Consider the following 116,895-nt stretch of genomic DNA (forward strand, 5'->3'; position numbering starts at 1 on the left):
TTCTCGGTCTTAAGGATGGTCGAAGAGTTTGTCAAGTCATTGTGACGACTTTTGTGTTGCACCTGATGTTGTACAAATAAAGTTTTTCATTCATTTACATGCACTTTCTTTTTTTATTCAAAAAATATCATTTATTTTTAACACCCAGATTATGAGCACATTTGACCCTAAAAGGGATCAAATTTAGAAGCTTGTGAGTCTTGTTCGTTTTCTATCGTTTTAAATTGTGTAATTCTTTGAATGAAAGTAGTGACTTTGGAGGAATATTTGGTACTTTTTCAGTCAAAGATTCTAAAAGGATAGACAAGAAAAGCAAAGGAGGGAAAAGGTCTATTCATTCTGTAACTTGATGCATAAGAAAACAATCAAAAAATATAAATAATGAAATTCCAAACCACATAAACTACAAACCAGGTCCTGAGTCTGATACGTTTATTTAAAAATGGTAAATATTCCCGAATAAATACAGTTAAATAAAATGTTGTGCAGTATATAATCAAACACGTCTATCATTTCTATTGTTCAATATCTGGATTTTTAAGAAATATGTATTCCAGCACAGCAGAGAAATCCATGTCCGAGGTTTTCCTAAAACTGCTGACATCATCAGTATGGGCCGACCAGATGTGCTTTCACACCAGATAAAGGTAAAGAAAATGTAAACATTCGTCATTGCCCAATCAGATCACTGAGGGTTTAAAAGGGAAGCAGCTCCGACAGACCAACACTGAGGCTCTGACTCACCCACCACCATGAAGGCTCTCATTCTCCTGGCCCTGTTCTCTGTGGCATGTGAGTGTTCAGCTCCTGACTGTTGATCAGCCTTATGAGCTACGAAGACTTCGACTGAAAGTCTCTCTCTTGCAGTCGCTGCTCCCATCGACGAGGATGACAAGATCGTCGGAGGGTACGAGTGCAGGAAGAACTCCGTGGCCTACCAGGTGTCTCTGAACTCTGGATACCACTTCTGCGGAGGTTCCCTGATCTCCAGCACCTGGGTGGTGTCTGCTGCTCACTGCTACAAGTCGTACGTACGCTCGGGTGTTGACGGTGTGAGGTGAGTTTTTCTTAATTTGTGCGTCTGCAGTCGCGTCCAGCTGCGTCTTGGTGAGCACAACATCGCCGTCAACGAGGGCACCGAGCAGTTCATCAACTCCGCCAAGGTCATCAGACATCCCAGATACAGCAGCCGCAACCTGGACAACGACATCATGCTGATCAAGCTCAGCAAGCCCGCCACCCTCAACAGCTACGTCCGCGCCGTGTCCCTGCCCTCCAGCTGTGCCAGCTCTGGCACCAGGTGTCTCATCTCTGGATGGGGCAACATGAGCGGCTCCGGAAGTGAGTCGCTCGCCGTCCTCACCGTCTTCTCCTGAAGACTCACACGACTGGTCTTTCTCTGTGTGCAGGCAACTACCCTGATCGTCTGATGTGCCTGGACGCCCCCATCCTGAGCGACTCCAGCTGCAGGAGCGCCTACCCTGGACAGATCACCAGCAACATGTTCTGTGCTGGATTCCTGGAGGGAGGCAAGGACTCCTGCCAGGTAACACCGACAACCTCCGTCAACTCCTCGTCTCCGACATCATCTTACATCTGTGTTTCTGTTCCTGTCAGGGAGACTCCGGTGGCCCCGTGGTGTGCAACGGTCAGCTGCAGGGTGTTGTGTCCTGGGGTTACGGGTGTGCCCAGAGGAACCAGCCCGGCGTCTACGCCAAGGTCTGCAACTACAACTCCTGGATCCGCAGCACCATGTCCTCCAACTAAAGCGGGAACATGATTCTGTGATTTCAAGTGAAAAATAAAATATGGAAAAAACAGAATTAACTTTGAATTTCTTTCTAGAGCTGTATGTGGTATATGTCTGCAAAATTACCTAAAAAATGTCTGCGTTAACTACAACCTTGTTATTATTATTGAGAGCTCTGCAGCTCAAATATAAATCAAGTTAGAGCCTTTTAAAAGTCCTCCAACATGATTGTCCTTCTTTTAGCCAATAGCGACTTCTGTCCCTTTGCATTTCAAAATATTTTCCGTGGTTTCGAATGTTGTAAAAAATCCCTGGGCCAACGCTACTTGGGCTACTTTTACTTATAACAAACAACTGCATACTCATGTGTTCACTAGAACAAACATACTCACTGGGCCTTCAAATATTCCACCACATGTGACCAAAATAGGGAACCTCTCCCTTTCCACAGGGGTTTTTCCCAATCCATTTAAACTTGCCATTGTGGAGCCTTTGAGGGAGGGTCTGAATCGGGGGGATCTTTTGTGTGGAGTCCCTCAAGGTTCTGTTCTGGGTCCTTTATTGATTTTGCTGTACTTTATTCCCCTGGGTAAAATCATTCAGAGATTTCCTGATGTTTCTTATCACATTTTTGCTGATGACATCCAGCTCTACTGCTCTTTTGATCCAACTGAGCCCCAGAGGCTGAACAGATTAGTCAATTGTTTGCTAGAAATCAAACAATGAGTGAAAACACTCTACAGCTAAATGTGGACAAAACTGAAACTCTGGTGATCGCTCTTGATGATAATGTTCCAGGGTTGAGTCAGTACTTGGGTGACTTAGGTCAGTCCGTCAAACTGAGCCTGAGAAACCTGGGTGTTGTATTTGACAAAGACATGTCTCTTGTTCAACACTGCAGAAAACTGACTGAACTGCAGTTCATACAAAACTCTGCAATGAGAATTCTGAGCCGCTCTAGTAGAAGAACTCACATTTCTCCGATCCTTAACATTTTTCACTGACTGCCAGTTTCTTTCAGGATCATTTTAAAATTCTGGTTCTTCTTTCAGATCTATTCATGGTCAGACCTTCCATCAGTGATCTGATCCAGCCTTACACCCCAGCTCGGGCTCTGAGGTCCTTCACGAAACATGTTAAAACACTTTTATTCATGCAGGATTTTCCTTGATTTTTCTGAGACTCATGTGTTTGTCTTGGTATTGTATTGATCTTTTAAGTATTTACTTTATTGAGTATTGTTTTAATTGTTTAAGTGCTTTGTGACCCTGGTCTGAAAAGCACTCTACAAATATAAATTACTTACTTATTTACTTACATGTACGATCAATTTGTTCGATTGTTAACACCAGCATAATATTTGCACACATTCAAGAACAAGAAAATCTTTGCTGAATCTGCGCTTCTGGGTCTTAAGGATGGTCGAAGAGTTTGTCAAGTCATTGTGACGACTTTTGTGTTGCACCTGATGTTGTACAAATAAAGTTTTACATTCATTTACAAGTAGTCACTTTTTTTTCATTCCAAAAGTATCATTTATTTTTAACACCCAGATTATGAGCACATTTGACCCTAAAATGGATCATATTTAGAAGCTTGTAAGTGCTTGTAAACTTGCTCTTTTTCTATCGTTTTAAATTGTGTAATTCTTTGAATAAAAGTAGTTATTTTGGAGGAATATTTGGCACTTTTTGAGTCCAAAATTCTAAAAGGATGGACAAGGAGGGAAAAGGTCTATTCATTCTGTAACTTGATGCATAAGAAAACAATCAAAAAATATGAATAATGAAATTGCAAACCACGTAAACTACAAACCAGGTCCTCGGTCTGATACGTTTATTTAAAAATTGTAAATATTCCCGAAATAAATACAGTAAAACAAAATGCTGTGGATTATATAATCAAACACGTCTATCATTTCTTAATTAATGTGGATTTCTAGGAAATATATATTCCAGCACAGCAGAGAAATCCACGTCCGAGGTTTTCCTAAAACTGCTGACATCATCAGTAGGGGCCGACCAGATGTGCTTTCACACCAGATAAAGGTAAAGAAAATGTAAACATTCGTCATTGCCCAATCAGATCACTGAGGGTTTAAAAGGGAAGCAGCTCCGACAGACCAACACTGAGGCTCTGACTCACCCACCACCATGAAGGCTCTCATTCTCCTGGCCCTGTTCTCTGTGGCATGTGAGTGTTCAGCTCCTGACTGTTGATCAGCCTTATGAGCTACGAAGACTTTGACTGAAAGTCTCTCTCTTGCAGTCGCTGCTCCCATCGACGAGGATGACAAGATCGTCGGAGGATACGAGTGCAGGAAGAACTCCGTGGCCTACCAGGTGTCTCTGAACTCTGGCTACCACTTCTGCGGAGGTTCCCTGATCTCCAGCACCTGGGTGGTGTCTGCTGCTCACTGCTACAAGTCGTACGTACGCTCGGGTGTTGACGGTGTGAGGTGAGTTTTTCTTAATTTGTGCGTCTGCAGTCGCGTCCAGCTGCGTCTTGGTGAGCACAACATCGCCGTCAACGAGGGCACCGAGCAGTTCATCAACTCCGCCAAGGTCATCAGACATCCCAGATACAGCAGCCGCAACCTGGACAACGACATCATGCTGATCAAGCTCAGCAAGCCCGCCACCCTCAACAGCTACGTCCGCGCCGTGTCCCTGCCCTCCAGCTGTGCCAGCTCTGGCACCAGGTGTCTCATCTCTGGATGGGGCAACATGAGCGGCTCCGGAAGTGAGTCGCTCGCCGTCCTCACCGTCTTCTCCTGAAGACTCACACGACTGGTCTTTCTCTGTGTGCAGGCAACTACCCTGATCGTCTGATGTGCCTGGACGCCCCCATCCTGAGCGACTCCAGCTGCAGGAGCGCCTACCCTGGACAGATCACCAGCAACATGTTCTGTGCTGGATTCCTGGAGGGAGGCAAGGACTCCTGCCAGGTAACACCGACAACCTCCGTCAACTCCTCGTCTCCGACATCATCTTACATCTGTGTTTCTGTTCCTGTCAGGGAGACTCCGGTGGCCCCGTGGTGTGCAACGGTCAGCTGCAGGGTGTTGTGTCCTGGGGTTACGGGTGTGCCCAGAGGAACCAGCCCGGCGTCTACGCCAAGGTCTGCAACTACAACTCCTGGATCCGCAGCACCATGTCCTCCAACTAAAGCGGGAACATGATTCTGTGATTTCAAGTGAAAAATAAAATATGGAAAAAACAGAATTAACTTTGAATTTCTTTCTAGAGCTGTATGTGGTATATGTCTGCAAAATTACCTAAAAAATGTCTGCGTTAACTACAACCTTGTTATTATTATTGAGAGCTCTGCAGCTCAAATATAAATCAAGTTAGAGCCTTTTAAAAGTCCTCCAACATGATTGTCCTTCTTTTAGCCAATAGCAACTTCTGTCCCTTTGCATTTCAAAATATTTTCCGTGGTTTCGAATGTTGTAAAAAATCCCTGGGCCAACGCTACTTGGGCTACTTTTACTTATAACAAACAACTGCATACTCATGTGTTCACTAGAACAAACATACTCACTGGGCCTTCAAATATTCCACCACATGTGACCAAAATAGGGAACCTCTCCCTTTCCACAGGGGTTTTTCCCAATCCATTTAAACTTGCCATTGTGGAGCCTTTGAGGGAGGGTCTGAATCGGGGGGATCTTTTGTGTGGAGTCCCTCAAGGTTCTGTTCTGGGTCCTTTATTGATTTTGCTGTACTTTATTCCCCTGGGTAAAATCATTCAGAGATTTCCTGATGTTTCTTATCACATTTTTGCTGATGACATCCAGCTCTACTGCTCTTTTGATCCAACTGAGCCCCAGAGGCTGAACAGATTAGTCAATTGTTTGCTAGAAATCAAACAATGAGTGAAAACACTCTACAGCTAAATGTGGACAAAACTGAAACTCTGGTGATCGCTCTTGATGATAATGTTCCAGGGTTGAGTCAGTACTTGGGTGACTTAGGTCAGTCCGTCAAACTGAGCCTGAGAAATCTGGGTGTTGTATTTGACAAAGACATGTCTCTTGTTCAACACTGCAGAAAACTGACTGAACTGCAGTTCATACAAAACTCTGCAGCCAGAATTCTGAGCCGCTCTAGTAGAAGAACTCACATTTCTCCGATCCTTAACATTTTTCACTGACTGCCTGTTTCTTTCAGGATCATTTTAAAATTCTGGTTCTTCTTTCAGATCTATTCATGGTCAGACCTTCCATCAGTGATCTGATCCAGCCTTACACCCCAGCTCGGGCTCTGAGGTCCTTCACGAAACATGTTAAAACACTTTTATTCATGCAGGATTTTCCTTGATTTTTCTGAGACTCATGTGTTTGTCTTGGTGTTGTATTGATCTTTTAAGTATTTACTTTATTGAGTATTGTTTTAATTGTTTAAGTGCTTTGTGACCCTGTTCTGAAAAGCCCTCTACAAATATAAATTACTTACTTATTTACTTACATGTACGATCAATTTGTTCGATTGTTAACACCAGCATAATATTTGCACACATTCAAGAACAAGAAAATCTTTGCTGAATCTGCGCTTCTGGGTCTTAAGGATGGTCGAAGAGTTTGTCAAGTCATTGTGACGACTTTTGTGTTGCACCTGATGTTGTACAAATAAAGTTTTACATTCATTTACAAGTAGTCACTTTTTTTTCATTCCAAAAGTATCATTTATTTTTAACACCCAGATTATGAGCACATTTGACCCTAAAATGGATCATATTTAGAAGCTTGTAAGTGCTTGTAAACTTGCTCTTTTTCTATCGTTTTAAATTGTGTAATTCTTTGAATAAAAGTAGTTATTTTGGAGGAATATTTGGCACTTTTTGAGTCCAAAATTCTAAAAGGATGGACAAGGAGGGAAAAGGTCTATTCATTCTGTAACTTGATGCATAAGAAAACAATCAAAAAATATAAATAATGAAATTCCAAACCACGTAAACTACAAACCAGGTCCTGAGTCTGATACGTTTATTTAAAAATTGTAAATATTCCCGAAATAAATACAGTAAAACAAAATGTTGTGGATTATAAAATCAAACACGTCTATCACTTCTTAATTAATGTGGATTTCTAGGAAATATATATTCCAGCACACCAGAGAAATCCACGTCCGAGGTTTTCTTAAAACTGCTGACATCATCAGTAGGGGCCGACCAGATGTGCTTTCACACCAGATAAAGGTAAAGAAAATGTAAACATTTGTCATTGCCCAATCAGATCACTGAGGGTTTAAAAGGGAAGCAGCTCCGACAGACCAACACTGAGGCTCTGACTCACCCACCACCATGAAGGCTCTCATTCTCCTGGCCCTGTTCTCTGTGGCATGTGAGTGTTCAGCTCCTGACTGTTGATCAGCCTTATGAGCTACGAAGACTTCGACTGAAAGTCTCTCTCTTGCAGTCGCTGCTCCCATCGACGAGGATGACAAGATTGTCGGAGGATACGAGTGCAGGAAGAACTCCGTGGCCTACCAGGTGTCTCTGAACTCTGGATACCACTTCTGCGGAGGTTCCCTGATCTCCAGCACCTGGGTGGTGTCTGCTGCTCACTGCTACAAGTCGTACGTACGCTCGGGTGTTGACGGTGTGAGGTGAGTTTTTCTTAATTTGTGCGTCTGCAGTCGCGTCCAGCTGCGTCTTGGTGAGCACAACATCGCCGTCAACGAGGGCACCGAGCAGTTCATCAACTCCGCCAAGGTCATCAGACATCCCAGATACAGCAGCCGCAACCTGGACAACGACATCATGCTGATCAAGCTGAGCAAGCCCGCCACCCTCAACAGCTACGTCCGCGCCGTGTCCCTGCCCTCCAGTTGTGCCAGCTCTGGCACCAGGTGTCTCATCTCTGGATGGGGCAACATGAGCGGCTCCGGAAGTGAGTCGCTCGCCGTCCTCACCGTCTTCTCCTGAAGACTCACACGACTGGTCTTTCTCTGTGTGCAGGCAACTACCCTGATCGTCTGATGTGCCTGGACGCCCCCATCCTGAGCGACTCCAGCTGCAGGAGCGCCTACCCTGGACAGATCACCAGCAACATGTTCTGTGCTGGATTCCTGGAGGGAGGCAAGGACTCCTGCCAGGTAACACCGACAACCTCCGTCAACTCCTCGTCTCCGACATCATCTTACATCTGTGTTTCTGTTCCTGTCAGGGAGACTCCGGTGGCCCCGTGGTGTGCAACGGTCAGCTGCAGGGTGTTGTGTCCTGGGGTTACGGGTGTGCCCAGAGGAACCAGCCCGGCGTCTACGCCAAGGTCTGCAACTACAACTCCTGGATCCGCAGCACCATGTCCTCCAACTAAAGCGGGAACATGATTCTGTAAAAATGTGTTCAAGTGAAAAATGAAATAAAATAATTAACTTTGACTTTTTTCTAGATCTGTATGTGGTGTATGTGGTTCTCCCACGGGTGCTACAGACAACCTTGTAATTGGTGTGAATGGGTTGAGAGCTCTGCAGCTCAAATATAAATCAAGTTAGAGCCTTTTAAAAGTCCTCCAACATGATTGTCCTTCTTTTAGCCAATAGCAACTTCTGTTCCTTAGCATTTAAAAATATTTTCTGTGCTTTCGAATATTCTAAAAAGTCCCTGGGCCAACACCGGGTACTTGGGCTAGTTATGTTTATGCTAAGATCAGTCAGAGAATGAGAATTCAACGTGCGATAAACAGCCGAGTCTGGATCAAAATCGTCCACTAAAACTCTTATAAAGTAACATATGAACTTTTCTTTCCTTCAGGAATCAATGTCTATATATAATATTGTAATATATTTTTTCTTTAACACTTCAACCTAAAAAGCCTAAAAAGTCAATTCTTACATTATGTTAAGGGTTCTGGACTATTATTAGATCCACAAATCACTGGAAGACTCTAATACTCTAATACTCTAGTAAGTAAGTAACATTTGTAGAATGCTTTCTAGATCAGGGTCACAAAGCACTTAAACAATCAAAACAATACCGAATAAAATATATGCTTAAAAGGTCAAGACAACACAGAGACAAACACAGGAGTCTCAGAGAATCAAGGAAACGCCAGCACAAATAAAAATGTCTTCAGATGTTTCTTGAAGGAGTCAGTAGATCATCAAACACAGATGTTTCTTGAAGGAGTCAGTAGATCATCAAACACAGATGTTTCTTGAAAGAGTCAGTAGATCATCAAACACAGATGTTTCTTGAAGGAGTCAGTAGATCATCAAACACAGATGTTTCTTGAAGGAGTCAGTAGATCATCAAACACAGATGTTTCTTGAAGGAGTCAGTAGATCATCAAACACAGATGTTTCTTGAAGCAGTCAGTAGATCATCAAACACAGATGTTTCTTGAAGGAGTCTGTAGATCATCAAACACAGATGTTTCTTGAAGGAGTCAGTAGATCATCAAACACAGATGTTTCTTGAAGCAGTCAGTAGATCATCAAACACAGATGTTTCTTGAAGCAGTCAGTAGATCATCAAACACAGATGTTTCTTGAAGGAGTCTGTAGATCATCAAACACAGATGTTTCTTGAAGGAGTCTGTAGATCATCAAACACAGATGTTTCTTGAAGGAGTCAGTAGATCATCAAACACAGATGTTTCTTGAAGGAATCAGTAGATCATCAAACACAGAGATGGTTCCAAAGCTTAGGAGCAACAGTCTGGAAGGATTTCTCTTCTCTGGTCCGGAAGTTCAGGAACCATCAGTAGATTCTGATCCACAGACCTCAGAGCCCGAGCTGGGGTGTAAGTCTGGATCAGATCACTGATGGAAGGTCTGACCATGAATAGATCTGAAAGTAAGAACCTAGGGCCTCATCTACTAAGGGGTTTTACAGACCTCACGCGAATTACAAACTTTTTACCGATCTTTTCAGTATTTATACATATGGACTTTGACGTAAAAGGTGGCTCAGCACGTTTCTTGTGCATAAATCCATACGAAAGCTAGTTGTTTTTATTGTGTTGTATTTCTTTCTGTGTGTTCCACAATTAAAACCAAGTTTAAAAAAAATATTGTTAGATTAACATTATATACTATACGTATACGCCATACTTAAATTAGAGATATGACACCGATAATTTTAAACATCTGTTTATCTGCAAATCACACCTTTAATCGTAGATCAAAGAACGAAGCAAGACACACCAGGGGAAAGGGGGGCTAAAAGACGGAAGAGAAGAAAACCCCCGCCTGAGAACAGTTGAATGATTAGATTACAAGAAAACAAATTAGGATGTCTCTCTGCGGGTGATCGTGACACAGGGAACTTGAAAGGATCATTTGGCCGGAAAGAGAAGACCTCCCGGACCGGAAATTTGCCTTAAATATAGCGATGTTTCTACAGCTCGGGACCTTTTCTCCCAGGGCTAATGATCTGTACAGTCACCGGGAGAAAGTGCAATCCGGTCGATCGTAAATGAAAGCTTGTATTTTGTTTGACTTGAATCGGTGAATAAATGACCCGTTACACACTCTGGATTGTTCATCTTTCTCCAGGACGCGAAGTATAAGACGGAAGTGACGTCGTGTTTTGATCGTTTTAATATATCATTGGTATGAATTACCAACTAGAAAAGAAGTGAGTCTGTTGGGTAACAAAACAGGTGTTTATTGTTTATAGCCATGGCAGTTAACTGTACAAGATGGTGACGTGAACAAGGCAGAAAGCAAAAATAAGGCAACATAAATGCACATACACATATATGTTCTTGGCACATTCAGGACGAAGTAATTTACCTTAATGAATCTTTTTTTTCACAGAACAAGTGTCAGCATGAACCCCTTAATTCCTCCCTCCTCGCCACGGTTGACGCAATGATTGCAACTCCTTCGTCCTGTGGTCCAAATGAGCAACGTGATCTCAAAATGATGAAATGTTCAGCAACATTTCTGTCTTACTCATATCAAGCCAAACACATCGTACTAATGAAAAAATATCTGTGAATGTTGAATATAAAAGTGCAAAACATTTAACCATCGATATAGCATGTTGGACATTAGCCTAGCAAAGGAGAAGGATCTGTGCAGCGCTCGTTAAAATAATAAAAATCTATCGTAAATTCATGAGATCGTATGTTTTTGACAAACTGTTATGATATTCAAAAGGTAGTCCAGATATATTTTGTGGTTTTCCTTTTATAATGAGGGTCGTTGTGGACAACTATAGGATCAACATCTGTTCAGGAGATGCAAATATTGTTTCAGTCATTGAGCCAAGTCCTTAACTTTTGCCGAAACTGAAAGAGTGTCGGTTTCTTCTGTACCTTTCTTTCTGTAAACAATTTCCCGAAGGAGACCTCCTGAGGGATCAATAAAGTTTTACCTTACCTTACCTTACCTTACCTTTTCAACGGTATAGTGAAGAGAACGACATCAACAAACAGGGCTGATGAGGTTTTGGCTACTGATACTAACGGACTTACGGGCCCAGCACTAAAGTGTAGTATTATTGAAAGTATCTAGAGCTGACCTCGCGCATGCTTTAGGTAGTGATGATAGAGTTCTGAAATGGCATATTCGTTCCCACAAACGGCACAACAACCAACCTGAGAAGAGCCTCCCCCTGACGGGGAAACATATTTTCTCGAAGGCTTCATAATATGCGAACTAGCAAGTGCACTTTTGGTTTCATTCGTTTGTTTGAGATAAGAGACGTCGGGTCGTGCGGCGGACCCTTTGTGGTTGTTCAATGAACTGGTCTTGCTGGTGTTGGACTCCATGGACAGATCCAGGTCTGGATGTAGAGCAGCAGAAAGGCAGGGTTGGTGTGAGAAAAGCAAGTCCAGAGTCTTGAAGCGGCTCCTGCACTGCTCACATTCATACGGCAGAAGGACTTTCCTCGGTCTGGACGGCGTCCACTTGAACCCCGGGTGCCCGCTCATGTGTTTCCTGTAGGAGGATACGAACCTGAATCCTTCGCCACACACCGAGCACCTGAAGCGCCCGCGCGGCTGCCGGTGCAATCGCTGATGGAGCCAGAGTTTCCGCCAGTTTTCAAAAGTCTTCCCACAGCGGACACATGGGAACATATCCCCGCGGGCAGCATGGGTGAGCATGTGAGCCCGGAGTCGACCCATGTGTCTGAAGACACGGCCGCATCTCTGACAGGGGAACTTCCTCGGATCCGATCCGCGGTCCAGTTCATTCAACTTTGACGCAGAGTAGGAGATCCGGAGATCGACCGAGGGCACGGAGAAGTTCTTTAAAGCCATTTTTTTGGGCCTGATCTCAGCTGGCTGAGACTGGGTTTTATATGCGCGTCTCTGCTTTTCCGCGGCGTGAGACAGTGCGCTCTGTGATGAGGAATGTCTTTTCCTAGGCACCGAGAACCGGAAGTAGGAGATTATTTCTTCGTCTCTAATTGTTGAACCCAAGTTGTGTTTGTCTCCTGCGCAGTAGACGCGGTGGGTGATGTATTCGGACTCCACGGGGAAGAGTTTGTCGCACGACAAACAACGGTACAGTTTTGCACCTGCATGATTTCTCATGTGGCTGTTGAAGACCTGCAGGCTGCCGAAGATGCTCTTGCAAATGTGGCAGGTGTAGGTGAGTGTACGCGTTACCGCCGCCCTGCTGGTCGGACAACTCCGTTTCCCGGGAGGTCCGCAGGTGTGGTTTTTAGCATTGCTGTAGTGCGCGAAGGACTTTTGACACCCTGTGCAGTTGTAGCGCTTCACAGACCAGTGCGTGAGCTCGTGCACGCGCAGGAAATACGGCTGACCGAAGGCTTTGCCGCAGATGTCGCACGTGTACGGCTTCTCCCCGGTGTGCACGCGCACGTGCCTGATGAGGGCCGACTTAAACCTGAAGGCTTTACCACAATAGGAACAGATTTTATCGTCTGTCTTTTTGGGGGTCAGGGGTCGGGGAGGGACCGGTTCCTCTTGTTTGCTGAGCTCCAGCATTTCGGGGTCATCGGCGTGCGTCTTCAAGTGCTCGGCGTACTCGGAGAAGGAAAACTTGATCTTGCAATACGGACACTGTTGATAACTGTGACCTTTCCCATGAGTCTTCAGGTGAACGTTTAGGTTGTAGCTCTTGCTAAAGGCTTTGCCACATTCCGGACACTTGTAGGGCCGTTCTCCGGTGTGCAGCCGCTGATGGATGAATAACTGAGAAACATATTTGAACGAGCGACCGCAGTCGGCGCAGTCGAACACAGACTTTTCACCTTTTTTAGAGGCAGGAACCGAGTCGTCTTCTGCCTCCATGAGAAGGTCCAGCTCGCTGTTCGGTGGAGTCTCAGCGGCGTCCTTCGAAGGCGGTGGATGATATTCTAGAGACGAGGGAGAGCGCTGCACATCGGGGTTGTCGACCTCAGACTCTTTCTCGGAGGACTCCGTTTCAAACTCGGACATTCTGACGTGGCTCCGACAATGAAATTGTTCTTTGAAAGCATCTGCCCCGAGTCGCTCCGGGTCTTCTTCATCGTGAGATTTGGGGGTCTCATCGTGGTTTGAAAGTCTTTCATACTCTTCATCCGCTGGGTCGTCGTTCAACCAGCTGGTGATGTTCCCTTTGTCTGGTTCTCGAGTCTCTGGAGATGTTGGAGACTTCGCGCCTCTCGCCTGGATCTTACCTTCGTCCGTCTGAGACTCGGCAGCGTCAAGATCCGTGTCGGTCAGGTCTTTCATTTTGACCCTTTGGATCTAGACCACCATGTATTTGCTGGAGAAAAAGGACCATAAGTCAAATTTCCAGGAAAGCAAAATTAAAAATGTCATGATTGCACTTTATTCATAATCTACATTTTCCTCACATAGTCTTAATTTATATTATATACATACTTTTACTTTTTAATACCATTAAGGACCAACTCAACAACACATCACATTTAAAAAACAATAAAAGAAACGTAATTACATCAGTTTATGGACAAATTTTCGTTCATATTTATTTTTACATAAAAAAAGATTTTGTAGTCAACGGAAGAAACTTTGTTTTGTTCGTGACAATAAAAAGAAAAATCTTGCCCAACAAATAAATACATTTTAACTATTTTAACGTCAACTAAAGCCTTATTTTTAGGTTCTTATTTTATGATCACTTTTTAATTAAACTAAATTCAGATACCGTATATTGTGCACTTTCACGACTGTAGGTGTTTTAAGTTTAATTTTCTTTTTCTAAGACTTCTAGTCATGTTCGCTACAAAGTTATTGTATCCATGTTTTTTTATATAACTAATAAAAGTATAGAAATAATGATTAAATATGTTACTTGGTGTAAAAGATTTTTAATTTAAATAGCGGAAAGAACAATATTAACCCTCTAATCCAAGTGAAATAAGAGAAAACATGGAAAACATAAACAGAGAGCGAGTAAAAATATAATAAATCTAAATATATAATAATAACTCGTCTTATAAAAGGAACTTCACAGCCCGCTAACAATAACGATGCTAAGCTAAAGCTGCAGCTTCAGGCCAACACTGAGCTACTTGTGACAACTAGTTGGTATTTCTGGAGATTAACTCGCAGTCTATAGTATTACTTCCACCAGCAGGTACTAGTATCATCGCTAACGTATATAAAGCGCTTGCCTTGTGGACGAGTCAACACTGGAGAACCCGGAAGTGACCGCTGTTAGCGCTGCTGCCTTCAGGGGCAGCTCCCGTAAACTTAGAACGGAGAGTGAATTATTATTATTATTAATTTATTTTTAAAGATAAAAGTTACGTTTAAACATTACTTTAACCATGGTACCGTTATTATAAAAACTAAAAAATATGTACTTTACACATGGAAACAATCAGAGATAAATCGAAATGTACGAGCGTCACCTGAATGCCTCACCGTTCATTTGGATCACATTTCAAAATGTCGCCTCCTACCGTCAGGATGAAGAAGTACACTTCTTCCCGGAAGATGCTGTCAAACGTTCACATATAGCGACCCAAAAAATAATGGAAAACGTGAGTGTTTTAAAATATAGTTTAATGCAAGGTTGTGTTTTTAAAAATTAACAAAAGGTTACAACACAAACAGGGCACTGTGGGGGGGGGGGGGGGGGGGGGGCTCAGCACATGTTTGAGGAACAAAAACATATGTACAATTGGTATCAGTGAGCCCCGGAGAGATCACACACTTCTCTAGAACGACCAACAGCCACTTAAATCTTTATCAAAGTAGAATTCATCGGTACAGTCTTTGCTTTGATTGGAAAACTTATGGGTGTACATCACTATCCGCTCTACGCTGACGTACAGAACAGTATGTCGAGAAGCCGGTGACGCCCCGAAGCAGAATCTTGATGAATATTCTTGACGCGACGAGCCGGGCCGGGTCAAGTCTTGATGGGGACTGATGAGGTCACTTGGTAAATCATCTCCGCGGATTTGTCTTCGCCGCTTTCGATTATGTAACAATCGTCTTCCACGTCCGAGCCCACCGTCACTTTGATGGGAATAACATCGGCGTCCTCGTCCAGGTCCACCACGGCGGTGCCGTTGGTGGCGGCGGCGGGCGTGGTTTTCCGTATCTTCTTGGCGGGGAATAAGCACGGGCTGGGCGCCTTGGTCTCGTTGAGCTTGTAGGGCCTCTTGCCGGCCTGCAGCTGCCGGGCCATGAACTCCTTGGCCTTGGGACACTTGTGCCTCTGCAGGAGGTGAGCGCTCTCGAAGGGGCTGTGGCACACTTTGCAGTTGAAGCAGTTCGCCTCCGCCGCCGGCTGCCAGTGTTTGAACTGCATGGCGGCGCTCATGGACAAGTCGATCTGTTGAGAGTGAGCTTGAGGGATCACGTGCCTGTTGGATATGAGTGGACTCGGGTTCTTTTTGGACTCCGCGTGAGGCTTGGACAGAAGCTGATTTTTCAGCTGTGGCGAATTGACCTGAGGGCCCTTTTTGGAGTATGTTACAAGGTACTGGTTCTTCGCCAGCGGCGCTGAATAAAGTTGAGCCGACTGGCTATTTTTAGGAGTAAGACTGGGCTGTTTCAATCCCTGGAACATCGGGGACCCTAAAAGAGGGCCAATTAGTTTCAGAGGTCTTGCAGTGATGAGTCTGAGTTTGGAAGACCTGTTCGGTGAATTACAAACGTGGAACCGGGGCATCTGCTTCTTGCTGCAGAGCAGCAGCCCGCACCCTATGCAGCCGCAAATCTTATCCGTAAAATGGGAGCTGCTGTGGAAGACCAGAGCGTTTTTGGTCACAAAAGATTCTCCACATTTGCCACAGACGAAGGGCTTGGTCTGGATAGAGTTGCATTCTTTATGCACAACCACCACCGGCTGGTAAAGTGTCCAAAGATCCACCGTCGGGGCACCCAGACCAAAGGGACTCTTGGCACTCGCATCAGTTTGCGAAGGATTCTCCGGCATGTTGTGCATCAGGGAGTTCTGTGGCGTCTGGGCAGGATGCGATGGAGCCTTCTCGCCCGACGAGGACACGCTGCCCGACTCTGGCACCTTCCACACAACATCTCCAGACTCGAGTCTCTTCAGTTTCGCCGCCATTTCCAAGCCCTTTTCTATTCTCCGCTTCTGGATGGTTTGATGGTGGAGCATCTGGTGGCCCGTTTGGTGGGTGGTGCTGTGGTACAGCATGTCGGGGTAGTTGGAAAACTCCGTTCCACACGAGCAGATGTAATTTGCCGACGGACACACATGGTCTTCGAGGAATTTCCGATTTGCAAATATTTTATCGCAGCTGAAGCAAATCCTGTCGGCATCCATCAGGCCCTCATCCGAGCGACCACTGGCCCCCTTTACATCCATGGACGGGTCTCACTGGGCACAACTTTCCTGTGGAGCAGAAGAAATGTTAGTCATCTTGAGAATGTACAAGCAAACCAAAGTATTAGCTTGAATCTGAATATTCTACTTATTACTAGCGATGTGTATTAGCGACAATCTGCGACAGTCCTATAACGATACAGGGTCAACAATACAATATATAGTGATAGTGTAGTAACAAGGATACATGTGTAGTATTGTCGAGTACTTAACTCTGGTGTTGTGATAGTGTAGTAACAAGTATATATGTGTAGTATTGTCCAGTACTTGACTCTGGTGTTGTGATAGTGTAGTAACAAGTATACATATGTAGTATTGTCGAGTACTTGACTCTGGTGTTGTGATAGTGTAGTAACAAGTATATATGTGTAGTATTGTCCAGTACTTGACTCTGGTGTTGTAGTATTTACAGACCACATGACTCTTGATGAAGTCGTAACTGTTTTCATTCGTTTTTAAACTAAAATATGTCCAAACATCAGCTTTAAAAGCTCCTGGAGTCACTGTATCCTCTCGTCCTCAGTCATTGGTAGGCTCTCGCAGGATTTGATTGTTCCTTTAACTGCAGAGGTCGTAATGACTGGTGTCATCTAGCGACCCTGAATTAAGTTATAAGAGAAAGTCCAAAATAATAATAATAATAAATGTATTTTTGATTAGAAAAAATTTAGAAAATTGATACAGTATAGTGGAATAAATATATAATATAATAATATTTTCTAACACCCCTACATACTAGCACTTGTAGTACACAATCTGAAGAACTTCAGACACTTATAATGAGATTATACGTTTTACCAAAGGAAAGACACCAATGTGTAATCATCTTTCAATAATTGATATCAGTATCAATAACTGATCAAATATTGATTCACATTTCATTATACAAAGTATTTGTATTATAAACCATGATAAAGATTAAAGACAATTCAGTATACGCTCCTTCTACCTACAGTATACGATATCGATGAATATAGATGTTTCGGCTTCGGGTTTAGTTGCTCGTAAACCAATTAGCCTTCAAGAGTTAACGACTCCTGCCGAGATTAATGTTTTCTCTCAACATTCACCTTGTATTTACTGCAAAATTGACTCAAGGCTATAAACACATATGAGACATGTTGACAGCGGATAAAAAAGAAAGCTGGGTATCGATCATAATGTATATACCGGTACAAATACTGATGCATTCGCTTCAAAGATGGTTTCTGAGAGGATCTTTTCACAAAATCTACTTGTACAAGCTCAGTACTAAGAAAAGTACATTACACATAGAATACACATATTCTCATTCGTGAAGCGTGAGAACAACTTTGTGTTTGATACGTGAATAGCTGGAAATTTACAGGAGTTTGTGATTCAACCATATTGCAGTAGCTCAGATCGTCTGTTAGATAAAATCTTCACCTGCTTCGATCATAAGTAGATTTGGTGTCGATTCAAGGGCTTTGTTATGTAAACAATACGCCGATGCCTTTGAAAAACGTGCTTTGGACCTAATAAAATAAATCACATTGACTTAAATTACTTGTAATGACAGTGAATTATTTATGTACATCGGCTAAATATATTACAATTTCTTTCTATATTAAGAATGTTGTAAAATAATAATTATAAAAATAATTAAACCCACACAAATACAGGTTCATAATAGGCTAAAAGGTGATATTTTAAACTGTGATATCACTCCTCCTGTGACTCAAGTGTTCCTTTGTTGGGTGCATTTGCCTTCAGTTTTTATGTCAAATCATTAGATACTGAATATTTGCTCCGGAACCTCCGCAGTCTTTGTCTGTAATACACAAAGTTATTAACACAGCACTTCAAACTTCCAAAATCCTATCGGTTTGTCTGTTAGAGATTCAATTTGATGGTGTGTATTTATCGTCTGTATGTTAGTTATGTTAGGATGATGAACAGCGTCCGTCATGAGAACCATTGAGATTCATTTTTTAATATATACTATAATATAATATAATTATAAAAAAAATATTTTGCAGTGTTAACTATAGTCAAATGAATCTGATGTTTACTGCCTTTGTCACATATTATCAAGTTTTGATCACAGGTGGGTACTCAAACGTGGCGTACAACAGAAGTATTTTGGTGATAAAGAGAATAAAATATAAAAATAAGGACATTTTTCTGAAAGCTGTAGATGCTGAAAGGGTGGTCGCTGGTTACAATTATATGCATGTTTTCTTAATTGAATGTGTTTTTAATCAATGCTTGGGCAATGATAAATGTGAAGTATTTCTAAGTCACCATCTAATATGGCTGCTCTGATGAGATTTGATCTGCCAAACCCAGTAGTATTTGTGTGATACTCTGTCATGTGGTTCTTGAAACTGTAATCGATCCAACATTTATTACCTGTTCGGAAAGTTCTGAGATAAAGTATGTTTATAGTAATATTATTACTAGAATTGTATCACTGCTGAGGTTTTGATCAATGGATTTTTGAGAAAGTAATAGAAATAGATGAAAACCTTTGGAGTAAAAGAATAAGTAGTTTCATGAAACTGCAACAAAGGAGATACAAAAGGGGCCCAACAGCTCTGTGCTTCAGACAAACCATCTGTTCTACCGTCTCACTTGTACAAGTAAAACGTTTGGCTTTGAACCAGATCTGAGAACTATTCTTGGTTTAACGAAATTGTGAGTCAGATTCCTAACCTGACATTAGCAAATCTTGGTTTGTTTCTCACTGGTTGTGTCAGTGACTCCCAAATGCTACTTCTATTTCAAAGTAAAACACTTGATCATTCTAATAATGTTAAGAGGTGTTGCTACGAGGACATTTCAATCGTTTAAAAGACAGAAGTTGGAATATATTTCAGTGCATGTTGAAGTCAAGAAGGGCTTGTGACAGTACATTTAAAAACATAAACCTATCGAGCATTGGTGACAGAACCTCCATCGCACCGCTCGACATCTGCAGGACATACCTGTGGTGATCCTGTTGACATCGAGACATGTATACAGAAAAAATCCATTAAAGATGAATGAACTGATCAAATGAAAGCTATATATGTGCTTAAAAAACGGAGAACCAGGCCGGTAACCAGGAGATATATCGCTCTGGTAACAAACAATAACATCAAACAATAACTTAATATAAATGAAGCCACTCAACTTATTTGACCTAGAACATGTTTTTGATCATAACGAGGTCATATAACGACAAATGTCGAATTCATTGCCGCAATGCTAACAGCTTGGCATGCTAGCATTAGCATCCACTACCTAGCCGACCACAATAGCAACTGCTCACCTTAGCATGAGAGTTGAGATGCTTCGTTGCGATATTCCAACTCTTCCGCAGCACAAGTCTCGCCCCGAGTCCCCGACGAGTTCAGGAGGGACGACGAGAGTCTGTTAGCCGGTGTTTATGACGCGCGAAAATAGAAGAGCAACAGCGAAAATACAGGAAAGACCCCCAGTCTTCTTCTTAGATGGCGCGAATCAGTGCGACTTCCTGCTGATGCTGCGCCGCCTATAGGTTGGAGGGAGAACTGTAGCATTTCCACCGCATTTGGATTTTTAATTTCCGTGTCATATATTAAAACGCGTTTTTTGTTTTTAAATCTACCGTTACTAGACTCACATTTTTTTCACCAGTATTTATCAGAATTTAAAGTTAAATCCATTTAATATTTCCAAATATATATATATATATATTTTTTTAAACTGGACTCGCACACAATACTTTAAAAATCAAAACCGTTCAACACTAAATATTTACGTGGCACTTGGAAACTAAAAATGATGGTTTGATTATGGGAAGAAAAAAAATATACGTTCAAATCTAGCTTGTTAATATATTAGAAATAAATTTGTTTGAAATATAATATTTCCTTCTTCGAATTTTCCTTAAAATCTTCTATGTCGTTCATTTCTGTCCTAGTCCAGGACTACAGTTGAGAGTTAAACCTATAGAGCTCCATAGTGACTTGGATTTAAAGCTTGAAACATGTACAGTATTATTGGCTTGTGTACAGGTGTAAATAACAAATGTGTAATATATATATATTGTAACATCTGTAACTCTAACAACAACAAAAAAAACTTTAAATGTCGAATCTGGAGAAAGGTTTTGACAAAATGTCATTTTTAAATGACTCCCTGTTGTAGATTTGATAGATAAGCAACGTTAAGGATATTCTAAAAGCAACAAACACATTTTTAATCTACATGTGATCCACAGCAATACATCGTTTAAGTAGAATGCATTTATTGACAATCGATAAAAGGACAGTTAACATCACTACTTACTAGTAAAACAGTTGTCCTTTAGAAACGATATCTTAATCAAATGATCTTATTGAACATGTTGAGGCCTGCTAAATGCTTTACAAGCCATACCTTAGCATATGTATTTACAAATGGGAACAGTGCCTTGTTAATCCAATAAGGTAAAAATAAAAAAAACTGTCAAAAAACAACAGAAGAAATAGTTTACAAAACCCTTGTTCATTGAGAATCTGTTGGAGTTATTGCGAAAGGCATTCCAACCAAGATGCGATGAATTCGTCTGCGGTGGTCTTTAAGAGATTTCAGACTCGAGTACGTGCCCTGACAAACGTCGCAGCGAAATGTTTGTTGAGTCGACGGTTTGTGAGTCAGCATGTGTTTCTGCAAACCCTCCATGGTGGCAAACCAGCGAAGGCAAATGGTGCAGCGCACCGGCTTGATGGTAGGTCTGCAAGCGCCGCTCCTCTGGTGAAAGATCAGACTCATGGTGTTCGGGAAGTCAGTGTTGCAATGTGTGCAGTGAAGAGCTTTTGGTGGATTAGCTGTCGGTATCGTTACTCGGTTGTCTTTGCATCGCTTCATTGTAAGATGCCGTCGCAATGAACAGCGGGAGGCGAACGTGTTTCCGCACCGTGCGCACAGAAACCTCAGCTTCTTCAGAGGAATGGTAGTCGGCGCCGGGGCTGCTGGCTTTGGTTGAGGCTGTGGAGACTCGGGTGCCGGCGGTTGCCATTGAACGGTCGTCTGCGGTTGAAACCTTAGCAGCAGCGGTTGCGACGGCTTTATTTGCCCCGTGATCAGCTGGTGGTGAGAACGCATGTGGATCTGCAGGTGAACCTCGTAGTCCGCCCAAGAGTTGACGGTCTCCCCGCAAGTTGGACAGGTGTATGACTCCTGAGCATGCTTCTGTAGATGCTGCAAGAGAAGCTTCGGGGATGTGAACCCAACGCCGCACTCGCACGTCACCCTCCTCGGGAGAACAGACGGCAGGGACATGATGTTCCAGTCGTTCCCATTGGCTTCTGGAGTATTCCCCTCCGCGGAGTGCACCGGATGGTTTTTCTGGTCGTTTGCTTCATCCACATTCTGCACTCTGTGTTTTTCCTGACACCTCCTCCTGTGAGTTAGCATGTTGTCTTTTCTGTTGAAGAGCCGACCACATACGAAACAAGAGTGCATCGGCTTGGTATTGGTGTTCATCAGGTTGATGCGTTGACCGCTGCTGAGCGAGAACGTCAGCTGACCGTGCGGCCGGAATCCACACAGCCTGAGATGGCGCTTCAAAGTAGTGAGCCGGGTGTACGTTTTCTGGCACCTGCTGCAGGAGTAACGCTTAGCACCGTCGCCGTCAAGGTAGCGCGGGGCAGCAGATGCCGAGTCAGTGGTTGTGGGCTGATTTGGAACGACGCCGTTGTTGCGTTTTGAAGAACCATCCAACTCCATATCATCATCCAAAGGCATCGTCCATTGACCTTCATTACTGCTTTCATTTTTTTCTGCCTCCCAGCTATTGTCTTCTTGCTTTACTATAGCGCCGCCCAGAACTGGAGCCCTGTGATTCGATATGGTAGTATTCTGGGCTGGAAGTGTGAGGTTTCTGGCAGAGTTAGGCCATGTTAAATCAGAGGCAGGCCCTTTTGGCTCAGGCGTCTTCTCCAACTTAACAAGACCCTTGACTTCAGTGCCGACGGCTACGGTATTCGTCTTGAGAAGGTTGGCCTGTTGGGAAAACTGTGGATGAAGCTGAGGGCCGTGACATTTGTGTTTCTTTAGGTTGTACCTCCGAGCATAAGTATGCTTACATACAGGACAAAAGTAAACCTTTTTAGTGTTGTTAAGGTTTTGGCCTGACGGCTGCTTATTTTGTAACCTTAACATCTGAACGGGCCTGTTTGTCGATAGAGGGCATACATGATTGTTGGGTAAAGGCAACTTTCCAATGATGAGCTGTTTACAGCGTTTGCAACATTTTACTCTCTCTTTTTTGTGCAGGAAGTGATGCTCCGTCAGTTTGTCCATGCTGCTAAAGAGCCGCCGACAACGGCCGCATTGAATATTCCCAGATGTGCCCTGATTGCTTGGATCAACGAGCCTTTGGCGGGTCTCAAGGACCACTACCGGAGAGAAGAATTTAGTAAGAGAAACAATCTTCTTCCTACTACACTCCAAAATTTTAGCAATGGGTGGGGCCTTTGTCTTGCTGGTTGACTGGGAAAGAAGTTTCCTCATGGGGGCGACGGAGAGATCAGAATGTGCTTTGGAGGCTGGTCTTACAGGGGCAGCCTCAGGTTGAGGCAGGAAGTCTACGACATCGTCGTTAGGATTAAGAGAAGAATGAAGGATAGGGAAGTGTTTCATGTAAGCAGAAGACACCAACTTCATCAATGACTGGCTATTATTCAAGAACTTGACATTGTCAAGGTCTAAATTCGATTTCTCTTCTACACCCTCCGCCGTCTCGTTTTGCTCAGCCGGATCTGATGCGCTGTCAAGATGTTCCTCACCGTCCTCTTGAGAGACTGCTAAGTAGTCAGGAGAAGCAGTTGCTATGGCAACTCCATCCTCCAGGCTTCTTTCTGCTTCAGAGGGTTCACAAGAAGGCGGGGACCATGAAGTGGAAGGGATGCTCTCCCCAACCGTTCCGCCGGAGAAGACGCTCGCCTCATCTGAAGGCGGGGTCTTTTTCTGGGACACATGAGACCGTTTATGCTCAAGCATCAAATTGAAGTCCTGGAACTCTTCCCCGCAGTCACAGATGTAAAAGGAAGGCGACGTGCTGTCCGAGGGGGTTGCCGTTGTGGCAGCGAGAAAGTCAGGCGACATCGTGTCAATAAACTGTGGCGCTGAAGGGAGGACATGTGTGCGAGGAACCACGTTCGAGATGGAATCTGCATGCGTGGCCTGGTGCACGAGCAGGGTGGCCAGCTCGCAGAATGTGGCCGAACATGACACACAACGAAATAGTTTAGCGGAGCTCCCCTGGAGTCCAAGCATCATTTCAGCTCAGTTTAGAGCTGCCAGCTTTCCTGTAATGACACAAAAGAGAGACATGAGACCACAAGCACATATACAGGGAGGAAGCAGCTTCCCAAGAAGGTGAGAAAATGGTCATTCGTCTTTATTTGTAATCACAGGCCGACATGCATCAAATCAATCATGATTTCCATGTGAAAACACGACCCGTCACCCCAACGGAGAGAATAGTTTTGACTTTCCCCATCTGTGATAACTGCTAAGGGGTAGCACAGGGAAGGAGATTCAACATATTTTCCGGATGAGCCTCATCAAATTTAAAAATCCAAACCAAGGTAGAATCTTCCGTATTTAAAAAAAAAACATGTTCTGACCTCAAGTGGAACCTGACGGCCTCCAAAAACTAGTTGCCGATCTCAAGGTTTGAGCCATCAAAAGATTATTTGTTTATTCAATATTCAATACAATTAATTTTAAATAGATTTTGATCTTGCTGAAACAGAGAAATGATTAACACCAGAGCCACATGATCCACCATTTTGGAGTGTACCAAGAGTAACAGAATTAAAAAATATATTTTTGTGAATCTAGTAAAAAATCCAATAAACATTTTGGGACCTTCAAATTGGATCCAACCAGTAAGTCTTAAGGAGCGAACGAATATTAGCTCGACTGGCAAGTAAAGTGGAAAGGATGAGCGGAAACTAGACTGCGTATTCTTCCTCTGTGTTCGTCAAAGCAGAACATCTGAGGCCTTGGAGCACATCGGGTAATGGGAGTCTGTGCTTGCCCGGCTCAGCAAATCCATCACGTCCTTCTGCAGCAGTGGGACGTGTTCCCATTCTGCATTTTCAGCTAGCCAACTATAGCCAGGATAAGCTTAAGCCTTTCCAAACCATACAACGAGCATCCTCCATGTCCATGGATTCAGAAACTGTTTTTAAAAGTAAATTAATTTAAATCCTTTTATATGTTGACAAAAAAAATCCCTTTGAATTCAAGGGTAGAGACACATTATGGTCCTCAGCAATAATACGACCCATCCATAGACTCGTGAGACTGAACCCAACAACCCATGATGCATGAAGCGTGTGCTTCTCGACCAGAACAACCAGCTAGCACAGTCAGGGAGAGAAAATTGTGAAGGGCACATCCGAGGGTGGGGGAAGGGATGGCGCTTGGTTCAATGTCAGACTGAAGATGCCTACACGCAAATGAACAAAATGTTGTTTCAAACAATCAAAGGATTTATCAAAATGATCACTCGGATCATTGAGGCGTGGAAGTGAAGCCAGTTGTCTATGAAATGAACATTTAACAAACTTATATTCCTAAGTTTGGAATGAAAGTGCCCTCTTGGTCATGTCCCTGCTTTGGAGACCACAAATCCTTAAGCACTACACAAATACCTGCAAGCACCCCAGAGAAGAACATTTAAACTGATCCTCCAGTCAGAGTACAAAACAGAATCTTGGTGTTCACACCAAACCCAACTTGTATCACTACTCTCACCAGAGTTGGTTTTCCAACAACATCCAGTAAGTTAGTAGGTAAATCTGCTGGAGACATGCATAAAGTCAAAATTTACCTCTTTGCATATATCACCATAACATCTCTGCTGATTGGCTAATGCACCACGACCCTCTACGGATGTTAACATTTAAGATTTTTCAATTTGGCCTTTTAACACTACAGATGTAGGTCGCTAGAGAAAAAGCTGCTAAACCGTGACCCTGGCACTAGAGCTGCCAAAAACTAGTCACTTATTATTTTTCCGATCAGTCGTCAATTTTAATCATAAACTTCAGCTTTTAATAAAACATGCAACTTCTCTTATACAACTAACAACTGGTTCCAGCTGTTTGAGGCTAACAGACAACAAGCTAAATAGCCAATAACTTATGTCTGTCCCTCTTCGTTAGATGGTGAACGCTCGAACGTGCTTCCCTTGGATGTTTCCCTGAATCACCATCGTGCTGCAGAGTTAATAATCCTGCACACTTTACATTAGTGTAATGCTTCCATTAGGGCTGCACAAAAAGCGATATCGTGATATTGGCACGTGTGATATGCATCGAAAACATGTGAAATTATTTATATTTTTTGTTGTATAAATCGAGCATTTCTTAAAAGCGCACTTTGATCAATCAGTGTCAAGATCTGTAAAGTTGTCAATTTGTACTTCCATGTCTCGTTGTCTTTTACGTCTCCGTCTGTCTGTGAACTGTGCGGCGCAGCTTGCTAGGCTCGGTTGCTATGGAGACGCATCTTGCCGGTGCGCTGACTTAGCACGGCTCAGTATATACACGGAAGTAAAACTAACCTATGAGCTACTCAAACACTAGTGATCCAGTCACTCGTCTCTTTCAACCTCCTTTGTTAAAGCAACATATTGTAAGAACTTTTCATCTCGTCTCAGTTGTTTTCCTATAAGATCGTGAACTTCCAAACAAGTGTAAACCTGTCCATCTTCACCGTATGCTAACAAGCTAAGTTGTTAGCGTCATTTATAAAGCGTTATGTGTGAGCGTACAAGGAGGTGGATTTATTATTGATTTGGTGATATCGCGAAGATATATCCTCTCTGATGTCGCTCAGTTTAGCTGGAAACCGATGCAAGTCCCGCGAGCATTATAAGTGATATTTCTCTAAAATCATGTCGGCACCAAATGGGCTTAAAAAAAACGAAAGGGAAACATCGCACGTGGCTACATTTTTTGTTGAAACAAAAAAATAACATTAATATCGATATCGCAATTCAAGACACAAATATCGAATATCACACTTATTTCCAATATGATGCAGCCCTAGCTTCCATGCACCAAAGCTCCTTTGCATGACATTGTACCTGTTGAGCTGCACACGTGTGACAATCGAAACAGGAAGAAGGTAGAAAGCAGCACAAGGTCCTACGTAAGGCTCGGTATCGACATTTGTTCTTCGGAGCCACCAACCAAAACCCTTCAGTAGTATCATGTAAACATCGCAAAACTGTCAGAGCAGGCCAACTTAAAGTCTCCACCACGGACTCCCCTTCGACTGAGAGCACCGACTCAACGCTATATCTGGGATATAAACGGATAAATGCTCTTAAGGATAATGCATGTTATACGTGCATCACACGCCGAGTTAAACAGGGATCAATGTGACACAAATTTGTTATTGTGTAGCTTTATACTAGTGGTTTAACTAGCTGACATGATTAAGCAATAAAACAATGTTCATTGTTATGTTTATCTTCTATCCTTCACAGTAGCCTCTGAGCCGGTGTGAATACAGTTAGTAACTAGGTAATTTATATTTGTAGAGCGCTTTTCCAGACCAGGGTCACAAAGCGCTTAAACAATCAAAACAATACACAATGTGATCAAACCAGGTAGGTTGGTGTTCACGTACGGTCAATACCCAGCCCTAGTAGTCTGTTGATTTTAAGAGAAAAATGGAAAATAAACGACAACATGGATTATTGCTACAAATCTGTCCCATCCCAAAGCTATATTGTTGATTAACACTATACTACATGTAAAAGCAATAAACTTTAAATGTTATTAGTCGCCTTCAATGCTTACATTGCTTATGGCAGAAGCACTCCTCACAGATTAAAGGAGCATTTCCTCTAAGTTGGTCCGTCTATCAAACCACTCCAGAAGGGCTTTAGATGGAGACAAAACCAAAGATGACCGTGATAGAGATCCACCCGCAGACTCTAGTATTTTTCCATCGTCAGCTGGCTAAAAAGCATGTGGGCGATGGCCCTCGGCCACGTCTTTCACATTGAAGGCTCTCTGTGGTGGCGTCACCTTGCTGCGAAGCAGAGGCTGACGAACGGAAGCTACATATTCAAGTTCAAAACTGTAGTTGACTCCTCGAAGTAAAACGGGCGAGATGATGAAATTATGGTACAATCTTTTTGATGAAGACAACATCTGATAGGTGGTGCTTATTGTGCATCAAACACTGGGAATCCCCAACTGCAGTATCTGCAGTGCAGGTGAAATCTTTTTTTTTTTTTTAGCACACAGTGATCTGGGTTTCACTGCATAAGTAACAAAGAAAACTCGGTTGCTATGGTGGAGGAAAGATGGCCAACAGCCTTTGCTGCTCTGATCCCGACAGTGCCCCAACCCCCCTCCCAGCCCACATGATCCAAAGCCAGCACAGAACACCCTGCAGCACATCTCTGTGGCAATCCTTCCTCCACACAGGACCAGGCCACACTCCTCTCTCTGCATCGACGACCGCACTCGCCTGCCAAGAGCATCTTCGCTAACTTCGATTCCGCATATTGGCACCGTGCGGTAGGTTCCCCCACGATAGACATCGCAACGTACTTAATGACCCTTTAGAAATCTATCGAGTGCCCTTTTCTGCTCTTCAGCGAGCCCAGTGATTGCAAACAGCAGTGTGGGATGAGACCATGGAGGGTCAATGGGGGGGGGTAATGTCTTTCTATACCAGCATTTGAGACAACATCTGCCGCTTGCATATAGATAGATAGATCTTTATTACAAACGTTTTCAAGAACAAGCATTGTAAATAAAGAAACCCTTAATGCCTTGATGAGAAACCAAAAGGTCATTTCACCCTCCCAAAGAAACCCACCAAGGACTGAAGTTGCACCACTATCTTTGCTCGATACTTTGAATAGGGTTCAAATCTGAATACCAAAAGTAGCGTACAGCAGGACCAGTGGGAGGCATTGCGGGAACATGACACACGCCGACTCCATGTCGGGGCGCGACTGCTGCAACACTGCAGACACTCGCAAAAATGGGAAGCTGAAGCAAAAAACTGGGAACTGGCACGCTTTAAAATACTAGCTTTTTATGCAAAGCTCAACCGACTCGATGGAAACGCAACACAATGAGATATTAAATGCCTACATTAAAAACAAAAATGTGTCTCTTAATGGAAGAGATGTTTTTGGAATATTCTCTACATCACCTATTCATTATTTTGACTCCAACATCTCTCAGCCCTTCATTTAAAGGTAAAAGATGACCACCAGTGTTTGTTTAGCAAACTTGGATTTGGTTTTACTTGACAACATGGTAAAGGACCTCTTGAACACTCTTAACCAGCTCCATCTCAGCTGTACGACATGTTATAAGACACCATATCAAAGCTCCAGTTTATACCTTCACCGGATAACTGACTCCAACTCCATCAAGAAGACCTTCAGGATATTCCTCAGGAATACTTGCAGTGGTTGTGGAAGGCGGTATCCAAATAATCATTGTGTCTTAGCTTAAACCGTTTGACCGTAAAACTTTTCTGGCTCCTTTTCAGTCACACGTTTGTTCACAGATGACCGTGTTTCTTACAAATATGTTTTTGCGATCCAGTCCAACCATCTAATCTAGTTAGTTATCAAGCTGTAGTAACAACAAAAATAGAAAGAAATCCTTCAGGTGCTGCACGGCTGCCTTTGTGCTTGTTTTTCTATCACTTATTTTGTGTGTCATCCCATTATTTTATTCTGTACACCACAAAAAAATGTTCATATGTTGAGATTAGAACTCTGGCAATAAAAGTTTCTGATTCTGATTTTTAAAACATGCATTTGTGTTGTGTTACTGGTAAATAACTGATCTCTGCTGCGTTACTGTTTAAGTTCCCACAGCGTGGGAAGAATAAAGTTCATATTAAATTAAATAGGGACCAAAAACTGAAGGTCCATGATAAGAATATTTGTGCATTTTAGTAATAAATTAAAAAAAGTAGCAACGTGTTCATGACAAGGTTTCGATTTATACTTCGACAAGACGTTTCTATGACCCTTTCTTTTTTTGTTTTAACTCACCGTGTCAATCATGCATCAATCATCGCGAACAGGATGTTCTTCTCAAGATTCACGAGGTGAGATATTCAATAAAGTTTATCCATCTATTGAGAAACACTAGTTCTAGTCCTGCTCTGACGCCAACTGTAGCTACAGTGCTGTGGAAGTGGACTACCTGCCTCAGACCTTGAGCAAATGACATGAAGCAGGTGCTAGGACAGAGGGGAACACATGCTTAGGAAAAGGGATTGTTCATGTTTGGGATTCATTTCTAATGACACAAATATTAAATGACAATATGTCGGTTTTCTCAAGTATGTTCAAAGACAAATGATTAACTAGGTAGTTACAAAATAACCTAAATAACACCTGTAATTCTTATAAATGGTTAATATAGGCGGTTACCTCGCACTTCAACTTGAATACTGAAGGTAAATATTGTGTATTTAAGCGTTAAACACGCATGTGTGAGGCTTCAGGGGGAACATTTTAAACTACTGTGGGCACCTGCATGTTTAGCCTCCATGCTAGCAGACATGTCCACAGCACGCACGGAAAACCCAAGTCGATAGATGTTCATGGATCGGAAAGGAAGGCATTGTGGAGATACTACCGGTCGGACACGGGTTAGCAGCAGATGCGGGGAGATGAATGGGCCGGACGGGGAGGTGGCCGGTTCCACTCCCGTGTCAGGCCATGCATTGAAAGAACCACATTCAACCGCGTTAGCATGCTACCTGCTAGCTTCTCTTCTTTTTTTTTTAAACAAAAAACAAAAAAAACAAGTCACAACCGCATTATAAACACTCACCGATCAGAGAGAGTTTCGACTGCGGGGATGTCGAGCGGTGGTGCGGGGGAGACAAAGGGCTGGGTAGACGTCAGTCCACGCAGAGATCCGGACCCTCCGGGGAGACCTGGTTCCTCTTGGCTCGCTGGCGATGTTGTGCCAGGAGGAGGAGGGGCGGGGCCACGTGACGTCACACACGCGAGCCCGCCACTCGACCAAACCCGTAACGTTTTTAAATGGAAAGGCGCCACGATTGAGTTAGTGTTCACTGAGACGCCGACGATTGGTTTGTTAATGAACGTGTTCAGTTAAGATATTTTTATGTATAAAAAAATATGTTTATATATCTAACAATTAGTGACACTGTAATATAAGGAAGTTTCCTCAAAAGCTTATCGTTGCTCCAAATAAAAAACAAGAATTATACCTGAAAGTTCTGGCTCTGAATCAGTTCGATTTTAAATCAGATCTTTAAATGGAAACTAATGTATGCGCTCGTGTATTGTATCATCAGTGTGTGTTTGTACAAAACTCTCACTTCATTGAAATATTGACATTAGAAAATGATTTTGAGCTCCGCCCACTGAAAACACTATTTTTCTTGGGATGAAATCTTGTCACCGCGCGTCATCCATCCCGGAAGTCTACACCACCAAGGGACTCATTGTATAAACAAAGTGGGGTGTGATTACAGCTGGAGGAGTGAAGCCATTATCACGTCATAATGGACTCTCGTAACCTCTCGTTCTCCCAGATTTCAGAGCAACTTAATAAAGTAATAAGTGTAAAACATGGTCATGATGAGGGACTTACTGCATCTTGGAGAGGAAGAACATTACCAAGTTTCTTGCTCAAGGCTTGAGACGCAGCATCGAATCTTCCACGTTACGTTCGTCACGATGCCGTCCGTTCAGTGAAGTGCATCAGTCTCCCTGGGTTTGCCTTCTTTTTGTGGCATTGGGTTCCCTTCTGCGAGAGTGGCCTTTCAGCCCATGCCGGAGCTGGATTCTTCAAACCTCCGACTGTACTTCACCAGCATTTGTTTCACAACAAAAGCATATTTGATATCAACATGTCAAAATAAAGTTAAACCGGAAAAAGTTGAGTAATAAAAAACAACTGACTGAACTGAAATTCCAATCTAGACTAATGACAGAATGTGAAAAAGATAGAATTAAAGTCATAAATATTTACTGGGGAAGGTTCATATATATATATACCCACTTACATTCTGCATTCATGCTATTTTTTAAAGATTAAAGATCAAATAAATTAATAAATATTAAAAATTAAAATTGGCTTTTATGAGGTTAGCTACCATCTGTACGGCTTAAGATGTGTGTCTTCAACAATCACATTTAAAAGAGAACCTAAATAACAAAATTATAATTGGAAAAAAGATACAAGATTAAAGAGTAGATGCCATCCACATTTTATTCAGATTGAGGAGAGAATCGCAAACAACATAAAATAAGTAAAAGTGTGATTCATGACACATCTTAAATCTCCCGAAAACAAACATCATTAGAAAAGTTTTTAAACTTGAAAAACTTTTTACAATGAGTGGAGTCTCGGCAAAGACACAAAAAAAGTTTAAAAAACAACAATATTTACATAAAACAAAACATTTGAAGAAAACTTGTTAAGAAGGAAAACAAAGAAACATCAAAAAATATTTTGTTCACATATGAAACAAGAACATACAGAACCTTGTAACATAACCAACATTTCCAGAGTTGAACAGTAAGGACAGTAACGCATTTGAAAAAATAAACCGCTTTACAATTTTTAAGGCATTCAAAGGGTTAATTGAGGAAATTATTCACCGTTGTGAAGCATGTATTCGTTGATGCTCAACTAATAAATTAGGAAAAGCAAAAACTTGGTCACATTCATTGCACTCATAAACAACTTGACCCATGTGACTTTCTTGATGTTGTTTAAAAAGGGACCAATGTTTGAACAACAGGTGACACATATCGCAACTGTAGGGACCGCCCACACCAGTTTTGTGGAGATCCAAATGCACCAAAAGCTCTTCTTTCGAAGCCAAAAAAGCATTGCACTCGTAGCACCTGAAATCCGTCTCTCCCGGAGGAGGTATGTCTGGCACTTTACCATCCTGTCTGGCACGATGCCTTTTCATATGCTTTTGGAGGTAAGGCCTGGCGGCGAAGGCTTTCCCACATAGCTTGCATTGGTGCGGCTTTGCGTTCACATGAAGTATTTTACGATGCTTAAGGAGGTCGCTCAGAGAGGTGAACGTCACGGTGCAATCGGTGCAGTCGTACAGGTCGCCACCAATAACATCAACTTCTTCATCCTCTCGGTCGGCTGGTGAAGACATTTCGTCGTTGTTAACCGATGGCATAAAGGGTCGAGGTCGTTTGGAACACACATGCTCGTCATATGCTTTGCTTCCGGAGAAGCTGCCGTTACAAACCGCACAATTCATTTTGGTTTCTGAAGTACACGGCTCTTCAGCCTTGATGAAGGTAACCATTTCTGCGTGAGTGGACAAGTGTTCTTTCAACTCATCACTGTTGGGAAAACACCGATTGCAAACCGAGCAGACGAAGTCGGTTTGAAGCTCCAGCTCTTTCTTTAGGTCTAACGTTAGCGAGTCAGTTGAATACTCAATACCAGAATGTTGAGTGGACTGATGCTTTATCAAATGGGATGCATGTAAGAAATGTTTGTCACAAGTTTTACAAGAATACCTTCGTTCTGGAGCCACCATGCACCCATGTTCCGAAAGAGCTTCCGGCTCTCCAAAACGCTCCTGACAGATGGCACAGCGATACTTAAGTTGCAACGCTACACTGTCTGACCCTTTCTGGCCCGATGATGTGGGACCACCCTCGGATGCGTGTGTTTTGCGATGTTCAACTCTGCTGCTTTTAGAGTGAAAAACAAGATTGCAAATGTCGCAGGGAAAGTTTTCTTCACGATGGCTAGCCATGTGTTCCGCCAACTGGGCGGCGCCAGTAAAAGTTAGTTGACACTTGGAACAACGATGGGGACGACTCTTGCCATGAGTAAATCTGTGTTTGCGTAACGCAAAGTGTGTAACAAAGCCCTTCCCGCACAGCTGACACTGATATTCCGACTTGTGCATTCTCTGGTGCTGCTCTAACTGCCCTGCCTGGAAAAAGCACCTGCCACACTCCCCACACTCGTGCGGCTTCTCTCCAAGGTGACAGCGCTGGTGATCTTCCAGAGATTCTGACGTAGTGAATGTCTTGCCGCAGACATGGCATGGGAAATAGGGTGCCGTGTCTGAGTCACCGTCATCTTCATCATCGCTGTAACTATCCTTGCCACTTGCAAGCTGAGGGGCGTTATTCTCCACTTCCGGTTTATGATGTTTTAGATAATGTCTTTTGAGTGAAGTCTCCACAGAAAATGTCTTTTCGCAAAAACTACACGTGAACATATCATCTGGATGTTCTTGACTGTAGTGTGCACATAAAGTAGGCCCGGAGTTATACCTATATGTGCAGCGCTTGCAAGCGTAGGGCCTACTTGGATCATGAAGTATTCTGTGATTATCCAGTTCAGACTGGCTGTTGAAAACCTTCGAGCAGTCAGGGCAGGAGTTTTTCTTGTCGTTATAGTGAATTCTCATGTGTTTAGTGAGGTTTGCCGGACTGCCACAATTTTTGCCACACTTGAAGCATGTATGTTTCTTTTTCAACATCTCTTCTCTACCGTGGTCTTCCAGGTGTGTAATGAGCAATAAACCATCTGTGAAGCTTTTGGGACATTCAGAACATTGGTAACGCACCTCCTTCCTTTGGCTTTTATCGCTCGTCTCCACGCTGCTTTTGGTAGATATAACCACTCGGTTAGTTGTTTTGGTGGAAATGTCCTCTACAGAATACTCCAAGTTGTCCGTGGCCGGGACGTTCTCTCTCTTGCATTTTCTTTTGTGTTTTTGTAGCGACATCTTATTCCAGAATCCCTTTCTACAGATCACACAGTGAAAATAGGGCACATGTGCCCGTAAGTGGGCCAGGAGTGTACTGCTTTTACTGAAGGACTTTGGACACTTTGTACATTGAAATTTCTTGGAAGCCTCATCACTAAGAATTGTATCTAGTTCACATGTTAAATTGGATCCATCCAAGGACCCTTCTTTGTTAACGTTGGACATGTTTGAAAGATGATGTTGTAAAGAAGCGGTCGTCATTGGTTGATCAGCGGTTTCAAGCTGATGGACATTTAGAAAGTGCTCCTGAAGTTGTGAGAACAAGGAAAAGCGTGCACTGCAGTACGCACATGAAAAGCCCTCGGCCAACTTCTCTCTCGGAGTATCCTCTTTTGTTTTATTATTGCCCATTTTAGGTTGGGACCTGGCAGGCCGTTCTTCACATTCCTTGAGCAACACCTTGCACTTAACGTGATGACGCTTCACATAATCCCGCCTTGGGAATCGTTCATCACAATATTCGCATGGAAATGGCTTCACCCCACTGTGGAACCGCATGTGATATTTTAAGGCGTAGCCCTTTTTAAAAGAAAGAGGACAATAAGGGCAGCTGTAGTCTGACTTTTTCTTCAAATTAGTTTTGAGGATTTTAGGATTATCATCTTCGTTTGTTTTTCGAGTGGTCCAAGAGTTGCTTAGCGAACTTGTAGTTAGCTTTTTTAGGACCTTAACGCATTCTTTTTTCTTGATATGGTACTTCAAAGATTTTTCATGAGAAAACGCTGAACCACAAGTGGTGCACTTAAACCGTTTAACTGCATGAAACAGGGTGACATGTCTGTTTAGAGTAGACATGGCTGGAAATGTCTTAAAACAAAACTTGCACTCAAGGTTCTCTTTCACAGATTCCACACAATCATAGAAAGGGGTTCTCTTCCACCCATGGCCAACATCTTCTAGAGATATTTTGGGTAAGCAAACTTCCAATCGCATTTTCTTTAATTTACAGTTGGCCTGGTGCACCTTAAGGTGATCAAATCTTGAGAAAGAACATCGACATGATTTGCAACGATATGGTTTTGCCTCATTGTGTGTCAAAATGTGTTGTCTCAGTTTTTTTTGCTTCAGGAAACTCTTGTTGCAAAATGTGCATTTGTAATTAATTTGAGCTTTGTCTGGAGGGCCCATTGAGGTTGGTTTCTCATCCAAAGGGGAGATGTTACTAGAATCATTTTCAACGTCATCTATTCCTGGACAATCTACCTCAACCTTGTTACAAGTTTTCTTATGCTGGTTCGACGATACACGACTAGGAAAGCGCTTCCCACAATGGGCACAGAGGTAGGGTTGAAGACCAGTGTGTTTAACTGTGTGTGTCATTAGTTTAGATTTATACTGGAACTCGAGTGGACAGTGCTGGCACTTAAAAGGGAGCCTTTTTGTTACAGCAGCCATTGAAGTCGTTTCTTGTGCACTTTTTTGTATATTGGGAACAACAGACAATCTTACATCTGGATTACAAGACTTTTTGCAGTTCCGTTGATGCATCTGGAGTTTTGTGTCCCAAAAGTGGTGTCCACAGCCTGGGCAAGGAACTAGAGACTTATTTTTATGGTCCAATAGATGACTTCGCAGTCGACCTTTCTTGCCCAACTCTCTTCCACAGATCGGACAAACACAGTATCCAGATTTAAGATCTGAGCCATTAGTTGTAGGAGGGGCACCATCAGCCGCTGGAGGTGAGCCGTCAGCCTTTTGAGGGGAGGTATCAGCCATTTGAGGGGAGGTATCAGCCATTTGAGGGGAGGTATCAGCCATTTGAGGGGAGGTATCAGCCATGGTAGGAGAGCCATCAGCCATGGTAGGAGAGCCATCAGCCATGGTAGGAGAGCCATCAGCCATGGGAGGAAGGCCATCAGCCATGGGAGGAAGGCCATCAGCCATGGGAGGAAGGCCATCAGCTACAGGAGACGGGGTAATGATTTCTTGAGGAACTTTCTTGCAAATTTTCTGATGGGGTTGCAGTTTTCTACAACCAAAGTATTGACCACATGTGTTACAAAGCAACAATGTCTTTGCTTTGTGGCCATGAAGATGACGATTCAGATAGATTTCCTTGGTAAACGTACGGTGACAAACAGAACACGTAAAGGTTCTACGCTTTACAGCCGTCTCATTGACAGCATCAGAAGGGTCGTCTTTGGACTCAGGGCGGATATTTTTACATGTCATCCTATGAAATTGTATTCTCTTACGTCCAAAGAACCGCCGACATTTCTGGCATTCAATTAGGGTATTCAATTTGTGGCCTATGTGATGACCAGAAAGCATGTGCTTTTTAGGAAATTCAGCTTGACAGATTTCACACTTGTGAGGTTCTTTCTTTACGGTTAGTGCCAATTCTGTGTTATTTGTCATTTCCAGTTTGGCTTTTTTGCTAGGAGGTCCCTTATCGCCAGAAAGTTGCAATTCATCTTCTAGACCTTTTGTCTTTGCATCTTGAATTCGAAGGGATTCAAGATGCCCGATATAAATTGTCAAGTCCTTGAACTGTTGCAAACAATCAGGGCATCGGAGATTGCCCGTTTGGCGATGAAACTTACAGTGCTGGATGAGTTCTCCAATAGTTGGGAGAATCTTTAGGCAGGCATGGCAGTGTATCCTCCCCTGGTGGACATCTTTATGTTCAATCAGGTCAGAGCGTTCCTTAAACCTTCTTCCACATTTCTGACACATGTAGGGTTTATCATTGTGGTGAATAAGCTCATGTCTCCTTAATGATGATAATGTTCTCAATTCTGTTTCACAAAAACGACACCTCAGCAATGCGTTTGGCTGCAATTTGTATTGGTGGGCATTCTTTGCCTTTTCCATCTCACTTTCCAATTTTCGTTTGCTGCCCTTGTCCTTCTCTTGCTTAGATGGCTTTAGAGACTCAACCTCCGACAGTCGTTTTAAGCTTTTTCTGAGACAAAAGTTTTTAATGTGTCTGTATCGATTGGAGGTCATCGTGAAACTGGTGGGGCACAGAGGACACAAATATTTACCGCCACGTTTTACTCCACCATTGGATATTTTTTCTGAAACACATTTACGCAGATGGCGGGACCTATTGAAACCGTACTTGAAAAGACGTGGGCACAGAGGACATTTAAATGTATTCTCTGACATGGTCACGGTGTCTTTGGCTGCCGTTTTCTGCGCCGAAATACGCTTTGTGATGATATGAGATAATAGGCTATCACCTGTCTTCCTGCGGTGCACATTGAAGAAATGCTTTTTGGCTTTCACCAGGGACAAAAAGGTTTTGTGACAACTGGTACATTCGTGGATTTTAGTTATCTTAGTTAGTTTGATATAGCATTCAGAAATGTTTTCATCATATTTTATATCCCTTTGTGACTTTTTGCTTACACCTACACTGACGCCCTTTGTCTCCTTTTTAGCATTCTTTCTTGATTTTAAGGGGTTGCATCGAAGGGCTGTTAACCTGTGTCTTCTTAGGATCCCGGCTTGGGCAAAGTAATGTCCACATCGGTCACAAAAATAGGGAGTCTTACCAGTGTGTTTGCGCATGTGCTTTACATACACATGTATTTTTGTGAACTTTAACTGACATTTCTCACAAGCGTAAGGCCCTTTAAATTTTCCCTGGTTCAAGTCCCCAGGTTTAAGTGGGGGGCTTGGATCTGGTAAATTGCAGATCATTTTTTTAGCTTCTTCATGCACAACTATGCCACGTCGGCTTACTGGGTGGCAAGTACAGTGGTGGTCGATTAAGAGGTCTGCGCTTTTAGCCGTGTACTGGCATGAAACGCATTCAAAAAGGTAACTTATTGGACTGAGAGGCTCTTTTTCTCGAATAAGCACAACAGGGTGAAATCTGTACATTTCGTTCAGGTTAACACTTATTGATGCCAATAAGCACTGGTCATTGCTATCTGAAAGTGGTGCAGTGTGAGTATCGTCAGCTTCAGTTGGTTCTGTGATGGTTTCTAGAGTGTCAGTGATTCCTGATAGTGGCAAACTGTCACTCACCCTTGATGCACTGCTCATTTCTACGTCAACTTGATGAGTAGGTGACAAGGGTTTTCTCACATCGTTTTCAGCGATCTGATGGGGGAAGAGACCTTGTTGTTCCATTTGATCGTTCTCATCGTCCGTTGCCATCCGATCCATCTCATCTTCCTCTGTAAATTGGTCGACTTCAATGTCTGTTGCCAATCGTTCGGCCTCATCGTTCGTTGACCTTCGATCGGCCTCATCGTTCGTTGACCTTCGATCAGCCTCATAATTCGTTGACCTTCGATCAGCCTCATCGTTCGTTGACCTTCGATCAGCCTCATCATTCGTTGACCTTCGATCAGCCTCATCGTTCGTTGACCTTCGATCAGCCTCATCGTTCGTTGACCTTCGATCAGCCTCATCGTTCGTTGACATCTGATCGGCCTCATCGTTTGCAGACATCGGATCGGCTTCATCGCTTGCCGGAATCCGATCAGCCTCATTTTTTGCTGACATCCTATCGTCTGTTGCGATCTGATCATCCCCAAACTGTTGTAGTTCTTCTACAGCGTCACAGAAGTCTTCATCAATCATTGAGTCAATTTTCTCTTGATTTGTTTTCAGTCCCTCTTCACAGTCAAGTCCTTCGGGAGCAACTTCTGGTTTCTCACATGACTCTCCAGCGTAACTCTCAGTTTGCGTGTTTGCCGTTGGTATGAAAGCTTTGGCGTTTGAATCACAAAGAGACTCGTGGAGAAAGGAATTAATTTGCTCTGTAGCACCAAAGCTGTTAAAGTCAGTGTCTTTCTGTACAGCCGCTTCAGGTTTCTGATGCTCACCAGAGTTGATGAACTCCATCGAGTTAAAATCCATAGATGATGAAGTTAACAGTTCTCTTTCTTGCACCAATATTTCGCTTGACATAGAAAAGATGTGTCCTGGAGTAGACAGCTCATTGCTGTATTCATCTAAACTATCACATGGTTCCTTAATTGGCAGGTGATTTAATATCTTAGCTTCATCATCTTGCCAGGGCTGTTCCCAAGAGCATTTGGCACCATCATAGGCCGAGCTCAAGTCTCCTAAACAGGATTTTGAATTTAATTCAAAGTTTACTTGAGCTATGTTGTTTGAAAAGTCACCTTCAAATAACTCATTTTGTTGAAAAGGAAGCTCCTCTGGTCCAGAGGTCATTACCAATGTCCTTGGGTCCATCTGCGGTAGAATGTCCAGACTCTCTTAGTTTCCCTTTAAGGTCTTGAGACGTCCCATTGCAGAGCAGCTTTGTAGTTAGTTTCTAAAGAAGGGCATAAAATACAGATCAATTGTATGACAAATATTAACTAACCGTTAAGACTTGAGGAAAGGGGAGAAATTTTCTCACCTTTTTCTCCAAAGGCAGCAGTTTTCATGAGGTGCCAATTATGATGGGATGGAAAACCTGCAATACAAATGTGAAACTTCAGTATAATCATGTGTATTATATATAGTGCATATACAGCATATTATAAGATGACAATCGGATTCGAATACATACTTGGTTGGGGAATATTTAACCTCTGCGATGAAAATAGTCCCTTTTGAAGACACAGCAACTCTGTAGGATTGAATGAAAAATTACATTCCATATAATTTACAGTAAAAGCATGTTTTAGTAGATAACCAATGGTTTAAGTAGATATGAAAGAAGTTCTAATGAGGGTTTACTTATTTAGTTTAATAAGTGATTGAATATACAGCAGTAGTGATAAGAAACATGCACTTATAAACTGCACTTATATTAAGCGAGAATATATATTTAGTGTAGGAAAACAACTTCATACATGAATTGGAAATACTTCAATATTCTATTAACAATTAAGGAATCGAAAGTTATCCGACATAGACATGACGGCAATATTACAGCACATCAAACAACATAAACAAAATCGTGGTGGTTAATGGTTAATTGTAAAAAATAATAATTATAGCGCTTTATTAATTTAAAAATATTTAGCAACGTTGACCAAAAAAAAGATTCAATTTGTATCGCTGCTCTTCCGCAACTACTAAAGATGAATAAAGGAGATCCATCGCTTTTCAGGACCACTGAATAAACAGCAGGTTCGAATGTGGATTTATTGGTACAATAACACGATAATAAGGAGATGAAAGTTATATATATATATATATATATATATATATATATATATATATATATATATTTACAAATATCAAGTTAGTTTGTCAAGCATTAGTACATGAACATATTCCAAGTTGTCAAGTTTCCTGACAGTTACTGAAAATACTGTCACATTATAAGGGGTTTGATTTAAAAAAGAATATGAATAAAAACATAATTCAATTGACACAAAATAACATGCATTAGTGAACATGTCACATTGTTTGTTTCTATCACGAAGATAAAAGAACCAAATAATTTATGAAATACCTTAAAATATAAATAACGGTGTGTACTTTATTGACATACAAATGCATTCATCACGCACACATATTCAGATATAAGTTTGTTCTAGTATACACTAATATGCAGAACATATTCTTATATACATTGATTTAATAAATGCTTCAAATCTGGAGTTAGTTTATTCCATCATGACGTAAATACACCAATATTAATACGTCATTGTATTAAATTGACGAAAAATCACATCGATATTGAATAACAAATGTAGAAATGCAAGTCAGAATGAAACTAAAAAAAAAAGATGTACACAAACCGGCGTGTGTGTGACAGATAAAGAGTGTGTGCGTGTGTGTGTGTTTCAGGTGAATCTACCGGACAGTGTCCGTTAGCGTGTTAGCGTGTTAGCTTCCTCCGGTGTTTCTCGGGCCGAGCTAGCTCGCTAAGCTAACAAAGCGTCCGTCCGCTCGAACAAAGTGCTCGTTTCTTACCACAGGCGTGTTTGTGTCGCTTCTCTCGGGGCAAACCCACCCGCGTCGGGTCCGTGCGCCGTCCGTCGTCGCTCCTCCAATGTCACTAAACGCGGACGAAGGTACGAACAGTTGCCAAAGTGCACATCTTTCTCCGGTGCTTCCGCTTTTTTTAACTAGCTGTCCAGCAGTCGAACCAGAGGTGCAGTAGAGGAAGTGCACGGTTGGAACTCTGATGCCACACGAGGAGTCAAAGACGGCTTGTGGCAGCCATGTTACTAGTCCCTGTGTTACTGGACAAGGCGCTAAGAAATTGCGAGAATATGCGAGAGCAGGACCACAGACCAATGCCAGACTACAGACGGACTCCTAGAACCCGCCCCCAGTCCTCTTTGGGAGCCGCAGTGCCTGACAGAAGTGATGCTCGTGGTAGTTGCACCCCTCCCCCACAGCCTCCTTGCTTTTGTTCCCGCCTCATGGCTCTCTGAGGTGCTCTGGCTCTGGTGCATGTTCCTCCCACGGGTCGACTCCCCCAGGACTCCCCCAGGAGCCCGCAGTGCTCCTCCTTTGTTCCCCGTAGGCGTTACTGGAGTGGAAGACATTCCTAGGGCCGGGCCGGGTCTGAACCAGTCGGTTGCTAAAGAGTTAAACGTGGCACACACAACCATTTTGTAGCCCAGTACAAAATGGCGCCGCTCCCTGCCTGTAGTCGCCTGCCACGACTGCTCAGAGCGCAGGGGCTGCCGCTGGATCGCAAGGGCTGTGCAGCGCTGCTCAGTCCCGGCTCCTACACTTCACAAGATCACAACGTACAGGTCCGGCCCCCGCTACCTTATATTCGCTAGTGTGTTGTGTACAACTGCACCCATGTTGAAAAAACGAGGAACAAAATTCGTATTATTAAAGAACATCACCTCTAAAAGGTTTTTGACCAAACATGCATGTTATTGAGGCAGCAATGGTTATTGATAAAGCAGACAAGTAACATAGGGGACCTTGGGTATATCCTCTGGGTCTTCTTACTCTTGCAATGACCGAGTACCTGGGCAGCATCCAAGTGAGCCCTGGGGCTCTGCGTGGTTACTTCCCGCCATCTCATTGGCTGCTTAACATGCTGTGATTTTTTTTCGCAGAAGTCCAGATTTTCTAAAGTAACCACTTATGTTGCACATGTAGCCCAACCGGTGTAGATAGAAATGCATTGCAGCTGTGACCCTGTAGCCATAAACGCATAACAACGAACCTTTAGGAGAGTCTTTGTGTTGCACTCTCTCGGTATGTCATGGGTACTCTTGGTTTTGGTCTAAGCAGTCCCCGATTTTGGGCCTATGACACTTGCCCTGTAACATGCATTAAGATAAATCGACTTTTTATTTGCTGTAGGTCGATGTGTCCACGATCTCCGGTGAAATAACACAAATCCTGGCATCACGGAGTCCCAAGATAACTGGAACAATACCCGCCATTCATGAATTTACATTGGCCAACCCAAGGCTCGGTCCCATCATCGTCCGCGCCAAGAATATAGCACCAGATATTCCTATGCAAGCCTCATATCACTGTCATATGTACAGTATATCATGACAGGGATATTTACCCAGTGGCCACCAGGGAGCCTTCAAACAAGATATTTGCTTATGGGCTAGCTCTGCTCATTGCTAATAAGGAATTAAAACCAATTACCTTGTATTTAGAAAAGGCAGAATATGGGCGGGGGGGCTTGAGCAGTTTGGTATTTGGCCCCTTAACCATTGTAATGGGGGCACATCTTCTGCAGCTGCTTTCCCAGACATAGACTTGATTCTAAACCCTGCACACCCTTTTTCATTGATAACAACTTTCTGATAGATTATTGTTCAATTCATAACCGTTTCCTTTCTGCAGAGGAATGGAACCTATACCAGCCAATTGGGGTAAGAGGCATGACATGGTGCTTGATGGGCCGGTCGTCAATCCAGTACAGGGCGCATATTCACACTCACCCGCATACATGGAAAAATATGGGTCACCCGGTTGGCCTGTGGAGGAAACTGACCAACGAAGTTCAACCATGCATTTAAACTATTATTATATTCAAACTGCTTTATCACAAATTGATTGATCAATATTAAAGGGGCACCGATGTGTTCATATGTACAAAACTCTCTTTTCATTGAACTATTTACAGTAGAAAATGATCTTAAGCTCCGCCCACTGAAAAACACACTTTTTTCTGGATATGAAATCTTGTTTACCGTAACCACACCCAATCTGCTGTGATTGGTCAATGCTTTAATGCCGTATCTACTTTTAAGCCGTTTCCCATTTTTAAATCACCAAAAGAGTCCTCATTCATTAGTTTTGAGGACTAGCCTTGAGGATTTATCTCGAGGACAGAGGATGACCGTTAGGGGGTTAGATGGGATTGGGCCTATGTACATGTAGACACACTCAAGAGGGGTCACATCAGCTCTTAATACATTCTGGAGTCAAACTTACAATCTTTTGCGCTCTTTGGCCCCCTGCTGGGAACCAAGTACCCCGATGAACCCTTTTGGTAATAAAGAACTACCAAAATGTGCAGATAAATGTTAATACATTTAAATAGTGGTATCATCCACTTAGGGAACACACCACATTTCCCACCATACAGTAAAACATGTTCATCACCTTAAAGGGATAGTTCACCCCAAGACATTCTTCTCACTCCGACGTCAACTAAGGTTTGAGATTATGTTCTGTTCCTTTTTGGAGTTACAGGCAGAAGTGCATGTCACAGCGGCTCACAATTCTTCATCCAAAAAGGACACAAAAAATGGTTTATATGTAATGCCCCTTTAACATTGAAGCCCAGAGATGAGATTTAAAAAAAAAAGAAAAAAAAAAAAGTCTCTATTTTTAACATTTTTGTAACCGATGCTACCTGCGTCATAAGGTAGAAGTTGCTCACCGACACGAGCAATGTGCGTCGGTGAGGAGATCATAGGAGCCGAATGTATGCTTATAGGCAATGGGTGTTTTTTTAGCCTTACCCAACAACAAAAAGGTGTGTGTTCATTGGAGAGCTTTAATTTTTCAGTGGCTTGTAGTTTCCTCTCAGTACATGTCACTTCTCACAATATTATGTCGTTGGATTTCATCACTTTGTTGACCTAAAAAGACGAAACCTGCTTCTACAGGCATTTGGTTGAACTGTCACCACCAAATCCAACCCTATGGACATTTTTTTGGACCTAGTATTTCAGGTGAAGCCAGCAGGTGCTACAAAGGAAAAGGGCCATCCCACTCCAATGCCCGACCACACAAGAAACGTGATTCAATGGTACCTCTCAAAATTATGTTAATTTATAGGGTGGGATACATGACTGCTTGGGATAGAGTTAGAAACATATGTGTGAGATTTAAAATACAAACTGTGATTTGACTGCAAAACTGGGCAAGGGAAGAAAAAAAAAAGAAAAAACTGAGCCATAAGGCAAAGCCATTGTTATACCACTCAATCACGTTCCTTCACTCAACTTTTGTTCACGAACGGCGGGTAGTGCCTGAAAGACCAAGATCGTGGTACAAGGGAACTTAAATGAGTTTTCTTTAAGGGTGGCTGGGGTCTCCCTTAGAGACAGGCATGGTCATCCGGAAGAGGTTCGGAGTTGACCTGCATCCCAATCATCTGAAAGCCTTGCTGGTATGGGGTTCAGGACAGTCCCAATCAGTAGTAGACGGCTAGGAAAATCCAGGATCCAAGCTGGGGAGACTATTGGCGGTAAGCCCTACTCAACCCAGAACTACTCTGTTGCGTCGTTCTTCCACACGACCTGCTCCTACATGGTCTACTCACCAGACACAAAAAGGTCTGGACCTCATCCAAGGACCGCTGTACAACTTTTCCGACCAACATACCAGATAGTTAAAAAAAGAAAAAGAAAAAGTGATTTAGGGGGCTAAGCTGGTGGGAAAGCAACACAAACCAGGTAGAGTCGAGTAATGTAGGGCTAAGAAGGGCTGGTGGAAAAGAGGTTTGTATCTGTAGAAACAGAAGACGTAGCTTGGGAGTAGATACTGGGCCTTACTGCAGAAGCAGCTGCCTCCACGAACCAAAAAACTAAATAAGACAAGTCTGGATGTGCCAGTAGGAGAAGAGAAAATCCACAAGCCTTGGAATGCCAACAAGGGCGTATAGGTGTTTATTTACCATACAATCACTAAAACAAGTCATCTTTTTCCCGAATATGAAACCGTCATTAGAGTAAAATACTCATAGGAAATCTTATGGCAATGTACATGAGCGGATAGGAATGCCTGGTTATGAAATTAATATTTGTATCTCAATTAAGGATTCTCTATTGTACATTGTAGTATAAACTTTCCATAATTCACATATGGGAATAAGATGGTCCAACCACTGCCAGAACAAAAACTGTAACCCTTGTAGGGAGCAGCTAATGGAGTGTGCTAAAATTGTCTGTTCTCTGTACCATGTATTCATTTTGTAGGTCTCAATAGAGGCATGTTCCCTCTGTGTTCCAGTAGAATAGCCATAGGCATTGGCATTACAGTCTCACGACCTATTGCCACGGGTAGAGGGTAGGTACGCCAAGCTCCCAGGCCTCCATTCTGGAGTAAATATGGGGGGCATGAAAGGTTTGTGGAGTTATGTATAGCTGAGACATACACCCCACATACTGCAATGGGGAAAAAGTGAGTGGAAGTAGTGGGATTAGATGTTGCCAAATAGAAGAACTATGATGGCTGAAGGAGGAAGGCATCTTGAAATGGACTATGTTTAAAATGCTATACCCTGTTGTAGTAGCAGTGTTCGTTATTGTGTATTTGATAAGGCTAGAACTCCTTCTTAAAGGGAAACTCATAAAGATGCACTACGTCCCTCATCCTGACCATGTTTTCAAGTTATTACTTAGAATAATAAAGTTTGTCTGAAATCTGGGCGAACTAGAGGTTATGAGAGCAGAGTCTATTATGACCCAATACTGGCTTCACTCCTCCAGCCAGCTGTAATCGCGCCCCACTTGTTTTATTCAACGAGTTCCTTGGAGGTGAAGACCTCAGGCATTGATAAGAAATCTTGATGATTGATCAATCAGAACAGAGTCACCTTGGTTAGGGTAAACACGAGTTCATTTGATAGTAGGGGATCGTGTAACACCAGCGAAGGTTTTGTGCGGGTCGTAAAAATGTGTCACCACTGGGAAGTTCTGAGTTTTTCACATAAAAAGGCAATTCCAATTTTATACATTTACATATTTTGGAAAGAAAATAATTTCATTAATTTCATTGAAATATTTTAATAACATTTTTTTAAATTCACAGACAAAAATTATCATTTCGCGCAAAATAGCAGAAGAACTCAAATATAAAGATGAGACATACGTGATTTTGTTAAAAAACAATAAAATAATTTCAGTGAATGTAACAGACAAATCTGGTTGGTCAAAAAAAAAAAGAGAAAAAAAGAGGTAAAACCTATGGATAAGGACGCATGTAAATGCAACAAAAGGTTGCATTGTCCCGGATCCCCACAATTGTAATCACACACCATGATCATTTCTTCTTCATGCAATTGACAAAACGTGTAAAACTAAAAAGTAGATAACCATAAAAGTCTTGACATTCGTATAAAAAATACTTGCAATCTTGGCATTTACCCATGAGCCTTGACACAACTGTTGTGGAACAAAATTCTGCTCGTCAACCGGTAAATTCTTGGAGCACTACAGAAGAATTTTCTTTGTCTGTTGAAGAGCTGTCTGTACTAACATCCTCCAATCCCTCTACATGAGCCTTCGGGCCACCATTTTCCTGCACCGCCTCACACGATTCCCTTGTGCCTTGGTGATTCTGAATGTGAAGCTCAAGAGACGAGAGGTGTGTAAACCGAGCTGGACAACATGGACATTTGTGAGGGTTATTTTTGTGATATCGCAGGTGCATTTGGTAGACGCACAACAGCCTAAATCTTTTCCCACATTCAAGGCAATTGTATATCTTTCTCACGCCCTTTTCTGATTGAGTTTCATCTTCCTCTTGAGGAATGTGTTCGGTAATTGTGGAGCTGATGCTCTTTTCATCAGAGTTCTTTTTATTCTCTCCATTGACAACATTCTGATCAGACCCGTTTTCAGGGGCCCCCAGTAAACGTTTAATCGATTTCTTCTCTAAATCGTTCTTGTGATACATGGCCAGGTGCCGACTCAGATCACAGCGCTGCGGGAATTGCCTACCACAGATCAAACAGGTATGCATTGTTCCCTTATGATACCTCATGTGGCGCGATAAACTACTAGAATGATGAAAGACACGCTGACATTGCTTGCATGGATGCAGCCTACCATTTTGATTACCGACTCTTCTACGCCTTGTCTTCAGTGAGATATTTTTCTTTACTTTCCTCAATTCCTCATTCAGCTTGTCCATTTCTTCTGGCGTTTGGTGAGTCATGTGATGCTCTTTTAAATCTGTTAATCTTTGAAAACGTTCTCCACACAAACCACATCTGTATGGGCCGTGTTCTTTATTTGTAGTGTCACCATTTTCCATTAAAACATTGCTTTCTTCTTTCATAGCATCCAGTAATGTCCCATTGCTGTGCATGCTGTCGTAGGGCATACCGTCTGTACTATTGTCATCCATGTCGAGCTCAATTTCGATTTCAGACGTAAAAGCGGCCTCATGATCTTTGCCTTTGCAATGGTGTTGCGAATGGATGTGAAAATCTGAAATCCAAAAGAATTTAAAGGTGCATTTCCTACACTGGTATGCATTTTCACCTTTCTTCCCTCTACTTGTAAGCTTTTTCAAGTCTGTACAAAAGGTGTGGTTTTCTTTTTCATGTGCGTTCAACGACTCCGCTTTGAGAAATCTCTTTCCACAATGATTGCAGCTGTGAAAACGTTCATGTTTGTGGCATTCAAGGTGACTCCTTAGTTCCCATTTCTCAGCAAAGTGTTTACAGCAAAGCGTGCACCTGAAACCTTGCTCTGAATTTCTGCACAGCTGGTGAGAATGTAAATTTTGCAAGCTGGTAAAGGACAGTTGACAAGTATCACAAGGGTATTGGCCCTTACGACCTGTATCCAAGGACGCGTCTGCAGGCTTTGGTTTGTGTGCTTCTATTTTAACTGGGGTAAGGGGCCGTAGAGCTGGAGAGACGGGCCTGACCAGATCAGAAGAGGAATGTGAGGGTAGGACCCCAGGAGACGATGGCTTCTCAGGATACGATATTTCAAAGGCATTTACTATTTTAAAAGTTCCATTTTCTTGCAGCACATATTCCCGTGGGATTTCAAATCCATTGGCTGATCCGTCGAAGCAAAAGGATTCCAAAGGTCCATGAATAGCCATGTGAGTCAACACATTTTGGTACTGAGTGAATCCATCACCGCATTCAGTACAAATGAAGGTACTGGCTTTTCCTTTGTTTGACAACTCGGTATCCTTGTTTTGTTCCATTTTCATGTGTTCTTGGGGTTACTCCTCAATCAGAACATCCCAAAATCTTTTAGAAAGGTCCAAAATTAGAGTCCATGTTTAAATAGAAAGGAATGTTCTCTATAATCAATGTTGCTTTGGTTAAACTCTCCATAAGTTTCCATCTTGGTTCCGCACCTGAGGAAGAAGGAAGAATGAAAACAATTAAAGGTCAAGTTTAGGTAATACATTCTCAAAAATTGTGTTTTTTCTATTTTCATAATGTTTCTCCATTTGCACATTTGCCGAGCATGACAATATTTAAAGACTCATCTTGAGGCAGGACTGGATGCTAGTATAGTACTTAATTGGGCTTGGTTTGATAGCAACCAACATTCTCTGAAAGGAAGGCATCACAAAAAAAACAACCACAGAATCTGTGAATCATAGCATAGAATTAGGAAAAAACAAGTCTTATGGGAGACAAAGAAAATTACATTCAACAGCAAAGGAAGTGTATTATTTTAGCTTTGCCCACAGAGAACCTGCGAGTGTTCACCTGACCACCAAACTCCTTCAGGGCAGTAGGTCAAAGAAAATGTTTGCATACGAAGCAACCACGAACATAAAACGTGAGAGCTACCCAATGAGCCTTTTCATTGTTTTGACAACAAATGTGCATGTAGTGTGTGGCAATGGAGGTTTCGAGCCATTGGGATTTGCAATGTCTTGAAACCAGGATGAATCGGAATCAGTGGTTTCCAGTCTTATGTAAACAATTCCCCTCAACTTAAGGATAACGATTTTATACAAGCATTATGAGGAAGTGGTTTAAAATTTTTGAGGTGACTCGCTCTATGGGCAAATAACAATACACTAAAATGGAAAGACAGCACAGTGATACAGATTCTCTAAACCTTGCTAAGCTAGCTTTTACTTAAGGTATTACAATCTTTCAAAAGAATGGGATATTAAATAAGGGCCTTTCGGTCTCACAACTGTCTGGGTGGTTAATGTGCCAATAGGTCTGACTTTACAAAGGTCAATGTAGAGAGGTTGTGTGGTTTTAAGATATTTATAAAACTTTCACAAAAGGATGACAAGAATAATCTTTATAGATAGGACGGGAGGCTTGGGCAAGGAGTGATGCAGAATCCATATCCTTCAAAATCAAGAGTAGTTGATGTGGCTTAGGCATGTCTTTGGGTACTTCCCCACAGAGCTATTCCGATCATTTTTTACTTGTCCTAAAGACCCTTCCGGAAGCCCTGGTCAGACCAAACAAATGTCATACAATGGATTAGAGTCACGCTGTCTTATGTATTGGCTTACACACATTCTATTTGTGTACATTACATTAAATAGGAAGAATTCTTAAATAAAATAGAACTCAATTCGATACAGTATTGATATTGAGTTCTATTGCAAACTGAATTCACGGAATGGAGATCGAACGGGGTTGGGGAGATTTCTGATCAATGAGCGTTGTCTGTGTTTAAGGCTCCACTTACATGGCAACAGACCCACAAACATTGAAATACAATTCTGCCATATCCATTGCTGCCCAAATTTAACAATGTTTCAGAGTCAGAACCTTTGCTTTTTGTACCAGTGCCCACCATGTGTTATTTATACAAATTGACACAGGAATGTAACGCAAACAACAATTTCCTGGATTCTAGCTACTGCAATGGATCTGCGAGAGCCCCCAAAACTGCTCTTCAACCTGCATGGAAAGTGAAAGACTGTTAAGCAAGGCAGATACATTCGCATAGCTCGTCAAAGCAGTCTTATTCCCCCTTAAAATATTACCAATATTACAAAATTAGAGGGTAAAAAAGCTATTCCAATCTGTCGCAATCACATAACCAATTGGAGGACATGGGGGCAAAACAGACTACTGCACCCAAAATACACATTCCATTATAAAATGTTGAGATCTGCAATCAATTATGCAGTTGCTCCGACTCATCAGTCCAACTTCCATTCACAGGCTAGTATTTATTGTCCATGACACTAGTACCAACTTAAACTTATAAAAGAAGTCAGTACCCTTAATAGAAAAGCTTAAAAAGAGAATGAAGTTGTTTACACAGCAATGGAAATCATAAAATCAGCGTTGTCATGGCATGGGTCTGACAATTTTATGAAGAGGGTCTAGGGTGGAAACTCTTACCTAGTTGCCGTGTAAACCCACCCATGGAAACTATGGTTAGTGATGTACAGTAGCTGACCCAGGCATTCAACTTAAAGTGCAGATGGTGTGAAATCTTTTATTTGACTTTTTTATTCTACAAAAGCGTTATTGGCAGTTATTATATAGTTCTAGACGTTTTGTGTTCACTTGATAATCTTGACTCTCACCAATTGGTCAACAGGCCGTCTACGTTTTTTTCAAGTCATATGGAAATAACAAAGTATAAAGTTAAACCTTTTTCTTATTTTTGGTTCGTTGTCAATGCTGGTAAACATTAAACATTTTATTTGAATAAATAACAACTTTTAAATTCTAAATGTAGAAATTTTTGCTTATTATTAAAAGCAAGAGCAGTTTTATTTCACAATAGGAAAGGGGGTTAATATTTTAACACTGGTATCGCATCGGTAGATACTCAACACTCAGATATCGGTATTTGCATTTTGAAAGTTGCATCGGTACATCACTAATTATGGTAAATAGGTCTGAACGATTATTGAAAATAATATAATTGTGATTATTTCCTTAATTATTGCGATTAAATGTGTGTTTATTTTTTCAATTTCCTCTTTTCATGCATTTTTCCCTAATGTAATTAAATAATTCACTTCACAGTAAAATTAATTTATTTGTGATTGTTACGATCAAGTCCAAAGGGACTTGTTGTATGATCAAAGGGGGGCGTGATTACAGCTGGCTCACGGAGGAGTGATGCCATTATTACGTCATAATAGACTCTTGTAACCTCTCGTTCGCCCAGATTTTAGGCTGGGGAGAACTTTGTAAATAACTTTATAAAGAAAGTTCCTCATCGACATGAGAGACTTACTGTATCTTGGGAGAGAAAAAAAACTTGCAAGTAAGTGAGGAGAGTTGGGTTTTCACATAAGCTTCCCTTTAATATACATGCCTTGCAACAACAATGGTGGACTCAGTGACGACACAAGTGTCTCCTGCATATTCCCCATTGTGGGACGGTTTTTAGCCACACAAAAATAAGGGTGTCGGTGGATTTTTGAAAAAATGCAACAACTTCTCGCGCACAAACACCAACTGACGAAAACACTTCAGTGTGTTTGTATTCAGGGTTCTCGCAAGCGCCATTCGGCGTAGGGGGCATTTTTAACCCCTGCGGTGTGATGCTGTGTCTTAAGTGTGTAAGGATATGACAACATTACTGTAATCAATCATCTAGATTTAACACACATTTCAAATAATCACTTGATTAACTGATAGTCCTTCATATTTAATTCTTATTAAATCATCATTGCCTCTCTTTAGAATCAACTTGCTCAGCTATTCGCCAGGTCAGGTCAAGTCGAAAATCACACTGATACAAAACAATCTGTAGATGATGCCAGCAAGTCTGATTCCAACATGGACAAGGACAGACATCTGCATAAATCAACTGATAAAACAGATTCTCTCTAGAAGACATTGACTGCGGTAAAATTCCACAACCAACACGTGAGACGCCCATCTTAGAAGTGTTTTGAGTATCTGACCAATCATACATGCACAAATGAGGCGTTTACCTGAATATTCATACTATAAAAGATCCGTAATTTCGTTAGAACTTTGTGCTTTGCATTCAAATACATCTCTGCGATAGATCTCTGCTTTGCTAAGAGCCCATGATCATGCAAGTAGTTTCTCTGACATTGCAAATTTCACGGCACATGCATTTTCTCTTAAACTCAATACTGTGTCCTTCTTTACCACCATCACGTATCGAGGCTGGGGATAGGTTGGTTCATCGAACAAAACCTTACAAAAGGCATAGACATAGTTTTCCCTTTCATGAATTGTGTCTTAATCAGACCGTCGTGATAATGCATGATTATAAATTGAAATAGTGTTTCAGAGTGTTAAACATGTCAACATTTCCCGGGGGATAGTTGAAAATAAATTAAGTTAGAATTTTTGTCGAACGACCACTTTAATATTATTGTCAAATGTGCAGCTGCACAATGAGGTAATGCACAATAACATTTGCAAAGTCAAACATAGCAACTTCATAATCCAGATTGTAAGTAAAGTTATTTTTAACAATTCATTCAAATGTAACCTTAATAATAACTAACATATAAATGTTAGTGGTGGAAATCTCATGCAGTAAAAATGCTTAGTAAGTACCATTATTGTAATACAATCTACTACCGGAATTTAAAGTATCTCGATCCTGAACTACACAGTATTTACACAGTGGTGATAAAAGCAAACGTATTTAAGGTAAACAAGCTTAAACATTATTGGGATGTAAACAAAACATGAGCCATTATTGAAAACAACAACTTGAAAAAAGAACTAACTCGTAAGAACAACGATATTTTAGTTCCACAACTACGTTTATACACGTTTACCAGAGAAATAAAGGTTGAATAACAACCACGTTAGCCTGATGCTAAAGCTTCAACAGACATGCAAGCTAACCAAAGCAATAAGGCTTAATATCAACAAGGGCATCAACTATGAGCAAGCAAAAAACAAACCTCATGAACTGGAATTATACTTCAATTGACCAGAAGAAATGGAGCAGAAAGATCTAGAGCAGACGACAATAGCATCCACCAACAGCTAACTGCTAAGATAGCTAGCAATGCTAAGGAAGAACCGAAAGCACGTAAAATACTGCGCATATACAAGCTCCAAGATAATATTGAAAAATGGCTTACCTTAAATCTTGTAGTCGCTCATTTAAACCAAAATTATGTCTCTGTTTTTGTCGCTAGCAGGACGTTGGCTGGAGTAGGCCGCAGCCGAGTCCCTGTCGGAGTCGCGCAAGATGGGGGCGGTAGTGACGTCATCCACCTCGCCTGGCTCCCTGCGTTGAAAATCGTCTCCAGAAATGTTCGGTATTTTCTTGTTTTATTATTTTTACACAAGCAGCTGCCTGGAAACAAGAACATGAAAATAAAATAATAAAAGCACTTGGTTAATTGTTTATTTAGTAAGTTAAAGAGATTTCATTATGCAGGACGATCAAAAATAAGTAAATAAACAGATAAACAGTGTTTGTATAGTAACGTGGCTAAATACTGGATTTGTTCAGCATTTTATACAATTTTAATATTATTTAAAATAAGTAATTTTAATTTTAATTAAAATTACAACAGTATACATCTCAGCAGTTATTGAAAATTGATTTGTAGAACAAATTAAATAATAGGGAATATGAACAGGAAGTGATGTAATAAACCCACTACTGCTACCAAATAAAGAAGCTTTAAATATCACACAGTCACAGATGAAGGATATTTTCCATGCAATACTTGAGAACTGAAAGACAAGAAGGTTATATATATTTGTGACTCAACTATCTCACAGAGTTAGTCTGACACAAAGTAACACATCTTTGCGATGGGAAATACTCCACGGATGATGACGGAACAAGGGGAAGGCTCAGGGTCGTAAGGTCACTCAGCAATCTCATGTTAGATGGAAACAGGAAACCTGATGGAAACGATGGTCACGTTGGTGACCAAGAATCATCAGCTGCAGCAGGAGAACAGTCGGATGCAAAAGTCCATGTTTAGTTTATTCAAGGAAAACGTTGAGCTCAAGTCCTTCATGCAGGGCAAAGATGAGCCGGATTCAACGGGTGAGTTGAGAAAAAAAGTTTTTAATTCTGCCACATTTTTTCCCACCTTTTTAGAGTCACTTTATAGTTAAAGTTTTAATTGATGTGACTGTCTTTGTTTATTTTAATGTTGCAATTTTTTTTGTTAGTTTGTTGCTTAAATGTTTGTTTAAGTTTCTGATATAATTTACATTTATGTCGATGTTCACTTTCTTACTTTATTTTAAGAATACAAGTCATTACAGTCCTTTCTTGTTTATAAATAAAAAAATCAACAACTATAAAACAAATTATGAATGACTTCTTCCTAAATAAGCTTTCGTTTCTATTTCAAAGGGTGAGAATACTTTTGAAATCGCCTCTAAATAATGAATCTTTTTCTGATAATATTAGATTTGGTATATTTGTATTGATCCCTTGTTAATATTCCTTTCGGGAAATTATTCATGATCATTTTTTATCAATATTTTCTCCCTCAAAATATGATTATAATACATACTGGACCCCAATTAAGTGTCCCACGTTGTAATTTGGCCCAATTGTATTACTTTACTACTATTACTATTTTTTTGTTTTGTTTGAATCGTTTGTGTACAGCCATGTGGTTTCTCATTTTCAGACTTGTTTCTGAGTCAGTTTATAAACGTATCAATGAATGACAATTATCTTCTCACTTAACAACGTCAAAGATCCAAACAAACAAAAATATTTTATGCAAACAAGAATGAGTTTATCAATAAGACATGATTGATGCAGACGGACTTACATTTAAGGCCAGCTTATATTTTAAAAAGAAGTTCAACCATTGAAAAAATTGATTATTTAAAAATCTCAATAAAGCAGAGAACTTGTTAAAATGTAGAAAATGGGATGTCGACACCAAAAGTGATCAATACGTCCAATTAAAAACAAAATTGTAAAAATACAGGAAAAATAATGTCAAGGATAAATGCAGAAATTTCAATTTATTAATAAAATAAAAAATGCTTATAATTTACACATGGCACCTGTTTTTCAGGTATTATATAGAAGTATTTTTAAAAAATGCATTTAATTTCTAAATGTTTTCTTTCTGAAGCAATAGGAAAAATCAACTCGACTTTGTGGACAAACACCTGCGACGAGAGTCAGTTCCGCAGCGGCCTCAAATATTCAAAATCCACTCCGAAGACTTCGTCTCCCACAACTTCTTTCTTCCAACACTCGATTCTCAACGAATCTGCGCTCAACGCTGAGACGAAAGAACAAGTGTGCTACGTCCCTGAAGGTGGGTGACACCTTTGTACGTCACTTTATCCACGTGAACCAGGGGCCTGCGGTCAGGGGAGGCAGTTGAGGCTCTGCCTCACCTCTCAATGCGCAATCCATCACAAACTGCATTGATAGATTCAATTGACGCCTGTCGGTTGCCATATCTCTGAATGTAAGTAAGTAAGTAAGTAAGTAATATTTATTTATATAGCGCTTTTCGAGACCAGGGTCACAAAGCGCTTAAACAATCAAAACAATACTCAAAAAAGTACATACTTTAAAGATCAAGATAATACTGAGAACAACACAGGAGTTCCAGAAATTCAAGGAAAAGCCTGAACAAATAGAAACGTCTTAAGATGTTTCTTAAAGGAGTCAGTAGATCCATCAAGCGCAAAGAGAGAGGAAGATCGTTAAAATGTCACCAATATGATGCTCACAGAGGTTTATTTGCCTTGGTTTTCCACAGTCTGGCTGATGCGTTTAACCATTAAAGTTTAATGTTTGTAAGGGTCTTATTTAGTTTCGCTGATCGGAAATATAACAGCAGTGAAAAGGCACAGTTTGAGGCACACACTAATGAGCCTCCACAAACTATGTCACATCTTCATTGAGGCGGAGAGACTTTTAAAACTAAAGGAAATAACGTGGACTTTTATAACAAAGGAATGGAGGTTTGTGTGGCGAAGGACAGACGCATGGACTTTATCTACAGATAAAATTAAGACCAGAAACCTTGAAAAAAGAAGATAAGACTAAGAGAATCACTCGGGATTCTTCACTCTTGGACTTAAATCTGAAGAGTTCTCGCTAAACTTAACGGTAAATTCCCCAAGAAATAATTAATTAAATGATTTATTTTTAAAACTTTTTTTTAAAGAATGTTGATGACATGTTAAATAACCTGTAGCCGATTGAATAAGCTACTCGTTTGGGTTTATCTACTTGTAAATCTGACACTATGGGAGTCAGTGCCTCACCAACCATGAGCCTCACCGCACGTCACTGACCTGAACATACTTTGATTTTGAACCATATTCTAACTGGCATCGTAAAGGGCACCTAATGTGTTGATTTAAGTGTGTCTTAAATGGTTCTAGGACCTATATTATACACATTAGTATGTTTGTTTTTGCACAAAACTCTCATTTAATAAAGATATTTACATTAGAAAATATGCATAAGCCCCGCCCACTTAAAATGGGTTGTTTCAGCTGAGAAGAAAAGTCTCGTCCAGGCAACCACGCCCACTCTGCTCTGATTGGTCACAAAAACACAAGTTGCATTCAAGGACTCACGTAAATTCAAACTCACCCCTAAAACTCCTGTTTTGTACATTTAAAAAAATAAGGTTTGCTGCTAAATGTACACATTACAAAAACATCTAAAGGCAGAAGTAACTCTCACCATGTTTACATAAATATTTATTTTGTTTATTAACATGTAGGTTCTTAACTGATTTAGGTGCTTCTAGGGGAGGACACCTGCGCCAGAGTGATGTCAGAATGTAAACCGTAATCTCGTTCAGACTAGAACTTTATTAAGTAATAACTTTAAAACGGAGCAAAGTCATGATGAATGAACTACTGCACTTTGAAGACTTTAACATTTACAACATGTCAATAAGTCACAAGAGTTTTCACATTTGGTGCCCTTTAAGATCGTTGGGCCTTGAGCTCGACAAACGTGGCGTGTTCCGTCACCAGGACTGTTTGACGTTTCAGACCCGAGAAGGATCATCGGAGAACTCGCTTACCAGCTGGACTTCAGGATCCTCTCCCACGTCTTCCAGGGCCACAAACGGCGATATGGATTCACTGTAAGAAACATTCCAGTCAAGATCAAAGAGGCAAGATTTTCCTTCTTCCCTCCATTGATTGAATGAAAGGCGTGACGTCACAATGATTGCTACGATTGCAGGTGAGCGTTCATCCGGTGACCAAGAGAGTCAACGAGGATTACGAGCGTCATCTCAACAAGAGATACGATCGGCTCGTGAGGACTCTGACCAAAAGCGGCTATAGAACTCAATTTCATCCCGCCTTCTCCGAATTCATCGTCAATACTTTTGGTGTTTTCGAGAAGCCGGGCAGCCACGCGATGGAGTACAACGATCCAAAGTTTTTAAAGAAGTTGATAAAGAGTGAAGTGCCTGTGAACTTCCAGATGGATATGATTGTTATTCTCAACTGCCTCTGTTTATTGGCCGAGAAGAACAAAATGAACATTTTTATCTGGTAGACTGAGAGGATTTTCCCCATATGTTTTCATAAAAACAAATGCATTTAAACTAATATATATATAATTATGAGAAACTACTATGTTTAATTGTAGTTTCTTTCCTGATTATATTAATTTATTTCATAGCTGATTGTTTTGTTGAAATGGTGCGTTCAAGTGCACATGAAAATCTAAACGAAAAATGTACATATAAAAAGAATAAATCATATTTTTCATATTTTGTCTCGTTGCAAATAGAAAAAAAACTATAGTAGTCAAATAGTGGAGTCTAGTGGTCAAATGGAAAACTGCGCCGATCAAGAATTTAATTTAAATTTTATTGAAAACGAAGAACGTCAAAGTGCTTTTGTTTAAAAACGTAACGAATGACAAAAAGTGAAGACATTGATTTAAAAAACATTATTTTGATTTCCTTAAAAAAAAAGCTGAAAGCACAGGAGCCAAACTCTGGTCTGAGAGTCAAATCCAGACCGCCCCTTTCAATTGTTTTCAGCCCGCAAAAAATCTTGGAAAAACAAATTAAACACAATAAATGGACAAATCGTGCAAATATAACATCAGACAGAATCCACAGAATCCAAATAAAAGTTTATTGACAAAGGTCGAGCAAGCAGTACAAAACTAAAGGTCAGAGTTCAACATGTTACAATTATTGATCTGAACAAATCAAAGTGGCAACTGCAAATGACAAAAATACAAGAATTGATTGATGTTACAGTTCAGTGTCAGACTTGTCACGGTCGTCGCCAGTTTCCACCGTTTTACATGGCGAGTCGTCTTCCTTAAGTGCAGATTCCAAAACCTTTGGCAAAGACTGACACATCTTGTCTTTGAAATCCCGGGCCATGAAGACGTAGAGCAGCGGGTTCAGGCAGCTGTTGAAGAAGGCCAGACTGCTCGCTGTGGGAGTGAAAATGGTGATGACACTGTCGAAGCGGTCGTTGGAAGCGATGCTGATGAGGTTCAGCAGGGAGATGCTGTGATAGGGCGCCCAGCACAGGAAGAAGGCCACGATGACGGCGGCGATGATCTTGAACGTGCGGGTGGACCTGCCGGCCAGAGACGGGCTGGTCCGGAGTCGGTGGACGATCACGGCGTAACACGAGATGATGACGCTGAAGGGGATGACGAAGCCCAGGACCAAGCGACTGATGGTCATGGCTTGATGGGGAAGCTGGGACAGGTTGACGGGAACGTGGTCGAGACCGTAGTTAATGTAGCAGAAGGTTTTATTGTCGATGGTAACTGTGTCCCGGAAGACCAGAACAGGGATGCACAGAAACACCGCAAACGTCCAAACGGCCAAACAAACATAAGTCGCTTTCCGGACGTTCCTGTTGTTCTGAGCCCAGATGGGCTTGACCACGCACAGGCAGCGGTCCACGCTGATCACCATCAGGAAGTAGACGCTGGCGAACATGTTCAGAGAGTTGATGGCGCTGTTCAGCTTGCACAAGAACCTGCCAAAGGGCCAGTGGAAGTTGGAGAGGGTGTAGGTGATGCTCAGAGGGAGGAAGGCGGTGAAGAGGAAGTCGGCCACGGCCAGGTTCATGATCCAGATCGTGTTGACCGTCTTCTTCATCTTGAAGCCCGTCACCCAGATCACCAGGCCGTTGCCCAGAACCCCGAACACGAACGCCAGGCAGAGGCCCACGATGGACATGTTGCGCAGGGAGTCCATCATCTTCCAATCTGCGACTAGAAAGGAAATTCTCCCACCTTGACTTCTCTAAAAGGTATTTCTAACTTCCTGTTACACACAGAAATCACCTCTAAATATATTATATACGTAATCTTCTGATTCTAATGACTTAGTATCGAAGCTTTGTTGAGCCCGACAGAACTTGAAGATGGTTATTTCTGTGGTTCACCACAAAACTTCAGTAGCGTTACAGAACTTTATTTACTTAACAGCCGTTTTTTAAAATTTAAATGTTTTCAGTTTCTATGTCGACGCAGAAATGTTTAAAATCTTGTTTCAATAGGTGGAGAAAGTAATTAAATAATATATATAGTTACCTGCTTCTGCGTTCTTCTACAGCACCACTGGGCAAGTGTCGTCTCTCAGAAGGTCCAGTTCAATATGTGCGTCAATCAGGGGAATCGTTAGTCACATCAGCGACACAGGAAAGCCATCATTTCCTTTCTCTGCCTTAATAAAGATTTATCTATCAATCTATGACTGAGACTCGAGTCTGTGCAATAAAATGCTACACATTTCACGCCGACATAATTTAAACTTCATTTCAATCTTGACTGTATTCATCAGGAACTCATGTGCTCAAAAGTTTAACTATAAAACTGATCATGATTTTAATTTGTTTTCATTACTATTTCAATTCTAAATGTAATTATATTTTAGGATATAATATTTTCTTTTTTTTTCCTTTATGAGGACCACATCGATCGTTTTATACTGAATATTTGAATCCACTATTTAACTCTATTCAGAAAATACTGTTAAGGAATTATAACTTGTTTTTATAGGATACTAAATAAAATGATTCGCTCCTGATCGTGGAGAGAAAAATCACGGACTCTAAATCATTTAAATATTATTCAAATATGTAATATGGATTTAAGTTTCCGGACATATTTAGTAGATCTAGGAACTTCTTTATACATGAGGCCCCTTGTGTTGTGTTTCATAGTGTCGTCGTGTTATATTCTTTCGTTAAAGACACGTTTTCTCCACATATGAGACAAACAGGTTTGTATTTTACGATGATAAACATGTAATCCTGTTTTCTGCCTTTCCTTTGGCCATTTTCAGTGAGGGGTGGAATACATTTGAGTGAGGTGATTCATAACCATCCTAAGTTAAATTTCCTAAAAATGAATACATTTTCTAAGCTGGTATTTAAAAATCGGAAAATCCGATGGTTCAGAATTTAAAGAACGAATAATTCAAGTTATTTTATTGTCAATGTATCAAGAAGTACAGCATAGATGAAATTGTGGTCCTCTCAGACCCATGATGCAAATCATGAATGAGACAATTGAAAGGACATTAAATAACACATTCAAAAAATAAATAATAAATAATCAACAAAATGAAATAAATAATCAACAATACTTAAATGATCAACTAACAAACAGAGTATCAACAAAAAACAAAGTTAAGGCACAGATAGTGCAAGTGGAGGTGAGAGTGATGGTAGGGCAGGGAGGGAGTTGAGTCTCCTGATAGTCTGGTGGAAGAAGCTGTCCTTTAATCTGCTGGTTCTGGCCTGAAGGCTGCGCAGTCTCCCTGACGGCAGCAGGCTGAAGAGGCTGTGGGATGGGTGAGTGGGGTCCCCAGTGATCCTGATGGCCTTACTGGTGATGCGGTAGATGACAGTTGTGTCATCCGGAAACTTGATGAAGAGGTTGGAGCTGGAGGGGGGTCTGTGTTCAGTGCAATTGTGCTGGAGGTGTTACATCCAAGATGTCCTTGGGTTACTGCCCCTTGAGGCACTGATGATATTCAGATCACAGCTCGCAACTGAAGCTTCAGCCATGGCAGCTTTGTCCCCAACCTCCACAGGGATGTCGGAAGAGGATTCTCGGAAGTGTGAGCTTAAAACTCCTCTGACTGCTTCCCAGTTCCCAGTTCACCCGCACTACACGTTTGGGTTTACCTGGGCAGTCCAGAGGCTTCCCCTGCCATCGGAGCCAGCTCATAACCAGTTGGTGATCAGTTGACAGTTAAGTTAGTAAGATAGTAATTTGTATTTAAATAGAGCTTTTCCAGGCCAGGGTCACAAAGCGCTTAAACAAACAAAAAACCTCACCTACCTCACCAACAGGCCGCAGTATGTGAGGCTGCAGGACTGCAGGTCTGAGGTGACCATCTGCAGCACCGGGGTGCCTCAAGGGACAGTGCTGTCACCTTTCCTTTTTTCCCCTCTACACGGCGGACTTTACCTATGACTCCAGCAGCTGTCACCTCCAGAAGTTTTCTGACGACTCGGCCATTGTGGGCTGCGTGTCTGGGGGGGCGAGCTGGAGTACAGGTCAGTCATCAAGGACTTTGTTGACTGGTGTGAGAGCAACTACCTTTGCTTAAACACCGGTAAGACAAGGGAGATGGTGATTGACTTCAGGAAAAAGTCCCCACCACATCAACCGGTGAGCATCCAGGGCTCAGACATTGAGCTGGTGGACAGCTTCAAATACCTGGGTGTTCACCTCAACAATAAACTGAACTGGTCCACACACATCAACGCCGTGTATAAGAAGGGCCGAAGTCTGCTATCCACTACGCTGTGGTCTGCTGGGGAGCAGCAGCACGGACCGGGACAGGAAGAGACTCAACAGGCTGGTCACGAGGGCCGGCTCTGTCCTGGGCCGCTCGCTGGACTCGGTGGAGGAGGTGGGAGAGAGGAGGACACTCTCCAGACTATCCTCCATCAGGGACAACACTCTCCACCCACTGCACCTGAGCGTGGAGGAGCAGCTCCTTCAGTGGCTCAGGCCCCCCAGTGTAGGACGGAGCGTTATAGAAGGTCCTTCATCCCAACTGGTGTCAGGATATTTAACTCTTTACTTTAAATATCCTGATGCTAATCCGTAGTGTTTTTCTTCTCGTGTGTTTTTTATTTTTTTCTCCGTTTTTATTTCTATTTTATTTCATTTTTATTCTATTTTATTTTGTTAATAGTGTTACATTTCTAATTTTGTAAATAATTGTATATTCTTAAGATCGTTTTTATTTTATTTTGTATTATCTCTTTTATTATTTCTTTTTTCCTTGCACTTTATTTTTTTAAACTGCGCTGTTGTGAAAGTGTTTCCCCTCTGGGGATGAATAAAGCTTTTTCTATTCTATTCTATTTCTATGATTATTCAAAAAAATAAAAACAAGAACAAGAACAAAGAGAAATAAAAAGAAAGAACAAGATGACACAATCTAAGTCTAAAGATAAAGAACATAGATAAAAGAAAAATAACAAAGACAAAGTGTCCTGTCACCAGTCTTTTTGTAATGCTAAGACATGCATTTAATTATTTTTCTCTGATATTATTTCTTTATTGGAAAGATGGTTTGTGAATTTTATGTTTTTGTTCGGATATAATTAGTTAAATTAAAATGTTGCGGATGTCACGTGATGTGAACGTCACAAGGTCATATATGGAAGTAGGAAAATGCAGTTCAAAGTTTCAGAACCACAAGGATGATCGTGTCCCATGTCCAGCAGCTTTACGTCTTACGCCGTCCGTAGCATCGTTGGTATGTAACATTTGTTATTCTTTAGTGATGTTGATTAATTTATTTGTGTTGGTTAATCGTTTGATGTGTCGTGTGGGATTATCATGTCGTTTAAATCAATGTTCATTTATACACGTCACAAATTAACTGTGATCGTGTGATGATATGCCTTTGTTTAAAAGATAATTGTCTGTTCATTTGAATATACTGTTTGTTAATGTACAGTTTATCTTTAACAAATGTATTGAAAATATATTTTGTCTGTTTTACAAAAAGATTTGCAAGTCAATAAACCTGAGTACAACGAATCCACTGTCTTCAGAGTCTTGATAAGCAAATAGTGTTTAGCTTACTGCCAAAACAAAAGTCAACGTGTGGAGGGCAGGATACAATTTTACAAAGATTAACATAGAATAGAATGTCAAGATACTTTCGCTCCACTCCTGCCCCCACACTCAGAATTGTACAATCTAATAGCCCGAGGAATTAATGAGTCCCTAAGTCTATTAGTTTTGCATCTGGGAAGAAGCATTATTGCACTCCATCTGCCTCTCTGCTCACTGATGACAGTGTTCAGATGATGAATGTCATCATCCATGACAGACAGTAGTTTGTCCATGTGTTTGTCCAATACAACGCCTAGGTTTCTCTGGCTCAGTTTGACAGAAGTTTGACTGAAGTCACCCAAGTACTGACTCAACCCTGGAACCTTATCACCAGGAGCAATAAGCAGAGTTTCAGTTTTGTCCAAACTTAGCTGCAAAGTGTTTTCACTCAGCCATTGTTTGAGTTTTAGCCATCAATTGACTAAGCTGTTCAGCCTCTGGGGCTCAGTTGGATCAAAAGAGCAGTAGAGCTGGATGTCATCAGCAAAAATGTGATAAGAAACATCAAGAAATCTCTGAACGATTTTACCGAGGGGAATCAAGCACAGAAAAACAATAAAGGACTCTGAACAGAACCTTGAGGGACTCCACACAACAGATCTGCCGATTCAGACCTCATTTGATTGGCAGATACACTAAAACTGCGCCCAGAAAGGTAAGATGAGAACCATTCTAACACAGACCCAGACAGTCCCACTTCATCCCTTAGTCTTCTCAGCAGGATCTGGTGATCAACTGTGTCAAAGGCTGAGGACAGATCCAAGAGAACCAGAACAGTGTATTTACCCGAATCAGCCGAAATCATAATGTCACTGGAAACTTTCAGTAAGGCTGTCTCTGTAGAGTGATGTTTATGGAAGCCAGACTGAAACTTCTCATGGATGTCGCTCTGATCCAGGAACAAAGACAGCTGCTCAGACACCACCTTCTCCAAGATCTTGGACGAGAAAGGGAACTTAGAAATAGGCCTGAAATTACTGAGGTCAGTCGAGTCAAAGCCTGGCTTTTTGAGCAAAGGCTCCACAATGACATGTTTAAATGAATTGGACCAAGAGGAGGAGACGGGCTCGGAGACAGCAGGGGTTCCACACAAAGGGGGGGAGAATTCCTCTTTGATCAATTTAATTTTGTCAATAAAAAATCTCAACAATGCATTGCTGTCAGCTTCGCAAGACAGGTGTGATTTGAGGAGCAGGAGACACAAGAGAATTAATCGTGTCAAACAACACTTTGGGGTTTTTCTTAATTGATGCTACCAGTTTTCTGATTTAATCAGATCTGGCAGTTTCCAACATCTCATTGTATATCATTGTACAGTTCTGTCCTTCTCTCTCTTCACCCCGTTGTCCAGAACATACCGGGCTAGGCGGGTCACCCGGCCACCAGGCGCTCGCTGTCGGGCGCAGCAACCAGGCCTGGCTCCAGGTGTGGGCCCTGGTGTCCCTCCGGGCAGGGTAAACTCAATTCCTTCATTCATATTAATGGAGTCGATTTTGGACCATACTTAGTCTGACCTCTCTTCAAGGATCTGTTTTCCATGGGTACCCCTACTAGGAGCCTAGTCACTCAGTACCAGGCTGCCGGCAACATAGCTCCCTGAATCATTGGGATACACAAACTCCCCCACGGTAAGGTGATGGTAAAGTAATATTGTTTTGATTGTTAAAGCGCTTTGTGACCCTGGTCTGGAAAAGCGCTCTATAAATAAATATTACTTACTTACTTACTTATTTATGTGAAACTACTATGTTTAACTGTCATTTCTTTCTTGATTATATTCATTTGTTTCATAACTGATTGTTTTGTTGAAATGGTGCGTTCAAGTGCACATGACAATCTAAATGAAAAATGTACATATAAAAAGAATAAATCATATTTTTAATATTTTGTCTTTTTGCAAATAGAAAAACAATCGATAGTAGACAAATAGCGGACTCTAGTGGTCAAACCGAGAATAGTGTCAATCAAGAATTTAATTTTCCATTTTATTGAAAACGAACAACGTCAAAGTACTTTTGTTTAAGAACATAACGAATGACAAAAAGTAAAGACATTGATTTAAAAAACATTATTTTGATTTTGTTTTCCCGAAAAAAATGCTCAAAACACAGGAGCCAAACTCTGGTCTGAGGGCCAAATCCAGACCGCCCCTCGATTGTTTTCTGCCGGCAAGAAATCTTGGAAAAAAAAAATTAAACACAATAAATGGACAAATCATGCCAAATATATCATCAGATAGAATCCAAACAAAACTTTATTGACAAAGGTCGAGCAAGCAGTACAAAACTAAAGGTCAGAGTTCAACATGTTACAATTATTGATCTGAACGAACCAAAGTGGCAACTGCAAATGAAAAAAAAACAAGAATTGATTGATGTTACAATTCAGTGTCAGACTTGTCACGGTCGTCACGAGTCATCTTCCTTAAGTGCAGATTCCAAAACCTTTGGCAAAGACTGACACATCTTGTCTTTGAAATCCCGGCCTATGAAGACGTAGAGCAGCGGGTTCAGGCAGCTGTTGAAGAAGGCCAGACTGGTGGCGATGGGAGTGAAAATGGTGATGACACTGACGAAGCGGAGGTTGGAAGCGATGCTGATGAGGTTCAGCAGGGAGATGATGTGATAGGGCGCCCAGCACAGGAAGAAGACTACGATGACGGCGGCGATGATCTTGAACGTGCGGGTGGACCTGCCGGCCAGAGACGGGCTGGTCCGGAGTCGGTGGACGATCACGGCGTAACACGAGATGATGACGCTGAAGGGGATGACGAAGCCCAGGACCAAGCGACTGATGGTCATGGCTTGATGGGGAAGCTGGGACAGGTTGACGGGAACGTGGTCGAGGTTATAGTTATTGTAGCAGAAGGTATTATTGTCGATGGTAACTGTGTCCCGGAAGACCAGAACAGGGATGCACAGAAACACCGCAAACGTCCAAACGGCCAAACAAGCATAAGTCGCTTTCCGGACGTTCCTGTTGTTCTGAGCCCAGATGGGCTTGACCACGCACAGGCAGCGGTCCACGCTGATCACCATCAGGAAGTAGACGCTGGCGAACATGTTCAGAGAGTTGATGGCGCTGTTCAGCTTGCACATGAACTTGCCAAAGGGCCAGTGTAAGTCCATGACCGTGTTGGTGACTCTCAGAGGGAGGAAGGCGGTGAAGAGGAAGTCGGCCACGGCCAGGTTCATGATCCAGATCGTGTTGACCGTCTTCTTCATCTTGAAGCCCGTCACCCAGATCACCAGGCCGTTGCCCAGAACCCCGAACACCCAAGCCAGGCAGAGGATCACAATGGACATGGTGCGCAGGGAGTCCATCATCTTCCAATCTGCGACGAGAAAGGATAAGGTCACACCTTGACTTCTCTAAAAGGTATTTCTAACTTCCTGTTACACACAGAAATCACCTCTAAATATATTATATACGTAATCTTCTGATTCTAACAGATCCCAACAGAACTTGAAGATGGTTATTTTTGTGGTTCACCACAAAACTTCAGAAGCGTTTCAGAACTTTATTTAATTTACAGCCGTTTTTTTCTAATTTATTCTGAATGTTTTCAGCTTCTATGTTGACACAGAAATGTTTTAAATCTTGTTTTAAGGTGGAGAAAGTCATTAAAATATATATATAGTTACCTGCTTCTGCGTTCTTCTACAGCACAATTAGGCAAGTGTCGTCTCTCAGAAGGTCCAGTTCAATATGTGCGTCAATCAGGGGAATCGTTAGTCACATCAGCGACACAGGAAAAAACATCATTTCCTTTCACTGCCCAAATAAAGTTTTATCTTTCAATCTATGACTGAGACTTGGGTCTGTGCAATAAAATGCTACACATTTCACGCCGACATGATTTAAACTTCATTTTATTCTTGACTGTATTCTTCAGGAACTCGTGCGCTCAAAAGTTTAAGTATAAAACTGATCATGATTATATTTTGTTTTCATTACTATTTCAATTCTAAATGTAATTTTATTTTAGTATATAATATTTTCTTTTTTTGAGTGCAGTGGAGCTACAGAATTGAAGCAGCTGAAGCCGTGTGATCACGTGATCGGAGCGATCTCCTTGAAAAACACACCTATATAAATACATTTTCACATGATTCAGATGATCAGATCATCTTCAACATCTTCATCATCAATACTCAGCACTTTAAGTTACTGATTTACACTTTTAATTTTTGTTAAACTCATTTTGAGATGTTTAAAATCAACCCCTGATCGTCTGTAAATGAAGTATTCGTGTTAATAACTGTGTATATAAAATACACACCGGAGCTGTCTGCACTATTTAAATGTGAGTATGTGATCAATGCCGATACTCACTAAAGGTTTTATATATATATATATATATATATATATATATTATATATAATGTCTCCTGCGACTTTTTGGTTAGTTGTTACTGCTTTTATTTTGTTTTGTTGTTTTTTCCAGATAACCGTGAATAAGAAAGAGAAATGCGCAATGACGTGAAGTTGCAGGAAACGGACACAGGGTGGCAGCACTCGCGGGCGGCGGTATTCCTGGCAACACGTCACGCAAGTGAAACTCATAATCCAAGAGACCTGTGCTGTGTCTCAAATCGCATACTAGCATACTAAAAGTTAGTATTTTTAGTACGTTAGTGTGTCTCAATTCTTAGTATGCGAAATTTAGTGCGCCATGCATACTAAATTGGCGTACTAACACGCCCACAAAACTAGCATGGTTCGATGGACACTAACCACACTAAACAGCTGCCATTTTAGTGACGTTTTAAACGGAAGTTACGTCATATATAAATGCATATATATGCATATACTTAAATGTGTATTTTCAGCAGCAGTAGGAGGATAAACACGTCTTCGCTGCTGATACCAGCTTAAATATCTCGCGATTATTTAGATTCTCATATTTTTTCTTTATTTCTTTTTCCAAAGTTGCAATACGTGCTGCCAGCAGGTGGCGATAGCGTTCAAACAGCTGCTTGAAACATCGTTAAATAGAAGTAGAAGAAGAAGCTGTCATGTGATTTCCGGTTAGTGTGTAGCTTCAGGGTTTGATTTGAGACATACTTTCTGCGGAGAATTTGCGTACTAGTTAGTATGCATACTAAACTGATGCATACTAACTTCTAGCATACTAAGATTAGTATGCGATTTGAGACACAGCACCGGTTGATGAGCACTCGTGGTCCGGTGTCATTCATAGCCATTGCATTTCTAGGTTGGTTAACAACTCTTTCTTTGATTACTCTTACTTTAAACTGTTTATAATGATTTTCGATATGATAGTTATGTGTGTCAACAGAGAAAGTGCTGCGGTACGTGATCGTCGTGATTCCTAAAATGGCGTCCGTCGCCGTAGTTCAATGTTTCTGTGTGTATATTTTTCTTTTGGCTCCTTGGCATTTATGCGGTAATATTTAATATGTTAAAACCAACGTGTGTGTGTGTGGTGTGTGATTCATTTGCATTGCATTTTTAGGATTATCCTGTCAGCGAAGGCCCTGCTGGGACCCGCTACACATGTTAGAAATATTTAAATAAACGAATATAAACTGTAAATCCAGTTTAAATTCATGTTTTCATTTGTTTTTTTATGATGGCGTGATGACTCATTAAAATATCATTTAAATATGTAATATGGATTTGAGTTCCCGGACATATTTAGTAGATCTTCTTTAGATACGAACTTCTTCGAAGCACATCAGGCCCCTGGTGTTGTGTTTCATAGTGTCGTCTTATGTTATGTTCTTTCGTTAAAAACACGTTTTCTCCACATACGAGACGAACGGGTTTGTCTTTTAAGATGATGAACATATAATCTGCCTCCCAACGATCTCGAATACTGTTTTCTGCCTTTCCTTTGGCAATTTTCTGTGAGGGATGGAATACATTTGAGTGAGGTGATTCGTAACTTTCCTATTGTTAAATTTCCTAAAAATAAATATATTTTCTAATCTGGTATTTAAAAAATCCGAGTAAAATCCAGTGGTTCAGAATTTAAAGACAGAATAATTCAAGTTATTTTATTGTCAAATATACATGTATCAAGACATGCAGCATAGATGAAATTGTGATCCTCAGACCCAAGATGCAAATCATCTGCAAACATCTGGTGGCCACCAAGTTGTCCTTGGGTTAACGCTCCTTGAGGCACCGATGACCTTCAGACCACAGCTTGCAACTGAAGCTTCAGCCATGGCGGCTTTGAACACCGACCACTCATGTTCCATGTCCCTAACCTCCACAGGGATGTCGGAAAAAACTTCTAGGATGTGTGAGCTTAAAACTTTTCTGACGGCTTCGTCCTCCAGATGTTCCCAGTTCACCTACACTAAACGTTTGGGTTTACCTGGGAAGTCCAGAGGCTTCCCCTGCCATCGGAGCCAGCTCACAACCAGTTGGTGATCAGTAGACAGTTGTGTCCTTCTCTCTCTCCACCCGGTTGTCCAGAACATACAGCCTCAAATCAGATGATACGCTCCATCTCATGCACCGACTCAGGCTCCTTATCCCACAAAGAGGTGACGTTACACGTCTCCCAGAGCCAGCCCAGGTCTCGTAAGCCGAGGCTCCCTGTTTCCACTGCCACCCAGTTGGCGACGCACCCGACTCCTGAGATATTTCCCACAGGTGGTGAGCTCATGGGATGCAGATGGAATTTATAGAATGTCCGTGCAGTTAATTCAGGTTGAACCCGGCCGAGGGTGACCCACCCAACAGGGTCCCGGTGTCCCAGAGACGGGCTGGTCCAGATTCGGTGGATGATCACGGCGTAACACGAGATGATGACGCTGAAGGGGATGACGAAGCCCAGGATCGAGCGACTGATGGTCATGGCTTGATGGGGAAGCTGGGACAGGTTGTTGTTAAGAATCATTGAGAAGTCGTCGATGAGATTGTAGTTATTAAAGCAGATGATGGTCTCATTGTGGATGAAAGACGGACCCGTGTCCCGGAAGACCAGAACAGGGATGGACAGAATCCCCGCAAATGGCCAAACGGCCAAACAAACATAAGTCGCCTTCCGGACGTTCCTGTTGTTCTGAGCCCAGATGGGCTTGACCACGCACAGGCAGCGGTCCACGCTGATCACCATCAGGAAGTAGACGCTGGCGAACATGTTCAGAGAGTTGATGGCGCTGTTCAGCTTGCACAAGAACCTGCCAAAGGGCCAGTGGAAGTTGGAGAGGGTGTAGGTGATGCTCAGAGGGAGGAAGGCGGTGAAGAGGAAGTCGGCCACGGCCAGGTTCATGATCCAGATCGTGTTGACCGTCACCCAGATAACCAGGCCGTTGCCCAGAACCCCGAGCACGAACGAAGTAGACCATGATGGACATGGTATGCATGCAGGGACTGTCTCAGGCTGTCGTACAGGGGGGACAACGTCGGATTGGTTTGAGAACTCAAAGGAAGTTTTTCCTCGCCATAGCTCACTGTACAGCTCACTATACAGTGTTTCGCTTCTTGCTCTTTGTTGAATTGCTGGGATCTATTTTTCCTTAATCAACTATAGTCTTATTTCAACTGTATAGTGTCTTGAGATCACTTTGTTATGATAAGACATTTTAAATAAAATTGAATTGAATTGAATTGAATTGAGTCATTTAGATACTTGCGTGCGGCCGTCGCGTCCATCGTCTTCCAATCTGCGGTGAGAAAGGAAATTGTCACAGCTTGACTTCTCTAAAAGGTATTTCTAACTTCCTGTTAAACACAGAAATCACCTCTAAATATATTATATACGTAATCTTCTGATTCGTTCGACTCAGTCTCGATGCTTTGTTGAGCCCGACAGAACTTGAAGATGGTTATTTCTGTGGTTCACCACAAAACTTCAGCAGCGTTTCAGAACTTTATTTAATTTACAGATGTTTTTTCCAAATGATTCTTAATGTTTTCAGATTCTATGTCGACACAGATGGAGGTGGAGAAAGTCATTTAAAAAAAGGGGCGTCAGCGACATGTCATCATTTCCTTTCTCTGCCCAATAACTGAGACTTGGGTTTGTGCAATAAAATGCTACGCAATTTGATGATTTAAACTTCATTTTAATATTGACTGTATTCATCAGGAACTCATGCGCTCAAAAGGTTAACAATAAAACTAATCATGTTTTATTTAATCGTTCATTCCAGCAATACAATGATGCTACAAACGTATTATTGACTGTCTTTATTAGCATTAGCTCTAAAATGCTTCAATAACATGCTAGCCTCTATGCTATGCTAACATGCTAATATAATTTGAGATAAAAATCAGTGTAACAAGAAAGTATTCATACGATTAATCATTACTATTATTTAATGAAGTACGTTTAGTGTCTGAATTAAAGTACAAATCGAAGTGAGTCTGTCTTTGATCAGATTTCCACATTGATGAGTAACCAAGTGGTGAAAAAAACTAACCGTCACTTTATTTGGGATTTTCCACGTAGAGTGACAGTCGGTGATTCAACTTCAAAAAGAAAAAGTTAATGTCAGTTACAGTGAATCATTTCTTTTTCAGACTCACGCGTGCAAAGTTAAATGTTAAGGTTTAAAGGTTTTAAAGGTAGTATTGTGAGCTAGGGCGCCCTCTGTTGGCAGATCTGTACAACAACAACGACAACAAAACTTGTAGAGAAAACTTTACATTTACTAATCAAACAAAGTGAGATTCCACAACTTTTCTGGCGGGTAAAACAACACGTGAATAATCAAATAAAAATCACTATTAACAAAAGACACTACTTATAGATCAAAAAAACGAAACAATGATACTTTTTTTGTTACAAAACATTATGTTACAACTTTATACAAAACATACATGAAGTGATTATATTTTTAAAATATTGATAAGAAAAGAGAACAAACAAGAAGGTGACTTTAGACATTTTCGTGTGAGACCCGCCCAAAAATAAATACATTTTTCTAATCTGGTATTTAAAAAATCTTTTCTCATGAGAGAGAACTGTCGAGTGACATTTTGTCCGAGAATATAATCCTGTTTATCGCAGAGAAAGTTTACAAGATGAAAGTGTTTGTCGTTCTACGATGACAAATAAAGTTTGGCATTAGTGCTTTTTTAAAATATATTTTAGGATAAATGTGCAAATAATCTGCGTAAAAAATGTAGAAAAATCATTAAATTGATTAAAATATTTGGTGGATTATCTTAATGCAGTTCTTTATGAAAGTAAATGTACATATTTAAGTGGTTTTACTGGCTTTTTAAGTGATTTTCTTTATCGACGTGCGACTGGAACAAGCGAAGAGTAAAATCCGATAGTTCGGAATCTAAGGACAGAATAATGCAGCACATTAACAATTCATCACGTGGAGGAGAATCTTCCGACCTCTCCTTCAAAATAAAACTTCCTGTGAGTCTGAGGAACAGCAGCTTCACACCTCGGCGTCAGACACCGACTTATCTTTGCTCCGGCTGGTCATCATGGAGTTTGTGTACGTGTACGAGCGCGACACTTCCTCCTGGAACGCCGTCTCCAACACGTTCAGGATGGACTTACGAACTTTATCCTTAAAGTCTTGACCCATGAAGACGTAGAGCAGCGGGTTCAGGCAGCTGTTGAGGAACGCCAGACTGGTGGCGATGGGAACCCCGATGGTGATCACGTGGTCCAGGATTTCGCTGGAGCGGTACATGCTGATCACCATCAGGATGTAGACGCTGGCAAACAGAGAGTTGATGGCGCTGTTGAGCTTGCACATGAACTTGCCAAAGGGCCAGTGGAAGCCCATGGCCAGGTTAGTGACTCTCAGAGGGAGGAAGGTAAGGAGGTCCCTCAGGAGGTCTCCTTCAGGAAATTGGTTTTTCCAATAGCCAATACATACAGCAATTTTTTATAAAAAATAAATCAAAATAAAATAAGAACAAGAACAAGGAAAAAATAAAGAGAAAGAACAAGATGACACAATCTAAGTCTAAAGACAAAGAACATAGATCAAAGAAAAACAACAAGACGGTGAAGAGGAAGTCGGCCACGGCCAGGTTCATGATCCAGATCGTGTTGACCGTCTTCTTCATCTTGAAGCCCGTCACCCAGATCACCAGGCCGTTGCCCAGAACCCCGAACACGAACGCCAGGCAGAGGCCCACGATGGTGCAGGCAGTCCATCATCTTCCAATCTTCGACGAGAAAGGAAATTGTCACACCTTGACTTCTCTAAAAGGTATTTCTAACTTCCTGTTACACACAGAAATCCCCTCTAAATATATTATATACGTAATCTTCTGATTCTAACGACTTAGTCTCTTTGTTGAGCCCAACAGAACTTGAAGATGGTTATTTCTGTGGTTCACCACAAAACTCCAGCAGCGTTTCAGAACTTTATTTATTTTACAGATGCTTTTTCCAAATGATTCTGAATATTTTCAGTCATTATGTCGACACAGACCTGTTTAAAATCTTGTTTTAATAGGTGGAGACAGACGGATAAAAAAATATAGTTACCTGCTTCTGCGTTCTTCTACAGCACCACTGGGCAAGTGTCGTCTCTCAGAAGGTCCAGTTCAATATGTTTGTCGACCAGTGGCGTCATTAGACAAATCAGCGACACAGGAAAAAACATACTTTCCTTTCTCTGCCCAATAACGGAGACTCGGGTTTGTGCAATAAAATGCTCAGCAATTCAGGCCGACATGATTTAAACATGATTTATTCTTGACTGTATTAATCAGGAACTTATGCGCTCAAAAGTTCAACTATAAAACTGGTCATGTTTTTATATTGTTATATATAATTGTTATTATAATTGTAATTTTTATTTTAAGATATAATATTTTCTTTTTTTCCCTTGCAAATGATCAGCTCCATTTGGAGATTGGTTGGTGCGCTCTCATTTATGAGGACAACATTGATCGTTTTAAACTGAATATTTAAATCCTCTATTTAACGCTATTCAGAAAATACTGTTAAGGAATTATAACTTGTTTTTATAGCATACCAAAGATAATGATTCGCTCCTGAATGCGGAGAGAATTTAGTTTCTGGACATATTTAGTAGATCTACGAACTTATTTGAAGTGCATGAGGCCCCCGGTGTTGTGTTTCATAGTGTCGTCGTGTTATATTCTTTCGTTAAAACACGTTTTCTCCACATACGAGACAAACAGGTTTGTCTTTTAAGATGATGAACATATAATCTGCCTCCTAACCATCTCGAAAGCTCCTGTTTTCTTCCTTTACTTTGGCCTTTTTCCGTGAGGGATGGAATACATTTGAGTGAGGTGATTCGTAACTTTCCTATTGTTAAATTTCCCAAAAATAAATACATTTTCTAATCTGATATTTAAAAAAATCGGAGTAAAATCCGATGGTTCAGAATTTAAAGACGGAATAATTAAAGTTCTTTTATTGTCAAATATACATGTATCAAGATATACAGCATAGATGAAATTGTGGTCCTCTCAGACCCACGATGCAAATCATGAAGTAGACAATGAAAGGACATTAATCCATTTAAAACAGGAGTCCGTTCCGGTCGCTCCGACACGCCGTCACTTCCGGTTCTTATACTACGCTTTTATGGAGAAAGATGGTCAATGCAGAGTGTGTCACGGGTCGTTTTTTCGCCGTTTCAAGTCAAACAAAATACAAGCTTTACGATCTTAAGATCGATCGGGCGCACTTTCTTCCGGCAACTGTACAGGTCAATAGCTCCGGGAGAAAAGGTCTCGAACTGTAGAAACATCGCGATATTTAAGGCAAATTTCCAGGAACGGGAGGTCCTCCCCCTCTCGCCAAATGGTTCCTTCAAGCTCCCTGTGCCACGATCCCCTGTGGAGAGTACTTCCTAATTTGTTTCCTTTTCTAATCATTCAAATGTTCTCGGGTGGGGGTTTCCGTCTCTTAACCCCCCCTTCCCGGGTGTGTCTTGCTTTGTTCTTTGATCCACGACCCAAGGTGTGAAAAGGCAGACTAACAGACGTTTTAAATAACCGGTGTCGTATCTCTAATTCTGTTTCAAGCTTGTCTTGAAACAGTGTATCAGTCTGGAGTGAAAGGTTAATTGTGAATGTGTATTCAAACGTTTAAGCTCTTAGACAAAGCGAGTAATTTATACTTTATATTTTGATTATATTTTAGCATTCATTTAAGTATGGCGTATACGTATAGTGTATAATAATGTTTTATCTAACAACATTAAATAACACATTCAAAAAATGAATAATATAATAATCAACAAAATGAAATAAATAATCAACAATACTTAAATGATCAACTAATAAACAGAATATCAACAAAAGACAAAGTTAAGGCACAGGTAGTGCAAGCGAAGATGAGAGTGATGGTAGGGCAGGGAGGGAGTTGAGTCTCCTGATAGTCTGGTGGAAGAAGCTGTCCTTTAACCTACTGGTTCTGGCCTGAAGGCTGCGCAGTCTCCCTGATGGCAACAGACTGAAGAGGTTGTGGGATGGGTGAGTGGGGTCACCAGTAATCCTGATGGCCTTACTGGTGATGCGGGTGTTATAAATGTTCAGGAGAGAGACACCAATGATCCTCTCAGCTGCTCTCACGATGCACTGCAGAGTCTTGCGGCAGGACACGGTGTAGGTACCACACGGTGATGTAGCTTGACAGGATGCTCTCAATTGTGCCTCTGTAAAAGGTGAGCATCATGGGTGGTCGGGCTCTTGCTCTCCTCTGTCTGCGGAGGAAGCACAGGCACTGGTGGGCTTTTTTGGCCAGGGATGCTGTATTGTGGCTCCAGGACTGATCTTCAGAGATGTGCACACCCAGGAACTTGGTGCTGCTCACCCTCTCCACTGCAGCTCCGTCAATGGTTAGTAGTGGATGCTGGGTGTGCACTCTCCTGAAGTCCACAGTGACCTCCTTAGTCTTCAGGTGGAGGCTGACCACGTGGAGATTGCACCACGTGGTCAGCCTCTTTAAGTGTTGGTATCTGTGTTTTCTTGACCTTTTAAGCATCTATTTAATTGGGTATTCTATTGATTGTTTATTCGCCTTGTGACCCTGGTCTAGAAAAGTGCTATATAAATATTACTTACTTACTTACTTATCTCTAGACTGTCTCATCGCTGATGTTAATAAGCCACCACAGTTGTGTCATCCTCAAACTTGATGAAGAGGTTGGAGCTGGATAATGGAGTGCAGTCATGGGTCAGCAGAGTGAAGAGGAGGTGGGAGGTGTTACTGCCAACTGCCTGCTATGGCTTCCCTGACATCTGTCACCAAGTTGTCCTTGGGTTAACGCTCCTTGAGGCACCGATGACCTTCAGACCACAGCTTGCAACTGAAGCTTCAGCCATGGCGGCTTTGAACACCGACCACTCATGTTCCATGTCCCCAACATCCACATGGATGTCGGAAAAAACTTCTAGGATGTGTGAGCTTAAAACTTTTCTGACAGCTTCGTACTCCGGATGTTCCCAGTTCACCTACACTAAACGTTTGGGTTTATCTGGGAAGTCCAGAGGCTTCCCCTGCCATCGGAGCCAGCTCACAACCAGTTGGTGATCAGTAGACAGTTGTGTCCTTCTCTCTCTTCACCCGGTTGTCCAGAACATACAGCCTCAAATCAGATGATACGCTCCATCTCATGCACCGACTCAGGCTCCTTATCCCACAAAGAGGTGACGTTCCACGTCTCCCAGAGCCAGCCCAGGTCTCGTAAGCCGAGGCTCCCTGTTTCCACTGCCACCCAGTTGGCAGCGCAGCCCATGCAGATGGAATTTATAGAATGTCCGCGCAGTTCATTCGGGTTGAACCAGGCCGAGGGTGACCCGATCACCAGGCGCTCGCCGTCGGGCGCACCACCCAGGCCTGGCTCCAGGAGTGGGCCCTGGTGTCCTTCCGGGCGGGGTAAACTCAATTCCTTCATTCATATTCATTGTGTAGATTTTGGACCATACTTAGTCTGTCCTCTCATCAAGGACCTGTTTTTCATGGGTACCCCTACTAGGAGCCTAGTCACTCAGTACCAGGCTGCCGGCAACATAGCTCCCTGAATCATTGGGATACACAAACTCCCCCACGGTAAGTTGACGGTAAACTAACATATATTTATGAGAAACTACTATGTTTAACTGTAGTTTCTTTCTTGATTATATTAATTTATTTCATAACTGATTGTTTTGTTGAAATGGTGCGTCCAAGTGCACATGACAATCTAAACGAAAAATGTACATGTAAAAAGAATAAATCGTGTTTTTAATATTTTGACTTTTTTGACTGAATAGAAAAACAAACGATAGTAGTCAAATAGCGGAGTCTAGTGGTCAAACTGAGAATTGCGCCGATCAAGAATTTAATTTTAATTTCATTGAAAACAAAGAACGTCAAAGTGCTTTTGTTTAAAAACATAACGAATGATAAAAAGTGAAGAAATTGATTTGAAAAAACAACAACATTATTTTGATTTTGATTTCCTTAAATAAATGCTCAAAACACAGGAGCCAAACTCTGCTTTGAGGGCCAAATCCAGACCGCCCTTCAATTTTTTTCTGCCCGAAAGAAAACTTGGAAAAATAAATGAAACACAATAAATGGACAAATCGTGCCAAATATATCATCAGACAGAATCCAAATAAAAGTTTATTGACAAAGGTCGAGCAAGCAGTACAAAACTAAAGGTCAGAGTTCAACATGTTACAATTATTGACCTGAAAAAAACAAAGTGGCAACTGCAAATGAAAAAAAAACAAGAATTGATTGATGTTACAGTTCAGTGTCAGACTTGTCATGGTCGTCGCCAGTTTCCACCGTTTTACATGGCGAGTCGTCTTCCTTAAGTGCAGATTCCAAAACCTTTGGCAAAGACTGACACATCTTGACTTTGAAATCCCGGCCCATGAAGACGTAGAGCAGTGGGTTCAGGCAGCTGTTGAAGAAGGCCAGACTGGTTGCTATGGGAGAGACGATGGGGATGACGCTGCTGAAGCGGTGGTTGGAAGCGATGCTGATGAGCTCCAGCAGGGAGATGCTGTGATAGGGCGCCCAGCACAGGAAGAAGGCCACGATGACGGCGGCGATGATCTTGAACGTGCGGGTGGACTGTCCAGCCAGAGACGGGCTGGTCCAGATTCGGTGGATGATCACGGCGTAACACGAGATGATGACGCTGAAGGGGATGACGAAGCCCAGGACCAAGCGACTGATGGTCATGGCTTGATGGGGAAGCTGGGACAGGTTGTTGTTAAGAATCATTGAGAAGTCGTCGATGAGATTGTAGTTATTAAAGCAGATGATGGTCTCATTGTGGATGAAAGACGGACCTGTGTCCCGGAAGACCAGAACAGGGATGGACAGAATCACCGCAAACGGCCAAACGGCCAAACAAACATAAGTCGCCTTCCGGACATTCCTGTTGTTCTGAGCCCAGATGGGCTTGACCACGCACAGGCAGCGGTCCACGCTGATCACCATCAGGATGTAGACGCTGGCGAACATGTTCAGAGAGTTGATGGCGCTGTTCAGCTTGCACAAGAACCTGCCAAAGGGCCAGTGGAAGTTGGAGAGGGTGTAGGTGATGCTCAGAGGGAGGAAGGCGGTGAAGAGGAAGTCGGCCACGGCCAGGTTCATGATCCAGATCGTGTTGACCGTCTTCTTCATCTTGAAGCCCGTCACCCAGATCACCAGGCCGTTGCCCAGAACCCCGAGCACGAACGCCAGGCAGTAGACCACGACGGACATGGTGTTCAGGGACTGTCTCAGCCTGACGTACGGGGGGACAACGTCGGATTGGTTTGAGAACTCAAAGGAGTCGTTTAGGTACTCTGGTGCGGCCGTCGCCTCCATCATCTTCCAATCTGCGATGAGAAAGAAAAATTTTCACACCTTGACTTCTCTAAAAGGTATTTCTAACTTCCTGTTACACACAGAAATCACCTCTAAATATATTATATACGTAATCTTCTGATTCTAACGACTTAGTCTCGACGCTTTGTTGAGCCCGACAGAACTTGAAGATGGTTATTTCTGTGGTTCACCACGAAACTTCAGAAGCGTTTCAGAACTTTATTTAATTTACAGCCGTTTTTTCTAATTTATTCTGAGTGTTTTCAGTTTCCAAGTCGACACAGACCTGTTTAAAATCTTGTTTTAATAGGTGGAGAAAGTCAATAAAAAAAAAGTACTTACCTGCTTTTGTTTCCTTCTACAGCACCACTGGGCAAGTGTCGTCTCTCAGAAGGTCCAGTTCTATATGTGCGTCGATCAGGGGCGTCGTCAGTCGTCAGTCACATCAGCGACATGTCATCATTTCCTTTCTCCGCCAATAACTGAGACTTGGGTTTGTGCAATAAAATGCTACGCAATTTGATGATTTAAACCTCATTTTAATCTTGACTGTATTCATCAGGAACTCATGCGCTCAAAAGGTTAACAATAAAACTGATCATGTTTTTGTATTCATTAATATTTCAATCCTAAATGTAATTTTTATTTTAGGATATAATATTTTATTTTTTTCCCTTGCAAATTATTATAGAATATCGAATTATATTTTATGCATTTTTGGTATGTTTTGTCAAATGGTATACTTAAATAAAATAATATAACATAAAATAAAGAAAATAACTTACAATTTTAAACTGTCATTTTCCTTTTACCCATATTATCTAGATTCTTTTTCTATTTTGTCTCGATGGATCCCAAAAACACTTTATTAATCGTTCATTCCAGCAATACAATGATGCTACAAACGTATTATTGACTGTCTTTATTATTAACATGCTAGCCTGTATGCTATGCTAACATGCTATGCTTTGGTATTAAAGGAAATGTTTGATAATTTGAGATAAAAATCAGTGTAACAAGAAAGTATTCATACGATTAATCATTACTATTATTTAATGAAGTACGTTTAGTGTCTGAATTAAAGTTCAAATCGACGTGAGTCTGTCTTTGATCAGATTTCCACATTGATGAGTAACCAAGTGGTGAAAAAAACTAACCGTCACTTTATTTGGGATTTTCCACGTAGAGTGACAGTCGGTGATTCAACTTCAAAAAGAAAAAGTTAATGTCAGTTACAGTGAATCATTTCTTTTTCAGACTCACGCGTGCAAAGTTAAATGTTAAGGTTTAAAGGTTTTAAAGGTAGTATTGTGAGCTAGGGCGCCCTCTGTTGGCAGATCTGTACAACAACAACGACAACAAAACGTGTAGAGAAAACTTTACATTTACTAATCAAACAAAGTGAGATTCCACAACTTTTCTGGCGGGTAAAACAACACGTGAATAATCAAATAAAAATCACTATTAACAAAAGACACTAGTTATAGATCAGAAAAACGAAACAATGATACTTTTTTTGTTACAAAATATTATGTTACAACTTTATACAAAACATACATGAAGTGATAATATTTTTAAAATATTGATAAGAAAAGAGAACAAACAAGAAGGTGACATTTTCGTGTGAGACCCGCCCAAAAATAAATACATTTTTCTAATCTGGTATTTCAAAAATCTTTGCTCATGAGAGAGAACTGTCGAGTGACATTTTGTCCGAGAATATAATCCTGTTTATCGCAGAGAAACTTTACAAGATGAAAGTGTTTGTCGTTCTACGATGACAAATAAAGTTTGGCATTAGTGCTTTTTTAAAATATATTTTAGGATAAATGTGCAAATAATCTGCGTAAAAAATGTAGAAAAATCATTAAATTGATTAAAATATTTGGTGGATTATCTTAATGCAGTTCTTTATGAAAGTAAATGTACATATTTAAGTGGTTTTACTGGCTTTTTAAGTGATTTTCTTTATCGACGTGCGACTGGAACAAGCGAAGAGTAAAATCCGATAGTTCGGAATCTAAGGACAGAATAATGCAGCACATTAACAATTCATCAAGTGGAGGAGAATCTTCCGACCTCTCCTTCAAAATAAAACTTCCTGTGAGTCTGAGGAACAGCAGCTTCACACCTCGGCGTCAGACACCGACTTATCTTTGCTCCGGCTGGTCATCATGGAGTTTGTGTACGTGTACGAGCGCGACACTTCCTCCTGGAACGCCGTCTCCAACACGTTCAGGATGGACTTGCGAACTTTATCCTTAAAGTCTTGACCCATGAAGACGTAGAGCAGCGGGTTCAGGCAGCTGTTGAGGAACGCCAGACTGGTGGCGATGGGAACCCCGATGGTGATCACGTGGTCCAGGATTTCGCTGGAGTGGGGCGACATGTGGTTGACCAGCTCGATGAGCGCCATGATGTGGTACGGCGCCCAGCACAGGAAGAAGATGGTGATGACGGCGGCGATGATCTTGAAGGGGCGGCTGGAGTGACTGGCCAGGGTGCGGTTCCTCCGCAGGCGGTGGACGATCACGGCGTAGCACGACACGATGACGGTGAAGGGCACCACGAAACCCAGCAGGAAGCGCGTGACGGTCATGGCCTGGTGCCGGAAGAGTCCGAGCTCCACCACGTGCGGCGCGTCGTAGTCGTCGTCCACGAAGGCGAAGTTGTTGAAGCAGTTGATGATGTCCTCGTTGTTGTAGGACGGGCCCGTGTCCCTGAAGACGAAGTAGGGCGTGCTCAGGACCAGGGCGAGGGCCCAGACCCCCAGACTCACGCCGGACGCCTTCCGCACGCTCCTGTAGTTCTGAGCCCAGACGGGCCAGACCACCGACACGCAGCGGTCCACGCTGATCACCATCAGGATGTAGACGCTGGCGAACATGTTGAGGAAGCTGATGGCGCTGTTGAGCTTGCACATGAACTTGCCAAAGGGCCAGTGGAAGTCCATGGCCGTGTAGGTGACGCTCAGAGGGAGGAAGGCGGTGAAGAGGAAGTCGGCCACGGCCAGGTTCAGAAACCACACCGTGTTGACCGTCTTCTTCATCTTGAAGCCCGTCACCCAGATGACCACGCCGTTGCCCAGAACCCCGAGCACGAACGCCAGGCAGTAGACGATCAGAGACATGATGTTGAGGGACTGACGGAGCTCGGCGTGTTCGTCCTTGTAGTCGTACTCGTCGTCCTCGTACAGGGAGTTGTTGCTGAACGCGTCCGTCGCGTTAGGGATGAAGAACGGTGACGTGGTCGCTGGATCCATCATGGTCCTAGAACCTGCAGCAGAAAGAGAAGAAACTATTAAAGTATTGAAAAAATATTGGAATTCAAGTGGAAATATGAATGTAAAGAGAAAAGAGTTAAAATAATTTCTGTTTTTCTTTTTAGCAATTTCTTTCCTCCAAATATATAAAACATAATGATAGTTTATTATAATCAGTAGAGGTCTGCTAATGCAAAGCTAACTCTAGGATAACTTGAGCTTTAATGCTTAAATTTTTTGGCTGATTTAAGATTTATTATTTATATTTGGTTAATTTTAGCTTTATTATTATAATTTTTGCTAACTTTAGCTTTGTTAATCATATTTGTGGCTAGTATTAGCTTTGTTATTTATTTACTTGGCTAACTTTAGCTTCATTCTTTATATTTTTGGCTAACTTTAGCTTTATTCATTATATTTTTGGCTAACTTTAGCTTTATTCATTATATTTTTGGCTAACTTTAGCTTTATTCATTATATTTTTGGCTAACTTTAGCTTTAATCAATTATATTTTGGCTAACTTAAGCTTTATTAAGTGTTTATTTTTGGCTAACTTTAGCTTCATTATTTATTTATTTTTTGGCTAACTTTAGCTTTATTAATAATATTTTGGCTAACTTTAGCTTTATTAATAATTCATTTTTTGGCTAACTTTAGCTTTATGAATTATATTTTTTGCCAACTTAACCTTTATTAATTTTATTTTGGCTAACTTTAGCTTTATTAATTATTTATTTTTGGCCAACTTTAGCTTTATCAATTATAGTTTGGCTAACTTTAGCTTTGTTATTTATTTATTTTTGGCTAACTTTAGCTTTATTATTTATTTTCATTTTTGGCTAACTTTAGCTTTATTATTTATTTTCATTTTTGGCTAACTTTAGCTTCAATCAATTTTATTTTTGGCTAACTTTAGCTTTATGAATTATATTTTTGGCTAACTTTAGCTTTATTAATTTTATTTTTGGCTAGTATTAGCTTTGTTATTTATTTTCTTGGTTAACTTCAGCTTCATTCATTATATTTTTGGCTAACTTTAGCTTTATTATCTATTTCATTTTTGGCTAACTTTAGCTTCAATCAATTTTATTTTTGGATAGCTTTAGCTTTATTAATTTTATTTTTGGCTAACTTTAGCTTTATTAATTATATTTTTGGCTAGTATTAGCTTTGTTATTTATTTTCTTGGTTAACTTTAGCTTCATTCATTATATTTTTGGCTAACTTTAGCTTTATTATCTATTTCATTTTTGGCTAACTTTAGCTTCAATCAATTTTATTTTTTGGCTAACTTTATCTTTATTAATTTTATTTTTGGCTAACTTTAGCTTTATTAATTATATTTTTGGCTAGTATTAGCGTTGTTATTTATTTTCTTGGTTAACTTTAGCTTCATTCATTATATTTTTGGCTAACTTTAGCTTTATTCATTATATTTTTGGCTAACTTTAGCTTTATTCATTATATTTTTGGCTAACTTTAGCTTTAATCAATTATATTTTGGCTAACTTAAGCTTAATTAATTGTTTATTTTTGGCTAACTTTAGCTTTATTAATAATATTTTGGCTAACTTTAGCTTCATTATTTATTTATTTTTTGGCTAACTTTAGCTTTATTAATTATATTTTTGGCTAGTATTAGCTTTGTTATTTATTTTCTTGGTTAACTTTAGCTTCATTCATTATATTTTTGGCTAACTTTAGCTTTATTCATTATATTTTTGGCTAACTTTAGCTTTATTCATTATATTTTTGGCTAACTTTAGCTTTAATCAATTATATTTTGGCTAACTTAAGCTTTATTAATTGTTTATTTTTGGCTAACTTTAGCTTTATTAATAATATTTTGGCTAACTTTAGCTTCATTATTTATTTATTTTTTGGCTAACTTTAGCTTTATTAATAATATTTTGGCTAACTTTAGCTTCATTATTTATTTATTTTTTGGCTAACTTTAGCTTTATTAATAATATTTTGGCTAACTTTAGCTTTATTAATAATTTATTTTTTGGCTAACTTTAGCTTTATTAATAATATTTTGGCTAACTTTAGCTTTATTAATAATTTATTTTTTGGCTAACTTTAGCTTTATGAATTATATTTTTTGCCAACTTAACCTTTATTAATTTTATTTTGGCTAACTTTAGCTTTATTAATTATTTATTTTTGGCTAACTTTAGCTTTATCAATTATAGTTTGGCTAACGTTAGCTTTGTTATTTATTTATTTTTGGCTAACTTTAGCTTTATTATTTATTTTCATTTTTGGCTAACTTTAGCTTTATTATTTATTTTCATTTTTGGCTAACTTTAGCCTCAATCAATTTTATTTTTGGCTAACTTTAGCTTTATTATTTATTTTCATTTTTGGCTAACTTTAGCTTTATTATTTATTTTCATTTTTGGCTAACTTTAGCTTCAATCAATTTTATTTTTGGCGAACTTAAGCTTTATTAATTATATTTTTGGCTAGTATTAGCTTTGTTATTTATTTTCTTGGTTAACTTTAGCTTCATTCATTATATTTTTGGCTAACTTCAGCTTTATTAATTATATTTTGGCTAACTTTAGCTTTAATCAATTTTATTTTTGGCTAACTTTAGCTTTATTATTAATTTATTTTTGGCTAACTTTATCTTAATTATTTATTTTTTTGTGGCTAACTTTAGCTTTATTATTTATTTATTTTTTGCCAACTTTAGATTTATAAGTTATTTATTTGTGGCTAACTTTAGCTTTGTTAATTATTTATTTTTCAGCGAGCCCTCAATCACTCGGAAATGACGTGTGTCAACGGTAATTAAAAAACGGAATATTAAAAAAACACAGTTATATACAAGAATCACAAGAATGCAAAAGAAACTCAAGGACCTCAAGAATAAAGTAAGAAAATACATTTCTACGTTGGGCTTTAGTTTAAGGGTTTTTAATGCTAACTGCCTCCACAGTCATGACAGACATTCAACTTTTAAGAGAAGATTTAAGACGCAAATGACAACTCAACGTTTTTTATTTTTTGCCGTAAAAGAGGCAAAATGACAAGATTAAATACACAAGATGACTTAAAAAAAACGGTTTCAAACTGAATTTAAAAAACACTATTTGGCTGCAACGATACGTTACATTTCATCAAACGCAATAATAACAAAAAAAACAAATTACGATTCTTAGAACTTGCGAGGTAAAAATAAAGATATTTTCATAAAAAAATGTTAACTTTCGATCCTCAGAACTTCCATCAGTCATTTCATTCAGGACTTTACGATCAACTTTGTTTCCAAACTCACCTCGATCTCCTCCTCAAGGTCAACCTAATCCGCTCGACAGAAGCTCCCTTTGTTTGTGGAGGAGACGCTCGTTCCCGGTGTGGACGCTGCCCCTGAACGCACCGCGACTGATCCCAGGAGCCGCGCATCCCAGAATCCATGACCGCGTGACGTCATCGCGCCCATCGAGGCGGCGCCATGAGCTCGACGTCACTCTTGTCAGGAGTCCGGAGCTCGTGTTGTGTTTTCCACAGAAACAGAAATGAAAACTGGAATATTTATCGAATAAAGTTTATATTTGAATGAAACAAAATGAGAAACATTTAAAAAGGATTATGAAGAAATGAAGCTATGGATTTGTAATCGATTATTTCAAGACGAATCATGTCAATATTGTTATTACTTTTGAAGATTAGAATGATTTGTATATAAAGGTATTTGTATGAGTAAACATTAGGAGCAAAAACTAATAATAAATTAATCTAATTAAAATAGAAATAGATATAAATGAGATTTCTATGGATTTTTTAACGAAAATAAATATATTTATTTTCACTTTAGAATTCAACGAAAAAGAAGAACGGTCTAACTTTCCTTTCATGTTGAATCAATTAAAAAACATATAATTTACTATAACGTCATTAGGTGTATTCAATATTTCTGAAGACGCTGATATAAAAACCTCCTGAAAGTTGTTTTTTTTCTCCTTGTTTTGTTACATTCTTACAGTAAAAATCCAGCATTTGTTTGTGCGTGAAGGACCGGTTCTGACTCAGCGGACCAGACTTACTATTATTCCAGGAACTGACCACAGGTAGAGCTCGTGTCTCTTTGGAAACTCTGAGACAACGACACGACACGCTCAAATTGTTGCTTTTGAGATGACTCTGAGAAAAAAAGTGCTGCCCTGTCATGTGTTTTTCCTCGTCGCGGGTCCAGCTCAACTCTGAGGTTCCTTCTAATTGCTCCGTGTCAGCGCGACATGCTAACATGTTCATAACGCTCGTCAACGTCAGCTGTAATGACAGGTTGTCGGTGAAACGCTGGCCTACTTCTCCCGAGGAAGTGAAGCACATCTTAAAATGCTAGATTAACTTTTAGAGAAGTAGACCTTTTGAATGACTTTAGTTTATTATAATCAATAGAGGTCTGCTAATACATAGCTAACGCTAGGCTAACTTGAGCTTTAACGCTAATATCTTTTGGCTGATTTAAGATTTATTATTTGTATTTGGTTAATTTTAGCTTTATTAATTATATTTTTGGCTAACTTTAGCTTTGTTATTTATTCCATTTTGGCTAGTATTAGCTTTGTTATTTATTTTCTTGGTTAACTTTAGCCTTATTAATTATATTTTTGGCTAACTTAAGCTTTGTTATTTCTTTTTGGCTAACTTTAGCCTTAATAATTATATTTTTGGCTAACTTTAGCTTTGTTATTTTTTTTTATTTTTGGCTTACTTTAGCTTTGTTAGTCATACTTTTTGCTAACTTTAGCTTTGTTATATCTATTTTTTGGCTAACTTTAGCTTTGTTATTTATTTTTGGCTAACTTTAGCCTTATTAATTATATTTTTGGCTAACTTTAGCTTTGTTATTTCTTTTTGGCTAACTTTAGCTTTATTATTAATTTATTTTCGGCTAACTTTAGATTTGTCATTTATTTTTGCTAACTTTAGCTTTAACAATTATATTTTTGAATAACTTAAGCTTTGTTATATATTTATTTTTGGCTAACTTTAGCTTTGTTATTTATTTTTGGCTAGCTCTAGCCTTATTAATTATATTTTAGCTAACTTTAGTCTTATTAATTATATTTTAGCTAACTTTAGCTTTGTTATTAATTAATTTTTGGCTAACTTTAGCTTTGTTATTTATTTTTGGCTAACTATAGCTTTGTTATTAATTTATTGTTGGCTAACTTTAGCTTTAATAATTATATTTTTGGCTAACTTTAGCTTTGTTAATCATAATTTTTGCTAACTTTAGCTTTATTAATTCTATTTTTGGCTAACTTTAGCTTTGTTATTTATTTATTTTTGGCTAACTTTAGCCTTATTAATTATATTTTAGCTAACTTTAGCTTCGTTCTTTATATTTTTGGCTAACTTTAGCCTTATTAATTATATTTTAGCTAACTTTAGCTTCGTTCTTTATATTTTTGGCTAACTTTAGCGTTAATTATTTATATTTGGCTAACTTTAGCTTTGTTATTTATTTATTTTTGGCTAACTTTAGCCTTATTAATTATATTTTAGCTAACTTTAGCTTCGTTCTTTATATTTTTGGCTAACTTTAGCCTTATTAATTATATTTTAGCTAACTTTAGCTTCGTTCTTTCTATTTTTGGCTAACTTTAGCCTTATTAATTATATTTTAGCTAACTTTAGCTTCGTTCTTTCTATTTTTGGCTAACTTTAGCCTTATTAATTATATTTTAGCTAACTTTAGCTTCGTTCTTTATATTTTTGGCTAACTTTAGCGTTAATTATTTATATTTGGCTAACTTTAGCTTTGTTATTTATTTCTTTTTGGCTAACTTTAGCCTTATTAATTATATTTTAGCTAACTTTAGCTTCGTTCTTTATATTTTTGGCTAACTTTAGCTTTATTAATTATATTTTAGCTAACTTTAGCTTTGTTATTTATCTATTTTTGGCTAACTTTAGCGTTAATTATTTATATTTGGCTAACTTTAGCTTTGTTACTTATTTATTTTTGGCTAACTTTAGCCTTATTAATTATATTTTAGCTAACTTTAGCTTCGTTCTTTATATTTTTGGCTAACTATATATAAAAAAAAATCATAATTGTCATTCCAGGCTTGACTAATTCTAATAAATCCAACACAGATGAACAGATTGATAGAGAAATAAATCATCAAACTTTAGATGTTTTCTGGTTTTCCTGAGTCAGGAAGACTTCAAAGATTTCATCAACAGACCTGCACCTCTTTCTTCCTCGCCTACTTTGAGAAGAACAACATCTAGACTCCCTGCTGTTCAACGGAGCTCATATATGATATTTCAAATGCTCAAAGAATCTTTCGTAATTTATACATACAATAAACTTAAGGTAAAAATCTTAGTCCGGTTTCTTCCCAGATATATTCTCAACCACTCTTCCGATGGAGCCCAAAAGTATTCCTCCGAAAACTGCGACTCTCTAGCGCCAAGTCCAGAGACATCCTAGCTATGTTTACTGACCCACGAAGTTCTGGTCTAGCTCTAGCTCTAGACAAATACAGTTGCCTTAAGATCGTTGATTGCTCATAAATCTCTTATGTCCATCTCACAATCCGTCCTCCCTTCACTTGCGAACCAGACCAATACCTCGTTCAATCCTCACCGAAAAAAGGGGGAAAGACAGTCATGTCGAGGGAAAGGACTCGTAGTGGACCAGGGAGGAGGCCCGAGGGTAGAACAGGGACATTTTTCCAAAGGTGCAAACAGATCAAAACAGAATGACTGGGATGAAGGAGCCTCAAAAAAGGAGCAACTGGGGTCACATGTCGCATCACGCCGGACCGTGGCCGGGACTTATTAAAAGTCTTTGATTCGTGGGAACGGGAAAAAAAAAAAACCCCGCAAACGCCTGCCTAGTCCTTCATCAACATCTGGTGGACATCACACCGAAGGTTCAGGTCTTTTTTTTTTCTCAATGAGATCTACGGCATATGGAATCGGTCACGATGGAGATTAGAGCGAGAAGACGTAAAACCGAACGAGACAATGGAGGGAGCCCCGGAGGGACCCGGAGACGTGGGCTGGAAAGAATGAAGATCAATCTCTCGAGTCCGCGGAGTGAAGCCCTACCTTTCTGTGGGAGAGAACCTCTGCTGCCGAGTTTGTCTTTGTGGTCCCGTTTCCTCCCACGTGGTCAGCGTTCATGCACGGCTGCCCACACGTCCGTACATCTGTCAGATGCTGAGCTGACGGTTGTTTTCTGGAATTTTATGTTGCGAAACATGCTGAATGGATCCCTTTAATTACAGTGTTGTGGATTCTTTCTTTTCTTTATGTTTAAGTTTGGAAATGTAGCATCTCAGGAATGGACTGGTGTTTCTGCAACTTTGTGAAATGTTGTCTGCTCAGTGGGAACCAGATGTAGAGAACCTCACGTCCACAGGTCCATGTGAGAGCATCTGTCCCCTTTGCCGTTGTGGGTTTCCTTTGGGCACTCTGGTTTCCTCCCCACAATCCCAAAAACACAAGTTAAAAGATCCGAAGAAAAATCATCTGTACAACTGAGCGTTTTTCTCCATCTCACTATACGAACTGACCACCTTTCCAGGGTGTTCCTTCCTCTTAACCCTAAAAACTGGGATAAGCGCCATCATTACTCCGATACAGACAGACGGTTGCAGTTGCAGCAGAGAACCAGACTTTGATGAAGGGCCTTGATGGCGTTTAGGTATATAATCTATACAGTATATCCTTCTTCAAAGACAACTCAAGAGTCACCTTTTTTAAAAAAGACACGTACGATCTGATGTAACCTCTTCCAGATTGTTTTCGCACTGCAATTCATTTGCAGAGTCATTGCGAGGTTAACAAAATGGGGGCACTTCCATCTCCGTCACCAGTTCCTTTTTTTCAACCTTGTGCACTCACTCTGTCTATCCTATCTCACGGGGATCAAGGGGGTCCCTAGCGAGACAATAGTGTTCTAGTCAGGAACCCAGTACCAGCCTCTCCTGTTGGAGAATTTGTGCCGAAAGAGACGCAGGACATGACAACGAAAATCATTTTGTCAGCAGAATATCTCAAGTGTTGTTTCAGGAAACCACCCAGTCCTAGAATGCAGTCCCATGCTAATACACAAACACAACCACACAGGAACCGAGAGCTGCCAATGGTCCAGATGTGAGGGGGAGTGAGGCAGGAATTGAGGAGGGGGGTCGACACTTCAAGTTTGGGGTGTGTGTGTCCACGGACACTCTCGCTAGTGTGTGGGAAGCTTCATATCTTCTCCTGGTTGTTGTTATTTCGACGGACTCCGCCAGGCCCGGCCCCGGCAAGGATCCGGTCTGACAGCGGGACGGCGTTTGAAACAAGCTGACCTAGTTCACTTTTGAAAACCGCTCTGGACCATCCGTTTCCATTTCTTTCATTAAACTCTTTCTGCAACTTTCCTTCCACTTCTCCACGTCCAGTGTGCAAAAAGTTCTGCTGCCGTCTGTGGGAGATATTAATAGCAAACCCAAAGCTATAGTTTGAGGGAAGCCTTCAGAGCTGACGGCTCGCCAGCGTTCTTGATTTACCAACCAAAGCTACAATTATGTGTGCGCTGCGCAAATACCAATTTGGGTGTGTTAAACAACCAGTGGAGGTTTGAAGGGAATTTTGGTTCTCGCAGAGAGAGGGGGGTGGGGGGGTGGGTCGTTTATATGAAGTTTGGGGGATCATAATTGATGGCAGAATGTGAGGAGGTGGGGGAATAACCTGGAAACACACACAACTACAACACAATAAGGGTTTGTGTGTAACTTGAGCATGACGTGTGTGTGGATCGCACCCACTCGTTTCTGCAACTGTTGCAACAACACGAGTCGACTGATGAAACTCCAGCGTTCTTGCTACAGCGATCCTGACAAGATACGAGCAGGAGTCTTTGCTTGAAACACTGACAGGAACAGACTTTTGAGGTCAACCAAGGACACAGACACGACCGAGCAAAAAACGTTCACCGGTTTAGAATGAAGACTGTCCACGATAGATATGAGAGTTTTACAAGGTTTGAAACAAATCCAAAAGCAACACTTTTATGGGTTTACTGAGGAAGATTTTGTGGCTCTTGAGAAACAGTCGAGGAAAGTGGGCTGAAGACCAAGCCTTTGCAACATCAGTGAGGACTAAGACCATCATTTTAAAACTAAAAGACAACACGTCCCTTCGGGGTGATTAGGGATAAAACCCAAGTCTTGTAGAGATTTCAACCAATCAGAACCAAGACTAACGGGAGAACAAATATGGGATGAACAGGGAAAGAGCTGAAACTTCAACAGTGAAGGATCAACGGTTGACTAAGAACATTCTACTTCTGGAAATAGCTTATCAAGGTATTCGAGGATGCGTCTTGTACGGTCGGAAAACTGTCGATGACGGTTGTGGCTCTAGAAGAAAACCTCATGGTTAACGTTAAGTTTTCTAGTCGTTTACAACCCCCTGGACCAAGACCAGAAAAAGTCCCAGAGACTAACATTAATCTGGAAAACAATCAGGTTGAGGTTTAGAGAAAGAACTGGATCATATACAGGACTCTCAGGGTTGTAAAACGGTCAACCAAGGAGTCCGTTCCTGTCGCTCCAACACGCCGTCACTTCCAGGTCTTAATACTTTGCTTTGTGGAGATAAATAATAGATAGAGATTCAATAGCTCCGGGGGAAACGGTCTCGAACTGTAGAAACATTGCTATATTTAAGGCAAATTTCCCGCCCCGGGGGTCGTCCCTTCTGGGGCAAATGGCTCTTTCATGGTTCTTGTGTCTTGATCAGCCACTGAGAAACTTCCTAAATTGTCCTCTTGCTTGGGTGGGTGCCTCTGTCTTCCAGCCCCCCCCCCCTCCTGGGTGTGTCCTGCTTCGCTCTTTGATCCACGACCCCAAGTGTGAAAAGGCAAACAAACAGACATTTAAATAACCGGTGTCATTTCTCTAATTCTGTTCCAAGATTGTCTTGAAAACAGTGTGTCAGGCTGAGTGAAATGTTGATTGTGAATGTGTATTCAAACGTTTAAGCTCTTAGATGAAGCTAGTAATTTATACTTTATATTTTGATGATCTTTTAGCATTAATTTAAGTATGGCGTATACGTATAGTGTATAATAATTTTTAATCTAACAGTTGAACCCTGATAAGAAGTAGGACTGTAGCGAGGACAAATCAAGGAGGCTCGGCCTGTTCTTGTTGTTTAAAAAAGTGTAAAAGGTTAATATGGTTAAGATTATGTCTCGTAGAACTTTTACTTATCAAGGTGGAGATTTTGGATAAAGATCCATTGGAGACGGTTGGGTCTTGCACAAGGAGTAACAGACTTGACCAGGACCGTTCAGAATCTTAGTCCAGATCAAAGTCAGGTTTAAGTCTGGTTTGAGGAAAAAGTCCAGGAACATAGTGTTTAGTTCGAGAAAAAAGACCAAAGACTCCACAGAGGGAGGGTTCTCGCTAATTCTTTAAAGATTTGTGATCCATCCTCCTGATGACAGACGATCCGATGAACTAGTTCCTAACTATGGAGAGAGAGAAGCACCAACACTCTCCACGGTCTGGTGACCTTCAGTAAAGAGAACACAAGAGACTTTTACTGCAACCATTGTCGTTATATTCAACATTTACACTGATCGAGGAGACAGATGTTTCTGTGGTGGTCACGAGGCGTTACGAAAGTGCAGAGTTCCACCAGCGTGACGTCATGACGCTCTGGGCAATTCTGTCCATCGGTAAAGTGTTCCTGGAGACCGGAGAGGAACTGTGCGAGCTCCGGACAGGACGGCAGAAGTCTGGTCGAAGTCTGGTCGAAGTCTGGTCGAAGTCTGGTCGAAGTCTGGTCGAAGTCTGGTCGAAGTCTGGTCGAAGTCTGGTCGAAGTCTGGTCTGTCGTGTGTCGAGGCCTCAGAGATTTGTTGATCTTGTTGTGGTGCTGACTGGAAGTCTAACCCCGGCCCGGCTGCTGTGGAGGGGTCAGGAATTTTGTTTTCAGAGTCAAAAGCTGTGCCAAACAGCCTTTGCCCTCTTCCACGGCTCACTCCTGTTATTTTCATGACGAACACCGCACACGGGGAAAAAAAAAAAAAACCCCAGAGCCTCAGTAACCTCAACCACTTCCTTACTCTGGTCCCTTCCCTCGACCGCAGAGCTCCTTCTGCACAGTCGAGGCGAATGAATAATCAGCAAACAAGCCTGGCAGCACAGTTCCCTGACACAGTCCGACCGCCGTCTGGCCGGGAGTATTTTAGGCACAAAGGAATGGGATCGAACAGGAAAAGGCAGATGTTGAAATCCAATCACATTTCAAGTGCATCTTCTCCTTCCTGTCGCCTCGTGTCAAAGACGCTTCGCAGCTTTTACCAATTAGCCGCGACACTGGTGTTTTTGAAATCTTTCCAGTAAAGAACATTTGAAGTCGCTGTGATGTCAAAGAAACTGTGAGTCGAAGTGAAACATCTGCGCCGAGATTTATTTGCTCGACAGAAAGTGTTGTGATCGAAATTTTATTTGCAATCAAAGTCGAAACGATTTGCAGGTTGAGGACGAGTGGAGGCAGATGTGTGGTTGTGTGTGTGTGTGTGTGTGTGTGTGTGTGTGTCACACAGTAATGACGGAGGCCGAACTTGCCTGAGCTGGATGGGAATGCCATATATTTTAGACTTAAGTGTATAATTACGGGGTTTGTATAAATGCACTCTCAAATGTTTTTCCTCACTGATGCCAATATACAGACGCACATGGATCCCGTCGTCGCTGCAAAACTAATCAACCTATTCGTATTCAACCTTCGAGTTTCACTCTTAATAATACGTTTTGATTCATTTCCCCGTTACAAGCGTGTGGAATATAAAAAGAAAAAGTCAATATCTCTATTGCAATATTTCATAGAAAGCAAAATGGAAGGCAAACAAGAACCTCAAAATAAATCAAATGAAAATCAATGTCAGACAAATATGTTAAAAAGGGCTGATAGTGTATGTATATATATGTATAATAATGTTTTACCATTGTTATATTTTATTTATCTGTCTTTGTCAAGCCCTGATTGTGAAGAGGTGGGTGGGGGTCTGGATTTCCGAGACCACAAGGAGGTTTTCTACATGGGTGGAGGGTTGGATCTTTCTTTGTTTTTGTATTCTACCTTTTATTTATTTTTTTCGTGCGTGTGTGAAAATGTACGTCTTAATATCTGAAAATCAATAAAAAGATGTTGAAGTGCTGATAGAAAATTTAATAAAAACACAAACACATGAAGTGGAAAATTAAAGGGAAAAAAAGAAGCCACACAATGTAAAAAACAAAGAAGAAGGAAACCGTATTTTTAAAAGTGTTTATTTCTAAATATAATATTCAAATTAAAATTAAGTAATTTAAATAATTTAATTTAAATAATTTATAGTTACTAACATAGTGTCGGGAAATCTTTTTTTTTTTTTAGAATAATCTCAAATGATTAATTTGATTAGATAAACTTAAATGACACAATAATAAATAACATAACAATACTGTGAGAAATGTATATAACTTAATATGATGTATAGATCAATAGTAATAATGAATTAAAGTGTCACAAGTTATTCAACATAAAATATAAACCAACAGCATTTAAACCTCCACATGAGACTCAAATCTATTGACGTCGTCCTCGCGGAGGAAATGTATTTATGATTGACAGTCGTCGCCTCTGCAGCGACATCCGTCTCAATATCAGCAACTCTCGCTGTGAATGATTGACAGCCGACACGGTTGTCGGTAGCAACAGTTCAGCGAAGTGTTTTTCGTTCAGCGTCGCTAAGCTGCGAGGATCACTTTCAATTGCATGTTTTAGATCTTCTCACCATCCACTTTGTGGCGGACGTTGGCGTAAACAAGTCTGCACGTCGACAAGTGTGACGAGACGAGGGGGTTTTTAGCAGATATTTACTCACAACTTTCCGTCATGAAGCTAATAGTTGCTCACGTCCTGTGTCTCTCACAGTGGGGTCAAAGTTCACCCTCTTTAAGCCCATATGATAAAATGAACGTTATCTTCTTATATACTTGATATTATTGATCTCAGTTGTGTGTTAAAAGTCATCGTTGTTGAGAACTTGACGATGATCCTACTTGTGACACCATGTAACGTCAATGAAGAAACAATTCAACTGTAAATGTCTGTATGTATCACAAAGTTCAATCAAATTGTCATGTTATCAACATTTTTATCGTCGCATAAACTACCGAAAGATATTTATCGTTTATTTTATTTTTACTTACGATGTTTCTCCATCTCCTGCATCATCCAACCACGAGTCGACTTCCTGTGAGTCCAAACATCTGCATTTGATAGAAGTTTTCATTAGTTATAATTAGTGATATCTTTATTTAATCAGACCAAACCTGTTCAACCCCGACCGCCAAGATCTTGCTGAAAAGAATGAAATTCTCTAGAACAAATGTTTCTCCCTCTATAGCAGGGGAGGGGGATTCAAATTCTTCAAGGGGCCACATTCAATTCTGTGAATGTCGTTAGGGGCCGTCATGGAAAAAGAAAGACGAGAAAATCCTCCCAAAAAAAGGACATTCGTCATTAGGGCCGTGACATTTATTAAGCTAAATAAGCTGCAATTTTATTCTTGTATATATACTGTATATACACACAAGTTTTTTTTTCAAAACATTTCTTCAACTAACTTTAAAAACATATTTTGAGGGATTAATATATACTAAAATAATTACACACAAAAAGGAGGGGGAAAGTAAATTAGTGTTGTAATGTGAAAATGTCAATGAATAACAAATACAAAATACAGTTTTAAGGCATTAGAACCATTAATACATGATCATACCTTGACATTACGAGGGCCGCATGAATACAGTCAAAGGGTTGCACGTGGCCCGGGTCTGCTCTATAGAGTCCGGGATATACTGTCCACACAGGACAGCTGGACATGAAACCCCAGAGTCGTGGGGAACTGCACCACATGTCTAATGTTTGAGGAACATAAACGACCTTGAGACACGCAGATAAGAAGACCTCAAAAAGCAAAAACAGAAGGTAGTCATTGGCAGAGCAGACCGCAGTCATGAAGCTCGCTCTTCTCCTGGCGCTGTGCGGAGCCGCAGGTAACGCCCGATGGTCCGGTCACTTATTTCAGAGGCTCTGACGGTTTATGTTTGAGCAGCGGCTCTGCTGGAGGACGACAGGATCGTTGGAGGGTACGAGTGCCCCAGAAACTCCGTGCCCTACCAAGTGTCTCTCTACACCGGGTACAACTTCTGCGGGGGGATCCTATTGTCGGACGAGTGGGTTCTCTCGGCCGCTCACTGCAAGCCCAAGTAGGAAATCTTGACGTCCTCATTGTTGAAAAACACAAAGTCCTGAATCCGGTCTTCCCTCGCAGGAACAATGTGGAGGTGCGTCTGGGAGAACACGACATTCGGGAGGACGACGGCACCGAGCAGCACATCATGTCGGCCAAGTTCATCCGCCACCCGGACTACAACCCCAGATCTCAGGACAGGACATCATGCTGATCAAACTGAGCCGACCCGCCTCCCTCGACAGCTTCGTGCGTCCTGCTCGGCTGCCCGACAAGTGCGGCGTCGACGGCACCGTGTGTCGCATCTCCGGCTGGGGTAGTCTACGACCCAGTGACGAGGGCTGTGAGTGTCGGGATCCTCCGGTTGCCTTGACCTCGTTCTGATATGTCGTCTTAAAGCGAGGTACCCGGCGAAGCTGCAGTGTCTGGAGGCCCCTCTTCTCAGTGACGACACCTGCTTCAACGCCTACCCTTTCCAGATCACGGAGAACATGATCTGCGCCGGCTTTCTGGAGGGCGGCAAAGACTCCTGCCAGGTAACTTCGGCTTACAGTCAGTACACACAGTGGTCCCTCGTTTATTGCGGAGGGCTACGTTCTGAAACGCCCTGCATTGAACAAAATCCGCAAAGTAGCGACCATTGAATATTATAGAGAACAAACTTCTATTATGTGCTCCATAGTCTGCTCGTCTCCACAGTGGGCTTGGGCTGCTGCTCCATTTGTAAAGACTGGCTAAGCACTGGCCATGTCCAGTCCTGAAACCATTTAGTGTAGACCACTGTCTCCTTCGGAGGTTGGTGCCAGGCACCTGTTGGTTGGGTCTGGTTACACCAGATGTAGTTTGGGTCGTCCTTGGACTAACATTCATCTCTTCAAGCTAATTGAATGGTGAGGTCAGCTGGTGGGGGGTTCTTCCACTAGAGTTCTCCGTCGGTACCCGGGCCTGCCCGGAAAAACTAATGATCCTTCCAGCAGTCTGGATTCTAACAGACCAGGAGCCAAGTCACAGTCTTAAAGCCGGAAGAAAGAGCACCCTGCGGTAGGACCAGCGGTGACCGGAACAGTTCAGATTATGCTTTGCCGCCCAGCCAACCAATCACAGCTGTCGATAACTTTTGACATAACAACAGAGAAGTAGAATTTAACTACAGTATTGTAGCAACAAATCAGCCTTAACTAGAAAGGTACCATAAGTAAGATGGTTGTGGTTCTCGGCTCCTGTCATTGTGTTGAAGTGTATTGTTCGTGGACAAGACAAGGAGCTTCGATGTTCCTGATACGATAGGTCGATATATTTAAACATGAAGTATGAACACGTATGACATCACTGGTCTCATCTTTCAGGGAGACTCCGGGGGTCCGATGATGTGCGACGGTGTGCTCCAGGGTGTGGTCTCCTGGGGGAAAGGCTGCGCTCAGAGAAACAAGCCCGGGGTCTACACCAAGGTCTGCAACTTTGTCTCCTGGATCAAGGACACCATGGCCTCTGGTTAAAAAGGACTATTTAATGTTTGGAGCGTTGGAGTCGTATGCGTCAGGTTTATCTTCCTCGGGTGAATAAAGTGTGCGAGTCAATGATCTTAAGTGTGTCTTCCTGTTTAGTTCAGACATCAGTGTACACTTTTGAAATATGTTTAGTTGGAAAAGTAAAGTAAAACAACAAAATACAAATGATAATTAAAATTTCAAAATATCATAAAATCCCTCCATTTCACTGATATAAGGAGTCTATGTATAACTGTTGACATCAATCATCTCGGTCCCTTATCTTATCTTAAACACTGACATTTATACAAGTCACTATGACAGCATGAGTTTGACTAGAAGAGGAGAGAAATCTTTTCAGGCTGTTGCTCCTAAGCTTTGGAACGATCTTCTCTCTCTTTGCGCTTGATGATCTACTGACTCCTTTAAGAAACATCTTAAGACGTTTCTATTTGTTCAGGCTTTTCCTTGAATTTCTCGAACTCCTGTGTTGTTCTCAGTTTTATCTTGATCTTTAAAGTATGTACTTTTTTGAGTATGGTTTTGATTGTTTAAGCGCTTTGTGACCCTGGTCTCGAAAAGCGCTATATAAATAAATATTACTTACTTACTTACTTAGAAAAGCACAAAGACGGCACATACCTCTGCCAAGAAACTTCACACGACATCTTTCAAGATTCTTGCGACAAAACTACATTTCTGGTTGGGATTCAAACTCACAGCGATAAACAAACCTTTTTTTTCCGCTACATTCACATGAAAGTCGATAATAACCAGTTGACTGACGAGCCTTAAACACTCTCTTACAATCAACAAACAAATCCTGAAAATTCCACGAAAATTCCTGACGTTTTGAGTAACAAACCGAAGCCGTTTAAGAAAACAACCTCCTTGTCTGAGGTAATAAAAAGATTATAGAGCACTTCAGAGGCGTGTTATTCGTGACAATAATAACAATATTGTGCAGCTCTCACACTAAACTAATGGTTCTGGTAACACATCAACCGTCTGTGGATCAAGTGTGTGTGTTAGTAAATTAGGAATTTCAAGAAGCCGATCGTTCCCGTCGGAGTAAATTACAGGCTGTCAACGCAGAAGTGTGATGAAGAGTCAAACGTGTGAGTCGACTGATAAAAGGTGTATTTGATGAAGTGAGAGAAGACGTTCAAGATTTCTGCACATGTTTGTTTCTCGTTTTAAGTACAAATTGTCGTATTTGACTTAATGATGAAATACATTGATCTAAGATTTTTTTTTATATTAACTTATAATAAAATACCAATTATTTATACTTCGTTTAATTATTCTGCCAATGACTTAAAATATTTTCTTGTAAATTTTCAAGAAACAATAAAAAATCCACAAATATAAACAAGCAAGTTTTCCTCACCAAATTATTTTCTATTCAGTTGTCATTTTTGTCTTTTAAAAATCTTGATACAAGACATTTTATTGGACTTGTCAGATGAATGCGATCATAATAAATCAATAGAAAATTCAAAATTCAAAGAAAAATAGTCTAACTTTCTCGCCTGCCACTAATACAAAACTCTGCAGCCAGAATTCTGGGCCGCTCTCGTAGAAGAACTCACATTTATCCTTAAATCTCTTCTCTGGCTGCCAGTTTCTTTCAGGATCAATTTTAAAATTCTGATTCTTACTTTCAAGATGCAAAAAGGTATTCAGTTAAAAAGTTCTGCCGATGAGGTAAAAACATTCTTTCTTGCAAAGTTTCCAAAACAAAGTTTAAAGTCTTAAATACGAAGAAAAAAAAATTCTGTCTTAATGATAAACATTTTCTTCACAAGCTTCTCACTCGTTATTTTTGTCTTTTAAAACCTGAAATAAGATTTGTTTTCTGGACCTGACAGGTCAAAGTTTTTTACTATAAACAAACCTAAATACCTGCTCAGATGTTGAAAAAAAGGATATATATATATAAACATCATCAGCAGCAAATGTGAGTGAAATCAAAGAGGATGTTGAATCACCAGAATGATTCTCTGCAGACACTTGAAGTCCTTAGAGTTTTAATGAAGTACTTGAAGTACGAGCTTGTAATCATCGTGAGAACTGCAGAGATTCGCAGCAGAACTTGAGTTGGTATTTAGAAGGTGTGGCCCCGTGACTCATGAAGACTTGTGGAGGATAAAACCCTGCAAATAACCTGCTGCAGATGCGGATCAAACTTGGATCCAGTGTGTCATCCAGTGATGGACGTGAACCTTCTCGCCGACGCTCGGCAAACATGTTCGTCAGATGTGACTCTGACGCTCGCTCACGACCTCTTCATGTGGTTTCCTGCAGCAGAAGAAGAAGAAGAAGAAGATGATGATGAACGGAGGAAGAATCTGCATGAAAGTGATCGACTCTTCACAACCAGATGTTGGGTCGACCTGAGCGAGTCTGTCGCCGCCATGTTACTGGAAATCTCATAAAATTAACCCTCGTTGGCAGTTGGACATGAACCACACCCTTGCTTTCTGCACACACACACACACACACAGACACACACACACACACACACACACACACACACACACACACACACACACACACCCCCACACACACACACACCAGACTTTCCAAGCAGTGGCCTGAGGATCATGATTATTGAGTAATTTTTCCATTTATTCTCATTTATGACTTGATTACTATCGTTTTTATTATCCGGGCGTATTGACTGAACTCGAGCCTTAATGTCGTCATAATCATACACTTGAAGCCTCGAGGGTCAGAACATTTTATTTTGTCGTTTAACCAAAGAGTCTCCAGCTTTATTTTTTGCACCGTGGACCAGTTTAATGTCGGCTTTATATTCACAGACCTTCGGATGAAAACAGTCAACATTAAAATAACTTGACTGGACAAAATACAAGGTTGAGTTCATTCAAACTACATGACGTCAGTCGGCAGGAGATCCGGACTGTTTTTTACATTTGTTTTCACTAGTTTACGGGTTTATCTTTTGAGTAAACTTGACTAAAACGAGTGACTTTAACGAGATCGAGTTGTTTCTTCGGAGAAAATAACATCTTTATTTCAAAACAAGACACATTCCAGACAGTAATAATCAACAGAAATGATAATAATTCTCTCAGTGACGCCTCGAAACCACTGATTTAAAGCTTCTTGAATCTATTCATTACTGTTGTTTATTATTATTATTATTATTATTTGTTTGAATCATGTGAAGTCAGTGTGAAACTGTGAAACACAACAAGTTAAATTCATTTTAAATATTAGTTTATTTCATTTTTTTCCCATTCATTGTAATAAAATGTTTCCCTTTTTATTTCCTTTTTCTTGAAAAATATATTTTATTGTTGTATAGTTTACTTGCACTATATAAATACTTTGAATTCAGTCCATTTATATAAACCATGGGAAGACAGTGTGAAGCTGATTATATATATTAATGTATTTCGTTTTTTTATTCTTCATTTGTTACAATAAAATGTTTTAATAAAAATAAAAATAATTTGGTGCTTTTTATGTGCATGTCCGTGATAATGAGTCAAATATTTTAATATTTATATAATATTATATTTGTATCGTTGTAGTTTAATTATATTAAATACATCTTTAGGTTACTGGTCTCTCTGCTATAGATCGCCATCTAGTGGTCGTACCGATGAAAATATTCATATCTAGACTGAACTATAAAGATAAAAACTGGAAGATTAAACTCTGAAAAAAACACATTTGCTGCTGATGCTCGAGTGAACAACAACTTCTCTGGACGCGAGCGAGAAACCATGGCGGCTCCTCGTCATGACATCAGCTTCCTGGTGGCTTCTATTTCAGTCCGACATGAGTGTTGTCCAGCTTCTGTGGTTCTGGGTGGGGATCCTGGTCACCAGGCCCCGCTGGCCTGTGAACAAACTCTCATGTCATGTTGTTGGAACCGACAAAACTAAATTAAACACCCGCATGTGACCCGGTGCTGCTGCCAGGGCGCCGATGACTTTTCCAACGGAGCCTGGAGCACCAGCACATGCTGGGCCGGGACCCGGTGCCGTGGTTCTGGGTGAGATCGGACGGAAAACAGCTTCTCTTAAGAAAACATTTGGACGAGTTACAGTCGAGTTAATTTACTTCGACATGGATTCAGTTCATATTTGTTTTCTTTTGGAACACTTGGCTCGACCTGGTGAGGTCTGGGGGCCACATGCGGCCCTTCGAGTGTATTCGTGTGACCTTCAAAAGGTCAAAGTGTGATCGTCGAACAAGTGTCTGAAAGTCGAACAATTATTTTGTATTTATTTTTATTTCAACATATAATGACAACATACAATGTTTGATTGTTGTTTAAGGATTTTTTTTTACCTTCTTCTTCTTCTCTTTGTGAGTTTTTCTATTTCCTCAAAATAATTTTAATATAATTGAGACAAAAGATAAAAAATAAATGTATAAATTAATCATATCTTTTTTTTGTATTTTATACAGCACTTAAAGACACGTTAGTTGACATACAGTACTTTACAACAACATCAAATATCGCACAAAATAAAAAAGGTTAAAAACACCAAGTAATAGAAAAAGAAAACAAAGTAAAAGACACTAAAACAGCTTCAGAGCTTAGTTAAAAGCCAGGGAACAAAAAGTGTGTTTTAAGGCGAGTTTTTAATTTGCACTAAAGTAAACACTAAGTTACAGTAAAATGCAGCTCATTCTTTAAACATGAATTGATATGTTTGGCATAAAAACAACAGTATTTTTTTCACTACTTTTTCACTACTTTTAGCTTTTTTTCAGCTACTAACGTTACGTTGCTAGCTCGGCTAATGTTTTATAACCATTAGCTTTAGATTTTACTGACAAAACAATAATAGTAGTTGAAAAAAATGTAACTTAGTAACGTACTCCTAAGAATCACCTTTAACATAATTTTTTATTTTATTTAAAACATGTAAAAAGTGAAGTAAAAAAACGATCTTATTTATTAGCAAAGCATTTAGCTACATAATGCTAATTTAGGTTGCTGCTGGAATCCTTCTATAAATAAAATTAAAAAAATTATAAAACATGTTTATTTTCATCAAAGCTGGTGGTAAATGTGTCAATAACAAATACTTTTAAGATAAAAGGTTGACAACTTGAGAAAGATACACTCACACAGTGACGTCACACAAGCCGTTGAAGAGGATTCTTCGTGAGTGCTCGGTATTTTCCGCGCTTGCTCGGACTTTCTTCGACATCTGCAGTTCCAAATAAACGTCACAAGAGGGCGACACACAACCACAGAAATAACGTCTTTCCCAAGTTGAGCAGGACATGTAATGTTAAATATTTAATTATATTCTGGCGTTTATCATTGTTTGTAAAGGTTTGCCCGTTTAGTTATCAAAAAGTACTACATATTTTGTTAAGTATTATACATTGTGGCTACAAATTAAAGAGTATACGTTTAATAAATGAGCAAATAATCGTGTTTTTTTTCAGCCTCAGGTTAAAATCACGTGTTATAATGCATGGAAAAATGAATCAACATAATCAATTTGGACTTTATTAAAAAATAATTATACTATTGATTTAGCAGCAATAATATCAGTCCGTCCAATAAGTTCCCGAGGAAATAAAATAATACTTATTTTAATGTGTTTTAAAAACTAAAATCATTTTCATTATTTCGACTTAAATATTTTAAAAGCAAAAGTGAAACGACTAGAAGACGTTCTCTTAGGAAAACAACAATAAAATGTAAAAGTCTTTGGTGTCTTGTTTTATTGGGTTTCCCTCACGGGGCTCTGTCGTGACGTCACGACGCGCCCCTCAAACTAGAGTTCTTGGATCGGAACCACATGTTCAAAGTTTCGCAACACAGTCTGTGAGTATTTGAGGGAAAAAGTGGGATGTGACAAGAAGGCATTTCCATGGTGAAGACACAAAACACAGTGAAGACCACCTCTTGGTCCTGACGCAGACATGAGTCAGAACCAGCCCAAACGGTCCTCATCCTCCTCGACCTGGAAGGTTATAAAGGATCAGGGGAACCCTCCACATGGCAGCATAACTGAGAGGACCCCGCAGCCCACACACACACACCTGGACCTCAGGTAACTTCTTTTTAAAATGTTTTTATTTTATTTATTATTGGTGTTTTCCTTCTACAAACATAATGTAAAATATTTATTTACCAATTACAATTTAATTTAGTCTTAAATATATCATTATACAAATATGGGCACTCAAATTATAAATATTAAATCAATATAAACTGATTTAATATTTAAATGTAATTATTCATAAACAACGTAATACATTTGTTTTAATTAAACATTTTTTCGAGATGATGGATTTTAAAGGTTTGTTTTTCTTCTAATTGAAAATGTAACTATTAATCTATTTATACTATCAACTCCTTTTTTTAGTTTGAAGTAATATTAAAGTAATTCATCCAAATGAACAACATTTGCATTTAGCGAATCAACTTTTGGGAGGAAAATATCTAAACTAACTCTGAACTTTAACAGATGTCAAACCGAACCTGGATATTTATCTTTACCATCATTTTATTTTCTAAAATCCAAGCATTTATCTTTAAACTACAACATGTTTATGCTTCTTTATAATGTTTTTAAACGTGAATCACTGCTTAACTTTGCTTGAATAAATCACTTGAATCTACATACTTTGTGTTGTAGGAAATAAATCCAGCATGGAGTTCAAACCAATACTGAAAAAGCTCGGGTCCATAATTCGAGCCATCTTCACGTTCATCTTCGCTCTGGTGGTCCTGGCGCTCATGATCTGGGCCTACGTGGCGGGATTTCAGCTGGTGACGTCCGCCTACGGGATCATCTCCTTCGGCTTCTACGGACTCCTCCTCGCCCTCCACGTGTTCATCCAGAGCCTCTTCGCCTTCATCGAGCACCGGCGGATGAAGACTCGGACGGAGACCTGCACCTTCACCAAGACCATCGGCTTCACGATATCGGCCTACCAGGAGGACCCGGTCTACCTCAGGGAGTGTCTCAGCTCCATCCGCGCGCTCAAGTACCCCCCTGAACTTCTGCGCATCATCATGGTGGTGGACGGGAACTCGGAAGACGACCAGTACATGATGGAGATGTTCAGGGAGGTCTTCGGCGACCAGGACCCGGGGTGTTTCGTGTGGGACAATAACTACCACACTTGGGACCCCACCCAGGTAGAGCAGGATGAAGAGGCAGCACAGGGAAAATACCTAGACCCCGATTATATCGAGGGAGAAGATCCTCAGCGGAAAGAGGTGGAGCGTCTGATTCAGACGCGAAGGTGTGTGTGCATCATGCAGAAATGGGGCGGGAAGCGTGAGGTGATGTACACGGCCTTCAAAGCTCTGGGCTCGTCCGTCGACTACATTCAGGTACGCTCGTTTTCACCTTCACAAAACCTCCAAAAGATAACGTTCCTCCTCCATCCACAGGTGTGCGACTCAGACACCAAGCTGGACCCTTTGGCCACGGTGGAGCTAGTCAAGGTGCTCGAGAGCAACTCCAAGTACGGAGCCGTCGGAGGTGACGTGATGATCCTCAACCTGAAAGATTCCTACGTTAGCTTCATGAGCAGTCTTCGCTACTGGATGGCCTTCAACATCGAGCGCTCCTGCCAGTCCTTCTTCAACTGTGTGTCCTGCATCAGCGGTCCTCTCGGTGAGACGCACAACTCATTTGTGTTATTCATGGCCAAGACTATAGACCTAACCCAGGATTGTTCTCACCGTAGGTTTGTACCGGAACGACCTTCTCCAGCAGTTCCTAGAGTCCTGGTACAATCAGATGTTTTTGGGATCTCACTGCACGTTCGGAGATGACAGACATCTCACCAACCGGATGCTGAGCATGGGTTACGCCACAAAGTCAGTATATCATGCTCTTGTGTTAGTGAACGATGGCGTCTAATGAGGTTTTCTCTGTAGATACACGGCTCGCTCCAAATGCTACACGGAGACACCGGCTCAGTTCCTGCGCTGGCTCAGCCAACAGACCCGCTGGACCAAGTCGTACTTCCGCGAGTGGCTCTTCAACGCCATGTGGTGGCACAAGCACCACCTGTGGATGACGTACGAATCCATCGTGTCGGGCGTCTTCCCGTTCTTTGTGACCGCCACCATCATCCAGCTCTTCTGGACGGGCACCTTGTGGGACATCCTGTGGGTTCTGTGTTGCATCCAGCTGATCGGGCTGGTAAAAGCCGCCTACGCCTGCATCCTGCGCAGGAACATCGTCATGGTGTTCATGTCCCTCTACTCCGCACTGTACATGACCAGTCTTCTGCCGGCCAAGTACTTTGCCATCCTCACCATGACCAAGAGCAGCTGGGGAACATCCGGCAGGAAGAAGATTGTCGGGAACTACATGCCGCTCTTGCCGCTGTCGGTGTGGGCGGCCGTTTTGCTCGGTGGGTTTTGCTACACCATCTACAAGGAGAGTCGTATGGACTGGACGACTCCAGCCAAGCGAATGGAGGTCCAGTTTCTGGTGTTTGGGTTCGCGGCGTACGTGTGTTACTGGATGGTCATGCTGCTGCTCTACTGGTTGTGGTTCCTCAGGGTATGCAGGAAGCGTTCGCAGAGTTACACAGTGAATGTGTGAGGAGTCAGCGTTACCGTAGACAACTGAGCCAAGACGTGTTCGTGGCTCTAAAAAGGGAGTCTCACACTCGATCACAGAAGGGCCAAAAAAGCAGTCGTAGACCAAACCAAAAGTTCATTCACCAAACTGCCTTGAAGGAGGTCGAAGACTGTGGTATTATCTCCGTTTGTCCTCCTTCCAAACTTGACCATCACATGTCCTTCTTCTCTTATTGAATGTATAATTGTTCATCCATAATCTCTGTTCCTTATCTTATCTTAAACACTGGCTTCTTAACCAACTCTGCTGGTTTGAACTTCTACGACGGTTAATGCACTTTTGTACGTCGCTTTGGGTCCGAGACGCTCACTGTAATCCACGCTGCTGCCTCCTCATACTAACTTCACTCTTAATTTATTTATTTAAGTCAAACATCAGGTGGAAGATGGTCCTTGATTTGGATTTTTGCACTTTAAAATGAAACTCTACTGATGCGTGATAATATTTATTTTTAAATGTAAGGTTATGGCGAGGTTGGATGACGTAGGAACGACGCTGGAGGTGCGAGATTTGAAATGTAATAACTTGTTTCTACTGAGCCAACACTTGCCGACGAGACGGAACGTTGATCGAAGACAAATATATAAAGATACACGCATCACGTGGGTTATTGTGTAATAAAGTTTGTGTCAAATATGTGAAGATTCATAGAAAAAATGTTTTTTTTTCTGATGCTGTAACGTCTCAATGTGAAGTTGAAAAGTGATTTTTGCAAAATATGTTTAATAAATTATTTTTCTAATGTTGGAATAATGTTTTATTATTTTCTGCAACACCTTGATAAAACAAACAAAAAAAACATGTTCCTAAGAAAAGACAAAATATACATTTGTCATGCTTTAAATATTTGAAAAAATATAATGAAGAAAACTGAAAATTCTTTAAAGAAAAAGCAAATTAAAGATCGCTCTGCAGTTCTTCTAGTAAGTACCATCAAAATATCCCTTGATCCAGACGTCATCGGCATTATATTAACAAACGCTTTCAAAGTACCATCAAAAAAAAAGTACCATCAAAGTATACCAAGAAAGTCCCTTCAAAATATCCCTTGATCCAGACGTCATCGGCATTATATTAACAAACGCTTTCAAACAGAAAAATATCTTGTTTATTGAAGTGTATTAACAAAGGATTACAAGATAAAATGCTGAGTTTCTCATTAAGAAGTAAAGAGAAGTGAAACTGCTCTGAAAAAACAAAGATGATTCAGTGTTTGCTTACGTCGTTGCGGAAGTTCAGAAAAATGTCATGCTTTATTGTAGGAGAGGAAACTTGTGGTTGAATGAGGAAGCAGTGATGAAGGTAGTAACGGTAACTGGTCAAGGTCAAGTCACGGAGATATTATGAGTAACGTGTAAACATTTAGATCAATCTTGGTGGAAAATGCATGTTTCGGGCCAGATGGTCTTCGTCAAACGCTGAGTGAAACATTATCAATATTATTCACGCTCTTGTAATAAGGATGATGTATGTAATAGAAACATTCTGATGTGAGGCGTGGATTAAAGACACTTTCACCGTTTCACTGACAATCACAAATGCAAGAGATGCCGTCCAAGAACACAACACAACGAGGTGAACGTACAAGACATTTGAATTACTTACGTTAGATGCTTGAAAAGCTTCTATATCACTGTAAATATCACTCAACAGATCCTCATTAAAATGCTTTTTTTTGAAGAACCGTGTTCATTATTAGAATAAACATCAGATATTTTACACATTACTGTGTTTCTGTGTTTGTTGATTTAAACAAAATTGTAGCTACTTGAACAATTATACAGGACGAAACTTGTTTTGTACATGAATCAAACGTAACCTTTGAGTGGTAAGTAGTTCTCACTGCAGACAGTTTTTCTGCTATGTTTGACCCTCTTTCCTTTGATGACTGCCTAAATGTTTGATTCACTGTTTCACTACTCATTGTGTTGAGATACTGGATCAAGTGGCATCTGTTAAATCGAACTTGAAAGTTCATAAAAAACGGTGCCCTTGGACAAAATGAAGATCTCCTGAGTCTGAAGAGACTTTGTCGAAAGACTGAGTGTCTCTGGAGGTCCACTAAACTTGAGGTGCACAGACCCCACCTCAGGGATCTGATGTCTTCTTACAATGAGATGATAGAAACTGCTAGATCTGATTTCATCAGAAAACAAGTAGCAGCAAATAAGAAAAAGCCCAAAGTGTTGTTTGACGCGATTAATTCTCTCGTGTCTCCTGCTCCTCAAATCACGCCTGTCTTCTGTAAAGCTGACAGCAATGCATTGTTGAGATTTTTCATTGACAAAATTAAATTGATCAAAGAGAAAATCTCTCCCCCTTTGTTTGGAACCCCTACTGTTTCTGAACCCCTCTCCTCCTCTTGGTCTTCCTTCACTGCTGTATCTTTGGGTAATATTTCGGCACTAGTGAACAAGATGAAACCCTCCTCTTGCTCAGATGACGTCATTCCTTGTAGGTTTTTTATCAAATTATTTGATGTAATTGGCCCCTGGGTTACCAATATGGTGAACCTCTCCCTTTCCACAGGGGTTTTTCCCAATGCATTTAAACATGCCATTGTGGAGCCTCTGCTCAAAAAGCCAGGCTTAGACCCAACTGACCTCAGTAATTTCAGGCCTATTTCTAAGCTCCCTTTCTTGTCCAAGATCTTGGAGAAGGTGGTGTCTGAGCAGCTGTCTTTGTTCCTGGATCAGAGCGACATCCATGAGAAGTGTCAGTCTGGCTTCCGTAAAAATCACTCTATGGGTCAATACACTGTTCTGGTTCACTTGGATCTGTCCTCAGCCTTTGACACAGTTGATCACCAGATCCTGCTGAGAAGACTGAGGGATGAAGTGGGACTGTCTGGGTCTGTGTTACAGTGGTTCTCATCATACCTTTCTGGGCGCAGTTTTAGTGTATCTGCCAATCAAATGAGGTCTGAATCGGCAGATCTGTTGTATGGAGTCCCTCAAGGTTCTGTTCTTGGTCCTTTATTGTTTTTGCTGTACTTGATTCCCCTCGGTAAAATCATTCAGAGATTTCCTGATGTTTCTTATCACATTTTTGCTGATGACATCCAGCTCTACTACCCTTTTGATCCAACTGAGCCCCAGAGGCTGAACAGCTTAGTCAATTGTTTTGCTAAAAATCAAACAATGGCTGAGTGAAAACACTTGGCAGCTAAATGTGGACAAAACTAAACTCTGGTGATTGCTCCTGATTCCTGAAGATTCCAGGGTTGAGTAAGAACTTGGGTGACTTAGGTCAGTCAGTCAAACTGAGCCTGAGAAACCTGGGTGTTGTATTTGATAAAGACATGTCTCTTGTTCAACACTGCAGAAAACTGACCAGAAACTGTTTCAATTGAGAAAAATCTCTAAATTTAGGAAAATGTTGTCACAACATGATCTGGAGCTTGTAATCCATGCGTTTGTTTCTTCTCGTCTGGACTATTGTAACAGTTTGTTTTCATGTCTTAACGAGAAGGATCTGTCTCGCCTGCAGTTGATTCAGAACTCTGCAGCGAGAATTCTGACCCGCTCAACATTTCTCCGATCCTTAAAACTCTTTACATTTTGTTTTTGAACCATCGGGTTACCTTGACCCAGAGATGAACACAAGAGTTAATACTTCATTTATTAGAATGAATAAATTTGTTAGACTGCGTCAATGGTTATCAATGGTATTTCAAATGCTAAAAAATTATTCAAATTATTTGGATAAAATAAAGATAGGGTAATAGAATCAGTGAAGTGCTTTGGTAGTTCCATCTGGATTCACAAAACCTGGTTGTATGGTTGGTCATCACTGCTCCTCATACGTCAACCAGCTAAAGAATGAATTGCTCACACACAGAAATGTAATATTTAGACCTATAGCCAAAAAGGTCAGAGCTCTGGGGAGGAAACCTGCCTCATAATTTCTTGGTGTGAATCATGGACGTTGTTTATCAGTATCAATGTTCATATAGAGTCATGTGAAATACCTCCTTGGCAGAGGTATGTAATGTACCGAGGTTAACCAGCTGGACTCTCGCAGTGATCGTTTTTTTTAATTTTATCTGTGATTCAAATTCTTTAATCCTGGCGGTGTTTGACAAGAACAGAGAATATCTTCCTGTGAGCAAGACGCTCTGGACTTCCTCAAGATTAGTGTGAAGGTGAGTCACCAGACTGCCGTTCCTCCCCGGAACCGAGTTCATCAACGAAGTGGATCTGAAGCCTTTAAGACGGCTCAGTGGAAACAGAATCCACAGTAAAAGTGTGACGAAGACTCTCTCCCCTCGCTCATCTGTCTTCAATTAGCCCCCCCAACCCCTCACCCCTAGAACAGTCTGGAGCAGCTTCCATGACATCATCATCATCATCATGCTACACGCAACACGTGCGCCGTCACAGGAAGTCTGGTTCGTTTTACGTCACCTGCCTCCCGTAAGTGACCATGAAGACGCGAGACTCCTTTTTTTTTCGCGCAGGATGACGCAGTAATTTAGGGATGGAAGCCGTTAAAGTTTCCAAATGAGTCTTCTTTAAGATGAGAAACGAGCACTGCGGTCAGTTTCAAGATGTCTTCTCTCACGACTCGTCGGATGTCATTAAGAAAACACAAGATAGAAGCTGATAGAAATCTTTCCAACACCCTATGAATGAACAACACAACAGTTTTTCTCACCGACTTGGAGATGAATGAATCGAATAAAATGGTCAGTCACGAAGACTCACACACTTTCATTTGAAACTCCAACATGTGAGAAGGTGAGGCTTATTCGTGGGCCTGGCGTCACTGTGTCAGTTGCAGCAGCCAACCAGACGATGATGGGCCAGATAATGACGGTTGTTTAAAACCCTACATAGTCATAGTCACTGCACCGTCCGCCAACAGCAGCAAGAACATGCATCTTATCATCATCTGAAAGCCACAAGTGTTTAAAAAACGATGATGTCATCCACGGTGAGAAAGAAGCCAGAGAAAGGAACTGGTCAGATGTTCCACACGTCTGGACCAGAGTCAAAAACATCAAAAACAAACAGACAGAACTCAGCTACAGTACGAAAGAAACAAGGAGACGTTTGAACAGAAAGTTTTTGGCCAGTGAAACCGAGGGAGTTCCTCTGCCGACACCCATCATCGACTTCAGCCTGCAGACTCTGACGGGGACTTACTGTGAACGAAACACCAGCAGATACAATTCAGAACCCACGGTACGATCAAAGTATCAGTTTCTCTTCCTTTAAGTTTCATTATGGCGACAGAATATTTATTTTTAGACAATTCACTGTCATGTTGGTCCAACCTTGTGTTAACCAAACTGCTGCTCTAGTACCGAGTCCCATTATTAGGTGTCTCAGTAGTTAGCACAAGATGACCTTGAAACAGGCTTAAAACAACTTCATCAGATCAAATGTAGACACTTAATATTACATTATTTCCTTGTAATACACCTCCTTGATAGACTTGCAGTCAAGACCTGCTTAGCCGTGACCAAAACCCCAAACACACCAAAGATCAAAACCAATATTTTCCGAGACCAATATAAAGACAGACCAAGTTAAAGATCAATATAAAAATCTAGATAAAGATAACGACCAAGATAAATATAAAGACCAACATAAAGATAAAGACCAAGATAAAGATAAAGACCAACATAAAGATCAAGATAACGACCAATATAAAGATAAAGACCAACATAAAGATCAAGATAAATACCAACATAAAGATAAATATAAATACCAACATGAAGACCAACAAAAAAAAAAGACCAACATAAATATAGATATAATGACCAAGATAAAGACCAACATAAAGACCAAGAAAAAGATCATTTTAAAGACCAAGACCGATACAAAGACCAAGATCAAGATCGATATAAAGGCCAAGATAAAGATCAAGATAAAGACCAACATAAAGACCAAGATAAAGATCAGTTTAAAGACCAAGACCGATACAAAGACCAAGATCAAGACAAATACAAAGACCCAGATCAAGATAAAGACCAACATAAAGATCGAGATAATGACCAAGATCAAGATAAGGACCAACATAAAGACCAAGATAAAGATAAATACCAACATAAAGACCAAGATAAAGATCAGTTTAAAGACCAAGACCAATACGAAGACCAAGATAAAGATCAATATAAAGACCAACATAAAGATGAATATAAAGACCAACATAAAGATCAAGATCAATATAAAGACCAGGAAAACATAAAGTCCGAGACCAAGTAAGAGAGAAGGTCAAAGGCAAAGTGAAATACCAAGAAATACAAAGACCAAGTCTAAACCTAGAAGACTTTTCCAGATCAATACCAAAACAAAACAATGTTGATGAAAATGAATTGATCTGTGTGGAGTTTGTGAGGACAAGTGTCAACAGTTGTGCTGATGCTTCATGGCCAATAGTATGGCTCGAGACAGAGAGAACCCCAGACCTCCTTCATAAAAGGTTCTCATTCTAGGTCTGACTGCTGGGTCATTTCAATAGGATGATGGTCATAATGATACGGCCTCTTAACTCTCTGACATCTCCCACCTATTTCATCTCAAATGTGATACTTTTCGTCTCTGCCAAGTTCAGCGAAAGTGTCCAGAAGGTGTGAAGGTGCCAGAGATGTCTCCAGTGAACAAGAAGGTATTTTCACAAGTGACCTCACTTCGCCTGTGACTACAGCCTGTGTTGTCTGGGTGGAGTCGCACACTTGATAGTCATCGTTACCCGAAGTTAGTGAATGTCACCAACACTTCCCGACAGGAGCGACATGAGCCATGTTACGAACTTCCTCTCTCTTGGCGCTTGATGGATCTACTGACTCCTTCAAGAAACATCTCAAGACGTTTTTATTTGTTCAGGCTTTTCCTTGATTTTCTGGGACTCCTGTGTTGTTCTCAGTATTATCTTTACCTTTAAAGTATATGTTTTATTGGGTATTTTTTGATTGTTTAAGCGCTTTGTGACCCTGGTCTGGAAAAGCACTATATAAATACAAATTAATTACTTACATGTTACATAGAAATACTTCAGGGGGACTTGAAGGACCGACGATAGGGGACGCATGGAACAAGAAAAGAAAACTTCTACTAAATAACTTCTGGTTTATTATCTAGACCCATGTCTTTTTGGGGTTTTTATTATTGATTGATCTTGTTTGGACCCGTTACCATGACAACAGTCAATAATACAATTTTCAATGACATCTATATCTTATTATCTTCAAGTTGATCTATCATCCATCTATCCATTCGTCTATGTATCCATCCATCCATCCATCCATCCATCAATCTATCTTACACACGTTAAAATTGATATTTTCCTACTTTTCATCAAGATTAATTTCAAATACTCAAGTTAAAGCCCCCTATTTTATCTCTTTTGAACTCAATCGTTACATTAAACATCCCTAATGTAAATGATAACAACAACATAACTGGTCAAAGTCCCATAATGCACTGCAACAGTTGACGAAGAAGCATTACAAAGGTCCTCTACTCTTATTATTGTTTCTTGCTTTAGTAAAAAAACAAAAAATCAAGTTATTTGGAAACCCTCAGACGCCACGTGACCTTGAACCCATTTCAAATTCTGACCATGTTTTATTATTTTCACTTGAATGTTTGGAAAATATTAAAAAACTTCCCGAACAACAGAAGCAGCAATAGAAATATTTTTAAATTATAAAATAAATCAGGAATAACTTGAAAGGTAACATTAACAGGATGAATAAAGACACATGTTTCATGTAGGCGTAAAAAAAATATGAATAATAGAAACTTCTCATGCAGTTTTGAGGAAGTTAAAACACTAAGAAACTTTTAATTCATTGAACCAAAAGCGTGAGGAATGAACATTCTTCTCTTCAGGTACACACCTACTACACTTCAAGCTGCACACCTTTATCTACACATGGAAACACAAACAACCTCATTCACACCATCACCTTGAGGAAAAACTATCCTTTAATATATGAATGAAATATACATTTTATTCATCTTTAAATGATCACTTTTTCTGTTGTGTTTCTTGATTTCAAACATCAAGTCAATATGACATTTTGACTGATCTAATGATAGTTATTAGTGACTTGTTAGTATTCAACACCCACGTTCAAGGGTCATCTACGACGGGGAGAAGCAGTGACACCTATTTGTGGTCAGTAAACATGAAAACAAACAGTTATGTAAGCCACCAAATTCAATGGACGACATTAAAAAAAGGTCTTGACAGCTTGTGTTTAACTGAAGGAGTGACACCCCTGACACGCTACTCTACACAAAACATGACGCACAACATGACTGCGAGCTTCGACATCCGCTCGCACCATGAAGTTGCACATCTGTCGTTTCCTGGCGATTGAGTCGCCGGGTCGACCGCAAAACTTGGAAAAAGAAATCAAACAATGTGTAGAGTTTAATCACAGCGTTGAGTCACGTCTGACTAAATTTAGAAGCTCCGCCAAGGCTTTATAAAAGCTCGCACAAGCGACTCCCTCACAACGTCTCCGCTGCCAGTGGCTGATGTTTCCTCAGTTCCTCAAAAACACAACACGCGGGAGTGACTTTTGTCCAGATATCGTCTAAATCACATGCGTCAAACTCTGTGTTGCTCAAAGTAAATGAACCCTTGTCTCTGGGTCTGGCTTCCAGAAATACATATGAAGTGGCGCAGAGACAACACAAGGGATACCACAAACACATTTGCTTTCGCGCCACCGGGTCACCTTGACCCAGAGACAACCCAAGGGATACCACAAACACATTCGCTTTTGGGCCACCGGGTCACCTTGACCCAGAGACAACCCAAGGGATACCACAAACACATTTGTTTTCGGGCCCCCGGGTCACCTTGACCCAGAGACAACACAAGGGTAAATGAAACATTAAAACAGAGACTTCTAGTCGATTACGAGGTTCAAAAAATGAAAAGAAAATATAAGACAAAGTGGTTTTACGATTATTTCTTCTTTTCATTATTAAGATAATAATATTATATTTACTTTTCTCTTAGACTTTTATGTAATTCTCTTTTCCCTTAGAAATATTTTAGTGTAATTTTGATAAAAACTTCCAAATAATATAAAGACAATATAGGAGATTTGAAAATACTCAAAAGATGTATTCAGAGTTTTAAATAGTCACGACTAAATACAAACAAATGTCAGTTAACTTGTGTTTATCATGTCATTTGGTAAAAAATTACCTTCTGTGTGGAAACAAAACTTCACTGAATAAGAAAAAGATTGTTATTGTTCTCCAACTTGGGGGATAAAAACAAGATTAAAGGTGAAAATGTAAAATTTGGAAATATATTTAACTTAAGAAAGATGAGATTTTTTTAAGACAATAATAAGATATTTACTTTTTTTCAAAATATTTCTTCAATTTTGTTGGACAAAAAAAACAATTCAAGTGACAAAGGATTATTAAAGAATGTCATTTTGATAAAACTTCAAATAAATCAGCACAGCAAAATGGAAGACAGAAAAATACTAAAAAATGTATTAAGATTTAAGATATTCCTAGAAATTGGAAAAAAAAGGTGTTTTTTCTGGGAGAAAAGAGGCCGTAAGTGGCTGCACTTTATCCAAGTCTGCCCTCAACGAGCCTCAGCGCCTGTTCATCCAAGTATTGGGAATCTTTGCTACAAATCCTGCTCCAGGATGAATCTCACTCCATCATCATCATCATCATCTCCACTCAAATACCTTTCCAACCGTAGCACTTTACGACCCAAACCTTTCAGCGGCTGTGATGCGGCTCAGCAGAGCACGCCGTGCCTGGACCGTCCGTTCTCGGACCAGTACCAGGAACCTTCAGCTGCAGGTACCAGAACAACACGAGCAGTTCCAGCACGAGAGCGTGAACTTTAAACTAGTCATCTATTCAATCAACCTCTGAGGTGATTGATGGCAAATATGCGTTTCATTATTTAAAGTAATCCTTTTTTAAACAAATGTAAGTGTTCTGTGTGACTCTAAGACGCTCGTGTCGAGGATTGTTTACATTCTGGGCTGAATGTAAAGATCCAGTCAGGAAGGTGCAGTGAGGTGAAACGTCAATTACGCCTTCACTGATATAACTATTATATGTTCTCTTTAAAATCACATCACGAGACGCACCCGTGTGAGTAATTCTCCTCGTGATTGATCTTCAAACTCTTGTTACGTAAACAC

General features: G+C 40.8%; 16 protein-coding genes across 16 annotated transcripts; 6 read left to right on the forward strand and 10 right to left on the reverse strand.

Annotated features, from left to right (window-relative positions):
- Window positions 1-905: 905 nt before the first annotated feature.
- LOC148062932 (trypsin-3-like) lies at window positions 906-1,823 on the forward strand. The gene is made up of 4 exons (XM_087813027.1): window positions 906-1,027; window positions 1,088-1,341; window positions 1,410-1,546; window positions 1,618-1,823. The coding sequence occupies exons 2-4, from the start codon at window positions 1,212-1,214 to the stop codon at window positions 1,765-1,767; spliced, it is 417 nt and encodes a 138-aa protein (XP_087669153.1). The 5' UTR covers window positions 906-1,027; window positions 1,088-1,211; the 3' UTR covers window positions 1,768-1,823.
- Window positions 1,824-3,862: 2,039 nt separating this feature from the next.
- LOC148062933 (trypsin-3) lies at window positions 3,863-4,974 on the forward strand. The gene is made up of 5 exons (XM_087813011.1): window positions 3,863-3,943; window positions 4,019-4,178; window positions 4,239-4,492; window positions 4,561-4,697; window positions 4,769-4,974. The coding sequence occupies exons 1-5, from the start codon at window positions 3,904-3,906 to the stop codon at window positions 4,916-4,918; spliced, it is 741 nt and encodes a 246-aa protein (XP_087669137.1). The 5' UTR covers window positions 3,863-3,903; the 3' UTR covers window positions 4,919-4,974.
- A 2,226-nt stretch (window positions 4,975-7,200) lies between these two features.
- Window positions 7,201-8,077, forward strand: LOC148062934 (trypsin-3-like). Its single transcript, XM_087813029.1, has 4 exons — window positions 7,201-7,329; window positions 7,390-7,643; window positions 7,712-7,848; window positions 7,920-8,077. The coding sequence occupies exons 2-4, from the start codon at window positions 7,514-7,516 to the stop codon at window positions 8,067-8,069; spliced, it is 417 nt and encodes a 138-aa protein (XP_087669155.1). The 5' UTR covers window positions 7,201-7,329; window positions 7,390-7,513; the 3' UTR covers window positions 8,070-8,077.
- Window positions 8,078-10,366: 2,289 nt separating this feature from the next.
- LOC148062935 (uncharacterized) lies at window positions 10,367-14,338 on the reverse strand. Its single transcript, XM_087812968.1, has 2 exons — window positions 14,297-14,338; window positions 10,367-13,422 (listed from the first exon to the last, which is right to left on the reverse strand). The coding sequence occupies exon 2, from the start codon at window positions 13,386-13,388 to the stop codon at window positions 11,214-11,216; it is 2,175 nt and encodes a 724-aa protein (XP_087669094.1). The 5' UTR covers window positions 13,389-13,422; window positions 14,297-14,338; the 3' UTR covers window positions 10,367-11,213.
- A 377-nt stretch (window positions 14,339-14,715) lies between these two features.
- LOC148062936 (uncharacterized) lies at window positions 14,716-19,931 on the reverse strand. Its single transcript, XM_087812982.1, has 2 exons — window positions 19,763-19,931; window positions 14,716-16,497 (listed from the first exon to the last, which is right to left on the reverse strand). The coding sequence occupies exon 2, from the start codon at window positions 16,468-16,470 to the stop codon at window positions 15,040-15,042; it is 1,431 nt and encodes a 476-aa protein (XP_087669108.1). The 5' UTR covers window positions 16,471-16,497; window positions 19,763-19,931; the 3' UTR covers window positions 14,716-15,039.
- A 771-nt stretch (window positions 19,932-20,702) lies between these two features.
- LOC148062937 (uncharacterized) lies at window positions 20,703-30,433 on the reverse strand. Its single transcript, XM_087812964.1, has 2 exons — window positions 30,309-30,433; window positions 20,703-23,768 (listed from the first exon to the last, which is right to left on the reverse strand). Exon 2 carries the CDS (start codon window positions 23,737-23,739, stop codon window positions 20,962-20,964), a length of 2,778 nt encoding a protein of 925 aa, XP_087669090.1. The 5' UTR covers window positions 23,740-23,768; window positions 30,309-30,433; the 3' UTR covers window positions 20,703-20,961.
- Window positions 30,434-31,695: 1,262 nt separating this feature from the next.
- Window positions 31,696-41,541, reverse strand: znf1035 (zinc finger protein 1035). Its single transcript, XM_087812956.1, has 4 exons — window positions 41,119-41,541; window positions 39,761-39,820; window positions 39,608-39,664; window positions 31,696-39,520 (listed from the first exon to the last, which is right to left on the reverse strand). Exon 4 carries the CDS (start codon window positions 39,436-39,438, stop codon window positions 32,110-32,112), a length of 7,329 nt encoding a protein of 2,442 aa, XP_087669082.1. The 5' UTR covers window positions 39,439-39,520; window positions 39,608-39,664; window positions 39,761-39,820; window positions 41,119-41,541; the 3' UTR covers window positions 31,696-32,109.
- A 4,822-nt stretch (window positions 41,542-46,363) lies between these two features.
- LOC148062939 (uncharacterized) lies at window positions 46,364-53,487 on the reverse strand. The gene is made up of 2 exons (XM_087812976.1): window positions 53,374-53,487; window positions 46,364-48,699 (listed from the first exon to the last, which is right to left on the reverse strand). The coding sequence occupies exon 2, from the start codon at window positions 48,547-48,549 to the stop codon at window positions 46,783-46,785; it is 1,767 nt and encodes a 588-aa protein (XP_087669102.1). The 5' UTR covers window positions 48,550-48,699; window positions 53,374-53,487; the 3' UTR covers window positions 46,364-46,782.
- Window positions 53,488-54,015: 528 nt separating this feature from the next.
- Window positions 54,016-57,820, forward strand: LOC148062940 (speriolin-like protein). Its single transcript, XM_087813037.1, has 4 exons — window positions 54,016-54,299; window positions 55,357-55,545; window positions 57,254-57,378; window positions 57,450-57,820. The coding sequence occupies exons 1-4, from the start codon at window positions 54,137-54,139 to the stop codon at window positions 57,768-57,770; spliced, it is 798 nt and encodes a 265-aa protein (XP_087669163.1). The 5' UTR covers window positions 54,016-54,136; the 3' UTR covers window positions 57,771-57,820.
- Window positions 57,821-58,392: 572 nt separating this feature from the next.
- Window positions 58,393-59,533, reverse strand: LOC148062941 (chemerin-like receptor 1). Its single transcript, XM_087813000.1, has one exon. It carries the CDS (start codon window positions 59,452-59,454, stop codon window positions 58,483-58,485), a length of 972 nt encoding a protein of 323 aa, XP_087669126.1. The 5' UTR covers window positions 59,455-59,533; the 3' UTR covers window positions 58,393-58,482.
- A 6,091-nt stretch (window positions 59,534-65,624) lies between these two features.
- On the reverse strand, window positions 65,625-67,635 carry LOC148062942 (chemerin-like receptor 1). Its single transcript, XM_087813001.1, has one exon. The coding sequence runs from the start codon at window positions 66,671-66,673 to the stop codon at window positions 65,756-65,758; it is 918 nt and encodes a 305-aa protein (XP_087669127.1). The 5' UTR covers window positions 66,674-67,635; the 3' UTR covers window positions 65,625-65,755.
- Window positions 67,636-69,812: 2,177 nt separating this feature from the next.
- On the reverse strand, window positions 69,813-70,981 carry LOC148062943 (chemerin-like receptor 1). Its single transcript, XM_087812385.1, has 2 exons — window positions 70,959-70,981; window positions 69,813-70,779 (listed from the first exon to the last, which is right to left on the reverse strand). The coding sequence occupies exons 1-2, from the start codon at window positions 70,979-70,981 to the stop codon at window positions 69,813-69,815; spliced, it is 990 nt and encodes a 329-aa protein (XP_087668511.1).
- A 1,263-nt stretch (window positions 70,982-72,244) lies between these two features.
- Window positions 72,245-79,574, reverse strand: LOC148062944 (uncharacterized). The gene is made up of 7 exons (XM_087812386.1): window positions 79,446-79,574; window positions 78,028-79,114; window positions 77,288-77,310; window positions 76,916-77,156; window positions 75,904-76,197; window positions 75,700-75,797; window positions 72,245-73,139 (listed from the first exon to the last, which is right to left on the reverse strand). Exons 2-7 carry the CDS (start codon window positions 79,104-79,106, stop codon window positions 72,727-72,729), a joined length of 2,148 nt encoding a protein of 715 aa, XP_087668512.1. The 5' UTR covers window positions 79,107-79,114; window positions 79,446-79,574; the 3' UTR covers window positions 72,245-72,726.
- Window positions 79,575-80,592: 1,018 nt separating this feature from the next.
- fpr1 (formyl peptide receptor 1) lies at window positions 80,593-85,769 on the reverse strand. The gene is made up of 2 exons (XM_087812995.1): window positions 85,653-85,769; window positions 80,593-82,379 (listed from the first exon to the last, which is right to left on the reverse strand). The coding sequence occupies exon 2, from the start codon at window positions 82,366-82,368 to the stop codon at window positions 81,229-81,231; it is 1,140 nt and encodes a 379-aa protein (XP_087669121.1). The 5' UTR covers window positions 82,369-82,379; window positions 85,653-85,769; the 3' UTR covers window positions 80,593-81,228.
- A 10,626-nt stretch (window positions 85,770-96,395) lies between these two features.
- LOC148062946 (trypsin-3-like) lies at window positions 96,396-98,220 on the forward strand. The gene is made up of 5 exons (XM_087813009.1): window positions 96,396-96,443; window positions 96,503-96,656; window positions 96,722-96,983; window positions 97,040-97,176; window positions 97,987-98,220. Exons 3-5 carry the CDS (start codon window positions 96,848-96,850, stop codon window positions 98,134-98,136), a joined length of 423 nt encoding a protein of 140 aa, XP_087669135.1. The 5' UTR covers window positions 96,396-96,443; window positions 96,503-96,656; window positions 96,722-96,847; the 3' UTR covers window positions 98,137-98,220.
- A 6,562-nt stretch (window positions 98,221-104,782) lies between these two features.
- Window positions 104,783-106,790, forward strand: has1 (hyaluronan synthase 1). Its single transcript, XM_087812997.1, has 4 exons — window positions 104,783-105,478; window positions 105,539-105,764; window positions 105,838-105,970; window positions 106,031-106,790. The coding sequence occupies exons 1-4, from the start codon at window positions 104,789-104,791 to the stop codon at window positions 106,704-106,706; spliced, it is 1,725 nt and encodes a 574-aa protein (XP_087669123.1). The 5' UTR covers window positions 104,783-104,788; the 3' UTR covers window positions 106,707-106,790.
- The last annotated feature ends 10,105 nt before the right edge of the window (window positions 106,791-116,895 follow it).

The sequence above is a fragment of the Callionymus lyra genome, chromosome 17 (assembly GCF_982586985.1).
Source record: "Callionymus lyra chromosome 17, fCalLyr1.hap1.1, whole genome shotgun sequence".
Classification (NCBI taxonomy): Eukaryota; Metazoa; Chordata; class Actinopteri; order Syngnathiformes; family Callionymidae; genus Callionymus; species Callionymus lyra.

What these genes read in the sequence shown, in the direction of transcription:
- LOC148062932 (XM_087813027.1), top strand. Translation starts at nt 1,212, where the DNA reads ATGCTGATCAAGCTCAGCAAGCCCGCCACCCTCAACAGCTACGTCCGC. An exon ending in CAACATGAGCGGCTCCGGAA is followed by an intron (nt 1,342 to 1,409) that starts GTGAGTCGCTCG and finishes CTCTGTGTGCAG; the next exon opens with GCAACTACCCTGATCGTCTG. An exon ending in GAGGCAAGGACTCCTGCCAG is followed by an intron (nt 1,547 to 1,617) that starts GTAACACCGACA and finishes TGTTCCTGTCAG; the next exon opens with GGAGACTCCGGTGGCCCCGT.
- LOC148062933 (XM_087813011.1), top strand. Translation starts at nt 3,904, where the DNA reads ATGAAGGCTCTCATTCTCCTGGCCCTGTTCTCTGTGGCAT. An exon ending in GGCCCTGTTCTCTGTGGCAT is followed by an intron (nt 3,944 to 4,018) that starts GTGAGTGTTCAG and finishes TCTCTCTTGCAG; the next exon opens with TCGCTGCTCCCATCGACGAG. An exon ending in GAGGCAAGGACTCCTGCCAG is followed by an intron (nt 4,698 to 4,768) that starts GTAACACCGACA and finishes TGTTCCTGTCAG; the next exon opens with GGAGACTCCGGTGGCCCCGT.
- LOC148062934 (XM_087813029.1), top strand. Translation starts at nt 7,514, where the DNA reads ATGCTGATCAAGCTGAGCAAGCCCGCCACCCTCAACAGCTACGTCCGC. An exon ending in CAACATGAGCGGCTCCGGAA is followed by an intron (nt 7,644 to 7,711) that starts GTGAGTCGCTCG and finishes CTCTGTGTGCAG; the next exon opens with GCAACTACCCTGATCGTCTG. An exon ending in GAGGCAAGGACTCCTGCCAG is followed by an intron (nt 7,849 to 7,919) that starts GTAACACCGACA and finishes TGTTCCTGTCAG; the next exon opens with GGAGACTCCGGTGGCCCCGT.
- LOC148062935 (XM_087812968.1), bottom strand. Translation starts at nt 13,388, where the DNA reads ATGAAAGACCTGACCGACACGGATCTTGACGCTGCCGAGTCTCAGACG.
- LOC148062936 (XM_087812982.1), bottom strand. Translation starts at nt 16,470, where the DNA reads ATGGATGTAAAGGGGGCCAGTGGTCGCTCGGATGAGGGCCTGATGGAT.
- LOC148062937 (XM_087812964.1), bottom strand. Translation starts at nt 23,739, where the DNA reads ATGATGCTTGGACTCCAGGGGAGCTCCGCTAAACTATTTCGTTGTGTG.
- znf1035 (XM_087812956.1), bottom strand. Translation starts at nt 39,438, where the DNA reads ATGGACCCAAGGACATTGGTAATGACCTCTGGACCAGAGGAGCTTCCT.
- LOC148062939 (XM_087812976.1), bottom strand. Translation starts at nt 48,549, where the DNA reads ATGAAAATGGAACAAAACAAGGATACCGAGTTGTCAAACAAAGGAAAA.
- LOC148062940 (XM_087813037.1), top strand. Translation starts at nt 54,137, where the DNA reads ATGGAAACAGGAAACCTGATGGAAACGATGGTCACGTTGGTGACCAAG. An exon ending in AGATGAGCCGGATTCAACGG is followed by an intron (nt 54,300 to 55,356) that starts GTGAGTTGAGAA and finishes TTCTTTCTGAAG; the next exon opens with CAATAGGAAAAATCAACTCG. An exon ending in AGTGTGCTACGTCCCTGAAG is followed by an intron (nt 55,546 to 57,253) that starts GTGGGTGACACC and finishes TTGACGTTTCAG; the next exon opens with ACCCGAGAAGGATCATCGGA.
- LOC148062941 (XM_087813000.1), bottom strand. Translation starts at nt 59,454, where the DNA reads ATGATGGACTCCCTGCGCAACATGTCCATCGTGGGCCTCTGCCTGGCG.
- LOC148062942 (XM_087813001.1), bottom strand. Translation starts at nt 66,673, where the DNA reads ATGATGGACTCCCTGCGCACCATGTCCATTGTGATCCTCTGCCTGGCT.
- LOC148062943 (XM_087812385.1), bottom strand. Translation starts at nt 70,981, where the DNA reads ATGGACGCGACGGCCGCACGCAA. An exon ending in GACGCGACGGCCGCACGCAA is followed by an intron (nt 70,780 to 70,958) that starts GTATCTAAATGA and finishes TGAGCTGTACAG; the next exon opens with TGAGCTATGGCGAGGAAAAA.
- LOC148062944 (XM_087812386.1), bottom strand. Translation starts at nt 79,106, where the DNA reads ATGATGGAGGCGACGGCCGCACCAGAGTACCTAAACGACTCCTTTGAG. An exon ending in GACAAGTCTGACACTGAACT is followed by an intron (nt 77,311 to 78,027) that starts GTAACATCAATC and finishes CCAATGATTCAG; the next exon opens with GGAGCTATGTTGCCGGCAGC. An exon ending in GCTATGTTGCCGGCAGCCTG is followed by an intron (nt 77,157 to 77,287) that starts GTACTGAGTGAC and finishes CCCGCCCGGAAG; the next exon opens with GACACCAGGGCCCACTCCTG.
- fpr1 (XM_087812995.1), bottom strand. Translation starts at nt 82,368, where the DNA reads ATGATGGATCCAGCGACCACGTCACCGTTCTTCATCCCTAACGCGACG.
- LOC148062946 (XM_087813009.1), top strand. Translation starts at nt 96,848, where the DNA reads ATGCTGATCAAACTGAGCCGACCCGCCTCCCTCGACAGCTTCGTGCGT. An exon ending in ACGACCCAGTGACGAGGGCT is followed by an intron (nt 96,984 to 97,039) that starts GTGAGTGTCGGG and finishes GTCGTCTTAAAG; the next exon opens with CGAGGTACCCGGCGAAGCTG. An exon ending in GCGGCAAAGACTCCTGCCAG is followed by an intron (nt 97,177 to 97,986) that starts GTAACTTCGGCT and finishes CTCATCTTTCAG; the next exon opens with GGAGACTCCGGGGGTCCGAT.
- has1 (XM_087812997.1), top strand. Translation starts at nt 104,789, where the DNA reads ATGGAGTTCAAACCAATACTGAAAAAGCTCGGGTCCATAATTCGAGCC. An exon ending in CGTCCGTCGACTACATTCAG is followed by an intron (nt 105,479 to 105,538) that starts GTACGCTCGTTT and finishes CTCCATCCACAG; the next exon opens with GTGTGCGACTCAGACACCAA. An exon ending in CTGCATCAGCGGTCCTCTCG is followed by an intron (nt 105,765 to 105,837) that starts GTGAGACGCACA and finishes TTCTCACCGTAG; the next exon opens with GTTTGTACCGGAACGACCTT.